At 38.9% G+C, this 144,179-nt stretch overlaps 1 protein-coding gene and 1 long non-coding RNA gene across 5 annotated transcripts; one reads left to right on the top strand and one right to left on the bottom strand.

Annotated features, from left to right (window-relative positions):
* Nucleotides 1-28,725: 28,725 nt before the first annotated feature.
* NUDT11 (nudix hydrolase 11) lies at nt 28,726-35,396 on the bottom strand. Of its 4 annotated transcripts, none has more exons than XR_011486478.1 (3): nt 34,256-35,396; nt 31,942-32,020; nt 28,726-30,438 (listed from the first exon to the last, which is right to left on the bottom strand). XR_011486478.1 is itself a non-coding variant. In XM_070464135.1 (3 exons), coding segments are annotated over exons 2-3 (495 nt in total). In that variant the 5' UTR covers nt 34,750-34,811; nt 34,931-35,391; the 3' UTR covers nt 28,726-30,437. The 4 variants fall into 4 exon arrangements, 3 of the variants coding, with proteins under 3 accessions (XP_070320236.1, XP_070320237.1, XP_070320238.1); XM_070464135.1 differs by lacking the exon at nt 31,942-32,020 and having other exon boundaries at nt 34,256-34,811; nt 34,931-35,391; XM_070464136.1 differs by lacking the exon at nt 31,942-32,020 and having other exon boundaries at nt 34,256-34,811; nt 35,054-35,391.
* A 905-nt stretch (nt 35,397-36,301) lies between these two features.
* On the top strand, nt 36,302-86,337 carry LOC139034012 (uncharacterized). Its single transcript, XR_011486479.1, has 3 exons — nt 36,302-36,385; nt 69,827-69,921; nt 86,281-86,337. It is a non-coding gene; the product is annotated as an uncharacterized lncRNA (long non-coding RNA).
* Nucleotides 86,338-144,179: the final 57,842 nt, after the last annotated feature.

Here is a 144,179-nt window from a genome sequence, read left to right as displayed (position 1 = left end):
AGGAGATGGGTCATAGAGAAACTTGCTTTGATTTATTTCATGAGTGTTCTCTGTTTCCCTCTAATAAGAGCTTTATAGTTTCTGGTCTTACATTTAGGTCTTTAATCCATTTTGAGTTTATCTTTGTGTATGGCATTAGGAAGTGTTCTAATTTCATTCTTTTACATGTAGCTGTCCAGTTTTCCCAGCACCATTTATTGAAGAGGCTGTCTTTGCCCCATTGTATATTCTTGCCTCCTTTGTCAAAAATAAGGTACCCATAGTGCATGGGTTTATTTCTGGGCTTTCTATCTTGTTCCATTGGTCTATATTTCTGTTTTTGTGCCAGTACCATACTGTCTTGATGACTGTAGCTTTGTAGTATAATCTGAAGTCAGGAAGGTTGATTCCTCCAGCTCCATTCTTCTTTCTCAAGACTGCTTTGGCTATTTGGGGTCTTTTGTGTTTCCATATGAATTGTGAAATTTTTTGTTCTAGTTCTGTGAAAAATGTCATTGGTAATTTGATAGGGACTTTATTGTATCTGTAGATTGTACACTCATTTTCACAATATTGTTTCTTACAACCCAGGAACATGGGATATCTCTCTGTTGTTTATGTCATCCTTGATTTCTTTCATCAGTGTCTTGCAATTTTCTGTATACAGCTCTTTTGTCTCCTTAGGTAGGTTTATTCCTAGATATTTTATTCTTTTTGTTGCAGTGGTGAATGGGATTGATTCCTTAATTTCTCTTTCTGATTTTTCATTGTTAGTATATAGAAATGCAAAAAATAAAAATTAAAAAAAAGAAATGCAAGTGATTTCTGTGTATTGATTTTGTATCCTGCAACTTTGCTAAATTCACTGATTAGCTCTAGTAATTTTCTGATGGTATCTTTAGGGTTTTCTGTGTACAGTATCATGTCATCTGCAAACAGTGAGAGCTTTACTTCTTCTTTTCTGATCTGGATTCCTTTTTTGTTGTTGTTGTTTTTCTTCTCTGATTTTTGTAGCTAGGACTTCCAGAGCTATGTTGAATAATAGTGGTGAAAGTGGACACCCTTGTCTTGTTTCTGATCTTAGGGGGAATGCTTTCAGTTTTTCACCATTGAGAATAATGTTTGCTGTAGGCTTATCATATATGGCCTTTACTATGTTGAGGTAGGTTCCTTCTATGCCCATTTTTTGAAGAGTTTTAATCATAAATGGGTGCTGAATTTTGTCAAAGGCTTTTTCTGCATCTATTGAGATTATCATATGGTTTTTATCTTTCAATTTGTTAATATGGTGTCCAAGTAGGTGGAAATTTTAAAGGGACTCATCCCAAAAGAATAAAAATCTTTATATGGTTATTAAGAAATGGTATATCCATTTTAAAATGGGATATATTTTTTAATGAGATAAATAAAATGGACATTCATGAGATTCAAAAGATTTTGATACACTACCTAAGGTTGGATGGACCAAAGGGACCCCATATTGGTTCTCACTATTAAAGGGCCCAAAAAAACTGCTCTATTTATTCCTGTTGAAAATATATATATATATATATATGAGTTGCTAAATCATGTCCGGCTCTTTGTAACCCCATGGACTGCAGCGCATCAGGCTCCCCTGTCCTTCACTATCTCCAGGACTTTTTTCAAACTCATGTCCATTGAGTTGGTGATACCATCCAACCATCTCATCTTCTGTCACCCACTTCTCCTCCTGCCCTCAATCTTTCCCAGCATCAAGGTCTTTTCCAATGAGTCAGCTGTTCAAATCAGGTGGCCAAAGTATTGGAGTTTCAGCATCAGTCCTTCCAGTGAATATTCAGGGTTGATTTTCTTTAGGATTGATTGGTTTGATCTCCATGCAGTCCAAGGGACTCTCAAGAGTCTTCTCCAGCACCACAATTCAAAAGCATCATTCTTCAGCATCCAGCCTTCTTTAATGCTGGATGAAGATTACACTGAGGTACCTAACCAACAATTACTTGAGGCAACTATTAGGCTAATTATTGACGTTAAAAGATTGACACAAAGGCCTGAGTCCCTTGGCTAAACCCCTCACTGGGGATCCCAGAGCCTTTTATACAAAAGTAGATAAAATGGTTGGAAGATAAAAAGAAAGGAGGGTTTCCTGAACCTCTTGTAAAACCAAGCTTTGTTGATGGAGTCCTAATGAAGACTAAGATAAAGGTATAAAAGTAGGCAGTTTTCTTACATTGAAATATAGTTGATTAACAATATTCTGTTAGTTTCAGGTATACGGCAAAGTGATTCAGTTTTATATATATATATATATATATATATATATATATATTTTTTTCAGATTCTTTTCCCTTATAGATTATTACAAAATATTGAGTATAGTTCCCTGTGCTAAGCTTGTTATCTATTTTATACATAATAGTGTGTATATGTTAATCCCAAACTCTTAATTTATCCTTCCCCCCCTTCCCTTTTGGTAACCATAAGTTTGTTTTCTATGTCTGATCTATTTATTTTGTATCATGTTTTTAGATTCCACATATAAGTGATATCATATGATATTTGTCTTTCTCTGACTTACTTCACTTAGTATGGTAATCTCTAGGTCCATCCATGTTGCTGCAAATGGCATTATTTCATTCTTTTTTATGGCTGAGTAATATTCCATTATATATATAATCCCAGTTAAATATACATGTATATAATTTTAATACATATGTATGTTGTTTTTGTTGTTTTTGTTCACTCACTAAATCGTGTCAGACTCTTTGTGACTCTGTGGACTACAGCACATGAGGCTCCCCTGTCCTTCATTATCTCTCGAACTATATACCACATCTTCTTTATCCATTTCTCTGTCAACCAATGGACATTTAAGTTGGTTTCATGTCTTGGCTATTGTAAATAGTGCTACAATGAACAGTGGGGGTGCATGTAGCTTTTTGAAGTATGGTTTTCTCCAGATATATGCCAGGAGTGGGATTGCAGAATCATGGTAGTTCTACTCTTAGTTTTTGAAGGAATGTCCATACTGTTCTTCATATTGGCTGTACCAATTTATATTCCCACCAGCATTGCAAGAGAGTTACCTTTACTCCATTACTCTCCAGCATTTGTTATTTGAAGCCTTTTTGGTGATGGCCATTCTGATTGGTGTGAGGTGATACCTTATTATTTTGATTTTCATTTGTCTAATAATTAGTGATGATGAACATCTTTTCATGTGTCTGTTGGCTGTCTATATGTCTTCCTTAAATAAATGTCTATTTAGGTCTTCTGACCATTTATTCAAATGGTTTGATTTTTTTTTTGATAATGAGCTATATGAGCTTTTGTATATTATAAAGTAAGCCCTGGTTATTTGCATCATTTGCAAATATTTTCTCCTATTCTGTAGGTTGTCTTTTCATTTTGTTGATGGTTTTCTTTGCTGTGCAAAGCTTTTAAGTTTAATTAGATCCCATTTGTTTATTTTTGCTTTTATTTCCATTACTTTAGGAGAGAAATAAAAAAAAGATGTTGCTGCAGGTTATGCTAAAGAGTGTTCTATTTATGTTTTCTTCTAGAAATTTTATAGTATCTAGTCTTGCATTTAGGTCTTTCATCCATTTTGAATTTATTTTGTTGACAAAGTTGACATAATTGAGATGAAGTTGATAAAAATTTGTTTATTTAAATGGGCTTTATAAGATGATGATATCTCTTTTGCCTAATTATATTGTGGAATAGCCATTATTTCACTGTGGAATGCTTCCCCTGCCTAATATTATAAGACAGGGCACATAAATCTTCCCCTCAGACATTATTAATTAATATGCAAAAACATCCCAATAGAGTTACCTGAGCCCACACAATATAAGCTAATATTTAGAGACCAATAATAAGCAAATTAAAGGAAATTAATTAGACAAATCAATCTTTTAATATTTAGATGGCAGACCAGTTCTTTGGGGAGTTAAAAACAACAACTGTCTTTGTCTTGCAAATCTGTACAAATCAGAAATGGAAACACAGCCCATAATGACCTGAGGCTGAGCCTAACTAGACCAGTCAGATAAAACCTTGAAACCAAAGAAAACAGGAAAAAGAGGCCTTTTTAAACTCAAACTGCTGGAAAGACTCCCTCACCCAGAATCTAATTCACAGGCTCTTTAATAATTAGTCAAGGATAAATACAAATAGTAAACGTCTTTTCCACAAATAGTAGAAAGACTTAGCCATCTGAGAAAATAAATTTAACTTATTCCTACTGTTGCTTATAAACTAATAAGTTATGTTGTAACAGCTAAATTCATGACTAAGTTTTAAAATGAAGCTATGAGATCTTTAGTTGTGTCTGTTTTTTATGTCTGTGTATATGGCAACCCACTCCAGTATTCTTGCCTGGAAGATCCCATGGACTGAGGAGCCTGGTGGGCTACAGTCCATGGGGTCGCAAAGAGTCAGACACGACTGAGTGACTTCACTCACATACAATATATGGGGCTTCCCAGGTGGCCCTAGTGGTAAAGAACCCACCTGCCAGTGCAGGAGACTTAAGAGATGCAGGTTTGATCCCTGGGTTGGGAAGATCCCCTGGAGGAGGGCATGGCAACCCACTCCAGTATTCCTGCCTGGAGAATCCCTTGGACAGAGGAACCTGGCAGGGCTACAGTCCATAGGGTCGCAAAGAGTCAGACACAACTGAAGCGACTTCGCATGCACACACGCATACAATATATACATGATACGCTTTTACCTTCGGATAGTATTATCAAAATTAAATTTATAAAAGAACTCTAATTGACTTAAAGGTGAAAGAAAGTGTTACTCGTTCAGTCCTGTTTGACTCTTTGTGACCCCATGGGTTGTAGCCCGCCAGGCTCCTCTGTCCGTGGGATTCTGCAGGCAAGAATACTGGAATGGTTGCCATTTCCTTCTCCAGGGGATCTTCCTGACCCAGGGATTGAACCCAGGTCTCCTGCTTCCAAATCAGTATTTCTAACGGTAATAAGAACTAACCCAAATGAATCTCAAGTTCAGGTGATTTGGAAAATATTCAATCTGAAGTTAATATTCAGTATTAAAATTTGTTGGTTAGTTAGTACAGACATGTCTTGATTATATTGCACCTGTGCTTTATAAAAGTAAACTAAGTTCACATTATCTCTGTTATAAAATTAACCAACAAGAAAAATAGCTTAGGATGATGGCTGACTTGGTCAAGTGTCTCATGAAATTTTCATGGGTAATCTAAATATAATTGTAATCCAGTAGATATAAAATGAGGTAAGAGTTTTTAGGTGAACTCTTTAAGAATAATTATGTTTTATGATATGTCTACTTAAGTTTCTCCAGATATTTTTGTTAACTTTAAAGTTTTGCTAAATTAAGTTAAATGATGGGAATTTACTGAATACCCAGGTCACTTCAAATAAGAAAAAAATACTAGAACATTAATTGCTAAATAGGTCTAAGTTTACCTATTTTTTCTTTTTATGAGAGGAAAACTAAAGATGTTTCAGTTAGTATACCAACAATGTACTAAGGTTCCCTTTCACCACATCCATGCTACTATTTGTTATTTGCAGACCTTTTGATGACAGCCATTCTGACAGCTGTGAGATGATATCTCATTATAGTTTTGATGTGCATTTGTCTGATGATTAGGGATGTTGAGCATTTTTTCGTATGCCTGTCGGCTAACTGTATGTTTATTTTAAAATAGTTATTTAGGCCTTCTGTCCATTTTTTAATCAGATTGTTCGCTTTTTTTTTCATCTTGAGTTGTATGACATGTTTCTGCATTTTGGATATTAATCTCCTATTGGTCATTTTGTTGATGTTCAGTCTCTAAGTCGTATCCGACTCTGTGATCCCCATGGACTGCAGCACACCAGGCTTCTCTGTCCTTCACTATCTCCTGGAGCATGCTCAAACTCATGTCCATTGAGTTGGTGATGCCATCCAACCATCTCATCCTCTGTTGTTCCCTTCTTCTCCTGCCCTTAATCTTTCCCAGCATCAGGGTCTTTTCCAATGAGTTGGCTCTTTGCATCAGGTGACCAAAGTATTAGAGCTTCAGCTTCAGCATCAGTTCTTCCAATGAATATTCAGGGTTGATTTCCTTTAGGATTGACTGCTTTGATCTTCTTGCTGTCCAAGAGTCTTGCCCAGCACCACCGTTAGAAAGCCTCAATTCTTTGGTGCTCAGCCTTCTTTATGGTCTAACTCTCACGTCTGTACATGACTACTGGAAAAACCATCACTTTGATTATATGGACCCTTTGAGGCAAAGTAATGTCTCTGCTTTTTAATATGCTGTCTAGGTTTGTTATAGCTTTACTTCCAAGGAGCAAGTGTCACTTAATTTCATTGCTGCAGTCACCATCCTCAGTGATTTTGGAGCCCAAGAAAATAAAATCTGCCACTGTTTCCATTTTTTCCCCATCTATTTGCCATGAAGTGATGGGGCTGGATGTCATGATCTTAGTTTTTTGAATGTTGAGTTTTAGACCAGTTTTTTTCATTCTCCTCCTTTTTACTTTCATCAAGAGGTTCTATAGTTTCTCTTTACTTTCTGCCATTAGAGTAGTATCTGCATATCTGAGGTTGTTGATATTTCTCCAGCAATCTTGATTCCAGCTTGAGCTTCATCCAGCCTAGCATTTTGCATGATGTACTCTGCATATAAGTTAAATAAGTAAGGTGACAATATACAGCCTTGATGTACTCCTTACCCAATTTTGACCAGTTCATTGTTCCATGTCCAGTTCTAACTGTTCTTCTCGACTTGCATACAAGTTCCTCAGTAGGTGGGTAAGGTGGTCTGGAATTTCCATCTCTTTGAGAATTTTCCACTGTTTGTTGTGATCTAAGCATAGTCAATGAAGCAGAAGTAGATGTTTTTCTGGAATTCCTTTGCTTTTTCTATGATCCAACAGATGTTACATTTGAATCTCTGGTTCCTCTGCCTTTTCTAAACCCAGCTTTTACATCTGGAAGTTCTTAGTTCACATACTGTTGAAGCCTAGCTTGAAGGATTTTGAGCATTATCTTGCTAGCATGTGAAATGAGTGCAATTGTGCATATTTTCAACATTATTTGGTATTGCCCATCTTTGGGATTGGAATGAAAACTGACTTTTTCCAGTCCTGTGGCCATTGCTGAGTTTTCCAAATTTGCTGGCATATTGAGTGCAGCACTTTAACAGCATCATCTTTTAGGATTTGAAATAGCTCAGCTGGAATTTCATCACCTCCACTAGCTTTGTTTATAGTAATGCTTCCTAAGGCCCACTTGACCCTGGTGTCTCAGATGGTAAACAGTCTGCCTGCCATGTAGGAGACCTAGTTTTGATCCTTGGGTTGGGAAGATTACCTGGAGTAAGAAATGGCAATCCACTCCACTATTGTTATCCAGAGAATCCCATGTGCAGCAGAGCCTAGCAGGCTGAAGTCCATGGGATTGCAAAGAATAGGACACAACTGAGCAAATAGCACTTCCTTTTACTTGAGTTCACACTCCAGGATGTCTGGAGTATGATGAGTGATCACACCATTGTGGTTATCTGGGTCATTAAGACCTTTTTTGTATAGTTCTTCTGTGTATTCTTGCCCTCTTCTTAATATCTTCTGCTTCTGTTAGGTCCCTACCGTTTCTGTCCTTTATTGTGCCCATCGTTGCATGTGATATTCCTTGACATCTCTAATTTTCTTGAAGAGATCTCTATTGTTTTCCTCTATTTCTTTGCATTGTTCACTTAAGAAGCCTTTCTTATCTCTCCTTGCTATTCTTTGGAACTCTGCATTCAGATGGGTATATCTTTCCTTTTCTCCTTTGCATTTTGCTTCTCTTCTTTTCTCAGCTATTTGTAAGGCCTCCTCAGACAAACATTTTGCCATCGTGCATTTATTGGTCATATCATTTGCAAATATTTTCTCCCATTCAGTAGGTTGTCTTTTTGTCTTGTCAAAGGATTTCTTGTTTCTGCAAAAGCTTTTAAATTAAACTAGGTCCCATTTGTTTATGTTTTTCTTTTGTTTCTTTTCCCTTAGGAGACATCCAAAAATATATTCCTACAATTGATGTCAAAGAGTGTTCTGCCTGTATTTTTTTCTAGGAGTTTTATGGTTTCTGGTGTTACATTTTAGTCTTTAATCCATTTTGAGGTTTTTTTTAATATGTTATGAGAAAATGTTCTAATTTTACTCTTTTACATGTAGCTAGCCAGATTTCCCAGTGTCTCAGTGATAAAGAATCCACCTGCAATGCAGGAGACACAGGAGACATAGGTTTGATCCCTGGGTTGGGAAGATCCCCTGGAGAAGGAAATTGCAACCCACTCCAGTATTCTTGCCTGGAAAATCCCATGGACAGAGGAGCCTGGTGGGCTACAGTCTATGAGGTTGCAAAGAGTCAGACATTACTAAGCACGTACACTCTGCATCCAGATTTCCCAGTGCTGCTTACTGTATAGACTGTCTTTTCTCCATTGTACAGTCTTGCCTCCTTTGTCATAGATTAATTGATGATAACTACATGGGTTTTGGCTTCCCAGGTGGCGCTAGCACTAAAAATCCGCCTACCAATGAAGGAAACATAAGAGATGCGGTTTTGATCCCTGGATGGGGAAGATCCCCTGGAGGAGAGCAGGGCAACCCACTCCAGTCTTCTTGCCGGAAGAATCACCATTGACAGAAGATCCTGGCAGGCTACAGTCCATAGAGTCGCGTAGAGTTGGCCATGACTGAAGCGACATATCATGCCTGCTCACACATGGGTTTATTTATGGATCCTCTATTCTGTTCTATTGATCTGTGTGTCTTTTTGTGTCAGTACCATGGTGTTTTCATTACTGTAGCTTTTTAGTATAGTCTGAACTCAAGGAGTGTGATACCTCCAGCTTTGTTCTTTTATCTCAAGATTATTTTGGCCATTTGGGATATTTTGGGTTCTGTATAAATTTTAGGATTATTTCTTCTAGCTTTGTGAAAAATGTCATAGGAATTATGGTAGGGATTGCTTAAATCTGTAGTTGCTTTTGGTAGTATGGACATTTTAACAATATTAATACTTCCAATCCACGAACATGGAATGTCTTTCCATTTTTTGTATCATCTTCAACTTCCTTCATCAGTGTTTCATGATTTTCATAATATACGTCTTTCATGTCCTTATTAAAGTTTATTCATAATATTTTATTCTTTGATATAATTTTAAATGAGATTGTTTCCTTTCTTTCTCTTTCTGATAGGTCATTATTAGAAAAGCAACATTATTATTGTTGTATATTAATTTTGTATCCTGTAACTTTACTGATAAAACTAATAATATTTTGGTGGAGACTTTAAGATATTCTGTCACCTGATGCAAAGTGCTGACTTATTGGAAAAGACCCTGATGCTAGGAAAGATTGAAGGCAGGAGGAGAAGGGGTGACAGAGGATGAGATGGTTGGATGGCATCACTGACTCAATGGACATGAGTTTGAGCAAACTCCAGGAGATAGTGAAGGACAGGAAAGCCTGGTGTGCTGCAGTCCATGGGGTCTCAAAGAGTCAGACACAACTTAGTGACTGAACAACAACAATTTATAGTATCATGCCATAGTGACAGATTTACTTCTTCCCTGGAAATAAGGGAGTTTTACTTCTTCACTGCAAATAATGACGGTTTTACTTCTTCCCTTCCAAGTTGGATGGATTTTGTTCTTTGCTTTTCTGATTGCTGTGGCTCGGATTTCCAATACTGTGTTAAATAGAAGTGACAAGGGTCGGCATTCTTTTCTTATTCTTGATTTTAGAGAAAAGGCTTTCATCTTTTTCTCTGTTGAATATGATATTAGCTATGGGTTTGTCATAAATTACCTTTGTTATGTTGAGATATCTCCCTTTATACCAACTTTGATGAGCATTTTTATCATGAATGGATGTTAAATTTTGTCAAATGCTTTTTCTGAGCCCATTGAGATGATTGTGTGATTTTTACCCTTCCTTTAAAAATTTTTTAAACAATTTTATGTTGTATAGTTGATTTTCAATGCTGTTTTAGTTTCAGGTATATAGCAAAGTAAATCAGTTACACATATACATATATCCACTCTTTTTTAAGATTCTTTTCCATATAGACCATTACAGAGTATTGAGTTCCCAGAGCTATACAATAGGTTCTTATTAGTTATTTATTTTATATATAGTAATATATGTCAATTACAATTTCTCATTTAACCCTCACCTTGATCCATTGTAACCATACATTTGTTTTCTATATCTGTGATTCTGCCTCTGTTTTGTAAATAAATTCATTTTGTACCTTTTCTATAGCTTCCACATATAAGCAATATCATATGATATTTGTCTTTCTCTGTCTGACTTACTTCACTCAGTATGACAATCTCTAGGTCCATCCATGTTGCTACAAATGGCATTATTTTTTGTTTTTATGGCTGAATAATATTCCATTGCATATATGTACTGGATATTTATCCATTCTTCTGTTTTGGTTAATATTGTGTATCACATTGATTGTGAAGACTGAGCCATCCTTGCATCCCTGGAATAAATCTCACTTGATCATGGTGTATGATCCTTTTTATATGTTGTTGAATTCAGTTTGCTAATATTTTGTTGAGATTTTTGCATCTATATTCATCAGAGATATTGGCCTATAATTTTTTTGTAGTGTCTTTGTCTGGTTTTGGTATTAGGGTAATGGTGGCTTTGTAGGATGGATTTTGGAATGTTCCCTCCTCTTCAGTTTTTTGGGATAATTTGAGAAGGATAAGTATTAGCTCTTTTTTTTAATATATGATTTGTAGAATTCCTCTGTGAAGTGATTTGGTCCTGGATTTTGATTACTAACTCAATTTCACCACTAGTTGTCAGTCTTTTCAGATTGTTTATTTCTTCCTGATTTACCCTTGGAAGGTTGTATGTTTCTAGAAATTTGACCATTTCTTTTAAGTTGTTCAGTTTGTTGAGATAAAGCTATTCATAGAATTATCTTATGATATTTATACCTCTGTGATATTGAGTGTTACTTCTCCTCTTATCTTTTTAATTCGGGTCCTTGCTCTTTTTTTTCTTGATCAGCCTGGCTAAAAGCATATCAATTGTGTTTATCTTTTCAAAAAATCAGCTCTTGGTTTCATTGATTTTTTTCTATTGTGTTTTTTGGTCTCTTATTTATTTCCTCTTTGATCATTATTATTTCCTTCCTTCTGCTGATTTTGGGATTTGCTTTTTCTTAGTTTTCTAATTCCTCTAGATGGTAGTCTAGGTTGTTGGAGATTTATCTTGTTTTTTTTTTTTTTTTTTTTGAGGTAGGCCTGCACAGCTTTAAACTTCCCTTAGAACTGCTTTTGCTATATCCCATAGATTTTCGAAAGCTGTGTTTCCATTTCCATTCCTGATGGACACAGCAGCCCTCCTGCTAGTATCAAGCTGCATTATGAAGCAAGCACGGTCGGAGAATGAACCTGGCTTAGGCTGGAGCATGCACCAGGGTGGTTATAGTAAACCTGCCAGAGTTCCATGCCATTTAAATCTACTTTCTCCACTTTGTTTTGGGAATACATAAGTGTATGTGCACTCTTAATGAACAAAGTCTAGGTTTCTTATAGCCCTGTGTTAATCCCACTGGTTTTCTAACCACCTACGAATCTCATCTTCCTGGTCTTTGGCCCCAGGCCTGGAGCACTCAATATGCTGCTTCACCCAGTCTTAATAACAATTATAACTTACCTAATGACCTCTCAAGTACTAATCAAATAACAATATAATATGGATCTTTATAAAGATCCTAGGACTTCCTTCCCTGAAATTCATCCATTTGACTATACACATCAGTGAAATCTGGACTTGGAGTATTATGAAAATCCTGCTCAAAAGCATATATTAAACCATTACCATTTACTGTTAAGTACACATTTAAAAGGGTCAGTTAAATACACGAAATACATGGACCTTCAGAAAAGCAGCTTCTATCACTCTTAAATGATTTCCCACTTGTCTTTTGGGTATCTGGACTTCACAGATGAGAAATAGTAATACTACTAGAATGAAAAAAAAACTAAAAATGAAAATAAAACTTTTCCTTAATTTTCTTCTTTTTAAAATTTATCTCTGCACTCTACAGTGGCCTTAGTGAGAAAAACCATAACCAAATATGTGTATTTCTGAATGGCATATTTTCAACCATTTATTACCTTTGTATGTAGAAAAATTGCCTAACATTTCTGATTTTTGGTGTCCACTTATATAAAGTGTCAGGTAAAGCAACTACTTTCCACTGATGGTGTATTAGATATCATTATCATGTGTGGAAATACTGTTGTGAACTATAAAGGGCTATATATGTGTTATAGCTATTTAGGAACATTCTGGTACCTTACACAAATAAATCACAGTAAAAGCAATTTTTATAAAGCTAAACAGTTTCTCTAACCCAATCCTGGTACACAACAGAGTATATGTAATATATTTTATTGTACCAATAAATTATGCAAACCTGACCCATTCAGAAGCCAGACTAAATTATACCGACACCACACTAGGAGCCTGAGATTCAAATGTACAAAACAGAGTCCATGGGACTCATTGTCTAGTAGGAGAACAACCTGGAAGCAAATAACTCAAGGACTATGAAAGAGTACACATAAGTATACTGAGTAAAGTGTGGTATATAGACACTCCCAAATTCTTTCACCCTCTCAAACTGTTGTTCCATTGGTTACCACATCTTCCTATGTCTTCATCGCTCACTCTCTACTGGCTCCTCCCCATCAACAAATAAGCCATGCTACCATCTCTCTCTTAGTCACAGTTTAATGAGTCAGACAAGTATTTTAAGAAACTGCTGGATTCACAGTTGGATTTCATTTTAAAGTTAAATGGAAAGGGGTGGTAATGGAGTACTGGTAGAGTGTTTGGCTTTAGAGAACATGGTGGGGTCATTTTCGAAGACAGGGAACCCAGGAAGAGGGAACTTATTAGGGAAGAGAGGATTTTCCAAAAGGTAGGTTAGATGTGGGCTTCCTGGGTAGCTCAGGTGGTAAAGAATCCACCTGCAATGCAGAAGACCCTGGTTCAATTCCTGGGTCAGGAAGATCCCCTGGAGAAGGGATAGGCTACCCACTCCAGTATTCTTGGGCTTCCCTGGTGGCTCAGACAGTAAAGAATTGCCTGCAATGTGGGAGACCTGGGTTCAATCCCTGGGTTGGGAAGATCCCCTGGAGGAGGGCATGGCAACCCACTCCAGTATTCTTGTGTGCAGAATCCCCACGGACAGAGAAGCCTGACGGGCTACAGTCCATGGAATTGCAAACAGTCAGACACAACTGAGCAACTAAGCACAGCAATAGGTTCAGATGTAGATGAATAAATCATAATAATGTTTAATGTTTTGTACTTGGCAAGAAGCGAAACAAACAACTATGGAGGAAGATAGTCTTTCTTAGGCCAGATTCAGCTTACATTTTGGTTCTGGTGCACATTAGCTTTATGACCTTAGGCAATTGACTTTTATGCGTTGAAGGTTTGATTCACAATAACCAATAACCCAAAATTATTGATAAAATTAAAAACAATAGTATAAGATGTAATATGACACAGTGGTTGAGACTCTGGATTGCATGGTTTTGAGGCTTGGTACTATCCCTTACTTGCTATAGGAAAGTGAATACATTTTAATCTTCTAAGTATTCTTATCTATAAAATGGCATATTAAATATAGGCATACCTTGTTTTATTGCACTTCACTTAGCAGATACTGTGCTTCTTTACAAATTGAAGGTTTGTGGCAATCCTGTGTCAATGAGGTCTATTGGTGCATTTGCTCACTTCCTTACTCAGTGTCATACTTTGGTTATTTTCCACCAGATATTTTAAACCCTCCACCAGGAAAAAGAGTAAGAAGACTCAGATGATGGTTAGCTTTTTTTTAGCTTCTTACTTTTGTATAAAGTACTTTTCAAAAACTTTTAAATTACTGTATGTACATTAGCTTTTTAAAACAATACTATTGCATACTTCATGAAGTGTAAACACAAATTTTATATGCCCAGGAAAACCAAAATATTATTCTGACTCACTTTGTTGCAGTATTTGCTTTATTGTGTGGGTCTGGAACTCAATCTGCATTATCTCTGAAGTATGCTTGTAATAGTGACAACTTCACAGGGTAGTTATGAAAATTCAAATGATTACTATGTTAAATAGTATGCAACAGTGCCTGGGATATAGAAACTGCTATATGCTTTCTAAATATATTTAAAATAAATAATTAGAGGGCTATTGCAAATCTCATAGGATATGAAAATAACAAATAGTAGTTGCTATTATGCCATTATGGGGCTTCCCAGGTCGTGTGAGTGGTAAAGAATCCACCTGCCAATGCAGAAGACATGAGAGACTTGGGTTCAATCCCTGGGTCAGGAAGATCCCTGGAGAAGGAATGGCAACCCACTCCAGTATTCTTGCCCGGAGACTCTCCATGGACAGAAGAGCCTGGTGGACTATAGTCCATAGGATCCCAAAGAATTGGATACAAGTGAAATGACTTGGCACACATGCATATTATGCCATTATATTCTCTTCTAAAATCCTTTTTTAAAAAAAAAAAAAGTCATGGTATATCTTCATAGTTTATAATTATCTTTAACTTTAAAATAGATTTTGACTGTGAATCCTATGGTCCCTTGAAGTCATCACTTGACTCATCCATTAAACTGTGGCTGTGACAGACATTAGCATAGCTCACTCAAAACTGCTAATCGGTGGGTATCTGATCTGCTGAAGATGTGACCTCCTTGGTGAGAGTCATAAGACCTAAGATCACCAAGTATGCTTTTCTTATTTCCTTCAGAAATTTCTCCTATATTTCCTATGACATTTCATCAGGCACACAAATGTCCTATCCTTTTGTTGTTGTTGTTGTTCAGTCACTCAGTCATGTCCAACTCTTTGTGACCCCATGGATTGCAGCATGCCAGGCTTCCCTGTCCTTCACTATCTCCTGGAGTTTGCTCAAACTCATGTCCATTGAGTTGGTGATGCCATCCAACCATCTCATCCTCTGTCACCCCCTTCTCCTCCTGCCCTCAATCTTTCCCAGCATCAGGGTCTTTTCCAATGAGTCGGCTCTTCACATCAGGTGGCCAAAGTATTGGAGCTTCAGCTTCAGCATCAGTCCTTCCAATGAATATTCAGGGTTGATTTCCTTTAGGATTGACTGGTTTGATCTCCTTGCTGTCCAAAGGGCTCTCAAGAGTCTTCTCCAGCACCACAGTTTGAAAGCATCAGTTCTTTGGTGCTCAGCCTTCTTTATGGTCCAACTCTCACATCTGTATGTGACTACTGGAAAAACCATAGCTTTGACTATACGGACCTTTGTCAGCAAGGTAGTGTCTCTGCTTTTTAATCCTGTCTAGTTTTGTCATAGCTTTCCTTCCAAGGAGCAAGTGTCTTTTAATTTCATGGCTGCAGTCACTGTCCACAGTGATTTTGGAGCTGAGAAAATAAAATCTGTCACTGTTTCCACTTTTCCCCCTTCTATTTGCCATGAAGTGATGGGACTGGATGCCATGATCTTAGTTTTTTGAATGTTGAGTTTCAAGCCAGCTTTTTCACTCTTCTCTTTCACTTTCATCAAGAAGCTCTTTAGTTCCTCTTCACTTTCTGCCATAAGGGTGGTATCATCTGCATATCTGAGGTTATTGATATTTCTCCCAACAATCTTGATTCCAGCTTGTGATTCACCCAGCCTGGCAGGCATTTTGCATGATGTACTCTGCATATAAGTTAAATGAACAGGGTGACAATATACAGCCTTGATGTACTCCTTTTTCAATTTTGAATCCATGCATTGTTCCGTGTCCAGTTCTAACTTTTGCTTCTTGACCTGCAGTTTTCTCAGGAGGCAGGTAAGGTGGTCTGGTTTCCCAATTCTTTAAGAATTTCCACAGTTTGTTGTGATCCACACAGTCAAAGGCTTTAGCATAGTCAATGAAGCAGAAGTAGATGTTTTTCTGGAATTTTCTTGCTTTTTCTATGATCCAATGGATGTTGGCAATTTGATCTCTGGTTCCTCTACCTTTTCTAAATCCAGCTTGTATATCTGGAAGTATCCTCTGGCAAAGTGCTATTAAGAGATGCCATGAGACAGACTTTCAGTATGTAGACTTTGAGTTTTCTTAAGTAGATAAAGTGCAATATCCAAAGAATGGACAAAATATATCCAAATAGAGGTACAGTTTTATTTTTAAGGTTTTATTTTATTTATTTTTATTGATGTGTAGTCTATCTCTTCTAACAGAAATAGAAGAGATTAAGAAAAGATGGCAAGAATACACAGAAGAATTATACAAAAATTCTCTATGACCTGGAATAACTATGATGGTGTGGTCAGTCACTTACAGCCAGACATCCTGGAGTGTGAAGTCAAGTGGCTGTTAGGAAGCATTGCTATGAACAAAGTTAGTGGAAGTGATGGAATTCCAGTGAGCTATTTCAGATCCTAAAAGATGATGCTGTTAAAGTACTTCATTCATAATGTCAGCAAATTGGAAAACTCAGCAATGGCCACAGGACTGGAAAAGGTCAGTTTTCATTCCAATCCCAAAGAAAGGCAATGTCAAAGAATGTTCAAACTACCATACAATTGTGCTCATTTCACATGCTAGCAAGGTAATGCTCAAAATCCTTCAAGCTAGGCTTCAGCAGTACATGAACTGAGAAATTCCAGATGTACAAGCTGGATTTAGAAAAGGCAGAGGAACCAGAGATCAAATTGCCAACATTCATTGGATCATAGAGAAAGCAAGGAAATTCCAGAAAAAACCTACTTCTGCTTCATTGACTACACTAAAGGTTTTGACTGTGTGGATCAAAACAAAGTGTAGACAATTCTTAAAGTGATGGGAATACCAGACCACCTTACCTGCCTCCTGATAAACTTGTGTGCAGGTCAAGAAGCAACAGTTGGAACTGGACATGGAACAATGCAGTGGTTCAAAATTGGGAAAGGAGTACATAAAGGCTGTATATTGTCACCCTGCTTATTTAACTCGTATGCAGAGTACATCATGTGAAATGCTGGGCTGGATGAATCACAAGCTGGAATCAAGCTTGCTGGGAGAAATATTAGTAACCTGATACTCAGATGACACCACTCTAATGGCAGAAAGCAAAGAGGAACTAAAGAGCCTCTTGATAAAGGTGAAAGAGGAGAGTGAAAAAGCTGGCTTAAAACTCAACATTCAAAAACTAAGATCATGGCATCCGGTCCCATCACTTCATGGCAAATAGAAGGGGGAAAAGTAGAAACAGTGACAGATTTTATTTTTTTGGCCTCCCAAATCACTGCAGACAGTGACTGAACTATGAATTTAAAAGATGCTTGCTTCTTGGTAGGAAAGCTATGACAAACCTAGACAGCATATAAAAAAGCAGAGACATCACTTTGCTGACAAAGGTCCATATAGTCAAAGCTATGATTTTTCCAGTAGTCATGCACAGATGTGAGAGCTGGACCATAAAGAAGGCTGAACATTGAAGAATTGATGCTTTTGAATTGTGGTGCTGGAGAAGACTCTTGAGAGTCCCTTGGACAGCAAGGAGATCAAACCAGTCAATCCTAAAGGAAATCAGTCCTGAATATTCACTGGAAGGACTGATGCTGAAGCTGAAGCTCCAATACTTTGGCCACCTGATGTGAAGAGCTGACTCATCAGAAAAGATCCTGATGCTGGGAAAAACTGAGGGCAGGAGGAGAAGGTGGTGACAGAGGATGAGATGTTTGCATAGCATCACTGACTCAGTGGACATGAATCTAAGCAAACTCCAGGAGATAGTGAAAGACAGGGAAGCCTGGTGTACTGCAATCCATAGAGGGGCAAAGAGTAAGACAATACTTAGTGACTGAACTACAACAGCAGGTATACAATATAGTAATTCAGAATTTTTAAAGGTTATACTCAATTTGTGAAAGTGAAGTCACTCAGTCGTGTCCAACTCTTTGTGACCCCATGGACTATAGCCTGCCAGGCTCCTCTGTCCATGGGATTTTCCAGGCAAAAATACTGGAGTGGGTTGCCATTCCCTTCTCCAGGGGATCTTCCCAACCCAGGGATCAAACCCAGGTCTCCTGCACTGCAGGCAGACTTTTTACCATCTGAGCCACTAGGGAAGCCCATATTCAATTTGTAGTTATTATGAAGTATTAGTTATATTCCCTGTGCTGTACAATACATCCTGTAGCTTACTTATTTTACACATAATAATTTGTACCTCTTACTCCCTGTATTGCTCCTCTTCCCTTCTGTCTCCCCACTGGTTAACTGTCCTCTATATTTGTGAATCTCTTTCTTTTTTATTATATTCACAAGTGTGTCTTATTTTCTTAGATTCCAGAAGTATTGTTTTTAGAGTGGGAGCAGTGAAAATTTGTTTAGTCTGTCATTTAATTGTAAAGAAACAGGGTCACATTAAATAGAGTTTCTATGGGTGTATAGCCACTTGTCACCACACAGGTGTTTTCCAACTTCACCTCTCACTGCTGCCTGGAAATCTTGCTGTTTTCTTAGTTCTCTTTTTTATTCTCCACAGACCTTCATCCATTCTGCTCTTCCATCTCCTAACCTTTTACACATTCTGTCCTCACGCACATTAGATGATTTGCTTCTTACCTCCCCAGGGGAAATGAATCTCTCAAGTGTAATGTACCTCAGTTTTGCAGCACAAATGTACAACCTTACTTATATGTAATCCAACCTTTCCTCCTTACCTCTAGGTACAGTAGAGGAAGTAGCCTCCCCCCCCGCCACCATCTAAGAGAAATTCATTCACTGTGTTTCACACACAAGTTCTTCTACCCTCTTGTTCAATTGGTTACCACATCTTACTATGTTTTCAGGTTTTCCCTCTCTACTGGTGTTTGAAGGAAAAGCCAATTCTGACTTCATATTGGAACCATTTCTTTGACGTGCATTTCACTGCTTTTGTTATTGTAATCATATATAATGGCCTGCCTCAGAGAATGTTGCCCCTCTGCCTGACTGCTAAACTAAAGTGCCTTTGTTCAGGACCCTGTCCACCTGTGGATGGCAGGAAGGAAGAAATTAACACATCCCCTGCCTGAGGCTTGCCATTCTAGGAGATATTTACAAGATTAATGGCCTTTTTACTTTGTTTCCTCACCTCCCCCATCTCTGTTCTATAAAAGAACCTTCGGTATCCAGACCCCAATAAGATGGTTATTTTGAGACATTAGTCTGTCATCTTCTTGACTTTATGAATAAACTCATACTCCTTGCCTCAACACCTTGTTTCTCAGAGTCTTTGGCCTGTTGTCCAGCGAGCAGAGCAAGCTTGACTTGATAACACTGGTTTCTCCTCATCAACAAGTAAAGGTCTCAAGTCTCTGTCACTTTGAAGACATTAAAGCTCTTCTTCGATGTGACATCACCTTTGAGCTACTATTCCTTCTATTCCCCTCCTCTCTTTCATAATTAAGCTGCTCGAATGAATCATTTAGACTCACTGAACCTAATTCCTTATCTCCCACTCATTCCCTAGCCCACTGTCATCTGTCTTTCCACCCTGCCACTTTATTGAAGCAGTTCAATTATTAATCATGTTAAGCCTTAAATTCACTCAATTCTGTGTCTTTACGTTCTCTCCATTTCCCTCTTATTTTGATACTACTCCGTTTTTTGATGATCCCCTTGTATGCGCTTCTCTCTTTGCCCAACCCAGAAATTTTGTTAACAGTTTTATTACAATGTAAATTACATACCATAATCTTCACCTATTTATTGTATAAGTCAAAGGTTGTTAGTGCATTTATAGAGTTGGGCAACCATCATTATAATCTAATTTTAAAATATCTTCATCGTTTCTGTTATGCCCGCTGTCCGAATCCCCCAGCAGGAAAAGAGAAGACCTCCATGACAATGCAACACGCAAAGGAAGGGAAATTTATTGCTGACTCGAGCCAGGGCCCCTGCTGCAACCAACGCAGTGGTGCAAAGTCAGAGAGCCCCGAGCCCCAGTTTCCACGCACATTTATAGGGTGCTCGATTTCAAACATAAGCAGTGGGTAGTGGGCGCAAGCGGATTGGTTACATGTTTGCAAAGCAATTTTATTGGTACAAACTTTCGCGCGCGCGGGACTTTCCAGGGGACCTTCTCGGAGGTTTACTGGGCGCGTACTGATTAGCTGGTCTCTGGTGGCCTGTTGAGGGCAGATAATTACCCTACCCTCGGGAGAAACTGAAACTTAGGCCTACTCTTAGTTCAGGGTGCCTGTCATGGTGCTAGTCTTGACAGTCTCACAGTTTCAAAGAGAAACCTTGTACTCGTTAGAGGTCAATCCCCATTCCCCTTTCCTTCAGCCATAGGTAACGATTAATCTGTGTTTTGATCCTGTATGTTTACCCATACTAGGCATTATATAAATGAAGTTGTACAAAATGTGATGTGTTATGTCTGGCCTGTTGTTCATCCATGTAATAGCATAGTACTTCATTCCTTTTTATTGCTGAATAGTTTTCAGCAATTCCTTAATGTGGGATATCTGGTTTTCTTTAATTCACAAAAATACTTTTGATGTTCAGACTACCTGCCCTTTGTTGCAAATTTCTATATAACCTGACTCCTCCCCCTGCCTCCTTGGAGCAGTTCTCTCAGGTTACTTGAGATGCTGTCTCCCAGGCTTGAAGTCCTAAAAATTCCCACCAAATAAAACATAATTCTCAACTTTTAGGTTGTGACTATTTTTTTTTCCATTTATTTTTATTAGTTGGAGGCTAATTACTTTACAACATTGCAGTGGTTTTTGTCATACATTGAAATGAATTAGCCATGGATTTACATGTATTCCCCATCCCGGTCCCCCCTCCCACCTCCCTCTCCACCCCATCCCTCTGGGTCTTCCCAGTGCACCAGGCCTGAGCACTTGTCTCATGCATCCAACCTGGGCTGGTGATCTGTTTCACCCTAGATATACATGTTTTGATGCTGTTCTCTTGAAACATCCCACCCTCGCCTTCTCCCACAGAGTCCACAAGTCTGTTCTATACATCTGAGTCTCTTTTTCTTTTTTTGCATATAGGGTTATCGTTACCATCTTTCTAAATTCCATATATATGTGTTAGTATACTGTAATGGTCTTTATCTTTCTGGCTTACTTCGCTCTGTATAATGGGCTCCAGTTTCACCCATCTCATTAGAACTGATTCAAATGAGTTCTTTTTAATGGCTGAGTAATATTCCATGGTTGTATATGTACCACAGCTTCCTCATCCATTCGTCTGCTGATGGGCATCTAGGTTGCTTCCATGTCCTGGCTATTATAAACAGTGCTGTGATGAACATTGGGGTGCACGTGTCTCTTTCGGATCTGGTTTCCTCAGTGTGTATGCCTAGAAGTGGTATTGCTGGGTCATATGGCAGATCTATTTCCAGCTTTTTAAGGAATCTCCACACTGTTTTCCATAGTGGCTGTACGAATTTGCATTCCCACCAACAGTGTAAGAGGGTTCCCTTTTCTCCACACCCTCTCCAGCATTTATTGCTTGTAGACTTTTGGATAGCAGCCATCCTGACTGGCGTGTAATGGTACCTCATTGTGGTTTTGATTTGCATTTCTCTGATAATGAGTGATGTTGAGCATCTTTTCACGTGTTTTTTTGCCATCCGTATGTCTTCCTTGGCAAAATGTCTGTTTAGTTCTTTGGCCCATTTTTTGATTGGGTCATTTATTTTTCTGTAATTGAGCTGCAGGAGTTGCTTGTATATTTTTGAGATTAATCCTTTGTCTGTTGCTTCATTTGCTATTATTTTCTCCCAATCTGAGGGCTGTCTTTTCACCTTGCTTATAATTTCCTTTGTTGGGCAAAAGCTTTTAAGTTTCATTAGGTCCCATTTGTTTATTTTTGCTTTTATTTCTAAAATTCTGGGATGTGGGTCATAGAGGATCCTGCTGTGATTTATGTCGGAGAGTGTTTTGCCTATGTTCTCCTCTAGGAGTTTTATAGTTTCTGGTCTTACATTTAGATCTTTAATCCATTTTGAGTTTATTTTTGTGTATGGTGTTAGAAAGTGTTCTAGTTTCATTCTTTTACAGGTGGTTGACCAGTTTTCCCAGCACCACTTGTTAAAGAGGTTGTCGTTTTTCCATTGTATATCCTTGCCTCCTTTGTCGAAGATAAGGTGACCATAGGTTCGTGGATTTATCTCTGGGCTTTCTATTCTGTTCCATTGATCTATATTTCTGTCTCTTGTGCCAGTACCATACTGTCTTGATGACTGTGGCTTTGTAGTATAGTCTGAAGTCAGGCAGGTTGATTCCTCCAGTTCCATTCTTCTTTTTCAAGATTGCTTTGGCTATTCGAGGTTTTTTGTATTTCCATACAAATTGTGAAATTATTTGTTCTAGTTCTGTGAAAAATACCGTTGGTAGCTTGATAGGGATTGCATTGAATCTATAGATTGCTTTGGGTAGTATAGACATTTTGACAATATTGCTTCTTCCAATCCATGAACACGGTATATTTCTCCATCTGTTTGTGTCCTCTTTGATTTCTTTCATCAGTGTTTTATAGTTTTCTATGTATAGGTCTTTTGTTTCTTTAGGTAGATATACTCCTAGGTATTTTATTCTTTTTGTTGCAATGGTGAATGGTATCATTTCCTTAATTTCTCTTTCTGTTTTCTCATTGTTAGTGTATAGGAATGCAAGAGATTTCTGTGTGTTAATTTTATATCCTGCAACTTTACTGTATTCATTGATTAGCTCTAGTAATTTTCTGGTAGAGTCTTTAGGGTTTTCTATGTAGAGGATCATGTCATCTGCAAACAGAGTTTCACTTCTTCTTTTCCTATCTGGATTCCTTTTACTTCTTTTTCTGCCCTGATTGCTGTGGCCAATACTTCCAAAACTATGTTGAATAGTAGTGGTGAGAGTGGGCACCCTTGTCTTGTTCCTGATTTCAGGGGAAATGCTTTCAATTTTTCACCATTGAGGGTGATGCTTGCTGTGGGTTTGTCATATATAGCTTTTATTATGTTGAGGTATGTTCCTTCTATTCCTGCTTTCTGGAGAGTTTTAATCATAAATGGATGTTGAATTTTGTCAAAGGCTTTTTCTGCATCTATTGATATAATCATATGGTTTTTATCTTTCAATTTTTTAATGTGGTGTATTATATTGATTGATTTGCAGATATTAAAGAATCCTTGCATTCCTGGAATAAAGCCCACTTGGTCATGGTGTATGATTATTTTTTAATATGTTGTTGGATTCTGTTTGCTAGAATTTTGTTAAGGATTTTTGCATCTATGTTCATCAGTGATATTGGCCTGTTTAAGTAGTCAATTTTCATGAACAAATCTTTTTTATGGAATATATTTTTATTTCTCTTAGGTGTATATCTAGCAGTAGAATCGTTGGGTGATGTGATAACTCTATTTAACATTTTAAAGAACTGCCAAATTATTTTCCAAAGTGGTAGTGATATTTTATACATACAAGGGCTTCAATTTCTCCTCATCCTCAATAGGACTTGTTATTTTTAGTCTTTTTCATTATAGTCATTTCAGTGGGTGAGTAGTATTTCATTGTGGTTCTGATTTGCATTTCCCTAATAGGTAATTCATGGGGTCGCAAAGAGTGGGACACTACTGAGTGACTGAACTGAACTGAATAGCTAATAACGTTGCACACACTTATTGTCCCTTTGTGTATATCTTTGGAGAAGTCTATTCAAATCCTCTGCCCACCTTTTAATTACAGTATTTATTTTATTATTGACTTATACATATTCTTTAATATTCTGGATACAATACAGATCACTGATCATTTCAAAGAGCCAACATTTAGTGTTGTTGATTTTCACTACTGTTTGCCTGATTTCACTGTTGTTTTTCTGTTGTTTACCTAATTTCACTTATCCTTTTGTATTACTTTCTTTTTGCTTGTTTTGTGTTTACTTTGCTCATCTTTTCATAGGAATTTATACTTATGAATTACCCTTTAAAGTACTGCTTTAGCTGCATTTCAAGCTTTGGTGTTTTGATTGTATCCATCTCAAAGTATTTTCTAATTTCCATCATGATTTCTTCTTTAACCCATTGGATTATTTAGGAATGTATTTTTTAATTTCCACATATTGGTGAGTTTCCCATATTTCTCTCTATTGCTGATTTCTAATTTAATTCCATTTTGGTTAGAGAACATAATTTGTATGATTTCAATTTTAAATCTTTTGAGGCATGTTTATGGCCTAGCATACAGTCTTTTTTGAAGAAGGATCCATGTACATTTTGTTGTTGTTTGGAATTAGTCTAATGTTTTATAGTGTTGTTCCTCTGTTGCTAATGGTGTCCTGGAGCTACCAGGCCCTTCTTTTTTTTTCTTTCATTTATTTTTATTAGTTGGAGGCTAATTACTTTACAATATCAAGTGCTTGGGCCTGGTGCGCTGGGAAGTACCAGGCCCTTCTTAATTGTTCACCATTAAGATCCTCATTGTTTTTCCAAAAATGCCCTTAGGCGTAAATGTTTCCAGGTTCTTTTCCAAATAAATTCAATCCCTTCAGGCACAGCTGCTGTGCTGCTTACAGCCTGCTTCTGTACCCAGGAGAAACTTCAACTATATATGTGTCTTTTTCAATTTTGGTTTCCTCAGGGTATATGCCTAGGAGTGGGATTGCTGGGTCATATAGTGGTTTTATTCCTAGTTTTTAAGGAATCTCCATACCATCTTCCACAGTGGCTGTATCAATTTACATTCCCACCAACAGTGCAGGAGGGTTCCTTTTTCTCTACACCCTCCCCAGCATTTATTGTTTGTAGCCTTTTTACTGATGGCCATTCTGACTGGTATCTCATTATAGCTTTGACCTGAACTGGTGGATATAGCAGGATATGTCTTCTATAGTAACACTCCACTGGGCATTCAAGGGAGATGGTAGCACCTGGTTATTTCACCTTTCCTATCTCCATGTAGAAACTTCACCCTAGAAATGAACTTGGGCCAAGAAGATCAGTCCTTTAGCCCAGGCTTGCCTAGAGTAGTGATTTGGCAACATAGGGCTGTGATGGAATAAAAGACATTGGTGCCCTCCTCCAGGGGTGAAAGTATAGCCCTAGACTAGGAACTGCAAGGATAATAAGGCACGGTCTTCTTGGGCACACCCATACTTAGAGGAGAGCTTGTCACGTAGAGCTGAGGGAGATTGGAACAGGTTATAGCTCAAATGCCAAATTCTGTTTTTACAGAGATTTAGTAGATCTTTTTTTTAACAAATGTTTATCCATTTGCTGTATGCCCTTATGACAATTTTTAGGGACTTTAAATATGTGTGTGTGTACATACATATTTGTCACCAATTAAATGTTATTTCAGTAGAGAGTGAGCCCACCAAGATCCTCATACAACTCTTTTGGAAGTCCTGCACCCACCCCTAAATGTTGATATTCTTCAGGGAGATTTTCATTGTCCTCTTTGTATACCCTCTCCTGTATGACCTTTACTATCTCTTCACTCATTGCCCATCTACTGATGATTCCAGGATCTACACTTCCAGCTCATTCTTCTTTCCTAAGCTGCATGTCTACGTATCTCTGGACTTTCGGATATGTCTAAGTTAATGTCTCTTGGCTACCAGAAACTAACAGCTGTAAAACTACTCTCATTGCCTCAGTTTTCCATAACTAATGCTTTCCCTCTATTAGATTCCACCAAGGGAATGCTACTATCATCTCAGTTGTTTTAGCCAGATATCTTTAAATATATCCATGATATCTACCTCTCTCTAATCCCCTACATCCAATTAATCAACTCATGCCCCATTAAATCCTATAAATTTCTAAAGTGTGTCCACATCTATCAATATGGTCAGTACCCTAGTTCAGATCACCATCATTTCTCACCTGAACTACTATCACAATCTTCTCTCCCTTTACAAATAATATTCTACTCTTTAGACAAGTTGATGTCATGTCTCCTCTCCTTAAATTCCTGAACAAGTCATATCAGACTGTCTATAATCTGGCTTTTTCTAATCCCGTGACATTCACTTGGAGATCCTTTCTTCTCCTCTATGTGCTCAAACTATGTTCTAGACATAATGAACAAGTTCTTGTTCCTAAAATCATCCAGAACCTCACACTGGCTCTTCCCTTTCTGGAAGAATACCCTCCCACTACTTCTCCTGGCTAGGCCCTGTTCACCATTCAGGTGCTAAGTTACATGGCACTTTCTCTGAGAATCTCTCATCCCTGCTAAACTAGGTTAGTTTACTACATGCTGGCAGAGCCCACTGAACCCCACTATCACAAAAAAAACCACTATATTTTGTTGATATTTTTTGTTTTATCATCTGTCTTCCCAACACTGAGAACTCCAATTGTAAGGATAGAGGTACTAGATAAATGCAAATACCTTCCTATTTACCTACCAGGTTAAGGCTAGATGAAAGAACACAGCTTAAAGACTAGAAATATTGTTGACTGAGATGATAGAAGGTCTTTATTCATATTATATTAAGGTTTAATTTAGAAATTGATTAAGAAATTTAATTAAGAAAAAAGGTAATTGTAAATAGACTTGGACAGCAGGGTGTTCTAGGGCAGCAAAGTATTCCTGGGAAGGGTTTTTCCTTGCTTTAAACAGTATGCATCTGTTTAGATAGACTGGGCTAATCCCTAAAATGTCCACTAGGGAGCATGATGCTATCACTGGTAATGCCTAGTAAGAATGATTTTGCAGTCAATTTATGTGCTTGTAATACCAAGAAATGAGGTCTAAGTTTGAGTGGTTAGACAAAAGGCAAAAAGAGAATTGATATGAACTCTGTTTCAAGTCCTCTATACCTTCAGCACTGGCCCTAGAGAGGTCTAAGGTTCGAGAGGTCCTGGACTGCTTTTTCACACTGCTGTGTAGGATTACACAGGGCTGGGGTGTTAAGTCTTCTTAGACCACGGATGGACTTCTTGATTCTTTATGTTCACTATCCTGGGAAGAGGTGGAACACCGAATTCACTGTAAGATACTGTCAGTCGTGTTTTTCTTCATCTTAACATAAATCATGAACTTTGGAGTAAAAGGAAACAATTTCTATATCCAACCCACCACATTTTAGTCCTTTGATCCATTCCATTAAGGTTCATATCTTTGATTGTAGGAATATAAATTTGAGAAACTCTTAAGTACTTTTTAGAGATTGAGTCGTGGGAGCAGCTTTACCTTATCCATGGTGGGAATCATTTTATCCATGTTTTGAAACTGCAAACTCAGGTTTTTGGTAGTGATGGGGAGTGGGGGATGGACGGACTTTCCTAGGCCAATTTGGAGTCAGCCTGCATTAGGGAACTTTTCTAGCAATGGAACCTAGCAAAGATCTGAACTGTACAGTAGTTGTAAACTGTGTTCTTCGCCTCACATAAATGGCCTTGTCTCTGGGGCACTGTAGAAAATTGATAAGGGCACATTCTGGGCTAAAAAGATAGAAGGGGGATAACAGGGTTCCATTTCCTGAGTCCAGAGTGGTGATGTCCTTGCTTACCAGTTGAAAAATCACTGCGCTCAGAAGAGCACATGAGAGTCACACAAGGCAGCTTAAAAAGGATCCATAAAAAACAGGGAACTTTCTGAAAAACAAGGTGGTAGCAGGCCAGCCTACTTTTAGCCAATATATTGCAATTGTGTGACTTAACAAATGTGAACCCCTCTGAATTGATTGTTCTCCCTCCCCTACCAGCCTCAGTGCTTGGTGAGTAGAAAGTCTGTGTGGGAATTAGGAGATGAAAAACCAAACCAACCAAAAACAAGCCTGCATTCTTCCCTTCATCAACACTTGGTAGAGAACTTGGTCTGGATTTGACACCCAAGTTTTGTGCCATGCCTGTGCACTTGTGCAGGAAAGAAGTAGCGAAAATTCCATGACAGCCCTGTGCAGCGCGCTGTACTTAGTCACTCTGTTGTGTCTGACTCTTTGCAACCCTATGGACTGCAGCCTGCCAGGTTCCTCTGTCCATGGGGATTCTCTAGGCAAGAATACTAGAGTGGGTTGCCATGCCCTCCTCCAGGGGATCTTCCCAACCCAGGGATCGAACCCAGGTCTCCTGCATTGCAGGAGGATTCTTTACCATCTGAGCCACCAGGGAAGCCCATAACAACCATGACCAGTACCTTAAAACACTCTGAGAAACAGCAAGGTGCCTGTGTTGTGTGTGTTTGACAATAAAGGGGTCATGGATTTTGGGAACTATTCTGGGGGAAGGGGTTCATCTGTGCCATCTGTGTCTGGGTTACATGTGTTTATGTTTGAAAAGAAAAAAGGCTAGAATACACACACACATTTTTTTAAATATAGTTATTCTTGGTAGGGGGATCATGTGTGATTTTTTATTCATTTATTTTGGGGGGAATTTTCCAACTTTTATGAGGTTAAGATGAATTAACTTTCTAATGAGGAAAAAAGTTTCAGCTTTTAAAACTAAATTATAGAATGGGGAGTGGAACCTAAGCTATGTCCACCAGTAGTGTTCAAAGCTTTCTGGTCATATTTGACATACTGATGCAAGTAAAAGTCTTTTTACACGTAGAGCTGGGAGACCTCCGAGGAAAGAATTCACATCAAGGGAAAACAAAGTCTGCCAACATGTTAGCTCAGGAACAAAACCTAGGTTTTTTGAGGGGAGGAGAGGTTCTGGCTGTATTGGGCTGTCGACTGATCTTCCAACCAGCCTTCTCAAGTCTTAGGCACAGAGGGAGGCCTACAAGTATACTCTGAACAATTTTTTTCAATTTTTATTCTGAAAAATCTCAAACATATACAAAAGTATAGAGAACAGTATAACGAACTCCCAAATATCCATCACACAACTTCAATAATTATCAATTTATTGCCAATTTCATCTGTATGCTCACTCACCCCATCTAAGCGAATATCAGTAGCATATCTTTTCATCTGTTAAACTTACAGTATATTTCCCTAAAAGATAAGGATTAAAAAAACATAACCACAGTACCATATCATACCTAAAAAAATCCCAATACACCAGGGAGATGTGTTTTTATTTCAAATTCTATAAAAATTGGGGGAATAATCAATACATTTCACTGGTACCATGTGGAAGGGTGTAACACTCAAATGGAGCCCAAGCTTTTTTCCGATGTTACTGCTTTACAATGCAAAAGAAAGAAAATTACCATATTAAGGCCACTCTAGGGCCTCTGTAGGGAGATGGGGAAGAGTGCTGACATCACAAACCCCATGGCAGAACTCCATAAAATTTCCTCTAAACATCTCTGTCATTTTTTTAAAGTTGCTCTCTTGGAGGTAGCTGACCCAAGTCCTCTCTAAATCTTTTAATTTTCAGCACCCTCCTAGAAGTTCCCCCCACCTTGAATTTTCCAGGTGACAACAATGTAGCTGTCTTTCAGTCCTCTGCATTCTCACATACAGAATCCAGGTGGGATGAGGATCTAGCTGAGTGTATTGGAAAAGGGGATGAAAACTGTGGCCAACTGAATCAGTAAGAGATAATAAAGAAACCTAGGCAAATTAAGTGGCATGATTAACTTTGGAAACTGTCTGTAGCAGTTTTTGTTGCCTCTGACATCAAATAATACAGTATACTGAATCTGTAAAATTAGAAAAACAATCTTTTCTTCAAAGAAATGTTAAGATTACATGAAATAAGTGGTTAGGGCAGTGCAAAAACAGTAACTTTATTATTTGTATATAATAAAATTTTTATAAAAAGCACATCATCTTATTATGTTCATTGTATTTATTTTTATAATTAGTTTTACAGCAAGTGGTATTCTTGAATAAAATTTTAAGCAAATTAACAACAGTACAAAAACACTGAAGTTGTTACACAAAGGACTGATTCTATAAAATGTTGCCCTAAGTGATGTTAAAACTGTGCTAGCCATTGTGTGGTATGACATAGCAATAGTAGTAATTCTTGTCCTTGAATATCCTACAACTGCCTTGAAAAGTTTCCAAAATGTCTTATTCAGAAAAGCCACACACGTGGTGCCTGGAGAGCATATAGCACCAGATTGGAAGGGGAATGTTTTGCCATTGTAATTATACATAGTGATTATAAAATATTAATTGAATCAAAGAACCTTCAGTGATGTCAGCCATATTTCAAGTAGTGTCTCAGGTGCAGAATATGCAAAGAATAAGGAGACGTGGTTTTTGCTTTCAGTCTAATAAAGAAGGCAGACATATCAAAAAAGAAAAAAGCACAACAAAATGCTACAGGTGCTGAATAAGAGTCCGCTCATGTACAACAGTACAATGACCAGGGCAAGATAAGTCAGCAAAACAGACAGGGAAGGAGTGTCTCAAGATGCAGGAAGAAAACCAGATAAGCTGTCTCCTTGGAAGCATGGAAGTGTTCACCTATACTTGACAATTCCATTTGTTAATGGCTCACATCAATGATTCTTTCAAACAATCCTGGACATCTTTGCTGTTCATCTGGAGAAACAAACCAACATACAATTAGAAGGCTTATATTAATTTAACAATTCTTCCAATTGATAAATTTACAAAGGCTTTATTATCTGCATCATTCACTTCACATTTGGAATGCCTTCACAGAATTATGTAATGCAGCTGCAATGTGAGTCTGGATAAGCAGCTGAGGAAGTTATAAGTCAATATATGTTACAAAACAAAAAAGTATGAAAAGCAGTGACATCAGAAGTTTTGCAAAAGGGGGAGCGGTCACCTAAGACATTAAAAAAATCCTAAATTTCATGTTCTGGACTCTAGGCTTATGGGAATTATTGGTTCTTAGCCATCAAAAAGTTTGTGAAGTTTGATGTGTAGTGGTTTGTGGTGTAGTGGCCACACAACCATGCAAATAGGTAAGCACAATAAATTGTAAAAACCATGACACACACAGGAGAGGGTATCTTGACCCAGGTGGTCAGGAAAGGCTTCTCATAGGAAAAGTTTATGAAGTAACTATTTTTATTATCTTCAATTTTTTATTAAAAACCCTGAGCATCAGATAGATAGATAACTTGGCTGAAGTTACAGAATTAGCAAAAACTGGAAGCAGTTGAAAACTGCTCATAAAAATATCAAGTTTTACTTCAGTTACCATAATGACCTTTCCGGTTCTCATAATGCTATTTGCCCATAAAATATTTAATATCTGTTAAATATAGTATAACAGTTTATCAGGAGACAACTACTAGGAAAATACTGGTGAAACGCTGGTAGTGCCTGGTGGCTTCCCCATATGGGACACCTGGAAGTAAAAGATTTGCCCCCCAAATATATTTGTGTGTGTACATATACAGACACAATTTATTTAAAAATTTTTATACATTATAGACATAGCACTAATTATTTTCAGTGATTCTATGTATCTATATTAATCTCTAATGTTGTCTCTCTATAAATTAAAAGAATAAAATATTTGAACAGCTGAAAATACATGCTGTTTATAAAACATGCAGAAAATAAATTTGATTCATTGCTGCAAACCTCAATTATCTATGGAGAGTACTCTTTTTCTCTTTTTACCAAGGGGAATGCTGAAAAACCAACCAAACAACATATAAGTGACTTTTTAACACTCTTAGAAGGAAAAAAATCAACTGTACTTCAATCTTTGGAGCATAGTAGAAATTTTCTACATGAGGTGGTAGAAATTTTCTACATGATCTCTGCTCATCTGTTTAGCTTGAAAGGCTTGGTCTTAAAGAGAAAAAGAGAAGTCTCCTTGGAGCTTTAAACTATTTCGACTAGGCTAAGTTCCAGAGAATATTTCACAAAAGCTACTTAAATGAACCTAACAGTCAACCCTAAAATATAGCATGACATATTCTAAATGTTTCTGGCAAAAGCAAACAAACCCACAATGTATTTATATGCTAAATTCTTAACAACGGGTTAAGGTGAATACTGTATATTTTTGCCTTTGTCAGACACTTAATTTAAGAACCAAATAAGATGATGCATTATTACCTCTAAGAATAACAAGTTAAGACTCCAAAGTATTTGTGACAGCATTTCAGATGGAAGGGGTTTTTATCTGCAAAAATATCTGTAAAATAAGAACCCAGTATATCTGCTGTGTTAATGTTAAGGTAGAATTTAAGAACCCTCTTGAATAACTAGGTTATTGGGGGAAAATATCTTTGGATCTATTTGAGATTGTATGAATAGTAAAGGTCAAGTTGTTTGGAATTAAACATGTGCTCAAATATATGTTTGGTATAGGTCACTTTTGCAGAGAAAAATTGAAAAATATACAATAACTATAATTAATCAAATGAAATAATTCAGATACTAAACTGTCATTTGTTTTTAAAACTCATTTTTTAGTTTACTTATATGGCATTAGTACAGAAAATGTTTTGTGAACTGAAACTTGCACTTTATCTGTACTTGAAAGTGTAATAAGATTTGTTTTCAAAATAGTAGTACCAAATTTCTTTAGAAAGTGGAACAGAACCCACTTTTTAGAAGCAATCATATAAGCATGTTACTAATTTATAGAATTAAAATGCAACCAAATAGAGAAAAAATATTTGAGTATTTTGAGGAACAAAACACATACAGCACACCAGGGAGCAGCACAAAAGAGTATATGTTCTAAAATTCAATATAAAGTTTAAAAGCAGAACTACTCTATGGTCTTAAAAGATAGAAGGGCAGAGTACTGATTAGGAAGAGGAATGCAATGGACTTTTGAGTTACAAGTAATACTATTAATAATTTCTGGATCTGAACTCTAGTTACATGTATTGCTCACTATGTAAAGATTCATTAAGCTGTAAAAATTTGTCAACTGTTCTGCATGTATGTTGCACAACAGTAAAATATGAATTAATTTAACAAAGGATAACTTCCATTAAATCTTTAGCAGTAACTGTGTTTAAAAACAGGCTACTTTCAGGACTAACAAAATGTTTGAAATGACTATTACTTTCTACCTTATTATTTACTAGATGGGTGTTTTAAAAATGCTTAAGTATTATGTATGGAATGACTTTTCCAACCTGATGCCCAATTTAGAAAGTAGATTTTCCCTTTACCTAACTGCCCACATGGCTAGAGGAATAAAGGTAGTTCCAGAAGATAGACTTATACATTTTAGATAGGATCCCTGATTTCAAACAAGTCCTGAAGCAAATGTAAGTAAGAGCTTTTACTTAGAAACCCAAAAAAGTTTGTCATGTGACACAAAGCCTTATCCAAAACCTTCACAAGAGATCGTTCAGGTATCTTAACAGTTTGAGTCAGTAGTAGCTGAGTATCAAGAAAGCTAACTCCCTCAACTGGGATAAAACTACCATATGATATTCCACTTCTTTGACTACTGATATTCAGACAAGTTTAAGTGGACTATCACAAATTCAAATACGCAAACTTTCTTTCAAAGACTAGTTTATACTGAGGGAACCATAGTTGTTCTAGGGCACTGAGAAAGAGCAATGGAAGTTGGAAGTTCAGCATGCTAAATCACACTCAGAATACAGTTTTCATAATATGTACATTATCAGGACAGTACATAACAACCTTCTCGAGAGGGTGTTTTTATAAAATGATATTTTGCTAAGCTGCATTTGGGCTAAAAGGGTAATGGCTATGTCAAGTAAGAAGTAAAAAAAAACACCAGTTGTGAAAATATTCTGAAACTCGAATTAACAACATATGAATAAAGCAATTTCTGAAAAGGGCAAATTAGATCACATATCTGAACATCCAATTATTGCTCAGTGTAGAAAGAGCAAATGATGTAAAATTTCTTAAATACTTTTTTGAAATTCAAAACTGGTCCATCAAACCAATTCCCATCACAGAAGGGCTTGCTGACAGGACTAAAGCTGTGAATGAGAAAACAACTTAAAAAATTAATGAAAATGCCACACAACCAAGGTGATCAGATTTTAAAGGCCCTCAATACAATACAAGCCACAAGACTGGTACCAAAAGTATACATGCACACAAGCGCGTGCATGCACATACACACACATCCCAAACTCTGGGTGAGCAGTTAAGGCAACTTAAAAAACAACCCATGTGGCTTTGGCTTTCTGAAATGTGTTATAGTGCTACCAAGAAGCGATTCTGAAAGCATCTGAAAAACGTGCAAAGTGCCTGAAAACAGTGCCTGGCAACTGAGACAGTTTGCAAGCGTGATTCAGAGGTCTGCCAAGGAAACAAAAGAAGCCTCCCTCCTCCCGGTGAGACCGCACACGGCAACGAGAGGTGCTCCGGGCACTACTTATTGTCAGGTAGGCGGAAAGCAGAAGTCTGCACGAGTGGTACATACTAGGGATCGCCCTCCGGCAGGCACGGGGCCACGGAGTTTCCATTGGTTGGGGAACCGCCCAGCTTTAGTTTTTGCAGATATTCGGCATGCACGGGCTTGTGGCACTGGAGAACCTTGATCGCATCTTCGACTTTGAACCACTCTCGCTTCCTCCCAATGTTAACCGAATCTTCCCAGTCCTCCAGAATCTCAGTGACAGTCAGTACATACACGTACGTTCTGTGCTTGCGATCTTGGTTCTGCTCGAAAATGCCCAGGAGCCGGCCTAACTTCCCCTTGACTCCCGCCTCTTCAAACACCTCGCGGACGGCCGCACCGCCCGGCTCCTCCTCGGGCTCCATGCCCCCGCCCGGCACGATCCAGCGGTCCGGGTACCGACTGCTACTCACTAACAGCACCTCGTCCTCGCGCTCGCTCCGGAAGCACAGGCACGCCGCCCGCTTCTTGAACCCCTCCGGGTCGTAGGTCCGCGTCTGGTTCGGCTTGCACTTCATCTTCGAGGCCGTCCGCCGCCGCTCAGGTCCCCGCCGCCGCCGGGTCGAGGGGCTCCAAGGTGCTGGGGAGAGAAAGAGCCGCGAGGAGGGGCAGAGAGTGAGAGAGAGAGGCGCCTCAGCCCACGAGCCCCGGGAGCTCAGGGAAGATAAGGCCGGGGCGGGGACGGGGGCGGGGGCGCACGAGGTACGTCAGTCGGTCCGTCCCCTGCGTGGCCGGGGGTCCCCGGCACAGACGCCTGAGTGGAGGAGGTGCCGCCCCCGCCCCCGCCTCCGCTCCGAGCCCGCCACTCTGCGAGGAGCCCACTCGCGTCTCCGGTGCGCGTCTCCGTCCTTCTCTCTTTCCCTCCTCAGCCGCCGGGACCAAGGCTGAGCGAGGTGATGCGCATTCGCGCGCGCGTCCGCGTCCCCAGGCACGTGCGCGTTCCCGTCGGAGGGCGGGGGGCGGGGGTCTCGCGGCTCCCACAGCGCCAGGCGCCTCTGGCGCAGCGCGCAGGCGCCTGGCACTTCTCGGGCTGGGACTGTCGGTCCCCCAGGGTGAAATGCACCGCTTTGTGACTTGGGCCAGCTTCTTTCCACGTGTGCCTTTGACCCAGACGTGGCTGTGGCGCGGCCGGACGTTTCTCTTCACCCTCTCCATCAGGTCGCAGGAAACACACGCGCAATCGTTTTACACACAGGAGCACAAGACCGATGGTCAGGTGCATAAGGTCGTAGTCATCTCCCACAATGAAGAGTACCGGCTTACTTATAGGAAGGCCTCGGTTTTGTCAAGATGATCCTAGGTATCCTTGGGTGAAAGAGTACCGAATCGTTGCTGAGTCATTTCGTGCAGTTTTGATTTTTCAACAGGTTCTTCACTTCGCCAGGCATCTTGGCACAGTCCGTGACTGAACAGCTTTCTTGAACCTACCCCTATTGACATCTTACCTAACCTCTGGTCCCTGGTTTCCTCATCAGTAAACTCCTCACCTACTTGGTTCAGACCTTTGCGCTTTAGATCATATTCACCTAACAGCTGGAGAGCCACCCAAAGCAGTGTTTTATTCAATCCCAGGAATGTCCTCGCTTCACACACTCCACACGTCTCTGTCTTTCTCATTAGGAAGCACTGGTTGAGGTTTTTGGAAACATGCCTCTGGCAGTCCCTTCATATTTTACGTTTTGAGTTTCAGAAGCCTCCTGGCCTGGACTCCAGCAAGGCCACTTGGTGATCTCTCACCTCTGTCTGCTGCTGCTGCTGCTGCTGCTGCTAAGTAGCTTCAGTCGTGTCCGACTCTGTGTGACTCCACAGACGGCAGCCCACCAGGCTCCCCCGTCCCTGGGATTCTCCAGGTGAGAATACTGGAGTGGGTCTAGCCATCTTATACCCTTGGCCAAGAAGTGCCCTCCCCACAACCCCAGATATAACAACCTAAAGCCTACCCCCTTCATTTTATTTCATCTTACTGTTTCCCTGCTCTCACAGTAACCTTATGAAGAAGACCTCTGATGTCCCCCACATTTTGCCTTATTGCAACTTAGGCATCTTTGTCTCTTTAACCTGCAGACACTCTGCTGGCATCAGGCAAGCTGGATCGTGACAACTCACTTTTCCAAGGAAATAACCCATTCCTCAAGGGGCAACTGAATCGGAAAGGTATGTGGAAAATGGTTATGAAACATACAGTCCGGTTTTTAAATGGCAAGTTTGTTTAGATTCCCAGAGTCTGTTCCACTCCGTGTATACCCAAATAGCCCATAAAAATGGTTCTGTTCCTGGTGGCAAGACTACCCTCAATATCTTGAGCATAATATGACAAAGGTATGTGGGCATGAAAGAACAAAACTGTAGGAAGAAAATGATAAGAGATGTACAGAGAATCACCTGAACCAATAGCCATACTACTGCTAATGACCATATTTCAATGATATATGGATGATCAAAGAACATTTTTGGAATGCAACATACCATGACCTAAAACAAACTAGGAGGACTTCCCTGGAGATCCAGTGGTTAGGACTCTGCACTTCAAAGCAGGAGGCACGAGTTGGATCCCTGCTCAGGAAAATTTCCTATGCTGCATGGTAGGACTTCCGCCCCACCCCCCCAAAAAAAAACTACACTAGGAAAATATATAAATTTCAGCAAGATGCATTCCTTAGTGTGTTCATACTCCCAATTAAAAAATCAAAAACAAAATCCATCATAATCAGAATCTAGGCAAATATATCAATTGTCACCCATATTATTACATATCATTTAAAATTTTCTTTCCCACGTAATGAAATCATAAAGAGAAAAATGCCTGCCATTTTGGTAAAGAAGACAAAATACTCTTTTTTGCAGATAGTAGGAATATATTCTTGGGAAACGCCTGAGAAACGATGTAAAAATAAACTTCTTTAAGTGAGAGAAATTACTAAATATTAAAATAAAAAATCCCAAGAACTTTCATGTATGCCAGCAATAATCCTGTAGAAAATAGAATGGGTAAATGATGACCTCACAGTAGTAGTATCAACCACTCCAAAGTAAATGAAACACCAAGGAATCCTAAAAATATGGTTAGGACATTGTAGTAGAAAATGATAAAACTCATACTCAGCCTTAAAAGATATTTGAGTAAATCAAGAGGCACTTTAGCAAAGTTGGGAGATTGGGCTTGTGTCTGCAGGGATTATTATTATTCTTTTCTTGCTCAGTACTTTCTTGTTTTCAGTCGCTTAGTCGTGTCGTGACTCTCTGGGACCCCATGGACTGCAGTACACCGGGCTTCCCTGTCCTTCACTATCTGCTTAGGACTGGAAAGTATTAGTCCCTCAGTCGTGTCCTGCCAACTCCTCTGTCCATGGGATTCTCCAGGCAAGAATACTGGAATGGGTTGCCATTTCCTTCTGTCTGCAGGGAGGTGTGGACCAAACAGGCTGCAGTTACATCACAGGTCTGCTTCACAATTGCCAAGTACTATCTCCTTGTCTTACCAGAGGTGCCGTTTTATATTCTATTCCACCATTCCCACTTCAGATTACACCCATGCAATATGTCTGTGCTGGGGGTGGGGCATAGCTATTGGAAGGTAGAAGAGAGGCAACATTATAATATGGAAGGAGGTAGAGAGTGAATTCTACTGGCAAAATCATAGCTTGTTTCTGGATAAAGAGATCCACAAGTTGCAGGTTTAGTACACTGCCAAGGATATTTACAAATTAGTTTTTTCCCCTGATTTTCATAAAATAATTGTATTTTCCACCTGTTAAAACAATAGGGCAAAGCAGTTTTGACTTTTTCTACACAAGAGTAGAAATCTTTTTGGAAAGACTAGCACTCCACTGCGTGGTTTATCTATAGTTCAGTGCTACTGCACTGATGAGCAGGGTTGTCTTTTGAGCCACTATAGTAGTAGGCTGTTACAGCGACAGCTGTGATACGTGCATGCCTCCCACATTGTCTTAGCCTTGGCAATGGAGCTTGCTTTGTCTGATGGGACAACAGCATGTGTGAAGCAAGCAGAGAGTTGAAAAGTGTTTGTGCACTGGGCTTTGCCCGCTCTTGCTGTTCTTGAAACAAGATGATAGTAATGTGATGAAGCCTGGGCTAGGTGAATGATGCGAGATCCATGGTCCATGCATCGCTTTCACCCTAGCTGCCAGAGAATCATTTACCAGAAGTGTGGGTGAGACCATCCTATACCATCCAGCCCCCAGCAGAACCAGTTAGCTAACAGAGCACTGACCACGAATGCATTAAGTGAGCCTTCTGAGAACAGCAGGACTGCTCGGCTGAGCCCAGCTGAACTCATTCAGCTGCAGAATTGTGAGCAAAAGAATCAGTTGTGTAAATTGTGGGGTGCATCAAGAGCTAGCTGACACAACCATTAACTGCCATCCATCAAATTCCAACCAAAACTAAAGAGAACATGTATATTTCCTAGGAGAATTTTACCTCTTTTGAAGAGATTGACATTGAACTGAGTCAGACCTTGACTCTGACTCCAAAGGTAATCTTCCCTTCACTATGACAGATTGCACATGTGCTGAGATTGCTGAGATGCACACACAGTACATGTCATTCCTTATGGTACAGACCTTCTCCTCTCTCATTTTTTATTCTACCTGGGTGATCCAGGCACTCAGGAGACCATAGCTTCTATGTAATGTTCTAAAACTGAGAAGATCAGCCCTGAGAGCAACAGGTCAGGGATACATATTTCTGCACTTTGTCTGAGTTAGGAAGGAGCAGGCAGATTGGAAAGTGAGAGCAAGATTAGAAACATGATCCTGCACAGTTGGGCATCTTTCTTGGTGAGATGGGCATGGAACCTAGAGTTGTCTCTTTTGTGATTGAATTCTAAGAGGGAGGAGTTCTCCAGAACAGATGTCAGCTCGGATGGAGACTATTTCAGACCTTCTCAGAGCCTTATGGTATTCACAGCCAGTTCCAACTTTCAGGAGAGTTACCACCCATACCTGCGAGGATTTCTAGATGTATTAAAGGGAAGCAGAGTCAGGGAATGTGATTTTAGTCAGTGAGTGGGGAAAATTGGTGTTTTGTTAACCAAATGCCCTAGAATTTAAATCTCGCTCTCTCACTAGCTGTACAGTCTTAAATCAGTGAATGAATATCTTGGACCTTGATCGTTCTCATCTGTAAAATGGGGATAATGAAAGTACCTTCCTCATTAATTTCTCTCTCCCCCAAAGGCTTTCCTGACCATTACTCACTCATCTCTTATACTCCGATTAAATTACCCTCCTCCTTTTTGCCAGCCCCCCTTGACTTGAATTCTATCATGGTTTTAATCAGGGAGCACTGTGATGATCTGTCTGCATGTTTGAAAAAAATGTAAAGGCTAGGGGCCAGCCAGATACATACCTGTTCCCCGAGTCAGCACAGTGACCTGAACTTGGCATCCAGCAGGGATTCGAAATATATTGATTGAGTGAAAGAGGCTAGTTGGATCGTGAAGGATGGTTCTCATTCCACCTAATAATTGTTTATTCCAAATATAAAATGAGAGATGAGTGAACACAGGCAACTCCGTACGTGGCTTTTCATGTGGGGAGGCTTCGTCGTGTTCCTTGCATTCTCTCTTTTTCTCTGAAGTGCAGAGAGGGGCTATAGTAGGTCATTCAGTAGAAACTTCTCAAACACCAAGTGATTAGAGCAAAACAGTGCCTCCCTAGTCTTTCTCTTTGATTAATCAACGAACCATGGGGATAAAAACAAGACTTCTAAGTTTGTGATTGTGTGAGTAATAGCACAAGTGTGAAAGATCAAGGGTGTGAGTGCAAAGGTCAAAGGAGATCAAGTCCAGGTGAGTGTTTCCGCTCTCTCAAAGAGGCCGCAAGCACTCCTTGATTCCTCCTGCTTCTTTGGTCACTCCCTCTGGTTCCCTGACTGCAGTGTCCCCATCTTTCACCGATACTGTCCTCTCTGCCGACTTAAATTCAGCACCCAAACCCTTGCTAGTGCTGTCTCGTTCATGCCTCAGGGTCAAATGCTAATCACTAAGAGAGGTGTTTGAGGTGCTGTTGGATCTGACCCTGTCTCCTCTCTGGCTGTACCCCCACCAGCCTCCCTTCAGTCACTCAGCTCCAGGTCAGCTGGGCTCTGCAGTTTCTGGGTCATGTCAGGTAGGCTCCCTCCTCAGGGCCTTTGTCCCAGCTCTTCCCTTTACCTGCATGCTCCTCACCCACATCTGCCTGGCTGACTTCCTCACTTCCATGGAGACCTTGCTCAGTTCTCACCTGCTTTCTCTGTGAGGGCTACCCAGGCCACTGGACAGTATATCGGCAAGTGCACCCACCTTTCCCACCATCAACCCTATCCCTCATCCCCTTTATCTTGCCCTACATTGTCCTTTAGTTACAACACTTATCACCTAACAGACTCTTATTTACTTCTTTGTTATGTTGTACTTATCTCTGTCCTCCCCCATAGTTCCCAGCTGCAAGGTCCTTGATCTTAGAGATCTTTCTCTCTTGCTCACTGGTCAATCTCCACCAGCCCAGAACATTACTGAGAACACACTGTAGTCATGCAGATGATATCAGTTTATGTACTGAATGTATCTGCCTCCCTTGGTACATTGTGATATCCTTGAGGGCAAGGGCCATGTTTGTCTTTGTCAAACCATGGGTCTTGTCAGTCCATGGTCCAGCAAACTTTCTGATACAGCTGGAGAGACACTACTGAATATTCACTGAATTAATGCATTAATTTGTGAAAGTGGCACTAATAGAGAAAAGATCCTGTTTCCAAACTGCATTTCTTCCAGTAGGCACCATCTGTGTGAGAACCATGGACGTATCAGCGCCATGCAAACTCTGCTAGTCAGTGCGGCCAGATGTCTGACTCATTTTCTGTGGAAGTCTCCTAGGCTAGCACTCAGCTTACCACCCAGCCTGACTTAGGTTGGCATTTCTGGGACTCAGGCCTTCGTCATCTAAATAGACTTTGCTTTAGCTGTGCAGACATGCAGGAATTTACATATTTTCTTCTAGTAAAATTGTATCTTTGAGAATAAAAGGTAATCATATAATGAAACATGGTGAGTGCAAAAGAAGATAAAGGACTAGTTGAACGAAAGTTGAGACGACTGTGGAGTAATAGTACACACAAAGATCGGCACCAAGCTGGGCTCTCCATGGATCTTCTGTAGTTGAATCCTAATAAAAACCCTCAAGAGGTAATACTGTCATTCCCATTTCACAAGGGAGAATATTGAGACCATGGACATTCTGTGAGTTGCCTGTGATCTGGCAGTAGATAGCCCAATGAGAGCCCAGTTCAGGGCTCATTGGTGATCACACCTCAGAGCGAGTACAGCATAGACAGTTGTTGTTTAGTCACTAAGTCATGTCTGAATCTTTTGCGACCAGATGTACTATAGCCCACTAGAATCCTTGTCCATGGGATGTCCCAGGCAAGAATACTGGAGTGGGTTGTCATTTCCTTCTCCAGATGATCTTCCAGGCCCAGGGATTGAACCCACATCTCCTGCATTAGCAGGTGGGTTCTTTAACACTGAGCCACCAGGGAAGCCCACAGCATAGGCAGACCCTGACACACTTAATCTGCTCCCAGCAGTCCTATTTGGTTCCCCTCCTTTTTTCACTGATCTGTTCTCCAAAGCTTTCATCCCAGCTCATATCACTTGCAGAAGTGCTTCATCCCAGAGATTTCGCCCCAGCTCCTTTGATCAAATGTTGGTATATTCAACACTGACCCCTGCTGTAGCAGATGGAAGGTGACTGTTTTGAGTCCTTTCGAAGGAACAAAGTAACTTATTTATACTTCTTCATGACTTTTGATGATTGTGTATGCTGGGGAGGGTCCTTTGCTGCAGAGCTAGTTTCCTTGTGTGAGAATTGTGTTCTTGGTAGGATGCCCTTTCCTTCCACAAAGACTTCAAACTGGCCCAGGAGGGAAGGTCAGGATCTTACTGATCAGTGCTGCTGTGTACCCACAGGCCCAAGCACCACACCACGAGACCAGTTCCCTCAGAAGCAACACAGAGCTCTCAGGGTTACCAAGCTGTTCTGCACATATCACAGGCTCCTTTGATTAAGACAGCAAGTGAGATCTGGGATCAAAATTGGAATCAGGAAAATGGCCACAGCCTTCCAGGACCTCAGTAAAATCTGCCTGTTCTGGGACGATGCACATTAGTGAGCAGCATGGTAGAGGGGTTCTGACCGTGGGTTCTGAGCCAGGCATCATTCTCTGGAATTTGAGATTAGTAGACAATGGCTCCCCCTTTACTTTTTTCCCCATCTTCTTCTTGGGTATTTATTTCAGGGCACATTGAAAAATCAGTGGTTTTGTTAGCAGTTTTCATAAAATAGAAGATCTCCTAGCAGAGGACACCAATTAGACTCTTGGCTTCTAAACTTCATTTTAACTTTGATCACATTGCTTTTAGTATCAGCCTACACCTCACAGGAAAGCTTTATGACTTGTTGCTTTGGATGAATCTTCTGATGTGTGTAATTCCCAGAGTTCTTGTAAAGGAATCCTATTTCTCTTGTTGCTGTTTCCTAACTACATATCAGAAGAGATGATAGAATCTCTTGGAGATACTGTGGGTCAGCTTTTTTCATAATCACTGACAGTTTTCATAAAATCCCTTAGATAAGTCCCATTATCCAGGTCAAAAATAGGGAATTAAGGCCCGGGAGGATAGATGTCTTGCTCATCACAGAGTGGGGAAAGGGGCAGGTTGGGATTTAGAACTCCTGTCCCCAAACCTTTGTCTGCAAATCTCGACAATTTAAAAAAAGTTTTAAAGAACATTTTGGTTTTTGAGAGTATCAATGAAAATTTGGGAAAATTCTATACGTTTCTCTATTTCATTTGTTTTTTTTTTAGGTCTTTTCATGACAATAGTACTTTTCTTTATAGACAGTTTTAAAGCTTATAACATTTATTGGGATGGAAAAACATGGAAAGGCTTACATGACCAGTTCGGGAAATGTTGCTTTTCGCCTTACTGCGGGCAAAAATGTGCCATATACTGTGTAAAAGGACATGGAGAAAAGAGCCAGTTTTTCCTCCAAAATTCCTGGTTTCTAAAAGAGTTTGCGTGGCCCCTGATACTCTAAACCACAGCTATGTTACCTGTGTAGAAAGTGTATACTGTACTACCCCCATTTTGTAAATGGAGTTTTTGGTTTTAAGTTTCAGTAGAAAGAGTCGCATCCCAAAAAACCCCTTCAGCAATCCCTAAGATGTTTCCTGCAGTGTATTTTCCTAATGATAAGCAAAGAGCAAAGAAAACCAGGGTGCCACCCCTTGGGATCTCACAGGAAAAAAAAACCAAAAAAAAAGTGACTTTCTGAATTAGAAGTATCCATGGAGGACAGTACATGCAAGTGGGAAAAGAGGAAGAGGGGAGACAAGATTGGGGGCTGAGAATAAAGAGAGGCAGTAGGGTCAGAAGTAGATATATTGGAGTAAACAAAAGGGCCCTGTTTGGAAAATTCCACTGTTTGCGGGGGGATGTGATTCCCTAATCCTGAATATTTGTGATTTTCAGCAGAACAATTAAATAATCACATTACCAACCTTATCAGTTCAGTTCAATTGCTACGTTTTGTCCGACTCTTTGTGACCCAGTGGACTGCAGCACACCAGGCTTTCCTGTCCATCACCAACTCCCAGAGCTTGCTCAAACTCATGTCCATCGAGTTGGTGATGCCATCCAACCATCTCATCCTCTGTCATCCCTTTCTCTTGGTATTCTTATACCAGCCTTATATTCACTAATTAATCTCTCCAGTTACATTTTTTTTAGTGATTTTTATGTTTCCGTCATTTTTTTATTTGCAAAGCCTTGGATTTCCAAGGGCTCCCATTGTGAGGACATTTCAGAAGCTGAGAGATATTAGAAAGGCCAACAGTGATGATGAATCCAGGAAGTCGCCAGTACACTAGTAGTAGAGGCTCCTGAGGACAGGGAGCTGCTGTAAAAGTCAGGGGATGCATCCATTCCATGTGCTGTGGTAAGCTCTGGGGTTAGAGCAATCAGGCAAGCTGGGCCTGGTCTCTTAGTACAGAATCATGTAGGCCTATCTTAAACCCAGTGGTCTGGAAAGATTTGTCAGGATTGTTGATGGAGGAGGCGCCTTACCTACATACATGCACACAGACACAGTCACACACAGTTAATAAATCAGAATTCTGAAAGCCAGCTAAGATCACAGTTTTGGAGCCAGTCTGTCTGCCTCCAGAGCCTCAAAGAATGTATGTGACATCAAACCCTTTTTCATAATAATTTATTTCAATTTAATTGAGAACCACTACCTGCAGTTCCCCTGACTGTGCTTGCCTGTTGTTGCCCTTAAGAGGAAGTGGGAACTGAATGTTCTGCCATATCTAAAGGGTAGGGACTGAGTGGGCAGCTCCTGCACCCAAGCCCTTCATGTTGAGTATGGCCCCATCTGACAGCCATGTGACCTCATGTTGCTGTCCCACTGCAGGCTGCCTGTTTTTGCCTCTATTTTTCAATTAGTCTTCACTACAATTCGAGTCAGAATTCTCTTCACTGTGACTTTGGTGATGCTTATTTCAATTGGCACCTTTGAGATATGTGTGATTATCACTGGACCAGAAATGATTCCTTAACCTCTCCAGTAGATTGGATAATGCAGAGAATTACCTTATGCCCAACAGATTCAGTACACCAATAACTTAAATACCTGTGATCAGTATTTTTTTTTCAGAAAAAATTTTATTTTATTTTTTTTCCATTTATTTTTATTAGTTGGAGGCTAATTACTTTACATCATTGCAGTGGTTTTTGTCATACATTGAAATGAATTAGCCATGGATTTACATGTATTCCCCATCCCGGTCCCCCCTCCCACCTCCCTCTCCACCCGATCCCTCTGGGTCTTCCCAGTGCACCAGGCCCGAGCACTGTGATCAGTATTTGATTGTTGCACAGCAAATTGCCTCGAATTTGGCAGCTTAAACCAGCCCATATATATTATTTCCCAGTCCCATAGATAATACATGCTTCATGGATCAAATAAGTTCTCTGCTTAGGGTCTTACGAGGCTGAAATCAAGGTGTCAGTGTGGCTGGAATCTTACCCTGAGGCTCTGGGGAAGAAGCAGCTTCCAGGCTCATCCAGGTGATTGGCAGAATTTCTCTCTTATGGTGGCGGGACTGAACTATGTCTTTGCAGGGTGTTGTTGAAGCTGCTCTCAGATCCTAGAGGCTGCCTGTTTTTCTCATCATATGGTTCCCTCAATCTTCAAGCAAGTGATGGTGTGTCAAAACCTTGTGCTTCAAATTTCTCTTGGTTTCCTCTGCTGCAAGCTAGGGAATGTCTCTGCTTTTAAAGGACTGCTGTTATTATGTTAGGCCCCTTTGGATAATTCAGGATAATCTCTCAATTTTGAGGTCAGTGGTTTAATAATCTCAGTTACTACTGCAAACTCCCATTAGCCATGCAAATATAACACAAATGTGCATGTGATTCCTCCTCTAATTCACAGTATCTGGGATTATGGTGAGATATCTTGGGAGACCAGTTTTAGGATTCTGCCTACCATAGCCTTTAATAACCATCAGATAATTATTTATTAAAACCCTGTTTTGTGACCCTGATGGAGTATCTGTAAATTCTGTGATCATACTGCAGGTCTTCACTGAGTTCCATCATGTCATCATGTAATTTTATTTGCACCAGTAACTAGTGCCTTCACAAGTGTATTGGTCAGGGTTCCAGAGGAACAGAACCAATAGGATATTTAGAGAGAGAGAGAGAGAGAGAGAGAGAAGAGAAAGAGATTTTTTTATTAGGAATTGGCTCACATATTTATAGAGGCTGACAAGACCCCAGGATATGCATTCAGCAAGGTGGAGACCTAGGAGAGCTGATGGTACAGTTTGTCTGAGTCCAAAGGCTGAGAACCAGGAGAGCCAGTGGTGTAAGTTCTAATCCAAAAGTGCTGAGATTGAGCCTCAAGAAGATGTGCTTGTTCAATTCAAGTCCACAGGCAGGAAAAGACCAGAGTCCCACCTCAAGCAGTCAGACTTGATTCTGTCCTCCTTGAAGGAAGCTCAGCTTTTTTGTTCTATTCAGGCTTTCAACTGTTTGGTACGGGCCATTCCCATTAGAGGGCAACCTGCTTTACTCAGTCCACTTATTCCAGGGCTGATCTTATCTAAAACTCCCTCACAGACAGACTCACAATAATGGTTGACTTACCATCTGGGCACTTTCTATGGCCCAATCACGTTAATGCAAAATATTGACATCAGTCCAGGCATCTTGACACAGTCCATATGTTATCATTTATTTTAAAATTCCTATTCTTTGTTAATTAACTGCTTAGTTTCCCAGCTTCCTTGCCTATAAGAGGGAGCTGTGTATAAGTTCCCTTTGTTAGTTTTATTTTAACTAATTACCTTTAAGAGTATATGTGTGAAAGGGAAACACTGACCAGGAAGCAGTGTACATTCTATATGGTAAAGGAGAATATTGCATCATGTAGCATGCAGATTTAATAATACCTAATATTTATGAAATAGTTACCATATATCACATCCTTTTGTATGTTTTTAAAGTGCTTTACCTCATTTGTTCAGCAAAACCCCATGAGATACATGCCATTGTTATTCCCATTTTCATATGAAGAAACTGAGGCACAGAAGTAATTTGCTGGAGATGTCAACTGTTAAGTGGCAGGCCCAGGGTTGGAATCTATGGCTTCAGAACGAATGTCCATAACTAGTTAGTGTGAGCATATAATTTATCACCCACACCAGAATGAGAGCATTATGAAAAATTATACCTCAGTGGGCATAAAACAGAAAAGACTTACACATGTGAAGACGCTGTTCACTCTATTATTGAAAATCCTTTGGGCTGCAAGGAGCAGAAAATTCTTTTCTAGGTTGGCTCAATGGAAAAGGAAGTTCATGATCTCAGAGCATTTGTAACATCTGCATCACTTTCCCTCCCTCTGGTAGATTACTCCTGTCAAAATAAAAATTGATTTATTATTATTATTTAAAAAACAGAAAAAAACCCTTCTTTTTGCCTCCCTATTTCTTACTCCCTATGGGGACATTTCTCCTCCCGTTGGTAGCCTACCTCACATAGTGAGGGTCTACACTCACTGTCTCTAGTTCCCTATCCTTCCATTCTGTCTTAATCTCACTGTGATTGAGCGAGGACATCTTCACCTGAACTAAAACTGTTCTAATCAACGTAATAATGACATCAATATTTCTAAGTCAGTGGCTATGTCACAGTTCCTTCTTGTGTATCCTGTCTATAATTTTGGGCCAAGTCAATCACTCCTTCCACCTGGAACTACTTTCTCCCCTGGTGTATCACTTAACATTCTCTGGAGACATGGAAACAATTGGATATATATACAGGAAGAGATTCCTTAAAGGACTTGGCTTATGCAGTTGTGGAGACAGAGAAGTCCCCCAATCTGGTGTGTGTAAGCTGGAGTCCCAGAGAAGCTTGGTGGCTTAATTCATTTCAACTCCAGCAGCCTGAGAACCAAGAGAACTAATGATGTAGATTCCAGTCAGGGTCTGAAGACCTGAGAAACTGCAGCACCAAGAACAGTAGAAGATCAATGTCCCAGTTCATTCAGTCAGGCAGGAAAGGCCCAGGTTTTCCTTCCTCCACCTTTTTGTTCTATTCAGCATTGTTTGCCCTCACACTGGGAAGGGCAAACTTCTTTTCTGAGTCCAGTCCAAATTAAATTCAGATGTTAATTTCACCCGGAAATAGCCTTGCAGACATACCCAGAAATGATGTTTAGCCACATATTTGGATACCCCATGATCCAGTCAGGTTGACGCCTACACACCTGGGTTCCAGGACAACACATTCCTGGTTGTTCCCTGATGTTATGTAGCTGTAGCTGCTCAGTTTCCTTGGCTTGTTCTCCTCCTTTCCTTGTGTTCTCTCCATATTGACAAACCTCAGAACTGAATCCTTATCCTCTTGTCTACCTACACTCATTCCTTTCATGACCTCATCCAGGACCATGGCTTTCTATGCCATCTATACCCTCTTCTCTCCCCAGATTTTTTTTTCTCCCCAGCTTTGATATCCAACTTAGGCTCCAGAGTCTGTTGTCACTGTCCACCTGGAAGCACACATGGATATCCAATAAACATTACATTTCAGTCATACAAAAAATGAACTTATTTCATTTCAGTCAATCAAATTCTGTTGGTTTTCATCTCAGTTCACATCAGCCTTTCAGATACTCACTTAAAAATATTGGGGTCAGAGGAATCCCTGGTGGTTCTGTGCTCCCAATATAGGGGGCCTGGCTTTAATTCCCTGATCAGGGAACTAGATCCCACGTGCCCCAACTAAAAATTCACATGCCCCAACTAAGAATCCCACATGTTGCACCAAAGATTGAAGATCTTACATGCTCCAACTAAGACCTGGCACAGCCAAATAAATAAATATTTAAAAATATTGGGATCAGTCTTACCATTATATCCATCCAGAAATCCTGTTGCTTCTGTGGTCTAAGTAGAATGGAAGTATGAAAAATTTTGCCTTCCCCACTCCTACCACTTGATTCTAAGCCACTACAACTTCTTGCCTTGATTAGTGCAACAACACAACATCAAAATATTTACATGACCTACAAGTTTCTGCAAGATTTGATGTGTTATTTCTCTGAAATCCAAATACACTACCATGAAATTCCTCCATATCTACCTTAAGTTAAGTAATCACAATTTACCTGAAGGCTCTTCAACTGACTTTAAATGTTTAAAATGTTTAAAATGTTCTTCCCCTACATATTTAATGGCTCATCCCACCCACTCCTTCAAATCTTTGCCTAAATATCACTTTCTGAGTGAGGCTTATCCTGACTACTTAACAAAATTTCCAATTTCTCAACATTCCAGATCTTTCCAATGATTCCATATCATTCCAGATTCCAGATCTTTGTTGTAGTTATAGTTCAGTGGCTAAATCGTGTCTATAAATATAGAAATATATACACTTTGTCTATAACTCATGCTTCCAGTGTTCACAATCTTCCAATTGTTGTTCAGTTGTGTCTGACTCTTTGCAGCCCCATGGATTGCAGCATGCCAGGATTCCCTGTCCTTCACCATCTCTTGGACTTTGCTCAAACTCATGTCCATTGAGTCAGTGATACCATCCAACTATCTCATTCTCTGTCATCCCTTCTCCTCCTGCCTTCAGTCTTTCCCAGCATCAGGGTCTTTTCCAGTGAATCAGCTCTTCACATCAGGTGGCCAAAGTATTGGAGCTTTAGCTTCAGCATCAGTCCTTCCAATGACTATTCAGGGTTGATTTCTTTTAGGATTGACTGGTTTGACCTCCTTGCAGTCCAAAGGACTCTCAAGAGTCTTCTCCAGCACCACAATTAGAAAGCATCAGTTCGTCAGTGCTCAGCCTTCTTTATGATTCAGCTCTCACATCCATACATGACTACTGGAAAAACCATAGCTTTGCTTTGTCTATACAGATCTTTGTTGGCAAAGTGATGTCTCTGCTTTTTAATATGCTGTCTATGTTTGTCATAGCTTTTCTTCCAAGGAGCAAGCATCTTTTAATTTCATGGCTGCAATCACCATCAACAGTGATTTTGGAGCCCCTCAAAATAAAATCTGTCATTGCTTCCACTTTTTCCCCTTCTATTTGCCATGAAGTGATGGAACTGGATGCCATGGTCTTAGTTTTTTGAATGTTGAGTTTTAAGCCAGCTTTTTCACTCTTCTCTTTCACCTTCATCAAGAGGCTCTTTAGTTCCTCTTTACTTTCTGCCATTAAGTGGTATCATCTGCATATCTGAGGTTGTTGATATTTCTTCCAGCAATCTTGATTCCAGCCTGTGATTCATCTAGTTGGCATTTCATGTGATGTACTCTGCATATAAGTTAAATAAACAAGGTGACAGTATACAGTCTTGTCTTACTCCTTTTCCAATTTTGAACCAGTCAGTTCTGCATGTAAGGTTCTAACTGTTGCTTCTTGACCCACATACGGGTTTCTCAGGAGATAGGTCAGGTGGTCTGGAATTCCCAACTCTTTAATTTACATAATTTGTTATGATCCACACAGTCAAAGGCTTTAGTGTAGTCAATGAAGCAGAAGTAGATGTTTTTCTGGAATTCCCTTGCTTTCTCTATGATCCAGTGAATGTTGTCAATTTGATCTCTGGTTCCTCTGCCTTTTCTAAACCCTTGCTTGTAAATCTGAAATTTTTCAGTCCATGTACTGCTGAAGACTAACTTGTAGACTTTGAGAATTACCTTATTAGCATGGAAAATGAGTGCAATTGTGCAGTAGTTTGAGCATTCTTTCTGCCCCCTGTCTGATGTCTGTGTCAGAAATTTTCTCTATCTTTTATACTTTAATAAAAGTTTATTACACAAAACCTCGTCACTGGCCCCGGATTGAATTCTTCTCCTCCGGAGGCCAAGAATCCTGGTGTCTTTTGTGGTTCAGCAGCAACCTTTCATCTTGGGGGCTTGTCCAGGATTCTTCAGGACAAGTAAGGATGCTTGGAGCTCTAGTTCTTTGTTCTCCTAGTGAACATGTTTTCTGCTGTACTTTACTAACTCTACAGTGTGCTTGTGTGAATGAATGACATGCCCTGCACGAAGCAAGTGAGGAGCCCTGCTCTGCAGTTCCACAGTGACCTCATACGGCTTATGGCAGAAACCCTGTCAGGGGTTTATACCAACCTGCCAATGGACTTCCCTGGTGGCTCAGATGGTAAAGCGTCTGCCTACAATGTGGGAGACCTGGGTTCAGTCCCTGGGTTGGGAAGATCTCCTAGAGAAGGAAATGGCAACCTTTTCTAGTATTTTTGCCTGGAAAATTCCATGCATGGAGGAGCCTGGTATGCTACAGTCCATGAGGTCCCAAAGAGTTGGACACGGCTGAGTGACTTTACTTTCACTTTCTTTCATTTTGAGCATTCTTTAGCACTGCCTTCCTTTGAGATTGGAATGAAAACTGACATTTTCCATCCTGCAGCCACTGCTCGGTTTTCCAAATTTCCTGGCATATTGAGTGCAGCATTTTATGAGCATCATCTTTTAGGATTTGAAATAGCTCAACTGGCATTCTATCACCTGCACTAACTTTGTTTTTAGTGATGCTTCCTTAGGCACACTTGACTTCATACTCCAGGATGTCTGGCTCTAGGTGAGTGACCACACCATCATGGTTACCCATGTCATTAAGACCTTTTTCATATAGTTCTTCTGTGTTTTCTTGCCACCTCTTCTTAATCTCTTCTGCCTCTGTTAGGTCCTTACCATTTCTGTCCTTTATTGTGCCCATCCTTGCATGAAATATTCCCTTGATATCTCCAGTTTTCTTGAAGAAATCTCTAGTCTTTCCCACTCTATTGTTTTCCTCTACTTCTTTGCATTCTTCATTTAAGAAGGCCTTCTTATCTCACTGTTCTCTAGAACTCTACGTTCAGTTGGTTACCTTTCCCTTATCCTTGCTTTTCACTTCTCTTCTTTCCTTGATAATTTATAAAGCCTGCTCAACTTGCTCTAATCTGCTTTCCATAGCAGCATAATATTCCTACTTACAGTGTAATTCAGTCATTTATTTGTTGTTTATACAGGTACCCCAAAATATGAGTTCTGTGAAGGCAGAGACAGATGTCCATTTTGTTTACTTTAGTATCTTCAGGGTCAATAGTAGTGCCTGGCAGGTAGCTCTTAGTCATTAACAAATTTGGTCTAATTCCCAAGTAGACTGGAGGTGCAAAGTAGGGTGGGATCTAGACATGGAGAAGCCCAGTTCAGGGGTGTTATTAAGGGTTCAGATTCTTTCCCTCTTTTCTTATCCACCTCAGTGTCCTCCATCATTCTGGTCCCTAGATGTCTGTAGCAATACAGAGTTCATATCTAGAAATGGTAATATTTAGGGAAAATGGAAAATATCTTCCAGTGTTCCTTTTCCAAGAGCAAGAAAACTGTGACATAATGCTTTCCACCCCCATCATCCCAAGAATATGAGACTGAATCTGGTCACATAACCAACCCCAAGTCAGTGATTGTCAGTGATAATGGATGCATCATAACTGGCTTAGATGAACATGAGATGATGAGGATTTTATCACAATGTCCCCTGAAAAACATCCATATACTGTTATGATGAGAGAGAGAGAGAGAGAGAGAGAGAGAGAGAGTGTTTGTGTGTGTGTGTGTGTGTGTGTGTGATTGATAGGGGGGCAGAATTCTGATATGTAGTGGTTTCAGATCATAAAGAAGCAGATTATGGTAATTCAGGAGGCAGGAGATGGGGGAAGAGTTGACATCTTGCATAGAAACTCCTGGTCTGCTAATGGCATGAGGCTAACATCTTCTGATATGTCTATCTTAGACTAGATATTGTGTTGACAAAGGCACCAGGAATACTCACAGTCAAGTCAGTAGAGACATTTTTGCCCAAACAGTGGTTAGGTTGGCATTAAAAGTTTTGTTTTATGAATGAGTAACCTACCCCTTCTGACTGATAACATCTTCTTCATGTAGCCATGTTAATGCATGTGTGCTCAGTCGTGTCTGACTCTTGGTGACCTGATGGACTGTCCCTACCAGGTTCCATTTTCCAGGTAAGAATATTAGAGTGGGTTGCTGTTAATACCTTTATTCAAATCTCAGCATTTGTGTCTTGGGACCTTCATATTCCCTTTTGCTGGGTTCAGTTTTGAAGTAGTATATAGCATACATAAGAAGCATGAAACATATACAGAGATTAATAATGAATAATTATAATGTGAAAACCTATGTAACCACCACCCAAAATAGTAACTCAAATTTTATTAAAACCACAGAGCCCCCACAGCTCCCCTCTCTGACCACAATGGTGTCTCCTCAATAGAGAAATCTGCCATCCTGATCCTTGCACAGTATCTCTTCCTTGCACCTTATTATAGCTTCACCTACCACCTATGTAAACTAAGTTAAACTAAACTATCTAGTTTCATTAAAAATAAACCCTTGTGTCAACAGATATCACATGTTTGATTTTTTTAGTGTATACTTAGAGAACCACCTCATGTAACTTGTTTCTAGAAGCTCTCTGAAATGTTGAAAGGAACCCCTCTTTCCAGGTTAAAGGGAGAAATCCTCTCCCCAAGTATGCGCTTGAGAGTGAATTCAGTGCAAGAGTATGCGTGAGAGCTAAACAGTATTTTTGCCCTCCAGTGAGTCTATAGGCCAGTTAGGAAGATGGTGTAGACTGTGGGCTGCTAGAGCTAACGGTAGCTTAGGTTAGCAGTAAGGCCATGGGTGAGGCATTCCTTGTGCCACCTCTTACTGGTTTGTGATTTGGGGCAAATCTCTCTACCTCTCTGAGCCTGTGAACTTCTTTTTTAAAAACTTACTTATATTTAATTGAAGAATACTTGCTTTACAATATTGTGTTGGTTTCTGCCACACATCAACATGAATCAGCCATAGGTATACATATGACCCCTCCTCTTAAAACTCCCTCCCACATCCCACCCCATTGCACCCCTCTAGGTTGTCACAGAGCCTTGTTTGAGTTCCATGAGTCACACATGAAATTCTCACTGGCTATCTATTTCACAAATGGTAGTGTATATGTTGCCATGCTATTCTCCATTCATCCCACACTATCCTTACCCCTCTGTGTCCACAAGTCTGTTCTCTATGTCTGCATCTTCCATTGCTGCCCTGCAAATAGGTTCATCAGTACCATCTTTCTAGATTCCATATGTATGCATTAATATATGATATTTGTTTTTCTCTTTCTGACTTACTTCACTCTGTAAAATAAACTGTAATTTCATCTGCCTCATTAGAACTGACTCAAATGCATTTCATTTTATGGCTGAGTAATATTCCATTGTATATATGTACCAGTACTTCTTTATTCATTCATATTTTGGTGAACATCAGGTTGCTTCCATGTCCTAGCTATTGTAAATAGTGCTTCAGTGAACATTGAGGTACATGTGCTCTTTCAAATAATTTATGGTTTCCTCAGGGTATGTGCACTCATCTCACACACTAGTAAAGTGATGCTTAAAATTCTCCAAGCCAGGCTTCAGCAATACGTGAACCATGAACTTTAAGATGTTCAAGTTGGTTTTAGAAAAGGCAGAGGAACCAGAGATCAAATTGCCAACATCTGCTGGATCATCAAAAAAGCAGGAGAGTTCCAGAAAAACATCTATTTCTGCTTTATTGACTATGCCAAAGCCTTTGACTGTGTGGATCACAATAAACTGTGGAAAATTCTGAAAGAGATGGGAATACCAGACCACCTGACCTGTCTCTTGAGAAACCTGTATGCAGGTCAGGAAGCAACAGTTAGAACTGGACATGGACCAACAGACTGGTTCTAAATAGGAAAAGGAGTACATCAAGGCTGTATATTGTCACCCTGCTTTTTTAAACATATATGTAGAGTACATCATGAGAAACACTGGACTGGAGGAAGCACAAGCTGTGAATCAAGATTGCTGGGAGAAATATCAATAACCTCAGATATGCAGATGATACCACCCTTATGGCAAAAAGTGAAGAAGAACTAAAGAGCCTCTTGATGAAAGTGAAAGAGGAGAGTGAAAAAGTTGGCTTAAAGCTCAGCATTCAGAAAACTAAGATCATGGCATCTGGTCCCATCACTTCATGGCAAATAGATGGGGAAACAATGGGAACAGTGGCTGACTTTATATTTCTGGGCTCCAAAATTCCTGCAAATGGTGATTGCAGCCATGAAATTAAAAGACGCTTACTCCTTGGAAGGAAAGTTGTGACCAACCTAGGCAGCATATTAAAAAGTAGAGACATTACTTTGTCAACAAAGTCCGTCTAGTCAAGGCTATGGTTTTTCCAGTGGTCATGTATGGATGTGAGAGTTGGACTATAAAGAAAGCTGAGCACCAAAGAATTGATGCTTTTGAACTGTGGTGTTGGAGAAGACTCTTGAGAGTCCCTTGGACTGCAAGGAGATCCAACCAGTCCATCCTGGGGGAGATCAGTCCTGGGTGTTCATTGGAAGGACTGATGTTGAAGCTGAAGCTCCAATACTTTGGCCACCTGATGCGAAGAGCTGACTCATTTGAAAAGATCCTGATGCTGGGAAAGATTGAGGGCAGGAGGAGAAGGGGATGGCAGAGGATGAGATGGTTGGATGGCATCACCAACTCAATGGACATGGGTTTGGGTGGACTCCTGGAGTTGGTGATGGACAGGGAGGCCTGGCGTGCTGTGGTTCACAGGGTTGCAAAGAGTCAGACACGACTGAGTGACTGAACTGAACTGACCAGGGTATATGCACGGTAGTGGCATTATCGTGTCACATGGTAGTTTTCTTCCTAGTTTTTTAAGTTTTCCATGATGGCTATATCAGTTTACTTTGCTGCCAACAGTGCAAGAGGGTTCCTTTTTCTCCACATCCTCTCCATCATTTATTGTTTGTAAATTTTTTGATGATGGCCATTCTGACTGGTGTGAGGTGATAACCTCATTGTAGTTTTGATTTGCATTTCTCTAATAATGAATGATGTTGAATATCTTTTCATGTGTTTAATAACCATCTGTGTATCTTCATTGGAGAAATATCTGTTTAGGTCTTCTGCCCACTTTGTGCTTTAGTTGTTTGTTTTTCTGGTATTGAGCTGAATGAGCTGCTTGTATAGTTTGGAGATTAATCCATTGTCTGTTGTTTCATTTGCTGTTATTTTTCTCCAGCAAATTGAGGGTTGTTTTGCTGTGCAAAAGCTTTTATATTTAATTAGGTCCCATTTGTTTATTTTTGTTTTTATTTCCATTACTCCAGGAGGTAGGATCATAGAGGATCTTGCTGCGATTTATGTCAAAGGGTGTTCTGCCTATGTTTTCCTCTAAGAGTTTTGTAGTTTCTGGTCTTACCTTAAGGTTTTTAATTCATTTTGAGTTTATCTTTGTATATGGTGTTAGGAAATGTTCTAATTTCATTCTATTGTACTTAGCTGTCCAGTTTTCCCAGCACCACTGAAGAGACTACCTTTTCTCCATTCATGCCTCCTTTGTCAAAGATAAGGTGCCCATAGATTGGTGGGTTTATCTCTTGAAATTCTATCTAGTTCCATTGGGTTGTATTTCTATTTTTGTACGAGTACCATCCTGCCTTGATGATTGTTGCTTTGTACTGTTATCTGAAATTAGGAAGGTTGATTCTTCCAGCTTCATTCTTCATTTTCAAGGTTGCTTTGGCTATTCAGGATCTTTTATGTTTCCATATAAATTGTGGAATTATTTATTTTAGTTCTGTCAAAAATAATCATTGGTAGTTTGATAGGGGTTGCAGTGAATCCATAGATTGCTTTGGGTAGAATAGTCATTTTCACAATATTGATTCTTCCAATCCAAGAGCATGGTATATATCTCTTGATCTGTTTGTCAACTTGATTTCTTTCATCAGTGTCTTGTAGTTTTCTGATATAGGTGTTTTGTCTCTTTAGGCTAGGTTTATTCCTAGGTATTTTATTATTTTTGTTGCAGGTGAATGGATTTTTTCCTTGATTTCTCTTTCTGAGTTTTCATTGTTAGGGTATAGCAGTGCAAGTGATTTCTGTGTATTAATTTTGTATCTTGTGACTTTACTATAGTCACTGATTAGCTCTAATATTTTCTGGTGGCTTTTTTTTTTAGCATTTTATATGTTTAGTATCATGTCATCTGCAAACAGTGAGAGTTTTACTTCTTTTCCAATCTGAATTCCTTTTATTTCTCTTTTATAATTACTGTGCCTAGGACTTCCAAATTTATATTGAATAATAGTAGTGAGAGTGGACTTGCTTGTCTTGTTCCTGATCTTAGAGGAAATGCTTTCAGGTTTTCACCATTGAGAATAATGTTTGCTGTGGGTTTGTTGTAGGTGGCTTTTATTATGTTGTAGTATGTTCCTTCTGGGCTTCCCTGGTGGCTCAGATAGTAAAGAATCTGCCTGCAGTGCAGATTCAGCCTGGGTTCAGTCCCTGGGTAGGGAAGGTCACATGGAGAAGGGTGAATACCCACTCCAGTATTCTTGCCTGGAAAATTCCGTGGACAGAGGAGCCTGAGTGGGCTACAATCCATGGGATCACAAAGAGTCAGACACAACTGAGCAACTAACACTTTCACTTTCACATGTTTGCTCTATGCCTACTTTCTGTAGAGCTTTTATCATAAATGGGTGTTGAATTTTCTAAAAAAAATTTCTCTGCATCTGTTGAGATGATCATATTGTTTTTATCTTTCAATTTGTTAATATGGTGTATCAAATTGATTGATTTGCATATATTGAAGAATTCTTGCATCCCTGGGATAAAGCACATTTGATCAGAGTGTATGATCTTTTTAATTGTTATTGGCTTCTGTTTGCTAGAATTTTATGGAGGATTTTTACATCTATGCTCATCAGGGATGTTGGCCTGTAATTTTCTTTTTTGTGGTATCCTTGTCTGATTTTGGTATCAGGGTGATACTGGCTTCATAGAATAATTTTCAGAGTTTTCCTTCCCCTGTAATTTTCTGGAAGACTTTGAGCAGGATAGGTATTAACTGTTTTCTAAACTTTTGGTAGAATTCACCTGTGAAGCCATCTGGCCCTGGGCTTTTGTTTGTTGGAAGATTTTTGATTACAGTTTTGATTTCCATGCTTGTGATTGGTCTGTTCATATTTTCTATTTCTTCCTGGTTCAGCCTTGGAAGGTTATACTTTTCTAAGAATTTGTCCATTTCTTAGAGGTTGTTCATTGTCTTGGCATATAGTTGCTTGCTGTAGTCTCTTATGATCCTTTGTATTTCTGTGTTGTCTATTGTAACCTCTCTTTTTCATTCTAATGTATTGATTTGAGTCTTCTCCCTTTTTTCTTGATGAGTCTGTCTAATGGTATGTCAATTTTGTTGACAAAAAACCAGGTTCCTAATGTTAGGTTCTTTGGTCTTCTCAAAGAACCAGCTTTTAGTTTTATTGATCTTTGCTATTGTCTCCTTCATTTCTTTTTCATTTATTTCTGCTCTGATCTTTATGATTTCTTTCCTTTTACTAACTTTGGGATGTTCTTATTTTTCTTTTTCTAGTTGCTTTAGGTGTAAGGTTAGGTTGTTTATTTGATGTTTCTCTTGTTTCTTGAGATAGGCCTGAATTTCTATAAACTCCCATCTTAGCTCTGCTCATGCTTCATCTGATAGGTTTTGAGCTGTTGTATTTTCTTTGTTATTTCCTTTTAGATATTTTTTGACTTTCCCTTTGATTTCTTTAGTGACCTCTTGGTTTTTCAGAAATGTATTGTTTAACCTCCTTGTATTTGTGTTTTTAATTTTTTTTCCTGTAGTTATTATCTAACAGCATACACTAAAGATACTTGAAATAATTTCAGTTTTTTAAAAGTTACCAAGGCTTGATTTGTGAGCTGAGATGTGATCTATCCTGGAGAATATTCCATGTGCACTTGAGAAAAAAGTGAAATCTACTATTTTAGAATGAGATGTTCAATAGATATGAATTTTGTTTAACTGGTCCAGTGTATCATTTAAAGCTTATATTTCCTTGTTAATTTTCTGTCTGGATGATCTGTCCACTGGTGTGAGTGGGGTGTTAAAGTCCCCCACTATTACTGTGTTATTGTCAATTTCTTCTTTAATTCATGTTGCTGGTGCTGCTGCTGCTGCTGCTGCTAAGTTGCTTCAGTTGTGTCCGACTCTGTGCGACCCCACAGATGGTTATGTATTGAGGTGCTCCTATGTTGGGTGCATATATATTTATAATTTTTATATCTTCTTGGATTGATTCCTTGATCATTATGCAGTGTTCTTCATTATCTCTTGTAATAGTCTTTATTTTAAAGTCTATCTGATTTAAAGTTTATCTGATATGAGTATTTCTACTCCCACTTTCTTTTTTTTTTCATTTATTTTTATTAGTTGGAGGCTAATTACTTTACAATATTGTAGTGGTTTTTGTCATACATTGACATGAATTAGCCATGGATTTACATGTATTCCCCATCCTGATCCCCCCTCCCACCTCCCTCTCCACCCGATTCCTCTGGATCTTCCCAGTGCAACATCACTCATTATCAGAGAAATGCAAATCAAAACCACAATGAGGTACCATTACACGCCAGTCAGGATGGCTGCTATCCAAAAGTCTACAAGGAATAAATGCTGGAGAGGGTGTGGAGAAAAGGGAACCCTCTTACACTGTTGGTGGGAATGCAAACTAGTACAGCCACTATGGAAAACAGTGTGGATATTTCTTAAAAAACTGGAAATAGAACTGCCATATGACCCAGCAATCCCACTTCTGGGCATACACACCGAGGAAACCAGATCTGAAAGAGACACGTGCACCCCAATGTTCATCGCAGCACTGTTTATAATAGCCAGGACATGGAAGCAACCTAGATGCCCATCAGCAGACGAATGGATAAGGAAGCTGTGGTACATATACACCATGGAATATTACTCAGCCATTAAAATAAGAATTCATTTGAATCAGTTCTAATGAGATGGATGAAACTGGAGCCCACTTTCTTTTAATTTCCATTTGCATGGAATATCTTTTTCCAACCCCTCACTTTCAGTCTGTATGTTTCCCTAGGTCTGAAGTGGATCTCCTGTAGACAGCATATATTTTTGTATCCATTCAGCCAATCTGCATCTTTTGGTTGGAGCATTTAGTCTGTTTGCATTTAAGCTAATTATTGGTGTGTGCGACCCTATTACCATTTACTTTATTGTTTTGGGTTTGTTTTTGTAAGCCTTTTCTTTCTCATGTTTCTTCTAAGAAGTTCCTTTAGCATTTGTTGTAGAGCTGGTTTGGTGGTGCTGAATTCTCTTAACCTTTGCTTGCTTGAAAAGTGTTTGACTTCTTCAAATCTGAATGACATCATTGCTGGATAGAGTAGTGTTGGTTATAGATATTTTCCATTCATCACTTTAAGTCTATCTTGCTACTCCCTCTGGCCTACAGAGTTTCTGTTGAAAGATCAGCTATTAGCCTTATGGGGATCCCCTTGTATGTTATTTGTTGCTTTTCCCTTGCTGCTTTTAATATTTATTCTTTGTGTTTAATTTTTGTTAGTTTGATTAATATGTGTCTTGGTGTGTTTCTCCTTGGGTTTATCCTGTATGGGACTCTCTGGGCTTCCTGGACTTGGGTGACTATTTCCTTTCCCATGTTAGGGAATTTTTCAACTATAATCTCAAATATTTTCTTGTACCCTTTTTATTGTCTTCTTCTAGGACCCCTATGATTTGAATGTTGGTGCACTTAATGTTCAAGAGGTCTCTGTGACTGTCCTCATTTCTTTTCATTATTTTTTCTTTATTCTGCTCTGCTTCAGTTATTTTCATCATTCTATCTTCCAGCTCACTTATCCATTCTTCTGCCTCAGTTATTGGCTATCAATTCCCTCTAGTGTATTTTTAATCTCAGTTATTGATTTGTTCATTACTGATTGTTTATTCTTTAATTCTTCTACATCTTTGTGAAACATTTCTTGTATACTTGATCTGTGCCTCCAGTCTATTTATCTGTACCTCCATTTTATTTCCAAGATTTTGGATCATCTTTACTATCATTACTCTGAATTCTTTTTCAGGTAGACTGCCTATTTCCTCTTCATTTGTTTGGTCTTGTGGGTTTTTACCATGTTCCTTCATCTGCTGCATGTTTCTCTAACTTTTCATTTTAAGTTACTGTGTTTGGGGTCTCCTTTCTGCTGGCTAGAAGGTTATAGGTCCTCTTGGTGGAGTCTGCTCCCTGTGGATGGTGTTGGCCAGTGCCTTGTGAAATTTTTGTTGTTGGGGTGACTTGTGCCTGTGTTCTGGTTGGTGGAGCTTGATCTTGTCTCTTTGAAGGGCAGTGCCATCCATGTCCAGTAGTGTGTTTTGAGGTGTCTGTGGGCTTGGTATGACTTTGGGCATCCTTTCTGCTAATGGCAGGGTTGTGTTCCTGTTTTGCTAAAGATGTGGCTTAAGGCATCCTGCACTGGAGCTTGCTGGCCTTTGGGTGGTGCTTGGTCTTAGTGTGGACCTTGAGGCCTTTGGTAGATCTCTCACCGATTAATGTTCCATGGTGTCAGGAGTTCTCTAATTGTCCAAAGTGCTAGAATCAGGTCTCCCACCTTGGAGCTTCAAGCCAGACTCCTTACTGCAGCACCAAGACTTCACAGGCCACGCATCACAGAAGACAAAACCCCAAGACTAATGGTGAGAGCAACGTTCAACATCCAAGAACACCCATAGAAACTCACACACAAAAAAGAGGAGAGGAAAAAAGGGATAAAAACAGGAGTCAAAAAAGAATAGAGCAATCAAGGCAATGAGCAAACCTCTAAGTAAAAATGAATACAAATTACTAGACTAGCAAAAATACAGAATCAAAAACATTGAAAAAATACATGTGAAAAATGTGATATAACTAATGAGTATTGTAAAAATAGGAAAATAAAATGAATTTATTTAAAAATAAGGTGTTTTAAAAAGAAAAAAGTTTATAAAAATAAAAATTAAAGAAATAATAAAGAAAGAACAGTGTTAGAACAGTATGAAAAAGAATAAAAAGAGAAAAATATAGAGAGAATGATAGTAAAGGTAATTTCCTCATAATTCCTCCATTGTCCTCTTCCCACAAAGTGCTCCAGACAATCTGCCTACTCAGGAAGACCTCCAACATTTCTAGGAAGGTCTTATGGACCTGCTGTGGGTACTGCAGGGTCAGTGCAAACTCAGATCTTGCCTTACTCCAGCTTGTACTTGCTTCCAAGGTGCACAATTGCCCCTAAAGTCCATAGTCTCAGCTAGTTGCAGTGATATAATCTGTACCTGTGGCTGCAGGAGCTAATTCTCTTCCTCTTCTTTGGTCACACAGTCCCTAGTGCTCCGCTTGGTTTTGAGTCCACCTCTGTTTGTAGGCTGCCCTCCAGTGTTTGTTCCCCACCCAAACAAGAGGAGGCAAAGGCCGAGGCTTATTAGGGCTCACTTTCTCAGTTGGGCTGGGGAGAGAGGGAGTTTGGAAGCCACAACTGTGATGTACTAAGGAGTGCCTGAAGCTGTGGAGACCTGAAGGATGTTGTTACAGTCTGAGGCAGTTCATGTCTTCTCCCATAGGAATTGGCCTCGAGTTGTATGTTCCTAGGGAAAGCCAAGCTGCTTAAACTTCTAGGAAGGTGTGTGCAATAATCTGTGCCTGCTCAGAGCTTGGTGGCAACTGCCACCTCTGGGGTTGGGACCGTAGCGGCAGCATTTTGTTGCTGCCTCAGGCCCTCTCCCTGGTTTTGGCAGTGACTTATGTTCCTCTGTCTGGTATCATAAGCTGTAGATATGTCATGTCTGCTGATGCTTCTGCCGACTTTGATGGCCACCCACTGGGCATCACAGCCACTGTCTGTGAGTACATGGAGTTAAAGTGTCCTGGTGACAAGAATCTCTTGTCTCTCTGGCAGGCCGAGGCTTAACCCTAGACACCCTCAGCTGTGTTGTACTAGCCCCGTCAGGGTGTCTTCAGGGCAATCAACCCCTGTCTTCTCCTTGGGGTCTGACCCACTGAACCTGAGCCTCAGTACTCAGCCCCCACTCTCCTTGGTGGGCGCAGGAGTACAGTTCACTTCTCATCTGGGAAGTGCTATTCAGCAATGATCTCTGTGGTGAATTCTTTCTGTTTTGCCTTCCAAGCACCTGTTGCTGCATTCGCCTCTGAGATTCCAAAGCTCCTCACTGACCCCACCTGTGATGGGGTTTCTGAGTGTGTTGAAAGTTTTCCTCCTTCAGGACTCCCTCCCCAGGGCACAGCTCCCTGTCCTGAAATCCTTTACCTCTTTTTTATCTTTATCTTTTGCCCTACGTTGTTCTAAGGAGATTGGCTTGCCTTTTGGAAGTCTGAGGTCTTCTGCCAACATTGAGAAGTTGTTCTGTAGGAGTTGTTCCATATACAGATAAATTTTTGATATATTTGTGTGGAGAGAGGTGGTCTCCCCATCTTTTTCCTCCATCTTGGAAGTTCTCCGCATCACTTTACTTTTAACCTCTGTGTCTCTATATTTAAAGTGGGTTTCTTGTAGACAGTATATAGTTGGGTATTCTTTTTTATTGCCTGTCCTTTTATTGGTATATTTAGACCATTGATATTTAAAATGATTTTTATATAGTCATATTAATATCTACCAGTGCTACTATTTTCAAAACCAGGTCTTTATTTTATTATTGCTTTTGATAATGAATACACTTTTAATAATGTCATCTCCTTACTACACAGATACTAGCTACATTTCCTTGACTTTGCTTGCCCGTAAATTTGAAAACTAAATCTGCTCAGGATAGTATAAAACTGACCAGGAGAAAACATCCAAGGAGAAACAGCTAAAAATATCTTAGCCTAACTTAATCCTCATAGGAACATTATGAGCTATTTTCTGACATAGGTGTGTGCAATGATTTTCCTAATTTCACAACAGAGGAAGCAGAAGGCATCTCAGGTCCCACTGCAAACAATGGCTGAGACTGGAATTTGAACCCAAGTGGTCTGGCTCATTGCCCCTGTTCTTTAACTTATTCACATTAAGCAGTTGGGGTCCTGATAATTTTGAAAGGGTGGCAACTGCATACACCAATATCTTCTGTGATCTGCTTCTGTGACTAGGGAAGAAGACTGTTCCTTGAGTGCTCTCTCTGGCCCCCAAGATCTCTTTCATGCTGTTCCTCTGCCTGGACAACTCATCACCCACTCTCCATTGGGCTAACTCCTATTCATCCTGTAAATCTGAACTTACCAGTCACTTGGGGAGACTTATACCCTTCAGTTCAGTTCAGTCTCTCAGTCATGCCTGACTCTTTGTGATCCCATGGACTGCAGCATACCAGGCTTCCCTGTCTATCACCAACTCCTGGAGCTTGCTCAAACTCATGTCCATCGAGTTGGTGATGCCATCCAACCATCTTATCCTCTGTCGTCCCTTTCTCCTCCTGCCTTCAATTTCAATCTTTCTCAGATCAGGATCTTCAGTGAGTCAGTTCTTCACATCAAGTGGCCCAAGTATTGGAGCTTCACCTTATACCCTTAAGCAGCATTATAGTCCACATGCTTATACCCTTAAGCACATGGACTTATACCCTTAAGCAATATTATAGTCCATGGGCTTCTAGAGCCCACTGAATTCTGCTCATTACACAGGGTACTCATCATAGTTGAAGATTATATGTTGTCTGCCTTGCCAAGCTGACTCTGAATTCCCCAAAAGCAGGGTCTATGTATGCCTTTCTTAGCTGTGCATCATTTATGTGCCTCACCTAAATGCCCCCTGGAAAGCTTTCTGTTTTTCTGTAGAAAGTACTCTCTTCCATTTTGCACACAGCTCTTCAAAATTTCTCAGCTCTCATCAGACCTTTCCTTTCACTTATCTCCAATCATAACATATAAGCCTGCCTACTAAATCAAGGAAGGAGGGAAAAAATCTAGTAACTTTTTAAAAAACAGTTCCACTGCAATTATAGTTAATATACCAAAAAATTTACCCATTGTGACTCTTTAATTAGGGAACTTACAGGAAGTGTTTACAGTAGTACAAGCATTACCACCCATAATCCAGTTCAAAAACATTTTCATTATTGATAAAAATTCCCTCATACTCATTTTAACAGCTTTATTGTAATATAATTGTCATATATGAAGCTGTAAATAAATATGCAATTTGATCTTTTGACATATGAATATACCTGTGAAGCAATCACCACAGTCAAGGTAGTGAATATATTCATGTCTCTGTCTAACCCCTCTCACTACTCTTTATCCCCATGTAACCATTGATCTAATTTCTATCATATTTATCAGTTTCTATTTCCTAGTTTTATATAAATTGAATGACATGTACTTTCTTTCTGGGTTCTTTCATTCAGATAATTTTGAGATTCATCCATCTTGAATTATTGTGAGTTATTTTCATTGTGGTTGCTTTGAAGATTATAATATGCATTTTAATTAAACCAGTCTGCTACAGATTAATGTAAGTCCAAATGCAGTAATATATAGAAAATTTGCTCCATTATAGCAAATTCCTTCCTCTCTCCTTTATGCTATTATTTCATATATATTTTTATGTTATAAACCCCAAAATACAAAATGTTTAATTTTTCATTAAATAATTTTATACTTTAAAGACACTAAGAAAAATATATAATTCACACTTTTATATTTTAGTATAAATACTATATATAGTATTTACACATATATTTATTATTTCTGGTGCTTCTCATTGCATATTATGTCTTCAAGCTAATGCCTGATATAATTTCCTTTCAGTGTATAATACTCCTTTTAGGATTTCATATAGGGCAGGTCTGCTAGCAATAAATCCTCTTAGTTTTTATTAATATTTATCTGGGAATGTCATTATTTCCTTTTATTTTTGAATGATAGTTTCACTAGATATAGAATTTTGGTTGACTTTTTTTTTCTTTCAGTACTTTGAATACATTATTCTACTATTTTCTGGCTCCCATGGCTTCTTTATTTTTATGGTGCACATTTGGCTTTTTTAAATTTCTTTTTTAATTGGAAGATAATTGCTTTACAATGTTGTGTTGGTTTCTGCTGTACAACATGAATCAGCCATAAGTGTGTGTGTGTGTATGTGTGTGTGTGTATATATATATTCCTTCCCTCTTGGACCTCCCTCCTCCCTTCGATTTACCCCTCTAGGTCATCACAGAGTGCCAAGCTGGGCTCCCTGTGCTTTACAGCAGCTTCCCACTAGCTAGCTATTTTACACATGGTAGTGTATATATGTCAGTGCTACTTTCTCAATTCATCCTACCCTCTCCTTTCCCTGCTGTGTCCACAAGTCCATTCTTTATGTCTGCATCTCCATTCCTTCCCTGCAAATAGGTTCATCAGTACTATTTTTCTAGATTCCTTAAATATGCATTACTTTACAATATTAGTTTTTCTCATTCTACTTATACTTCACTCTGTGTAACAGGCTCTAGGTTCATCTGCCTCACTACAACTGACTCAAATTTGTTCATTTTTATGACCAAGTGATATTCCATTGCATATATTTACCACATCTTCTTTATCCATTCATCTGTTGATGGACATCTAGGTTGCTTCTGTGTCCTGGCTATTGTAAATAGTGCTGCTATGAACATTGGGATACATGCTGTCTATTTTGAATTGTGGTTTTCTCAAGGTATATGCCCAGTAGTGGGATTGCTGGGTCATATGGTAGTTTTATTCCTAGTTTTTTTAAAGAATCTCCATACTGTTCTCTGTAATGGCTGTATTAATTTACATTCCCACCAACAGTGCAGGAAGGTTCCCTTTTCTCTACATCCTCTCCAGCATTTATCGTTTGTAGATTTTTTGATGATGGCCATTCTGACCTGTGTGAGGTGATACCTCATTGTAGTTTTGATTTGCATTTCTCTAATAATTAGCAATGTTGAGCATCTTTTCATGTGCTTTTGGCCATCTGTATGTCTTCTTCTGTTGGAGAAATGTCTGTTTAGGTCTTCTGCCCATTTGTTGGTTGGGTTATTTGTTTTTCTGATGTTGAGCTGTGTGAGGTACTTATATCTTCTGAAGATTAATCGTTTGTCTGTTGCTTCATTGCAGTTACTACCACCGCCACCTCCCCTGCATTCTGAAGCTTGTCTTTTAGTCTTATTCAGAGTTTCCTTTGCTGTGCAAAAGGTTTTAAGTTTAATTAGGTCCCATTTGCTTATTTTTGTTTTTATTTCCATTACTCTAGGAGGTGGGTCAAAGAAGATCTTGCTGTGATTTATGTCAAAGAGTGTTCTTTCCTCTAAGAGCTTTATAGTTTCTGACCTTACATTTAAGTCTTCAATCCATTTTGAGTTTATTTTTGTGTATGGTGTCAGGGAGTGTTCTAATTTCATTCTTTTACACATAGCTGTCCAGTTTTCCCAGCACCACTTATTGAAGAGACTGTCTTTTCTCCATTGTGTGTTCTTGCCTCCTTTGTCAAAGGTAAGGTGCCCATAGGTGTACAGATTTATCTCTGGGCTTTCTATCTTGTTCCATTGATCTGTATTTCTGTTTTTGTGCCAGTACCATACTGTCTTGATGACTGTAGCTTTGTAGTATAGTCTGAAGTCAGGAAGGTTGATTCCTCCAGCTCCATTTTTCTTTCTCAAGATTGCTTTGGCTATAGAGTCTTTTGTGTTTCCATACAAATTGTGAAATTTTTTGTTCTAGTTCTGTGAAAAATGCCATTGGTAGTTTGATAGGGATTGCATTGAATCTGTAGATTGCTTTGGTAGTATAGTAATTTTGACAATATTGATTTTTCCAATCCAAGAACATGGTATATCTTTCCATTTTGTATCCTGCAACTTTGCTAAATTCATTGATTAGTTCTACTGATTTTCTGGTGGCATATTTAGGGTTTTTAAAATTTATTTTTTAATTGGATGATAATTGATTTACAATGTTGTATTGGTTTCTGCCATACAACAATGCAAATCAGTCATAATTATATATATGTGTGTGTGTATATATATATATATAGATAGATAGATATAGACATAGATATAGATATAGACATAGATATAGATATAGATATCCTCTCCCACTTGAGCCTCCCTTCCATCCCCTCCTCTTATCCTACTCCTCTAGGTCATCACAGAGTGCTAGACTAGGCTCCCAGTGCTATATAGCAGCTTCCAACTGTATGTCAGTGTTACTTTCTCAATTTGTCCCATAGTCTCCTTACCTCGCTGTATGCTCAAGTCCTATCTCTATGGTTTCTGTGTGAGGTCAGCTATTACCATATTGTTATTCTACTGTAAGTGTTCGGTCATTTTTCTCTTGTTCCTTTCAAGATTTTCTCTTTTTGATTTAGCACTTTGATGTATCTATTTAAGGATACCTTTTCTCTTTATTGGGCTTCTTAGATCAATATATATTGTTTCTATTACAGTTCAGAAATGTTGGCTATTATTTCCTCAAATATTTTCCCACCTTTTTCTCCCCTCTCCTTCTGGCGTTCCCACTTAGTGTATATTTAGGTGTATACTATGTTGTTTCTCTGAAACTTAATTTTTCTTCATTTTTTATTCTCGTTGCTCTTATTTAAAAATTTCTTGTTAAGATATAATTGACATGCAGCATCATGTCAATTAGTTATATTAGTATCAGGTGTATAGCATAATAATTCAATATTTGTATATGTTGTGAGATGATTACAATGCGTAGTTACCATCTGTCAATATACATAGTTACAGAATTTTCTTGTGATGAGAACTTTGAAGATCTACTTTCCTAGATCTTAAATCTTAGATGGAACTTTTAACGATAGAAGGCAGTATTATTAACTACAGTTTCCATGCTCTAAATTACATCCCCAAGACTTAATTATTTTATAACTAGACTCCTTCACTCATTTTGCCATCCACCAAGCCCCACTCCTGGTAACTAGCAATCTGTTCTCTGTACCTATGAGCTTTTTTTGTTTCTAGTTTCTATATATAAGTGAGATCATATGGTATTTGTCTTTCTCTGTCTGGCTTACTTGGCACAATGCCCCAGAGATTTCATTATTTTTATACTTGAATAATATTCTATTATATATGTGTGTGTGTGTGTGTGCATGTGTATTCACACATACACACACACACACATTTTGTGTGTGCTAAGTTGCTTTAGTCATGTCCAACTCTTTGCAACCCTATGGACTGTAGCCCACCAGACTTCTGTCCATGGGATTCTCCATGCAAGAATATTGGAGTGGGTTGCCATAACCTCTTCCAGGGTATTTTCCCAAATCAGGGATTGAATCTACATTGCTTATGTTTGCTGCATTTTCATGTGGGTTCTTTACCACTAGCACTACCTGGGAAGCCCATATATACATACACACACACACACACACACATATCACATTTTATTTATCTATTTATATTTGATGGATATTTTATTTATTTCCATATCTTGGCATTGTAAACAATGCTGCAATGAACTAGGGGGGTGCATGTATCTTTTTGAGTTAGTGTTTTCATTTCCTTCAATAAGACTCAGAAGTCAAATTGCTAGATCATATTCTTTCTGCTCTTTAGATTAAGTAGTTCTCTTGATATATAGTCAAGTCCACTGATTCTTTCTTCTTCTGACATCTCAAATCTGCTGTTGCATCCCTTTAGTGAATTTTTAATTTTATGATTGGACTTTTCAACCCAATAATTTACATTTGGTCCTTTTTAATAGTTAACCTTTATCTATTGGACTCTATTTGTTTTGTCATTGTCATCATATTTTCCATTAGTTATTTTAGTATAGTTTCCTTTAATTCTTTCAACATATATACATATCTTATTTTATTATGCTTTACTTTATTGCATTTCACAAATATAGCTTTTTTTTAACAAATTTAAAGTTTGTGGCAAGCATGTAATGTCATGGTTAGAATTTTTAGCAATAAATTATCTTAAAATTAAGGTATGTATATTGTGTGTTTTTAGACATGATATCACATACTTAATAGATTACAGTATAATGTAAATATAACTTTTATATATACTAGGAAAGCAAAAATTTGTGTGACTTGATTTGTTGTAATATTTGTTTTATTGCAGTGCTCTGGCACCAAACCCTATCTCGAATGTATGCCTGTAGTTATAGCTGCTTTGAATGATCTGTCTGCTTAATATAACATCTGGGCCAGGTCACAGTAAGTTGCCTGTTTTTTTCCCCTATATATGTGTCACACTTCCATTTTGGTTGTCTCAAAAGCTTGGGGTAGGGTGAACTTTGCAGAGTTAGGTGGTCCTGAGGAGTAGGAGAAGGTGTCAGCTGGGTCTGAAAGGTGGCCCAGTGATGGCATGCTGAGTGATCGTCACAGACTCCACTGCTGAGAGGCCCTTGTTCCCGCTGCCGGGAAGGAGTGTCTGGTGCCAACAAGATGGCAGACAGGAAGCTGAACGTGGACTTCTCATCACCCAACTACTGGAAGAGATCAAGCCCTGAGCCTTTGGAGTGGAAGCACTGACTCCAAGACCCTAGACTACCAGAGAACTAACCTAGGGAGTATCAAATAGTGAGAACTCCCACAAAGGAAACCACTTGAATACAAGGCGTGGTATCATCCAAACACCAGTAGCACCCTGTGCAGGATGCCTCATCCAAACAACAAACAAGACAAAAATGCAAACCCAGTCATCAGCAGAGAGGATTACCACCTCACTCAGCCCTGTCCATCAGAGGAAAAAAAACAAAAACCAAGCACAAATCTCACCCTATATGAAGCTTACACAAACCACTGGACCAACCTTAGGAGGGCAGAAACCAAAAGGAAGAAAGAATTCAACCTTGAAGCCTGGGGAAAGGAGACCTCAAACACAATAAGTTAAAAAAAAATAATGAAAAGGCAGAGAAATACTACACAAATGAAGGAACAAACTAGAAACACAGAAGTCCAAATAAATGAAGAGAAAATAGGCAAACTACCTGAAAAAGAATTCAGAATAATGATAGTAAAGATGATCAAAAAACAGAATGGAGAAAATGCAAGAATCAATTAATAAAGACCTAGAAGAATTAAAGAATAAACATACAGAGACAAACAACACAATTACTGAAATTAAAAATACTCTAGAAGGAATCAATAGCAGAATATCTGAAACAGAAGAATGGATCAGTGAACTGGAAGATAAAATGGTAGAAATAACTGCTGAAGAGCAGAATAAAGTAAAAAGAATGAAAATAACTAAGGATAGTCTCCGAGATCTCTGGGACAACATTAAGCACACTAACATTTGAATTATCGGGGTCCCAGAAGAAGAAGAAAAAATGAAAGTGTATGAGAAAATTTTTGAAGAGATTATAGTTGAAAACTTCCCCAACATGGAAAAGGAAATAGTCAATCAAGTCCAAGAGGCACAAAGAGTCCCATACAGGATAAACCCAAGGAGAAACATGCCAAGACACATACTAATCAAACTAACAAAGATTAAACACAAAGAAAGAATATTAAAAGCAGCAAGGGAAAAGCAACAAGTAACATACAAGGGAAACCCCATATGTTTAACAGCTTAACTGATCTTTCAACAGAAACTCTGCAGGCCAGAAGGGGATGGCAGGATATATTTAAAGCACTAAAAGGGAAATATCTACAACCAAGATTACTCTACCTGGCAAGGGTCTCATTCGAAAATTGATGGAGAAATAAAAAGCTTTTCAGACAAGCAAAAGTTAAGAGAATTCAGTACCATCAAACCAGCTTTACAGCAAATGTTAAAGGGACTTACATAGTCAAGAAATACAAGAGAAGAAAAAGATCTACAAAATCAAACTGCAAACAATTAAGAAAATTGCAATAGGAACGTATATATCAATATTACTTTAAATGTAAATGGGTTAAATACTCCAACCAAAAGGTACAGACTGGCTGCATGGATGCAAAAACAAGACCCATATATATGCTGTATACAGGAAATCCAATTCAGACCTCAAGACACATATAGACTGAAAGTGAGAGGATGGAAAAATATATTCCATGCAAATGGAAAGCAAAAGAAAGCTGGAATAGCAATCCTCATGTTGGACAAAGCAGACCTTAAAATAAAGAATGTTACAAGATATAAGGAAGGACACTACATAATGATCAAGGGATCAATCCAAGAGGAAGACATATCAATTGTAAATATCTATGCACCCAACATAGGAGCACCTCAATACATAAGACAAACACTTAATGGACATAAAAGGAGAAATTGAGTAATACAATAATAGTAGGATACTTCAACCCCCCACTCACACCAATGGACAGATCATCAAAACAGAAAATTAATAAGGAAACACAAGTCTTAAATGATACATTAGATGAGATGGATCTCATTGATATCTTCAGGACATTCCATCCAAATGCAGAAGAATACACCTTCTTCTCAAGTGCACATGGAACATTCTCCAGGATAGACCACATCTTGGGTCACAAATCAAACCTCAGTAAATTTAAGAAAATTGAAATCATATCAAGCATCTTTTCTGACCACAAAACTATGAGACTAGATATCAATTACAAGAAAAAAACTAAAAAACACAAACACATGGAGATTAAACAATACATTTCTAAATAATGAACAGGTTACTGAAGAAATCAAAAGGGAAATCAAAAAATTTCTAGAAACAAATGACAATGAAAACACGACAACTCAAAACCTATGGGATGCAGCAAAAGCAGTTCTAAGAGGGAAGTTTATAGCAATACAATCCTACCTCAAGAAACAAGAAAAACATTGAATAGACAACCTAATTTTACACCTAAAACAACTGGAAAAAGAAGAACAAAACTCCCCCCCAAAATTAGCAGAAGGAAAGAAAGAAAGATCAGAGCAGAAATAAATGAAAAAGAAGTGAAAGAAACAATAGTAAAGATTAATAAAATTAAAGCTGGTTCTTTGAGAAGATAAACAAAATTGTCCAACCTTTAGCCAGACTTATCTAGGAAAAAAGAGAGGAATAAAATCAATAAAATTTTAAAAAAATCAATAAAATTAGAAATCAAAATATGCATAGAAATGAATGAAAATGAAAACACAACAACCCAAAACCTATGGGACACTGTAAAAGCAGTGCTAAGGGCAAGGTTCATAGCATTACAGGCTTACATCAAGAAACAAGAAAAAAGCCAAATAAATAACCTAACTCTACATCTAAAGCAATTAGAGAAGGAAGAAATGAAGAACCCCAGGGTTAGTAGAAGGAAAGAAATCTTAAAAATTAGGGCAGAAATAAATGCAAAAGAAACTAAAGAGACCATAGCAAAAATCAACAAAGCTGAAAGCTGGTTTTTTGAAAAAATAAACAAAATTGACAAACCATTAGCAAGACTCATTAAGAAACAAAGGGAGAAGAACCAAATTAACAAAATTAGAAATGAAAATGGAGAGATCACAACAGACAACACTGAAATACAAAGGATCATAAGAGACTACTACCAGCAGCTCTATGCCAATAAAATGGACAACTTGGATGAAATGGACAAATTCTTAGAAAAGTATAACTTTCCAAAACTGAACCAGGAAGAAATAGAAGATCTTAACAGACCCATCACAAGCATGGAAATCGAAACTGTAATCAGAAATCTTCCAGCAAACAAAAGCCCAGGACCAGATGGCTTCACAGCTGAATTCTACCAAAAATTTAGAGAAGAGCTAACACCTATCTTACTCAAACTCTTCCAGAAAATTTCAGAAGAAGGTAAACTTCCAAACTCATTCTATGAGGCCACCATCACCCTAATTCCAAAACCAGACAAAGATGCCACAAAAAAGAAAACTACAGGCCAATATCACTGATGAACATAGATGCAAAAATCCTTAACAAAATTCCAGCAAACAGAATCCAACAACATATTAAAAAAATCATACACCATGACCAAGTGGGCTTTATCCCAGGAATGCAAGGATTCTTTAATATCCGCAAATCAATCAATGTAATACACCACATTAACAAATTGAAAGATAATAAACCATATGATTATCTCAATAGATGCAGAAAAAGCCTTTGACAAAATTTAACACTCATTTATGATTAAAACTCTCCAGAAAGCAGGAATAGAAGGAACATACCTCAACATAATAAAAGCTATATATGACAAACCCACAGCAAGTATCATCCTCAATGGTGAAAAATTGAAAGCACTTCCCCTAAATCAGGAACAAGACAAGGGTGCCCACTCTCACCACTACTATTCAACATAGTGTTGGAAGTTTTGGCCACAGCAATCAGAGCAGAAAAAGAAGTAAAAGGAATCCAGATAGGAAAAGAAGAAGTGAAACTCTCGCTGTTTGCAGATGACATGATCCTCTACATAGAAAACCCTAAAGACTCTACCAGAAAATTACTAGAGCTAATCAATGAATATAGTAAAGTTGCAGGATATAAAATTAACACACAGAAATCCCTTGCATTCCTATACACTAACAATGAGAAAACAGAAAGAGAAATTAAGGAAACAATACCATTCACCATTGCAACAAAAAGAATAAAATACTTAGGAGTATATCTACCTAAAGAAACGAAAGACCTATACATAGAAAACTATAAAACACTGATGAAATCAAAGAGGGCACAAACAGATGGAGAAACATAACGTGTTCATGGATTGGAAGAATCAATATTGTCAAAATGGCTATTCTACCCAAAGCAATCTATAGATTCAATGCAATCCCCATCAAGCTACCAACAGTATTTTTCACAGAACTAGAACAAATAATTTCACAATTTTTGTATGGAAATACAAAAAACCTCGAATAGCTAAAGTAATCTTGAGAAAGAAGAATGGAACTGGAGGAATCAACCTGCCTGACTTCAGACTATACTACAAAGCCACAGTCATCAAGACAGTATGGTACTGGCACAAAGACAGAAATATAGATCAATGGAACAGAATAGAAAGCCCAGAGATAAATCCATGCACCTATGGACACCTTATCTTCGACAAAGGAGGCAAGGATATACAATAGAAAAAAGATAACCTCTTTAACAAGTGGTGCTGGGAAAACTGGTCAACCACTTGTAAAAGAATGAAACTAGAACACTTTCTAACACCATACACAAAAATAAACTCAAAATGGATTAACGATCTAAATGTAAGACCAGAAACTATAAAACTCCTAGAGGAGAACATAGGCAAAACACTCTCCGACATAAATCACAGCAGGATCCTCTATGACCCACCTCCCAGAATATTGGAAATAAAAGCAAAAATAAACAAATGGGACCTAATGAAACTTAAAAGCTTTTACACAACAAAGGAAACTATAAGTAAGGTGAAAAGACAGCCCTCAGATTGGGAGAAAATAATAGCAAATGAAGCAACAGACAAAGGACTAATCTCAAAAATATACAAGCAACTCCTCTAGCTCAACTCCAGAAAAATAAATGACCCAATCAAAAAATGGGCCAAAGAACTAAACAGAAACTAACATTTCGCCAAGGAAGACATACAGATGGCTAACAAACATATGAAAAGATGCTCAACATCACTCATTATCAGAGAAATGCAAATCAAAACCTCAATGAGGTACCATTACAAGCCAGTCAGGATGGCTGCTATCCAAAAGTCTACAAGCAATAAATGCTGGAGAGGGTGTGGAGAAAAGGGAACCCTCTTACACTGTTGGTGGGAATGCAAACTAGTACAGCCACTATGGAAAACAGTGTGGAGATTTCTTAAAAAAAACTGGAAATAGTACTGCTATATGACCCAGCAATCCCACTTCTGGGCATACACACTGAGGAAACAAGATCTGAAAGAGACACGTGCACCCCAATGTTCATCGCAGCACTGTTTATAATAGCCAGGACATGGAAGCAACCTAGATGCCCATCAGCAGATGAATGGATAAGGAAGCTGTGGTACATATACACCATGGAATATTACTCAGCTGTTAAAAAGAATTCATTTGAATCAGTTCTAATGAGATGGATGAAACTGGAGCCCATTATACAGAGCGAAGTAAGCCAGAAAGATCAAGACCAATACAGCATACTAACACTATGGAATTTAGAAAGATGGTAATGATAACCCTATATGCAAAACAGAAAAAGAGACACAGATGTACAGAACAGACTTTTGGACTCTGTGGGAGAAGGCGAGGGTGGGATGTTTCGAAAGAACAGCATGTATATTATCTATAGTGAAACAGATCACCAGCCCAGGTGGGATGCATGAGACAAGTGCTCAGGCCTGGTGCACTGGGAAGACCCAGAGGAATCGGGTGGAGAGGGAGGTGGGAGGGGGGATCGGGATGGGGAATACATGTAACTCCATGGCTGATTCATGTCAGTGTATGACAAAACCCACTGAAATGTTGTGAAGTAATTAGCCTCCAACTACTGAAAATAAATGACAAGAAAAAAATAAATAAATAAAAATTTTAAAAAAAGAAATGAAAAAGGAGAGATTACAAAAGACAAAGCAGAAGTACAAGGGATCATAAGAGACTATTATGAACAACTATAACACAATAAAATAGATAACCTGTAATAAATGGACAGTTTCTTAGAACAGTTCAATCTGCCAAGACTGAACAAATAGAAATTATGAACAACCCAAGGACTTAAATAAAAGCTGTGACCAAAAATCTCCCCAAAAACAAAAGCCCAGGAATAAATGGCTTCACAGGCAAATTCTATCAAACACTTAGAGAAGAGTTAATGCCTATCCTTCTGAAACTCTTCCCAAAAATTGCAGAGGAAGGAAAACTTCCAAACTCATTCTATGAGGCCACAATCATCCTGATACCAAAACCAGACAAGGACAACACACAAAAAATAAAACTACAGGCCAATGTCACTGATGAACATAGATGCAAAAATAATCCTCAACAAAATTTTAGCAAACAGAATTCAACAACACATTAAAAAGCTCATACACTGTGATCAAGTTGGGTTTATTCCAGGGATGCAAGGATTCTTCAATATATGCAAATCAATGTGATACACCATATTAACAAATTAAAAGATGAAAACCTATGCTGATAATCTCAATAGATTCAGAAAAAGCCTTTGACAAAATTCAGCACCCATTTATGATTTAAACTCTTCAAAAAATGGAAGGAACCTGTCTCAACAGAGTAAAGGGCCATATATGATAAGCCCACAACAAACATTATTCTCAATGGTGAAAACCTGAAAATATTCCCCCTATGATCAGGAACAAGACATGGGTGACCACTTTCACCACTATAATTCAACATAGTTTCAGAAGTCATAGCTACAGCAATCAGAGAAGAAAAAGAAATAAAACTAATCCATATCAGAAAAGAAAAAATAAAGCTCTCAGTGTTTTCAGATGACATGATACTATCCATAGAAAACCCTAAAGAGGGGCAGTCCTAAGATGGCAGAGGAATAGGACAGGGAGACCACTTTCTCCCCCACAAATTCATCGAAAGAACATTTGAACGCTGAGAAAATTCCACAAAACAACTTCTGAATGCTGGCAGAGGACATCAGGCACCCAGAAAGGCAGCCCATTCTCACCGAAAGAAGGTAGGACAAAATGTAAAAGATAACAAGAGAGACAAAATAGGTAGGGATGGAGATCCGTCCTGGGAAGGGAGTCTTAAAAGAAGAGAAGTTTTCAAACACCAGGAAACCCTCTCACTGGCGGGTCTGTGGGGAGTTTTGGAATCTCAGAGGGCAACATAACCGGGAGGAAAAATAAATAAATAAAACCCACAGATTACGTGCCTAATGGCAACTCCCAGCGCTTGCAGCCGCCACCAGCAAGTGGTGTCTGAACAGGGAGGCAGGGCCTGCATTGATTAGGGTAAGGACCGGACCCAAATGCCCTGAGGGCAATCTGAGGGAACTAATGTGAGATAGCAATCCAAACTGTGGGATAGCCAGCGAGAGAGAGAAAAAAAAAAAAGAGAGAAACAGAGAGACCTATCCCGCGAAAAGCCCTAACCTAAGACACTGCCAGGCCTGTTAAGAGAACAAAGGACTGAACGAATACAAGAGGAGAGCTGGCAGGCTGTGGACCGGCTCATCCCCTGCCAGAGACAGGCAGGCGGGGGGCAGCCAGAGCCAGAAAGGGGCAATCTTGGCCCCAGAGAAGGCATCCTCTACCAAACTGCAAACAGGCTCCCAGTTGCTAACCAAGACTTCTTGGGATTCAGGACAGTTGACATCTCCCAGGAGGGTCACAGTCAGAGATCAGTTCCCCAGAAGAGACACATGGCACACCTGAGAAGGTGCACCCACTGCAAACCCAGCAAACTGAGCGGCTGGGATGGGGGAGACAATAAGATGCACCGCTCACCTGGGGGAGACTGAGCTCGCCAAGCACCTGGTGGCCTGAGCTGCTTGGACCTGGGAAGGGCACAAAATGCCTGCCCAACTGAGTCTGCGCATTTGGGGAGTACCCGACAACCTGAACCTGAGGGACATAGACCTGGGAAATTCACGCAACCCAAGGCCCACCTTTGACAGTTCCCTGCAGAGCAACCTAGAACCTGAGAAGTGTAGACCATGAAAGCGCACACACCGTGAGTGGGGGAAAACCCAGTGCAGCTGAGACAATGTGAGCACTCCTCACACACACCAGTGATATTTATTTGCCGCATTCCTCCCTACCCACAGCACAACTGAACAAGTGAGCCTAAATAAGTGAACACCTTTTGCCCCTTGTGTCAGGGCGGAAATTAGACACTGAAGAGACTTGCAAACAGAAGAAGCTAAAATAAACAGAGGGAACCACTTTGGAAGTGACAGGTGCAACAGATTAAAACCCTGTAGTTAGCACCGACTACATTGGAAGGGGCCTATAGATCTTGAGAAGTATAAGCTGGATCAAGGAACTATCTGAAACTGAACTGACCCCACACTGCCCACAACAGCTCCAGAGAAATTCCTAGATATATTTTTACTATTATCATTTTTAAATTTTTTTTTTATTTTAAGTTCTCTATTACTCCTTTAATTTTCATTTTTATAGCCTACTATTACCTTGCAAAAAAGATGCTATTTTTAAAGCAAACATATATATACATATATATACATATATATATATTTTATAATTTTTGTGACTTTGTTTTATTTAATATTGTATTTTTGAGAGTCTAACCTCTATTCTAGATTTTTAATCTTTGCTTTTTGATATTTGTTATCAATTTTGTACCTTTAAGAACCCAATCTTCAATACCCATTTTTACTTGGGACTGTGATTACTGGCTTGATTGCTCTCTCCCCTTTTGACTCTCCCTTTTCTCTACCAGGTTGTGTCTATCTACTCCCTCCCCCTTCTCTACCCAACTCTGTGAATCTCTTTGTGTGTACCATACTGTGAAGAACACTTAGGGAACTGATTACTGGCTGGATCTGTCTCTCTCCTTTTGATTCCCCCTTTTCTCCTCCTGGTCACCTCTGTCTCCTTCCTCCTCTTCTCTGTGTAACTCCGTGAACATCTCTGAGGGGTCCAGACTGTGGAGAGCACATAGGGAATTGCAACTACTGGCTAGCTTGCTCTCTCCCCTTTTGATTCCCCCTCTTCTCCTCCTGGTCACCACTATCTCCCTTCTCCCTCTTCTCTTCTCCATGTAACTCTGTGAACCTCTCTGGGTGTCCCTCACTGTAGAGAAGCTTTTCATCATTAACCTAGATGTTTTGTCATCAGTGCTGTATAGATGGAGAAGTCTTGAGGCTACTGTAAGAATAAGACTGAAAACCAGAGGCAGGAGGCTTAAGTCCAAAACCTGAGAACACCAGAGAACTCCTGACTCCAGGGAACATTAATTGATAAGAGCTCATCCAAAAGCCTCCATACCTACACTGAAACCAAGCACCACCCAAGAGCCAACAAGTTCCAGAGCAAGACATACCATGCAAATTCTCCAGCAACGCAGGAACATAGCCCTGAGCTTCAATATACAGGCTGCCCAAAGTCACACCAAACCCATAGACATCTCAAAACTCACTACTGGACACTTCATTGCACTCCAGAGAGAAGGAAATCCAGCTCCACCCACCAGAACACCGACACAAGCTTCCCTAACCAGGAAACCTTGACAAGCCACCCATACAACCCCACCCACAGCAAGGAACCTCCAAAAAAGAGGAACCACAAACTGCCAGAATATAGAAAGGCAACCCCAAACACAGCAATTTAAACAAGATGAAAAGGCAGAGAAATAGGAACAGGATAAATGCCCACCAAACCAAACAAAAGAGGAAGAGATAGGGAGTCTACCTGAAAAAGAATTCAGAATAATGATAGTGAAAATGATCCAAAATCTTGAAAACAAAATGGAGTTACAGATAAATAGCCTGGAGACAAGGATTGAGAAGATGCAAGAAATGTTTAACAAGGACCTAGAAGAAATAAAAAAGAGTCAATATATAATGAATAATGCAATAAATGAGATTAAAAACACTCTGGAGGGAACCAACAGTAGAATAACGGAGACCGAAGGTAGGATAAGTGAGGTAGAAGATAGAATGGTAGAAATAACTGAAGCAGTGAGAAAAAAGAAAAAAGAATGAAAAGAAATGAAGACAACTTCAGAGACCTTGGGACAGTGTTAAATTCCCCAACATTTGAATCAAAGGAGTCCCAGAAGAAGAAGACAAAAAGAAAGGCCATGAGAAAATACCTGAGGAGATAATAGTTGAAAATATCTCTAAAATGGGGAAGGAAATAGTCACCCAAATCCAAGAAACCCAGAGAATACCAGACAGGATAAACCCAAGGTGAAACACCCCAAGACACATACTAATCAAATTAACAAAGATCAAACACAAAGATCAAATATTAAAAGTAGCAACAGAAAAACAACAAATAACACACAAGGGGATTCCCATAAGGATAACAGCTGATCTTTCAATAGAAACTCTTCAGGCCAGAAGGGAATGGCAGGACATACTTAAAGTGATGAAAGAGAAAAACCTACAACCCAGATTACTGTACCCAGCAAGGATCTCATTCAGATATGAAGGAGAAATCAAAAGCCTTTACAGACAAGCAAAAGCTGAGAGAATTCAGCACCACCAAACCAGCTCTCCAACAAATGCTAAAGGATCTTTTCTAGACAGAAAACACAGAAAGGGTGTATAAACTTGAATGCGAAACAACAAACGAAATGGCAATAGGATCATACTTATCAGTGACTACCTTAAATGTAAATGGGTTGAATGCCCCAACCAAAAGACAAAGACTGGCTGAATAGATACAAAATGGATATAGATCCCTATATATGTTGTCTACAAGAGATCCACCTTAAAACAAGGGACACCGACAACTGAAAGTGAAGGGCTCAAAAAAGTTATTCCATGCAAATGGAGACCAAAAGAAAGCAGGAGTAGCAATACTCATATCAGATAAAATAGACTCTAAAATAAAGGCTGTGAAAAGAGAAAAGAAGAACACTACATAATGATCAAAGGATCAGTCCAAGAAGAAGATATAACAATTATAAATATATATGCACCCAACAGAGGAGCACTGCAATATGTAAGGCAAATGCTAACAAATATGAAAGGGGAAATTAACAGTAACACAATAATAGTGGGAGACTTTAATACCCCACTCACACCTATGGATAGATAAACTTAACAAAAAATTAACAAGGAAACACAAACTTTAAATGACACAGTGGGTCAGTTAGACCTAATTGATATCTATAGGACATTCACCCCAAAACAATGAATTTCATCTTTTCTCAAATGCACATGGAAACTTCTCCAGGATAGATCACATCCTGGGCCATAAATCTAGCCTTGGTAAATTCAAAAAAATTGAAATCATTCCAAGCATCTTTTCTGATCACAATGCAGTAAGATGAGATGAAAAATACAAACATATGGAGGCTAAACAACACACTTGTGAATAACCAGAAAATCACAGAAGAAATAAATAAAGGAATCAAAATATGCATAGAAATGAATGAAAATGAAAACACAACAACCCCAAACCTATGGGATTCAGTAAAAGCAGTGCTAAGGGGAAGGTTCATAGCAATACAAGCCTACCTCAAGAAACAGGAGAAAAATCAAATAAATAACCTAACTCTACACCTAAAGCAACTAGAAAAGAAGAAATGAAGAACCCCAGGGTTAGTAGAAGGAAAGAAATCACAAAAATTAGGGCAGAAATAAATGCAAAAGAAACAAAAGAGACCATAGCAAAAATCAACAAAGCTAAAAGCTGGTTCTTTGAGAAGATAAATAAAATAGACAAACCATTAGCCAGACTCATCAAGAAACAAAGGGAGAAGAATCAAATCAACAAAATTAGAAATGAAAATGGAGAAATCACAACAGACAACACAGAAATACAAAGGATCATAAGAGACTACTATCAGCAGCTGTATGCTAATAAAACAGACAATTTGGAAGAAATGGACAAATTCTTAGAAAACTATATCTTTCCAAAACTGAATCAGGAAGAAATAGAAATTCTTAGCAGACCCATCACAAGCACAGAAATCGAAACTGTAATCAGAAATCTTCCAGCAAACAAAAGCCCAGGACCTGATCGCTTCTCAGCTGAATTCTACCAAAAATTTAAAGTAGAGCTAACACCTATCCTACTCAAACTCTTCCAGAAAGTTGCAGAGGATGGTAAACTTCCAAACTCATTCTGTGAGACCACCATCACCCTAATACCAAAACCAGACAAAGATGTCACAAAAAAAGAAAACTATAGGCCAATATCACTGATGAACATAGATGCAAAAATCCTTAACAAAATTCTAGCAAACAGAATCCAACAACATATTAAAAAGATCATACATCATGACCAAGTGGGCTTTATCCCAGGGATCCAAGGATTCTTCAATATCCACAAATCAATCAATGTAATACACCACATTAACAAATTGAAAAATAAAAACCATATGATTATCTCAATAGATGAAGAGAAAGCCTTTGACAAAATTCAACATCCATTTATGATAAAACCCTCCAGAAAGCAAGAATAGAAGGAACATAACTCAACATAATAAAAGTTATATATGGCAAACCCACAGCAAACATTATCCTCAATGGTGAACAATTGCAAGCATTTCCCCTAAAGTCAGGAACAAGACAAGGGTGCCCATTCTCACCACTACTATTCAACATAGTTTTGGAAGTTTTAGCCACAGCAATCAGAGAAGAAAAAGAAATAAAAGGAATCCAGATTGGAAAAGAAGAAGTAAAACTCTCACTGTTTGCAGACGACATGATCCTCTACATAGAAAACCCTAAAGACACCACCAGAAAATTACTAGAGCTAATCAATGAATATAGTAAGGTTGCAGGATGTAAAATTAGCACACAGAAATCCCTTGCATTCCTATACACTAACAATGAGAAAACAGAGAAAATAAGGACAATTACATTCACTGTTGTAACGAAAAGAATAAAATACTTAGGAATATATCTACCTAAAGAAACAGAAAACCTATATATAGAAAACTGTAAAACTGATGAAAGAAATCAAAGAGGACACAAATAGATGGAGAAATATACCATGTTCATGGATTGGAAAAATCAATACAGTGAAAATGAGTATACTACCCAAAGCAATCTATAGATTCAATGCAATCCCTATCAAGCTATCAATGGTATTTTTCACAGAACTAGAACAAATAATTTCACAATTTTTATGGAAGTACAAAAAACCCCGAAAACTCAAAGCAATCTTGAGAAAGAAGAATAGAACTGGAGGAATCAACCTGCCTTACTTCAGGCTATACTAAAAAGCTACAGTCATTAAGAGTATGGTACTGGCACAAAGACAGAAATATAGATCAATGGAACAAGAGAGGAAGCCCAGAGATAAATCCACACACCTATGGACACCTTATCTTTGACGAAGGAGGCAAGAATATACAGTGAAAAAAAGACAAACTCTTTAATAAGTGGTTCTTGGAAAACTGTCCAACCACTTGTAAAAGAATGAAACTAGAACACTTTCTAACACCATACACAAAAATAAACTCAAAATGGATTAAAGATCTCAACATAAGACCAGAAAATATAAAACTCCTAGAGGAAAACATAGGCAAAACACTCTCCAACATAAATCACAGCAGGATCCTCTATGACCCACATCCCAGAGTAATGGAAATCAAAACAAAAATGAAGAAATGGGACCTAATTAAACTTAAAAGCTTTTACACAACGATGGAAACTGTAAGCAAGGTGAAAAGACAGCTTTCAGAATGGGAGAAAATAATAGCAAATGAAGAAACTGACAAAGAATTGACCTCAAAAATAATCAAGCAGGTCCTGCAGCTCAATTCCAGAGAAATAACCCAATCAAAAAATGGGCCAAAGAATTAAACAGGCATTTCTCCAAAGAGAACATACAGATGGCTAACAAACACATGAAAAGATGCTCAACATCACTTATTATCAGAGAAATGCAAATCAAAACCACAATGAGTTACCATCTCATGCCAGTCAGAATGGCTGCTATCAAAAAGTCTACAAAAAATAAATGCTGGAGAGGTTGCAGAGAAAATGGAACCCTCTTACACTGTTGGTGGGAATTCAAGCTAGTACAGCCACTATAGAGAACAGTGTGAAGATTCCTTAAAAAACTGGAAATAGAACTGCTGTATGACCCAGCAATCCCACTGCTGGGCATACACACCAAGGAAACAAGATTGAAAGAGTCTCGTTTGCCTGAATGTTCATCGCGGAACTGTTTATAATACCCAGGACATGGAAGCAACCTAGATGCCCATCAGCAAACGAATGGATAAGAAAGCTGTGGTACATATACACAATGGAATATTACTCAGCCATTATAAAGAATACATCTGAATCAGTTCTAATGAGGTGGATAAAACTGGACCCTATTATACAGAGTGAAGTAAGCCAGAAAGAAAAACACCAATACAGTATACTAACACATATATATGGAATTTAGAAAGATGGTAATGATAACCCTATATGTGAGACAGCAAAAGAGACACAGATGTATAGAACAGTCTTTTGGACTCTGTGGGAGAAGGCGAGGGTGGGATGTTTCAAGAGAACAGCATCGAAACATGTATATTATCTAGGGTAAAACAGATCACCAGCCCAGGTTGGATGCATGAGACGAGTGCTCAGACCTGGTGTACTGGGAAGACCCAGAGGGATCAGGGGGAGAGGGAGGTGGGAGGGGGGAATCGGGATGGGGAATACATGTAAATCCATGGCTAATTCATGTCAATGTATGACAAAAACCACTACAATATTGTAATTAGCCTCCAACTAATAAAAATAAATGAAAAAAAACCAAAAAACTTAACATTAAAAAAATGAAGATCATGGCATCTAGTCCCATCACTTCATGGCAAAGATGGGGAAACAATGGAAACAGTGACAGACTTTATTTTCTTGGGCTCCAAAAATCACTGCAGATGGTGACTGCAGTCATGAAATTAAAAACACTTACTCCTTGGAAGAAAAGCTATGACCAGCCTAGACAGCATATGAAAAAGCAGAGACAGCAGTTTGCTGAGAAAGTCCATATAGTCAAAGCTATGGACTTTCTAGTAGTCATGTATGGATGTGAGAGTTGGACTATAAAGAAAGCTGAGCACCATAGAATTGAACTGTGGTGTTGGAGAAGACTCTTGAGAGTCCCTTGGACTGCAAGGAGATCAAACCAGTCAATCCTAAAGGAAATCAGTCCTGAATATTCATTGGAAGGACTGATGCTGAAGCTGAAGCTCCAATACTTTGGCCACCTGATGTGAAGAGCTGACTCATTAGAAAAGACCCTGATGCTGGGAAAGATTGAAGGCAGGAGGAGAAGGGGACAACAGAGGATGAGATGGTTGGATGGCATCACCAGCTCAATGGACATGAGTTTGAGCAGGCTCTGGGAGATGGTGAAGGACAGGAGGCCTGGAGTGCTATAGTCTATGGGGTTGCAAAGAGTCAGACGCGACTGAGTGACTGAACAACAATACTCAGAATTAGCACAATACCACTTATTCAGCACTTTATTAGTCAAACCAAGCCACAAGACCAGCCCCAATTCAAGTATGGAGAAAAAGATTACATTTCTTGATGTGAGGAGCTTCAAAGTCATGTTGGAAAGGGATGTAACCCTTTCTTCCATTTTGAAATTGATCATAACATCCATCCTTCTACTTGAAAGGAATTCAAGTACAGTGGAAGAGATTTCCTTTCTCCCACCTAAGACAGTTCCCTCCACTTGTGCTCTGTATGCTTACTTCTTCCACCTTTTAACTCTCTAGAGGGAAGGTATCATCCTTAGTTGTCTTTCCTTCCATTCCCAGTGTGAAATGGATCAGTGAGGCAAAAAAAAAAAAATGATGATGATTTTATGTATGGTATTTCTGTGAGAGATTATGACTATGGATGTGTTTGTCCTTTATGTGTGAATTTCCAGTTACTCTCTTGTTCATTTGTAAGTATGAAAATGATGTCCTTGCCAAATATGGATATTTTGTGTTACTCGATGTTTTCCTTCTATTCAAGAATAGTCAAGGGTAGTATTGATAAACAAGTATGCTACCTAGGTCCTGATTACATTGTTTCTCTAATAATTATTATTGGCGCCATTTTACAGATGAAGAAGAAGAAAATGAGACTCAGCAAGGCACTGCTCCAAGGTTAAGAAATGGGTAAGTACATATTTGAATCCATATATGCTCTTCCAGATTTGTGTTTTCTTCATCACACATTTCAAGTGATATACTGAGGGTTCTGAGAAAAACTATCACAGCTGAAGTCCATTTTGAGGGATGGACGTAAACAAATAGAAATGAAGACTTTGTCACATTCCTGTTCATGTTCTAGATTTCATTTGCTGCTCATCACATACAGCTAGTAAAAGCTTGAAATTTCACTGACTGGAGCTTGATGGAGGTTCATTTTATAAGTATCTAGAATGGACCAAGGTCTAATTCCTGTTCCAATAAAGATCACTGGAAATAAAGTCTGTTAGAATGATTGATATATATTGTCCAACTCATTACATGCTAGCTTTTTTCTGTTTCAGTGTGCCAGACTAATGAGTGGCTAAAGATAATTTTTATTTGTTTGACTCACTTTAGTAATATTATTTTAATAGTATTTTTTAGTTGTGAGAATAGAAAGTCATTAATATATTTAGAAACGGGAAAAAAGCAAAGCAACCATTCATAACATTTTCGTATATTCCCGTTCAATCATTTTTTCTGTTTATTTATAATGGGTGAATATTTCTATATTTTACATTTTTAGCAAGTATGCAATATATGGTTTTTGTCTTAGATATTTTAGTTCATTTTTTGATTAAAACATTAATTTTTAAAGTAAAACATAAACAATGCAGATTTGGGGGATAAAAAGCATAAACAGTCCATATAGGTTTCCCCACAAAATTAAAATGTGTACTAACAAGCATAACACTGGTTAAGTAATTCATTATTTATAAGCAATTTGATGGTATACCGAGAAAAATGAGTTAATGGAGAAATAAATCTCTTAGTCAAAGTGCTTGGCAAATCATCTGTACACATGACTCCCAGATTGCTATTTCCCAATATATCATAAATAATGACTTAGTGACACTAGCAATAAAAACAAAATATCTAAGAATAATGTAAAAGAGATGTGGGTCCTATATGAAAACAAATATTAAATGGAGTAAGAATAAAAGATGATTTGAACAAACTGAAATATATATTGTCCAAGTAGATTTGAAGACTGTATTACACAGATTTAAATTATTTTAAGTATGCAATAGATTTTCCAAAGGCACTCAAAAATAATTCAGCACCTATTCGCATTTTTTAAAAAAACACTGTGTACTTTAAAAGTAGATTTGTAGAGGGCCACATTGAGGTGAGTTTTTTTTTTTTCTGTAAAAAGACACAAAATGATTTTTTAACCACCACTGGAGAAAATTCTATTAAAATTAGGACCAAGACAAATATGCTCATTATCCCCACTACCTAATATTGCTTTAGAAATTCTCTCCACCATGAAAAGATATTAAAAAGAAATGAAACCTATAACTTTCAGGATGGAGAAAAAATAATCATTGCTCAAGGATGATGAGAGTGTATTATTGGAAAACACATTAGAAACAACACAAAATGCCTTGGTACATATGTATTCTATAAAAGGCTAGAATAAAAAGCAACTATTTAAACTATCAATAACTTGTATGTGTATCAGCAAGAACCACATACAAAACATAATAGAAAAATGATGGCATTCACAGTAGTTAAAGAGAAGTGATAAAATTGAGAGTTTTGAAACAAGGTTTGAATGATAAATGGAGAGACAGTTTATCAGTTTTGCAGAGCTAAGGATGATGGAGGTGGTGACTGGGGTGATAAGGAAAGAATCACAGATTATAATCTCAGATTATAAAGTCTCCAGGTTCTAGCCAAGGATCCCTCATAGTCATCAGGCAGGGTTCCCATGTCTCATCTATGTGTCCTTTTGTATAATTCGTTATAATTGAAAAATTCAACACTTTCACAACCCATTATGCCCCTCCAATCTTTACAAATGTCTGTGCCAAAGACAAGGGGAAGAAACTAACACAACATTGTAAAGCAACTATACTCCAATAAAAGTTAATTTTAAAAAGGGAAGGGAAAGGAAGAGAAAGACGTGCTAACATAGGAGGGGAGTTACGGGATAGGCAGGTGATCTAATAATAATGGTAGATAAAACCTTATTTCCAGAGCACAAGGGTTATAAACTTCACAATAATCCTAAATAAAATGTCAATGGTATTTTATTTGTAAAACTCAACATAGCCATATTAATATTCACCTATTTGAAGAGCATTGGAAGAATGCATAGTTTAAGAAGAGTCAAATTGTTTTTAAAACCTTGGCATTCCAATGTCTGGATTTGCAATAATTATTCAATAATTTGATAATGTTGCTTAAGTATTATTTGCCAACTGCTTTGAACTTTAACCCCCATCTTTTAACTTCACCACAAAGAAGAGAGACAAAAATGACCACAAAACTTGCCTTTGTTGTAGAAATTAAATCTGTGGTCAAGGGGTTCAATGCTTTACATTGGCTAGGTAGAAGAAAATGGGAGGATTTAAGTCATCCAGCATTGGCTGAGGATAATCTATGTGCCAGGTCCTGTGCTAAGCACTTCATCATTAATTCTCATAACATTTTGCTATTACTGCTAATTATATAAAAGGAGACCAAAGATTAGAGGGTAGTTGGAATTTGATTTCAAGTTTTTCTGGGTCCCCAGCCTATGCTCCTTGCACCACCACCATGACTTATCTAAAGAATTATTTAATTGAGTTGTCTTTTTGTTATGATATTTTTGGTGGTGTATAGAGGTTTGCAACTTAAATAAGGCCCTCACTTCCTTAAAAACACCACAACCCTGGATGGTGTTGACTATGTTGGTTTTTTCTTCTTCACAGGATATAATGAATGATCTTGAGTTTTATCATAATACTGATCTGCATTCCAGTTACATTCCTAGCAGTTAATAGCTGTGTAAATAGCTGGACAAACTGTTTAAACAGTTGGAGCCTCAGTTCTGTCAGCATGCATAAAACTTCACATAATTACTCAGAAAAGAGGATAGTCTGTTTTGCCATCACCCCATGCAGCCATTTTGATAAAATCTTCACCTTCACAAGGGATTCTGTGACATTTTGGGGTATGATGATATTGTCATCATAGTTGCCTTTATATACCTTAACTACTGGGTGTGTTTATCACCCAGTCTAGTGTAGAATGGAAAGAGACAAATCTGGCCCACGTCTAGCAGCATCCAAATCAAAGCCTCAAGTAAAAATAACCAAGTTAAAAGTTTTCTGTTTGGTGGGTTAGTTAGTTTTCATAGAAGCGCTGGATACAAGCTTTGAAAAGAACTTCCTAATGGAATCATATTATCTTGCAGAGGAAGAGATCCTCTTTGTATTTGATCACCTAGAATACACTGACAGCAAGTACATATTAGGTGCTGTGCTAGGTGTGAAGGTGCAGATATGGATTATATAGAAATCCTTCCATCAAGATGTTAAGAGTAGTTGGGGGAGAAATATAAACAGATTAACAAATCATAACATTTTTGATGATCTACTCTGTGCCATGCAAATTTACATATCATTTATTATATATAATTATACATAAATATATATATAGCATATACATATTTTTTTCTCAGTGGGGCTTTCTCAGTGTTGCTGAGAGGGTAAATAACTAAATAGTGAATGGTGGAACTGAGACTTACACTAAATATGTGGACACTAAAGGTGATCCTTTTTCCACTCATTATGGCAACAATTATTTCATACATAGTGGCCGGTATAATTTCCCAATGAGACAGTCATCCTGTTTCCAAAACAACTCATGTCTGTAAAAATCCAGGCATACAGCAAGGCTTAGCTTAGGTTGGATGCATGAGACAAGTGCTCGGACCTGGTGCACTGGGAAGACCCAGAGGGATCAGGTGGAGAGGGAGGTGGGAGGGGGGGATCAGGATGGGGAATACATGTAAATCCATGGCTAATTCATGTCAATGTATGACAAAAACCACTACAATATTGTAATTAGCCTCCAACTAATAAAAATAAATGAAAAAAAAAAAGAACCAGGTCACTCTTAGTCAAAACACAGATAAGTAGTGTGTTTTATATTAGTGTCAATTTAAAGAAAAATGCATAATGTAAAAGTTGTGAGTTAAGTTTTATTCAGGGACCTTACTGAGGACTACAGCCCCAGAGACAGCTTCTCAGATAGCTCTGAGGAGCTGCTCTGAAGAAATAGGGGAGGAGCCAGGATATATATGATTTTTTTTGGCTGGGAAATGCCTGTAGTCAAGCATACATCCTGGTAGGAAATGACTTCTAATTACAAAGAACATACTTCAAGTTAACGCATCTAATGCTTTTCTATGTATGAAAAGATGCAAGAATCTGGCATCACTGAAATTCTTCCTTAGTTATGCATCTTAACTATGTGGGGCCCATATATCCAAAGCACAGAATATTACATCCTTTTTTTCCCACCCTGTATTCTCCTAAGTGTACATTGTCAGTGGGCTACTGCAGTGGGTTGCAACTTAACCCTCTGCATAACGAGATGATGAGCAACACTCTTTGTTCTTTTTGTTTACAGTAGGAATGAGTGGAGAGCTTGGAAAGTGAGAGCTACAATAGTGGGCCCTTCTGTGGAAGGGATTTTACCAAGTATAAAGGGCTGTAAAACTCCAGTTGCCCCTTTGTTTCTGCCATCTCAGTGGGGTCCAATGCTTCTGCCATCTCAGTGGGGTCCAATGCTAAGAGAACAGTTTCTCAGAAACAGTTGTTATTTTGTAAAGGGGCAATGAAATGCCTGGCTCGGTGCCTTCAGCCACTTACAGTTGGCCCAGTCTTTCATCTCCAAGGTTCCCCTGTGAGAGGTGCCAGGAAGTTTCTTTAGAGACATCAACAGATTTTAAGTAGAACCAAAAGAGCCATGGGACATCTTTTGGAGGCTAGAAATGAAAACATATTGCAGGTTGGAGTCAAGAGACCCAGAATTGAAAATTGACTTTAGCACTACCACTAGGTAACTAGCTGTGTGATATTGATTATAGAACAGTTCCTGACATTGTATTCACTCGATAAATACTCACTGATTACAGGTGTTTGTTTCCCCTACTTGATTATGAGATCCTTGAGGGCAAGGGCAAAATTTAGTTGGTCTTTGTAAATCTAGCATCCAGTTCACTAAGTCCGGTTAAGCTCCACTAAATTTTGAACTAGTTATTTTCTTTTTGAGTAACGTTGATAAGAAAATCATTCACCCAGTAAGGACACAGTTCAGAAGTTCTTATGGATGTAGGCACCACATAGTTTACTCTTAAGTACAGGTATCAAGCAAATTATTCTTTTTAATCAGCTGTGAGTTTTTGAGAGCAAAGAAATGCTCATTATCTTTGGCATTCCACACTGAAGCTAGTATTTATAGTACATGTAATGATTTACTTCAGCTTTTCTTTTATCTCAATCATTCAAGTGTCGCTCTTAATGGTTTTTGCTTTATCTGTGCACAATCTGTACTTTCATTAAATGTTTTCATTTTTGAAATTAAAAAAAATCTTTTAAAGTGAAACATAAGTCTGTTCTATACATCTGAGTCTCTTTTTCTGTTTTGCATATAGGGTTATCATTACCATCTTTCTAAATTCCATATATATGTGTTAGTATACTGTAATGGTCTTTATCTTTCTGGCTTACTTCGCTCTGTATAATGGGCTCCAGTTTCATCCATCTCATATAGAACAGACTTGTGGACTCTGGGAGAAGGCGAGGGTGGGATGTTTCAAGAGAACAGCATCGAAACATGTATATTATCTAGGGTGAAACAGATCACCAGCCCAGGTTGGGTGCATGAGACAAGTGCTCGGGCCTGGTGCACTGGGAAGACCCAGAGGGATCAGGTGGAGAGGGAGGTGGGAGGGGGGATGGGATGGGGAATACATGTAAATCCATGGCTAATTCATGTCAATGTATGACAAAAACCACTGCAATGATGTAAAGTAATTAGCCTCCAACTAATAAAAATAAATGGAAAAATAAAAAAAATAAAGTGAAACATAACTCTAAGATTAAAAATTAAGAACACAAAATAATATTATGAAATATTTTAAAGTGAAATTAAGATTCAGTACAGGTAATAGTATGCTAGTATGTGCATGCATGTGCATGTGTGCTCAGTCATGTTCAACTCTTTGCAACACTTTGGAGTGTAGCCTGCCAGGTTTCTCTGTCCGTGGGATTCTCCAGGCAAGAATACTGGAGTGGGTTGCCATTTCCTTCTCCGGGGGATCTTCCTGACCCAGGGATCAAATCTGCATCTCCTGCATTGGCAGGTAGATTCTTTACCACTGAGTCACCTGGGAAGCCCAAGCTAGTATGTACATTATACTAACTATATACCTTCTCTCTTTCAATAGTTATGATAGCTCTTCTAGAAAAATGTTCTTCCCATGACAACAGTTGAGATTAAGAGCCAGGGTAATTAGGCAATAGCCCAGTGTCACACAGCTAGCATAAGGGAGAATCTGAAGTCTAACTCAAAATTTTTAGATGCTAAGGCCCACATGGAGTGCACTGTCCCTAACTTTATTACAGTAAGTCCCCTACAGATGAATGAGTTCTGTTCCGAGAGCATGCTCATAAGTCCAATTTGTTTGCAAATCCAACAAAGTTAGCCTAAATACTCAACTAAACACAATCAGCTATACAGTACTGTACAGTATAGTACTGTACTGTAATGGGTTTATAATACTTTTCACACAAATAATATGTACATAAAAAACACAAAAAATAAACATTTTTAATCTTACAGTACAGTACCTTGAAAAGTACAATAGTACAGTACAACAGCTGGCATACAGGGGCTGGCATCAAGTGAAAATTTACTGACTAGAGGAGGGAATTCTTTCCCTTTTTTATCACTGATCCAGGCTTCCTTGGTTTTCAGGTCATCTCCTCTTTACACTTTCAGCAGCTCCTCAACCCACAGGGACTCCCCACATCCTGTTGCCCACTGTCAATACATTCAGCACTGAGGCCTGATGGAACAGAGGGAAAAAATGGATAGTTTGAAGTCTTTCTGAGAACACAAAATAATTGTTGTCTACACCTTTGTGAGAAGTATTAAGAAGTGAGCATCTGAGGAGGGCTCTTTGTGATCTAGTTTCTTGGAGTGAGAATGCAGATCAGAGTTCTGAGAGATGAAAATTATCTTCCTTGTGTAAAGGACTAGGGGAGGAGATAGAGTCTAGAAGATCTAGAGGCTTCTATGGAGGGAGGGAGTAGGGACAGTGAGCTGCTGACCTGCAGGAAATGTAGGAGATAAGGATGGGCACAAGACTCAGCTCATGGTGGGCACACAGAAAATGTTCATAGATTTTAACTGAAAAGAGATGTGGTAAATTGTGGGGAACCATATAATTAGAAAATTGCCTTCTAAACTGAAGCTGTGACCAGAAACTTTGCCTTTGGGTTAGCAAAAATCTTTCTACTGTGTTTAGAAACTGAGTAGCCAGATCAAGGAAACTTGAAGCAGCAGTGATTTGAGATGAGATAAGCTTCAAGGAATAATGAATCTGAGCTCGTAGCTGAAGCCAAGGGATAGAATATGCAGTAAGAGAAAGAGAAGAGGAAATTATGTTGTTTATTGGCACCCTTCCTCCACCATGTCAAATAATTTATGTATATTACTCCATTAAGTCTTCAGAACCAATCTGCAAAGCAGGTGTTTCACCCACACAACAGATGAAGAAATAGGCTCAGAGTGATTGAATGTCTTGTTAAAGGTCACAGAGATTGAAAATGTCAGAGCCTTGGGGTGTTACCTCTAGTTGTTTGTGACCCAAAGAAAAAGTTGATGAGAGCTCCTGGATCTAGAGTAGGAACGTGGGTTTGATAAAGGTTTCTCTATTTCCTTGGCAGAGAGCAGTCTGATTCTCTGGATCAGGCTCTAGAATAACCACAGGACTGACCCAGGATGTGTCTGGATTCCTTAGACTCACATAATTCTTAGGCTGTAGTTTTTGTTTTCAATTTTTATAGTTATAATGAATGCTGCAATAAATTCCTTCATTACAAAGGTTTTATTAAAACCCCTTTGCCAGCAAAACATCTAATATAATTCAGTTTATGTGTCAGTTTATATGTGTGTGTGTGTGTGTGTGTGTGTCTGCTTATGTGTATACATGCTAGTTATTCTATTTGAACGTATCTGGATATATCAGAAATGCTTAATGAATACTTACACATTTATTTATTTAAAAAATAAAATTTATTTCCAAATCCTTAGGTGAATAAATGACCTATAGAAAATAAGAACAATTTCAAAAATGAGGAAAAATTCTTAATTCTTTGCTACTTTAGGCAGCCTTCAGTATACAACATTGTAATTAAAATGTAGGCCACAAAGTTATATTTCTGGAATTATGGCAGAGACCAAGTCCTATTGAAAAGAACTCAAAATGCTATGGTAAATAACACTGTAACTTATCATTTTGGAGTATTTTGTCTGAGATTATTAATTGTCCCTATAAGAAAATAAGAATTGGTTTTAATTTTGTTCTAATTCAACGGTCATTCAGACGGCCTCAAGTCATTCTAATATTTTGTGAAAAGGGGCACTTCGTTGGCTTTTCTTAGAGCAACTCAGGAAGGAGGAGATTAGCAAGGTCCCTGGTGGCTCAGATGGTAAAGAATCTGCCTGCAGTACGGGAGACCTGGGTTCAATCCCTGGGTCAGGAAGATCGCCTGGAGAAGGGAATGGCAACCTACTCCAGTATCCTTGCCTGGAGAATTCCATGAACCAAGACTACATACAGTCTATGGGGTTGCAAAGATCGGACACAACTGAGCAACTATTACTTTCACATACTGTTAATATGCATATTAAAGAAAGTGGTTCTGACAGATATTTGGCAAGTGAGTGCTTCAAGTGCTCCTCCTCTATAGTATAGTCTCTTCCTGATGGTTTTAGCATGTTACATTCACTGAATGCACAAAGTCTTTTATCAAACTTTTTCATGGTAGATTTTTCTGGAGAAAGTTGAAAAAATCGCTATTTATAGGATATTAACTATATTCGGGAACTGGCTTAATTTACTGCCAAATCCAAGGGAATACAAACGGTTAAATCCACATAATGACATAGACAATACAATGAATTACTGATTTGAAATATTAGGAAAGTGAAGCTCAGAGAGGATAAGCAATTTACCTGAGATCATATAGTTAATAGCTGAAAAAACTAAAGTTGGAATTTAACTTGGTCAGTGATATGCTGGTAAATGTTTAAAAACCAGCAAGGGAAGAAGGAGAGGCCTGGGAGTACATGTTTTATAGTTTTCTGGTTTCCATGGTGGAAATAGTCCACCAAAATAGCCAATTTCAAGGGAGAGATGCATACAGTCAGCTCTCAAGAGCCAGTGTGAGCCAGCTCTGGCATACCACTACAATGTGACAGGCCATTAAACAGTCAGCATCATAATTTTCTCACTGTAAACTGAGAATGATAATCATTGCTCTGAAGGAATATTCTGAAGGCCAACTGGGATAACAATGGGAGAGTACCTAACACTGGGCTTGGCAGGTGCTCAAAGAAAATTTTTTAGAATAATAATAATGACAAAAATAACTGTTTTCTGTGTAACAATAAAATAAGACCATTACCATTTTCCTTAACTCCTGAACTGAATCTGCTCTTTATGAGCAATAACAAACATACTTATGAGAATATTCCTGTATGGGCCTTTCCCTAGAGACAAATTTAAAAATTAACATTTGAACAATAATTTATAACATGTAGCACAGAAAACCATACACTGACCAGGTTCTGAATGGCATGCCTTAACTTGTAGTTACCTGACCTTTCTGAGTCATAGCTCCTTATTTAAACAGGCATCATATGAGTTACACTTCAAGTCTGGTAGGATAGTGACAGAATTTGGTGGCACATCTGGCACAGAGTCTGGTACATAGTGCAAAGACTGTATATGGTACCTGCAGTCTGACATAATAATTCACACTCTGAAGCTTTTCCTGATATAGTCCTTTTTACTCTGAAAGTAGGGAGGATGTTTTTCTTTCCCCCAGGGACACCAAACAAGACTAGGAGAAAAGAGTGTTTATATTTCCCAGGGTCATCAGGCAGCTTCAGAAATCTCACAGAGTCCTGAAATTGAAAAAAGAAAGAAAGAAAGAAAAGCTCACACAAGTATGCTTATCCTTTTGGCCCCAGAATGTAAGGTCAGTAAGTAAAGTGGCTTGCATTCCCTGTTCATTTGTAAAAGCTTTTAAGTGTCTCTCTGTACAATCAACCTATTCTGGAGTGATGCCTCATTAGCAGGCACTAATGGTAGAGAGGTTATAACCACAGGCTTTGATTTAGGCATTATTTTTTTTGGAATCTGTCTGGAAGGAAAGCAGCTCAGCCCTTTTTATTTCAGGCTGTGTATTTCAGGACCATTTTTTCCCAATATGTAGCTGTGTTTTAGTCATCCCAAATTACAGCAATGTTCTGTAGGAGATGGTATTAAAACCATTCACCTCACATTGGGACTTGAACCCATATTCTAGGACTCAGCAAAAACCCTGCTTGGGACTCAGAACACAATATTTTAATTAGAATCACTAACCTAGTGTCTGGACTTACTGAGGTTCATATTCTTTGTGTCTCAGTGAAGAAGGAATTCAGTGAGAGGCAAGAAATAGATTTATTAATATAGGACACTTGTAAGAGATGCAAGTGGGCAGGTGAGGGAACTCTGCCCAGAGGATTAAGTGGGCTATAGTTTTATAAGGAAAGGGGAGGGGGAAAAATCACCTTTTTCAAGGAGACATGAAGCTTACATCACTAATTCCTCATTTTCTGTATCAGGCAGGAGAGTGTCTGATCCTGTGAGGTCAGACTAGGATTATTGTATCAGTAGAAGGGTGATGACATTTTTCTTTCATTAATGGCCTTGGGAATATCTCGTGCTTTTATTTATGGCTTTATAGTTAGGCAAGCCTGCTTCCTTCCACAACATTGCCATAGCTTTCTTGAGCCATCATTAACTTACAGTTCAGTTCAGTTCAGTCACTCAGTCGTGTCTGACTCTTGCGACCCCATGAACCACAGCATGTCAGGCCTCCCTGTCCATCACCAACTCCCGGAGTTTACCCAAACTCATGTCCATTGAGTCAGTAATGCCATCCAACCATCTCATCCTCTGTTGTCCCCTTCTCCTCCCACCCTCAATCTTTCCCAGCATCAGGGTCTTTTCAAATGAGTCAACTCTTTGCATCAGGTGGCCAAAGTATTGGAGTTTCAACTTCAACATCAGTCCTTCCAGTGAACACCCAGGACTGATCTCTTTTAGGATGGACTGGCTGGATCTCCTTGCAGTCCAAGGGACTCTCAAGAGTCTTCTCCAACACCACAGTTCAAAAGCATCAATTCTTTGGTGCTCAGCTTTCTTTATAGTCCAACTCTCACATCCACACATGACTACTGGAAAAACCACAGTCTTGACTAGATGGACCTTTGTTGATAAAGTAATGTCTCTGCTTTTTAATATGCTGTCTAGGTTGGTCATAACTTTCCTTCCAAGGAGTAAGCATCTTTTAATTTCATGGCTGCAATCACCATCTGCAGTGATTTTGGAGCCCCCAAAAATAAAGTCAGTCACTGTTTCCACTGTTTCCCCATCTATTTGCCATGAAGTGATGGGACTGGATGCCATGATCTTAGTTTTCTGAATGTTGAGCTTTAAGCCAACTTTTTCACTCTCCTCTTTCACTTTCATCAAGAGACTCTTTAGTTCTTTGCTTTCTGCCATAAGGGTGGTGTCATCTGCATATCTGAGGTTATTGATATTTCTCCTGACAGTCTTGAGTTCAGCTTGTGTTTCCTCTAGCCCAGCGTTTCTCATGATGTACTCTGCATATAAGTTAAATAGGCAGGGTGACAATATACAGACTTGATGTACTCCTTTTCCTATTTGGAACCAGTCTGTTCTTCCATGTCCAGTTCTAACTGTTGCTTCCTGACCTGCATACAGGTTTCTCAAGAGGCAGGTCAGGTGGTCTGGTATTCCCATCTCTTTCAGAATTTTCCACAGTTTATTGTGATCCACACAGTCGAAAGCTTTGGCATAGTCAATAAAGCAGAAATAGATGTTTTTCTGGAACTCTCTTGCTTTTTTGATGATTCAGCGGATGTTGGCAATTTGATCTCTGGTTCTTCTGCATTTTCTAAAACCAGCTTGAACATCTGGAATTTTATGGTTCACATGTTGTTGAAGTCTGGCTTGGAGAATTTTGAGCATTACTTTACTAGTGTGTGAGATGAGTGCAATTGTGTGGTAGTTTGAGCATTCTTTGGCATTGCCTTTCTTTGGGATTGGAATGAAAACTGACCTTTTCCAGTCCTGTGGCCACTGCTGAGTTTTCCAAATTTGCTGGCATATTGAATGCAGCACTTTCACAGCATCATCTTTTAGGATTTGAAACAGCTCAACTGGAATTCCATCACCTCCACTAACTTTGTTCATAGTGATGCTTCCTAAGGCCCACTTGACTTCACATTCCAGGATGTCTGGCTCTAGGTGAGTGATCACACCATCGTGATTATCTGGTCATGAAAATCTTTTTTGTACAGTTCTTCTATGTATTCTTGCCACCTCTTTTTAATATCTTCTGCTTCTGTTAGGTCCCTACCATTTCTGTCCTTTATCGAGCCCATTTTTGCATGAAATGTTCCTTTGGTATCTCTAATTGTCTTGGTCTCCCAAAGTTTCCTAGGTTTCCCTCTCTATCTATATTACCCTACTGGTACTTCTACAAGTACCTGTATAACTATCCTATTCTATCCCTATCAGTGTCAATTAGATGTTTAGTTTATGAGCTTCTCTTTTGCTTTAATCTAATAGTTTTCAATATCAACCTACATCTCAGAAGGAATCACCCTCAACTTAAAACTTTTTTTTTCTGTTTTTGTAGTTATCAAGATGCCTATTGAAAAATTCCAGCCATATGACAGAACTGTGGATCTGTGATGCAATATCTAAAATTTAGCTTCAATATTATGTATTGCCTTGACATATGGTGAAATTAGGAGGGCCTTGAATGACTGAACCATCAGTTCCCTTCTCCAGTTATCCCATGGATATGATCCCTTAGCCAAACAGCCTTCCTTATCAGAATGATACAGTTCCTGCTTATCCCTGAATATCATGTTTCACTTCTGTGAATGCCTGCAGAATTATTCAAACAAGCCAATCAAATCTTCTCATGGAAATAGGCACTCTACCCTCTTATTACTACAAAACCTGCTTCACACAGTACTAGTTGTCTACTCTGTTCCCGAGTACATGCCCTGTGTGAGCCTGCATGGCATGATGTGTCCTCCTCCCGCAGGTTATGAATATAGGCAACTGATAAACTACTGTTGATCTCATCTGGTCAGTGTTGGGTGTCATGCATTTGGTCATCTCCATAACCAAAGCACAAGATCTCTCTCTCTCAGCAAGGTAATGAATGGGAGGCAGTCTTACTGCTAAATATCACAAAAACCCTGTGACATGGCTGTTTTTTATTACAATTTTACTGATGTCAAGAAATTAAGATTTGGAAAAGAAAGATCACTTTCCCCAAGTCACACAGCTAGGAAGGTGCTGCACTAAGGTTTAACTCAGTCCTTTCATACTTCAAAACCTGTGCTCATGTTAGCTAATATATCTCAAATGTCCAAAAAATTGAGAAAAAAAGTCTGCTTATTTTAAATATCTAATGTAATAAACTTATTTTAAAGAGTCCATATTAAAACAAGGAAACATAACCTAGATACTAGGTGCACTCACTGTAGGGCAAGTTCTTGACAAAATGAAACGATATTTGCATGTAACTATAGTTCCCAAAACACTATAAAAGAGATATTGTGTTTTCCTTGCAATGAACATTCATTCCCAGTCATTTCTTTTTTTCCCTCGCATGAATCTCAGTGGCTGGAGACCTAGAAAATATATTTTTTTCCCCTCAACTTCGACCTCCTTGTCAGAAGGAATGTCAATGTTTTTATGTATTCAGCTAAAAAGGTGACAAAATCATGTGAGGTTTGGAAGGTGCAAGGGAAGCAAAAGCCATTTTTTCCCAGCTATCATGGTTTATACATTGGTTTTGGTAAATATGGGTTTTGCAGAGGTTTCTATTTTCTCTTACCAGTCATCTGCCTCAGAGATGCTAAGGATTCATGGAGTTTGCTATAGTTTTTCTGATCTCTGGAAGATAACAGAAACTTCTGTTTTTTTCAATTCTGGCCAAGAACCTAAAAACTAGAGATGACCTCTCTATCAACCTCACTCACCTAATTCCACATATTAAATATCATCCACTGATAGCTTAATTCTTTTCCCTATGTACACTGCATCTTCAGAATTTATATCTGTCTAAGCCCCATATTGCATGATTACTCCCCAAACTAGGTCTTCAACAAAGGATCCTTCCCTATAAGGGATCCCTTATAGGAGGCACCTGGAAACATAGTTCTTATTCACTTTCACAAAAGTTGAAAACAAATTTCCCTGACCCAACATAAATAAAACACTGATATAGGTTAGGTTGAAAACTAGTTTAATTTAACCAGACAGTTGCTGGAGATTCTGAGAAGTCTCTAGAATAAAGAGCTGATAGAAATTCTTAAGAAGAAATTAGATTGCAAACTTTGGGGAATTTCTTAGTGAGGGAAGAGAAGGGAATCAAGGCTAATGTTGGGACAATAATCAAGTTGGGGACTGGCTATGCAACTCTTGAGCACATAAGCAAAAAATGGTATTGAGTACTTTATCTGGGCCTAGAATTGATTATAATATTTACTTATTATCCTATAAACTCTGTAGAGTCTGTAGCAATAGCCCCTCATTTATTCCTGATATTGGTATTTGATGTCTTCTCTCTTTCTAGTCAGTCTGGCCAGAGATTTATCAATTTTATTGATCTTGTCAACATACCAGCTTTTACTTTTATTGATTTTTTTGTGTTATTTTTATGTTATCAATGATAATCATTTCTACATTTTTCCTTCCATTTGCCTTCTTAATATTTCTTTTCAAATGTGGGTTTCCAGTTGTCCTAGCACCATTTTTTCAAGCTCTATTGAAGTAATGTTGACATATAATGCTGTGTAAGTTTAAAGTGTACAATGTGATGATTTGACACATTTATATATTAAAAATAATTACCACAGTGAAATTAGTGAACATGTTCATCATCTTGCATAATTACAATTTCTTATTTATGGTGAGAACATTTAAGATCTACTCTTTTCAGTTCAGTCAGTTCAGTCACTCAGTCCTGTCTGACGCTTTGTGACCCCATGGAGTGCAGCATGCTAGTCTTCCCTGTCCATCACCAATGCCTGGAGCCTACTCAAACTCATGTGCATCAGGTCGGTGATGTCATCCAGCAATCTCATCCTCTGTCATCCCATTTTCCTCCCACCTTCAATCTTTCCCAGCATCAGAGTCTTTTCCAATGAGTCAGTTCTTCACTGTTGGGGTCCTTTAATGGACCGGAACCTTGTGGTACGGAGTCGACGATAAGAAAGTGAAAGAGAGAAAGAGGCTGATATCCCTTGGTTTACGCAGAGGACCAATAAAGTCCTTGACACAGGACTTGCATCGCTCACCAAGGTACCAGGCACCCTCTCGAGGGGGTCTTAGAAGCCCGGGCAGAAAAGTGAGCACAACGGGTCTCCACGCTCCAGAGAGTCAGCCAGAAAAAGATAGAGAGAGAGAGAAAAAATGAGAGAGAGAGAGAAAAAAAAAAGACCTGGGGACCTAAGCTCTGATGGAGCAAAGGTGCTTTAATGATTTTTCTATGAGTATATACAGGCTGCAATACAAGAAACTTCTTTCGGGAATGATAGAGATCAGAAAACCAAACGTACAGCAACCGTTACCAAGGGAACAAGGGGTAATGTTAGTCACAAGGTCAGGACACAATCCATATCTCAAGAAAGGGGAACGAGACTAAGCAGTTTTGTCCTAAAGAGAATGTTTACTAAAGGAGACCCAAGCCTGCCTCACACAATGACCTCAGTCCCTGGGAGCAGCGTGCTGTTCCGCTTGAAGAGGGACAAAGGACTCATGAGAGACAGCACGTAGGAATCCTCCCGTCAAACATTCCCTGACAATTCCCCCTTATTTATTTATAATATTTGTAAGAAGAGTTCTGACCATCAGAGTCTATTTAGTTTTAACAATCTTTGCATGAAGGCAACAGCAGACAACAAATACAACTGTTAAGATAATCACCAAAATTATAGTTCTAGACCCAATGTTATGAGTAAGGCTTTGAAACCATCCATGTGGGTCTAGCCCAGATAATTGATCAGCTAATTGTTTAGCTAAAGTTCCCATACTAGTGGAAGAGGGCAGATTATTAGAAAAGGTTTCACATATTTCTTTTTTGTAATAACTGTACATTCAGAAAGGCATTATCATATATGTTTTAAAAATGAAACTTGATTTGTTTCCAGTTGTAGCCACTATTATAGAAATGAACAGGAGTAACATGAAATTGAGTAGAATTTCAATCACATTTTAGCATCATCTGTTTTTGTACATCTGTTCATTGATCTCCAACCCATTTGATGGCTGTTCTCAGTTCTTGTATTTCTTTTTGAATATCCTCATCTATTTGAGCCTGAGTGGCCCACATAATATGAGCATCTTTAGTCCAATTTTGGATAAAATTATGTGTTTGAATTGAGGTTTGTAAAGTAACGCTAGTGATGGCAGCAATGGTGCAAATAGTTATTAACCCTATAATGCCAAAAATCAGCCATCCAATGAATCATTTACATCACTAGAGCAATTTAGTAAATAACTGGGAAGCAAGTCTAGCCTTGGGACCTTCTTCCCAGGGCCATTGGAGATTTATTGGTAACCATAGATTATGTCGAGATTGAAGAATCAAAAGGGAGTCATTTTTAAGGAAATAGAGGAGTTAAGACAAGTATATAATTTACAATTTATGTAAGTTACAGAACGTAAAGTCTTATTGAATTGTAAATTTCCTATAGCTACAACAAAAGGAAGTGGAACATAGGCTTGTATAAAATATGATTGATTATAGTGAAAGAAATAATTGCTATAGCTATGATTGGTCCCTGTGAAATGTCTGGTCCAAGTCCCAAGTTCTTTGGTGTTTGCAGCAAGTTTTCAGATGTCTCATTGTTTAGGCCCAATCTGTTTATCAAGGATGATTTGAGGACGAGGTGGGGGCCATTCCATCATCAAGCTAGCCAAGAAGTCTTCTGTCATGGTAATGTTCCATTGTAGTATTAGTAACCTTCCATGTTACTTGAGTAATATAATCATACATAGTATTGTTAATATCATCTGAGCAGTTCAATAACCACATACTATGGGGTCCCCAATTGACAATTGTATGATTAGCTATAAACATTAATTTTCCTGGTTTGGCCTGACATTTGTCCCAATGAACAGGAATATATTTAAAGTTCTTATTAGTAAACCCTTTGCATAATGTTCTTTGTTTTTTCTTTAATTCTTTTCCTAAAGTTTTAGTAGTATAAACATGATTCATGGACAAAGAAAGGGCAGTAAGTAATCTAAGAAGCATCAGAAAGTCCTCTTTTGGAGGCAGGGGAAGGCCTAAGTTTGTCGGCTAACGTTTATGCATAATTTTGTTGTGCCCATACACAAAGGAAGGATTTCATAACCTAGAAAGATATTAATTAGTTTTTCTTTTTCTTCAGGATGAGAGGGCCCCTCCAAGTTTTAAGGAGGAGGCATATGTGTTGACTCATTAGTGGATATGATTGGTCTTATATCTGTCCATTTTATAACCTACAATAAAAAAGGGGGGTTAGGTATATAAGCCCAGTAAGTGTGATCAATCAAGTCAGCCTGAGCGGGGGAAGCAAAAGCAAGCAAAGCAAGCATAGCGAAGAAAAATATTTTCAGGATTCCGAGGCATTCCCTGTTGAGAAATCAGGTTTTCAGTTTGATTAGTAAGGGTTTTTATCTGTCCCCAAGTAGGGAGATCATAAGGTCGATGACGTCGAGTGCGGCGTTTTTTGGAAATTTTTAATGTCGCCATGGCTTATATTGGAATTCTTTCTTCCTGGGTTTTTTGCTGTTTCATCTCTAGTCTGAATGCTGGGGGCCCCCTTAGGTTGAATCTTCTGAAGAGGAAGTCATGTGAGCTCGTTGGATCCATCTGGAGAAATAGAAGCATATCCTTTCCCTGTAAGATTAGTTTTTTAGATTTCCATTGATTAGTTAACCCGTCTTGATATCAAATGGGCAAAGGAAAGGAGGTGTCCTATAATGTTTCAAAACTTTTTTTTTGTTTGTTTGTTTTTTTGTTTTTTGCTTTTGTCAAAACATCTCTTTGTGGTAAGTTTAAAAACTTTAAAACAAATAAGGCTATATTAACAATAGTTATAAAAAGAAAGGAAAGCGATAATGATGAAAACATTCTTAGGAAATATTTCAGTCCAAAAGAAAAAAATCATTCAGAAATCTGTTTGGGACTGGTATTTGGCTGTGGTTTGTGTTATTTGGGGCAAAGGATTAGGAGTAACCATTCAAATATTTTTTCCTAAGTGAAATTATTGAAAAGGTGATGCAGAACAACTTGACAAATGAAATGTTGCTCACATCCAAATATATTTGACCTTGTCCTTGAAAAAGAAATGCAGCTTAGCAACTGTTGAATCTCACTGTTCAGTGTGTTAAAGAGGATGACTACACTTCTAAGACAGACCTGAAAAGAAGGCAAACATTCCACATTTCTGATATTCTTAGGAACAAATAATCCATTCGGGAAATGGTGTCTTTTTTTTATGCCGTTTTCGCCCTGCTTTAAGAATCCTACAGATTGGGAACAGAAATAAAGTCACACCAACAATAGTTATAGGCTTAAAGACTACATTACACCAGAATCTAGTAAAGTTTGCTCTGGACAAGGAAGACAAAAGTGTTCCTGTGTATTTCCTCTTATTTAATTTTTTATTTGCAGTTACAGTGTGTAATGTGTTTGTCCAATCATGTCTTGTGTTTGTGGACTATAAGGAATGTCTGCAATCTGTTTAATAGAGAATGAATGTAAAAATTGTTTGAACTGCTTAGAAATATAGGCAGAGTCATTGTCTGTTTTTATAGAATTAGGTGTTCTCATTATCGTGAAGTAAGTTGATAGGCAGGTTATAACATGTTGTGTAGTCTTACCTTAGAGAGGTGTTGTCCCTAGAAAAGAAGAATTTGTATTGATCGAGACATGTAAGAAGGAAGAGGAAGAAAGTTCAGGACAATGAGTTACATCAATTTGCCATAAAATTTTTCTTCATTTGTCATAAGCCTTTTTGTTGACAAACTTAGTTTACCTTAAACCAAGGCATAACAAAAGTATTATATAATGTTGATGACTCAAGACATGTCCCAACTAGATTAACAAATATTTATATTGAAATCACATTCATATTTAAATAAACATTATACCCAACATTGAACACCCTTCAGTTCATGTAAAGCTGAATCCAAATAGAGCCCATTAACTCCACACTATCTAAAAACAAAAACATACATTGAGACATAGATAATTTTAGATACATAGACATAGTTCTCCTTTTGAAATTTAAAATATCTTTTTGTTTTATTTATTTATTTTGAGCTCCACCAATTTGCTCATTGCTGGAGTCCTAGATAGAGTGGGCTGTGTATCCCAAGGACATGATAAGAGTTAACTTAAGGTTTTTTCTTAGGCCTATTTTTGTTTCCCAGGCAGAACTGGAGTTCCAAAAAAAAAAAAAAAAATATTTTAACAAGTTAACCTTTCCTTTACTACACGTGCAATAAGAACCGGTTTTGCAATTTCAATAAAGATTTTATTTTCATCAGTTTTCACAGGAGTCTAAAGAATATCATAGCCATTCAGTGTCAAAAATATCCTTTCTCCTTTTTGTAGCTATAGTATATTATTAATGATATATGCATGACGGAATTTTTGTCACATAGGAAGTAAAGCCTTGGCTACAAAATTTTGACAAATACTAGGACTGTTATGGAGACGGCAATGGCACCCTATTTCAGTACTCTTGTCTGGAGAATCCCAGGGATGGGGGAGCCTGGCGGGCTGACATCCATGGGGTCGCATGGAGTAGGACACGACCGAAGTGACTTAGCAGCAGCAGTAGCAGGACTTTTAAGCATACCTTGAGGTAACATAGTCTATTGAAATCTTTTATGAGGCCCGATATGATTAGGATAAGGGAGAGAGAAAGTGAATCTCTCCCGGTCTAAAGGGTGTAAAGGTATATTAAAAAAGCAATCTTGTGAATCAGTAATAATAATGTGCCAATTTTGAGGAATAGTAATAGGTGATGGGATCTCTGGTTGCAATGCACCCATAGGTTTCATAAAAGAATTAACTTTTCTAAACTCTGTTAAGAGACACCATTTGTTATGTTTCTTTTTTATAACAAAAATAGGAGAGTTCCATAAGAGAGCAAGATTCTTCAATATGTTTCAATTTTAATTGTGTGTTTATAAGTTCTTTAGTAGCTTGTAATTTTTCTTTTGTAAGGGGCCATTGCTTTGTCTAAATAGGCTCGTAAATTTTCTCAGTTATTTTAATAACTGTTTTCTTTGTAAAATGAGCAGTGGCACCTAGGAAAAATGTGGAATGTATATCTGAGTTTGCCATTGCATAAGTAAGTCCCTTCCTATTAGATTAACGGGTGCATCTATCACATAAGGTTTTAATGTTGCAGGTTGGCCTTCTGGTCCCTCACATGGGTATATTTGAACACTTTGATAAACTTCTTGTACTTTAGTTTGAGAAATTCCTGCAATTTGGCAAGAGACCTTTTGTATAGGCCAGGATTTGGGCCAAAATGTTTGGAAATAATAGTAATATCAGATCCAGTGTCAAGGGTCCAGAAAATCTTTTACCATTAATTTTGATATTTATATTTGGTCGGGCATACTCAGATACTAAATGATGTCCATAAAGATTGTTTTTGATCTGTACTGCCAAACCCACCTGTCCATACATTATTAGAGGAGTTAATAGAAATGTAAGGTAAAAGAAGTAATTGAGCAATTTTGTCCCCCTTTTTGAATTGCCATAGAATCTGAGATGACATCATAATTTGAATCTCTCCTTTATAATCTGAATCAATTATTCCAGGGTGAACAGTAATTCCTTTAGAAGTCAGACTAGATCGGCCAAGCAAAAGACCAAAAGTTTGTGGGGGCAGGGGTCCAAAAAGTCCGGTAGGCACTCTAGTAGGGACTGCTTGAGGGTAAAGGAAAAAATCATTTAGGGCTGGTATATCGACGGCAGCACTGCCAGATGTTGAGGGTTTGAGGGAAAAGATAGAATTTGCCCCTGGTTTTTGTTGTAGGGGACCTGGGGAGTCCCCTGTTTGGAGTTTCCTGGAATAGGTTTTCCTTCAATATCAAATTTAAATTTACTGTTTTGGCCCAGTGCTTTCCTCTGTGGCAGCAAGGGCAAATTTTTGGAAGCTTTTTATTAGCCTTCTTAGGGCAGTCCCTTTTTAAATGATTTTTATCTCCACAATTAAAGCATCCTTCATTTCCCTTTCTAAAGGTAGCAGCCATTGCCTCAACCAGCATTTGCATCTTTTGAGTTTCTGATCCTAGATTGCGACAAGCTTTCAAATAATCAATAATAATCCTAGTCTCACAAATTGCAGCTATAGCTCTTTGACATTTCTGATTTGCATTCTCATAAGCAAGTAATTTCTCTAGCTGTTTTTTGGTTTCTTCTCTGATTACAGTACGGGAAATAGCAGCTTCTAATCTAGCTTAAAAATTAGCATAACTTTTCATTAGGTTCCAACAAAGAGACTTTTGGAGTTGCGACTGTTGGCAGAGAGAAGCATTTGGAGCAGCCAGGGCAGGGCTAGCAAGAAAATTTTGAGATATTTTGTATTGTTTTAATTGAGAGTTTTGTAAAGTTTAATCATTTAATTTATATTTATATAATAAGTGTTTTGTCTGTTGCTGAATATTGGAAGGGCTAGAATGTACCTTGAAATGGCAGAATTACAGCTTTAATAAGAGCCCATAGGGGCTAGAGATCCAATTGGAATAGTTTTTCCTTCTTTGGCTGCTCATTTAACATTTTCTTTGACCCGGAGCCAAATTTATAAGTCAAAACTGCATTTATCAGGAAACTAAGGATTATGTTCTACTACTGTTTGAAGGCAAGCCTCTATTCATTGGCGTGAAACCAGAAGTCCCTGAAATTTAAACAAATGGTGAAGTAAAGTAGAAAAATAATGGGGCTGGCCAGCTGTTTAACCCATGCCTTAGTACTTACCGACCTCAATAGGTCCATGAGTCACTCCACCCTATATGCCACATTAACCAGTGTCCCTGTTCCTTGGCCACATTGTTGGGGTCCTTTAATGGACCAGAACCTTGTGGTACGGAGTTGACGATAAGAAAGTGAAAGAGAGAAAGAGGCTGATATCCCTTGGTTTACGCAGAGGACCAATAAAGTCCTTGACACAGGACTTGCATCGCTCACAAAGGCACCAGGCGCCCTCTCGAGGGGGTCTTAGAAGCCCGGGCAGAAAAGTGAGCACGACGGGTCTCCACGCTCCAGAGAGTCAGCCAGAAAAAGAGAGAGAGAGAGAGAGAGAGAGAGAGAGAGAAAAAAAAACCCGGGGACCTAAGCTCTGATGAAGCAAAGGTGCTTTAATGATTTTTCTATGAGTATATACAGGCTGCAATACAAGAAACTTCTTTCGGGAATGATAGAGATCAGAAAACCAAACGTACAGCAACCGTTACCAAGGGAACAAGGGGTAATGTTAGTCACAAGGTCAGGACACAATCCATATCTCAAGAAAGGGGAACGAGACTAAGCAGTTTTGTCCTAAAGAGAATGTTTACTAAAGGAGACCCAAGCCTGCCTCACACAATGACCTCAGTCCCTGGGAGCAGCGTGCTGTTCCGCTTGAAGAGGGACAGAAGGACTCATGAGAGACAGCACGTAGGAATCCTCCCGTCAAACATTCTCTGACACTTCACATCAGGTGGCCAAAGTATTGGAGTTTCAGCTTCAGCATCAGTCCTTCCAATGAATATTCAGGACTTATTTCCTTTAGGATGGACTGGTTGGATCTCCTTGCAGTCCAAGGGACTCTCAAGAGTCTTCTCCAATACCACAGTTCAAAAGCATCAATTCTTTGGTGCTCAGCTTTCTTTATAGTCCAACTCTCACATCCATACATGGCTACTGGAAAAATCATAGCTTTGACTAGGTGGACCTTTGTTGGCAAAGTGATGTCTCTGCTTTTTAATATGCTGTCTAGGTTGATCATAGCTTTTCTTCTGAGGAGCAAGCATCTTTTAATTTCATGGCTGCAATCACCATCTGCAGTGATTTTTGGAGCCCCCAAAAATAAAGTCTCTCTCTGTTTCTCCATCTATTTGCCATGAAGTGATGGGACTGGATGGCACGATCTTAGATTTTCTGAACGTTGAGTTTTAAGCCAACTTTTTCACTCTCCTCTTTCACTTTCATCAAGAGGCTCTTCAGTTCTTCTTTGCTTTCTGCCATAAGGGTGGTGTCATCTGCATATCTGAGGTTATTGATGTTTCTCCTGGCAATCTTGATTCCAGCTTGTGCTTCATCCAGCCCAGCATTTCACATGATGTACTCTGCATATAAGTTAAATAAGCAGGGTGACAACATACAGCCTTGATGTATTCCTTTCCTGATTTGGAACCAGTCTGTTGTTCCATGTCTGGTTCTAACTGTTGCTTCTTGACCTGCATACAGATTTCTCAGGAGGCAGGTCAGGTGGTCTGGTATTCCCATCTCTCTTTTTTTTTTCATTTATTTTTATCAGTTGGAGGCTAATTACTTTACAGTATTGTAGTGGTTTTTGTCATACATTGACATGAATCAGCCATGGATTTACATGTATTCCCCATCCCGATCCCCCCTCCCAGCTCCCTCTCTACCTGATCCCTCTTGAAAAATTTTCCACAGCTTGTTGTGATCCACACAGTCAAAGGCTTTGGTGTAGTCAATAAAGCAGAAGTAGATGTTGTTCTGGAACTCTCTTTTTCAATGATCCAGCGGATGTTGGCAATTTGATCTCTGGTTCCTCTGCCTTTTCTAAATCCAGCTTGAACATCTGGAAGTTCACGGTTCATGTATTGCTGAAACCTGGCTTGGAGAATTTTGAGCATTACTTTGCTAGTGTGTGAGATGAGTGCAGTTGTGCAGTAGTTTGAACATTCTTTGGCATTGCCTTTCTTTGAGATTGGAATGAAAAGTGGCCTTTTCCAGTCCTATGGCCAATGCTGAGTTTTCCAGATTTGCTGGCATATTGAATGCAGCACTTTCACAGCTTCATCTTTCAGGATTTGAAATAGCTCAACTGGAATTCCATCACCTCCCCTAGGTTTGTTGGTAGTGATGCTTCCTAAGGCCAACTTGACGTCACATTCCAGGTTGTCTGGCTCTAGGTGAGTGATCACACCATCGTGATTATCTGGGTCATGAAGATCTTTTTTGTGTAGTTCTTCTGTGTATTCTTGTCACCTCTTCTTTTTTTTTTTTCCATTTATTTTTATTAGTTGGAGGCTAATTACTTTACATCATTACAGTAGTTTTTGTCATACATTGAAATGAATTAGCCATGGATTTACATGTATTCCCCATCCCAGTCCCCCCTCCCACCTCCCTCTCCACCCGATCCCTCTGGGTCTTCCCAGTGCACCAGGCCCGAGCACTTGTCTCGTGTACCCAACCTGGGCTGGTGATCTGTTTCACCCTAGGTAATATACATGTTTCAATGCTGTTCTCTTGAAACATCCCACCCTCGCCTTCTCCCAGAGTCCACAAGTCTGTTCTATACATCTGAGTCAACCCAGCCCATCAGCAGACGAATGGATGAGGAAGCTGTGGTACATATACACCATGGAATATTACTCAGCCATTAAAAAGAATTCATTTGAATCAGTTCTAATGAGATGGATGAAACTGGAGCCCATTATACAGAGTGAAGTAAGCCAGAAAGATAAAGACCATCACCTCTTCTTAATATCTTCTGCTTCTCTTAGGTCCATACCATTTCTGTCCTTTATTGTGCCCATCTTTGCATGAAATGTTCCCTTTGTATCTCTAATTTTCTTGAAGAGATCACTAGTCTTTCCTATTCTATTGTTTTCCTCTATTTCTTTGCATTGATCACTGATCAAATATATAAGATAGTATCATTAACTATATTCACCATGCTACAGTTAGTTCTCCAGAATTTATTCATCTTGTAACTGGAACTTTGTATCCTTTGACCAACATTTCCCCACTTCCCCCTCTTCCCAACCTCTGGCAAGCACCATTCTACTCTTTGTTTTTATTAGTTCAACTTGTTTAGATTCCACATATAAGTGATAGCATGCAGTATTTGTCTTTCTGTCTCTGACTATTTCATTTAGCATAATGCCTTCAAGGTTCATCCATGTTGTCACAAATGGCAGGATTTCCTTCTTTCCCATGGTCTAAGGTGTATGTATTCCATAATCTATATATACGTGTGTGTGTGTGTGTACACACCATATCTTCTTTATCCATTCATCTATACACCAACACTTAGGTTGTTGCTATATCTTGGTTGTTCTGAATAATGCTACAATGAACATAGGCATGCAGGTGTTTCTTCAAGATCCTAATTTAATTTTCTTTGGATATATTCCCAGAAATGGAATTGATGGATCATATGGTAGTTCTATTTTTAATTTTTTTAGGAATGTCCTTGCTATTTTCCATGATGCTATATCAATTTATGGGCTTCCCAAGGTGGTGTTAGTGATAAAGAACCCGCCTGTCGATGCAGTATATGTAAGAGATGTGTGGTTTCGATGCCTGGGTCAGGAAGATCCCCTGGAGGAGGGCGTGGAAACCCACTCCAGTATTCTTGACTAGAGAATCCCATGGACAGAGGAGCTTGGAGGGCTACAGTCCATAGGATCACAGAGTCAAACATGACTGAAGCAACTTAGCACATATACCAATTTATATTCCCACCAGCAGTACATAAAGATTCTCTTTTCTCCAAATCTTTGCCAACACTTGTAATCTCTTGTCTTATTAATTATAGCCATTGTGAGGTGTGAGGTTATATCTCATGGTGGTTTTGATTTGCATTTCCCTGATAATTAGTGATGTTGAAAATCTTTTCATGTACCTGTTGGCCATGTATGTCTTCTTTGGAAAAATGTCTACTCAGTTCTTCTGTTCATTTTAAAAATCACATTATTCCCTCAGTTTTTGTTTGTCTGGGAAAATTTTTTAACTCTCCCTTATTTCTGAAGGACACCTTTGCCAGATAGCATATTCATGGTTGGCAGCTTTTTTTTTCTTTTGAGTACTTTTAATATATCATTCCACAGTCTCCTAGACTGTAAAGTTCTACTGAGAAATCCTTTGATAGGCTTATGAAAGTTTTCTTGTAAATTACAAGCTTCTTTTGTCTTGCTGTTTTTTTTTTTTAAATCAAGGTGCATCTTTTTTATTTACTTATTTATTTGGCCATATTGTGCAGCATATGGAACTTCCCTGACCAAGGATAAAACCCTTGTCCCCTGCAGTGGGAGCATGGAGTCAACCACTGGACCACTATGGAAGTCCTCTCTTGCTGCTTTCATAAATCACAGCAGGATCCTCTATGACCCACATCCCAGAATTTTAGAAACAAAAGCAAAAATAAACAAATGGGACCTAATGAAACTTAAAAGCTTTTGCACAACAAAGGAAACTAACTATAAGCAAGGTGAAAAGACAGCCCTCAGACTGGGAGAAAATAATAGCAAACAAAGCAACAGACAAAGGATTAATCTCAAAAATATACAAGCAACTCCTCCAGCTCAACTCCAGAAAAATAAATGACCCAATCAAAAAATGGGCCAAAGATCTAAACAGACATTTCTCCAAGGAAGACATACAGATGGCAAAAAAAAACACATGAAAAGATGCTCAACATCACTCATTATCAGAGAAATGCAAATCAAAACCACAATGAGGTACCATTACACGCCAGTCAGGATGGCTGCTATCCAAAAGTCTACAAGCAATAAATGCTGGAGAGGGTGTGGAGAAAAGGGAAGCCTCTTACACTGTTGGTGGGAATGCAAATTAGTACAGCCACTATGGAAAACAGTGTGCATATTTCTTAAAAAGCTGGAAATAGAACTGCCATATGACCCGTCAATCCCACTTCTGGGCATACACACCGAGGAAACCAGATCTGAAAGAGACAACGTGCACCCCAATGTTCATCGCAGCACTGTTTATAATAGCCAGGACATGGAAGCAACCTAGATGCCCATCAGCAGACGAATGGATGAGGAAGCTGTGGTACATATACACCATGGAATATTACTCAGCCATTAAAAAGAATTCATTTGAATCAGTTCTAATGAGATGGATGAAACTGGAGCCCATTATACAGAGCAAAGTAAGCCAGAAAGATAAAGACCATTACAGTATACTAACACATATATATGGAATTTAGAAAGATGGTAATGATAACCCTATATGCAAAACAGAAAAGAGACTCAGATGTACAGAACAGACTTGTGGACTCTGTGGGAGAAGGCGAGGGTGGGATGTTTCAAGAGAACAGCATCGAAACATGTATATTATCTATAGTGAAACAGATCACCAGCCCAGGTTGGATGCATGAGACAAGTGCTCAGGCCTGGTGCACTGGGAAGACCCAGAGGGATCGGGTGGAGAGGGAGGTGGGAGGGGGACCGGGATGGGGAATACATGTAAATCCATGGCTGATTCATTTCAATGTATGACAAAAACCACTGCAGTGTTGTAAAGTAATTAGCCTCCAACTAATAAAAATAAATGGAAAAAAAAAGAGTCTCTCTTTGTTTGATTGTTGGCAGTTTTATTGTAATGTGTCTTAGAGAAGATCTCTTTCAGTTGAGTTTGTTTGGGGACAGTTGAGCTTCCTCAAGTTGGATGTTCAAATCTCCCCCCAGATTTGGGAAGTTTTCAGCTGTTTTTTCTTCAAATAAGCTTTATGCTACCTTCTCCTTCTTTTCTTCCATGACTCCAATAATATACGGATTTTTAAAAATGATTTTCTATCAATCACATAGTGTTTCTTCACTCTTTCCATTGCTTTTCATTATTCTCTGACTGGAGTTTCAAAGGTCCTGTCTTCTAATTTAAAGATTCTTTCTGTAAGTTTGATCTATTCTGATGTTGATTCTCTTTATTGCATTTTTTATTTTATTCAGTGTACTATTCAGTTCCAGAATTTCTGTTTGATTCTTTTTTCCCCTTACTTCTAGCTCTGTTAAACTTCTCATTTTGTTCATGTACTCTTTTCCCTATTTCATTATATTCTCTCTGTGTGTTTTCTTGTAGCTCAGAAACAGCTATTTTAAATTCTTTATCAAATAAATCACAAATGTCCAGGTCTTTTATGTCATTACTGTAAGATAATTGTGATCCTTTGATGGTGTCATGTTACCTTTATTTACCCTGCTCCTTGAAGTCTTGCATCTTCACATACAAAGTAGTTGTCACCTCCGCCAGTGTTTATGACTTTGTGAGGGAAATACCTTCTATCTGCTCTGCTAGTGATGGAGAGTTTTTCTCAGACCTTCTATGGATATGCCTGCTCCATCCTTCTTCCTCCCTTCATTGCAGAATATTGAGCATATGTGCTTTCTTTTAATTTTCTTTTTTAAAATCTTTTTTAATTTTAATTAAAAAAATTTTTTTCTTTTAATTTTGCGACATATCAGGCTGAGTGCTGACATCTCTCCTTTGCTTTCTCAATGGTGGTGGTAATTCTGAAGTTTGTGGTCTCTCCGTAACTCACACATTTGGGCCATCTTTCTGCATGTGCTCACTAGCCATCTTACCGGCTTTCACTTGCCACATTCAGGCATGCACACAGGGAACTGACCACAGAATGAAGTGGCCACAGGGTGGGGGATTCTGTACACATGGCTTGTGGAGTGCTCGAAGTGCCTGTATTTCATGAGGGGTGATCAGCAAGTTAGGTTTCATCAGTGTTTCATAGTAAGACTTCTTAATGGAGTCTTCAATGTAGTTAGTAGAATCTGTTCCCTTTTAATGTTCTCTGAGAGTTCTATCTGCTGCTCTGCAAGCTTCTTCCTTCCTTTTTCCTGCAGTCATCAAATTAATGACTCTGCTCTGGTTGCAGTAAAAGAGAAATAAGCCTCTTTTGCAGCATCCCACACAGCTGGAGAAGCTGAACATATACTCACGTGGCCTCACATTCCCCCATGGGAGAAATCACAAGCTGAGAAAGTCTGTCTTGGCACTAAACCATGGTGACTTAGGAGAGAAATGACACAGGTAAAGTCAAACTGTTCCTTTCAACTTCTCCAGTGCATCCAAACTCATTTTTTTCCTCCAGCAGTGTGCAGGAACTTCTCTTCATAACTGCTGCACTCATGGACTTCCATGAAAGCTCCCTTTTCATGTGTGGTTGTCTAAGTGTTTTCCAAGGGCCTATAAAACTATGACTGGTGCCAGTTCATGGGCCACTGTGGGGTCTACAACCAGGGCTAAGGTCTATATGCCTATTACCCAGTGCACAGATGGGCAAATATCCTCTCAGTTCCCTTGGCATGTGGTGTTGCATCCCAGAGCTCCCACAGAAGCACTTGTCTGTGGGTGGATGCCAAATTGTTACTGAGGGAGGATAGGAGCAAGGCACGTTTTATTCAGCCATTTTGCTGATGTCACTCTTTCCAGCACCATTTTCTGAAAACAACAACAACAACAAAAAAAAAAAACTATCTTTTCCCCATTGAATTGCTTTAGCATCTTTGTTAGAAATTAATCATAAATGTAAGAGATTATTTCTGAACTTTCCAACTTTATTCGATTGAACTATGTTTGCTTTTATGCCAGTAATAATGTTTGATTACTGTAGGTTTATAAAAACCTTTTAATGGTGATATAAATTCCTCCAACTTTTTCTTCTTTTTCAATGTTGTTTTGCCAATTTTAGATCTTTTATGTTCTATATTTTTAATCAGATTGCCATTTTCTGTAAAAAAAAAAAAAAAAGGATTACTTAAATTTTGGTATCAGGGTAATGGTGGCCTAGTAGAATTAATTTTGGAGTGTTCCCTCCTGTTCAATTTTTGGAATAATTTGAGAGGATAGATTTTAGTTCCTCTTTATAAGATTGGTAGAATTCCCCTGTGAAGCCACCTAGTCCTGAAATTTTGTTTGCTGGGCATTGTAAAATTACAAGTTCAATTTCACTTCTAGTAATCAGTCTGCTCAAATTGTCTGTTTATTCTTGATTCAGTGTTATCAGATATTGTGTTTCTAGAAATTAGTTCATTTCTTCCCAGTTGTGAAATTCATTTGCATATAACTATTCATGGTGTAATGATTTTTTGTGTGTCTCTGTGATATTGGTTGTTATTTCTCCTTTTTTGTCTCTTATTTTATTTGGGTCCTTTCTCTTTTTTTCTTGATAAGCCTAACTAAAGGTTTGTCAGTTTCGTTTATCTTTTTTAAAAACATATTTGGTTTTATTGATCTTTTCTATTGTTTTCTAGCTTTATTTTGTTTCCTTTTTGATTTTTATTATTATTTGCTTTCTTCTGCTAACTTTGGGCTTTGCTTTTTCTTCTTTTTAGGTGATAGATAGGGCAGGTTGTTTATTGGAGACTTTTCTTATTTCTTGAGGAATGCCTGTGTCACTATAAACTTCCCCCTTAGAAGTACTTTTGCTGCATCCCATATATTTGGGAAGTTGTATTTCAAGCTTTCTCAAGGTATTTTTAATTTCCTCTTTGATTTCATCATTGACCCACTGGTTTTTTTTTTTAGTAACATGTTGGTTAATTTCAATGTATTTTTTCATTTCCTATTTTTCTTTCCTTAGTTGATTTCTAGTTTCATATCTAGTCTCTCCATTTTTTTGCTTTTTTAAAAATTAATTTATTTATTTTTGGTCATCAAAAAAGCAAGAGAGTTCCAGAAAAACATCTATTTCTGTTTTATTGACTATGCCAAAGCCTTTGACTGTGTGGATCACAATAAACTGTGGAAAATTCTGAAAGAGATGGGAATACCAGACCACCTGACCTGCCTCTTGAGAAACCTGTATGCAGGTCAGGAAGCAACAGTTAGAAGGCATTTTTAGTTTTTTTTTTAATAGTAGAAGATGTTTACCAGTTTTCACAATCAATAGCCAGACCCCAAAAAAAAAAGTTAATTATAGTTGAATGCCATAATGGGAACATGATTAACTTAACAATATGAAATAACCATACACAATTTGGGAGGTCAAGCAGAGTGGCATGGTAAGTGGAAATGCATACACGCACATGTTTTCATTCGTCCAGCCAGTCTGTCTTTTGGTTGGTGCATTTACTCCATTCACATTTTTTTTTTTTTTTTAATTTTTATTAGTTGGAGGCTAATTACTTAGATGTATGGAACAGACTTGTGGACTCTGGGAGAAGGCGAGGGTGGGATGTTTCAGGAGAACAGCATTGAAACATGTGTATTATCTAGGGTGAAACGGATAACTCCATTCACATTTAAGGTAATTATTGGTATGATAGTATTACCATTTGCTTATTTGTTCAGGGTTTATTTTCTGTAGGTCTTTTCCTTCTCTTGTGTTTCCTGCCTAGAGAAGTTCCTTTAGCATTTGTTGTAAAGCTGGTTTGGTGGTGCTGAATTCTCTTAACTTTTGCTTGTCTGGAAAGCTTTTGATTTCTCCATCAAATCTGAAGGAGAGTCTTGCTGGGTAGAGTATTCTTGGTTGTAGGTTCTTCCCTTTCATCACTTTAAATATATCATGCCATTCCCTTCTGGCTTGTAGAGTTTCTGTTGAGAAATCAGCTGATAACCTGATGGGAGTTCCCTTGTATGTTGTCATTTTTCCCTTGTTACTTTTAATATTTTATCTCTGTCTTTAATTTTTGTCAGTTTGATTACTGTGTGTCTTGTGTGTTCCTCCTTGGATTTATCCTGCCTGGGACGTTTTCAACTATTATTTCCTCAAGTATTTTCTCATGGCCTTTCTTTTTGTCTTCTTCTTCTAGGACTCCTGTGATTTAAATGTTGGGGTGCTTAACATTATCCCAGAGATCTCTGAGGTTGTCCTAATTTCCTTTAATTCTTTTTTTTTCCTCTCTGCTTCATTTATTTCCATCATTCTATCTTCCACCTCACTTATCCTATCTTCTGCCTCAGTTATTCTACTGTTGGTTCCCTCCAGAGTGCTTTTGATCTCAGTTATTGCATTATTCATTATTGATTGACTCTTTTTTATTTCTTCTAGGTCCTTGTTAAACTTTTCTTGCATCTTCTCAATCCTTGTCTCCAGACTATTTATCTGTAACTCCATTTTGTTTTCAAGATTTGGATCATTTTTACTATCATTATTCTGAATTCTTTTTCAGGTAGACTCCCTATCTCCTCCTCTTTGGTTTGGTTTGGTGGGCTTTTATCATGTTCCTTTACCTGCTGAATGTTTCTCTGCCTTTTCATCTTGTTTAGATTGCTGTGTTTGGGGTGGCCTTTCTGTATGCTGGAAGTTTGTGGTTCCTCTTTATTGTGGAGGTTCCTCCCTGTGGGTGGGGTTGGACGAGTGGCTTGTCAAGGTTTCCTGGTTAGGGAAGCTTGTGTCGGTGTTCTGGTGGGTGGAGCTGGATCTCTTCTCTCTGGAGTGCAATGAAGTGTCCAGTAGTGAGTTTTGAGGTGTCTATGGGTTTGGTGTGACTTTTGGCCACCTGTATTTTTGTGCTCAGGGTTATGTTCCTGCTTTGTTGGAGAATTCACCTGGTATGTCTTGATGTGAAATTTGTTGGCTCTTGGGTGGAGCTTGGTTTCAGTGTAGGTATGGAGGCTTTTGGATGAGCTTTTGTCAATTAATGGTCCCTAGAGTCAGGAGATTTCTCATGATCTCAAGTTTTGGATTTAGGCCTCCTGCTTTTGGCTTTCAGTCTTATTTTGCTAGTAGCCTCAATGTTAATGTCTCAATCTATACAGCACCAATGACAAAACACCTAGGTTAATGGTGAAAATATTCTTCATAGTGAGGGACACTCAGAGAGGTCCACAGAGTTACATGAAGAAGAGAAGAGGGAGGAGGGAGATAGAGGTGACCAGGAGGAAAAGGGGGGGAATCAAAAGGGGAGAGAGCAGTCTAGCCAGTAATCAGTTTTCTATGTGCTCTCCACAGTCTGAAACACTCAGAGAGGTTCACAGAGTTCCATGGAGAAGAGAAAAGGGAGGAAGGAGATAGAGGTGACCAGGAGGAGAGGAGGGGGAGTCAAAAGGAGAGAGACCAATCTAGCCTGTGATCAGTTCCCTAAGTTTTCTCCACAGCCCGGAACACCCAAAGAGATTCACAGAGTTAAGTAGAGAAGAGAGGTAGGAGGGAGGAGATAGAGGTGACCTGGGGGAGAAAAAGGAGAGTCAAAAGGGGAGAAACCAGTCAAGCCAGTAATTATACTCCTAAGTAAAAATGGGTACTGAAGATTGGATTCTTAAAGGTACAGAATGAATAACAAATACCAAATAGCAAAGATTAAAAATCTAGAGTAGAGGTTAGACTCTCAAATATACAATACTGAAAAAATTGCAAAAGTTCTTACAATATATATATGAAATTTGCTCTAGAAATACCTTTTTTAAATACCTTTTTTTGCAAGGTAATAGTAGGTTTTAAAAATGAAAGTTAAAGGAGTAATAAAGAACTTAAAAATAAAAAATTAGAAAATGATAATAGTAAAATATATCTAGGAATTTCTCTGGAGCTGTTGAGGGCAGTGTGGGGTCAGTTCAGTTTCAGATAGTTCCTTGTTCCAGCTTATACTTCTTCTCAAGGTCTATAGGTCCCTTCCAATGTAGCCAATGCTAACTACAGGGTTTTAATCTGTTGCACCTGTCACTTCCAAAGCGGTTCCCTCTTCTTTGTTTATTTTGGCTTCCTCTGTTTGCAAGTCTCTTCAGTGTCTAATTTCTGCCCTGACACAAGGGGGCGAAGGTGGTCATTTATTTAGGCTCACCTATTCAATTGTGCTGCGGGGAGGGAGGCACATTGCAAACAAATATCACTGGCATGTTTGGGGAGTGTTCACAGTATCCGGGCCACACTGGGTTTGCCACCACTCACGGCGTGTGTGCTTTCCCAGTCTACACTGCTCAGGCTCCAGGTTGCTCTGTAGGGGAACTGTCTAAGGTGGGCCCTGGGTTGTGTGCACTTCCCAGGTCTAAGCCACTCAGGTTCAGGTTCTCGGGTACTCCACAAAGTCACAGACTTGGATGGCCCTGCTTTGTGCCCTTCCCATGTCCAAGCAGCTCAAGTGACCAGGTGCTTGTTGAGTGCACTCCTCCCCCGTCCGAGCTGCTAGGTTTCCTGGGTGCACAGCGGGAGTGCCATCTCAGGTGTGCCGTGTGTCTCCTCTGGGGAGCTGATCTCTGGCTGTGACCCTCCTGGTGGATGTCAACCATCCAGGATCCCAGGAAGACTTGGTTAGCAACTGGGAGCCTGCTCACAGTTTGGTAGAGGATGCCATCTCTGGGGCCAAGTTTGCCCCTTGCCTTCTGGCTCTGGCTGTCACCTGCCTGCCTCCCTGCCTCCAGTGGGTGATAGGCCGGTCCACTGCCAGTTAGCTCTCCTCAGTCCTTTGTTCTGTGAGCGGACCCGGTAGTACTTCAAGTTAGAGCTTTTCGCGGGAAAGTTCTCTCTCTCTCTCTTTCCTCTTTTTTTTTCCTCTCTGGCTATCCCACAGTTCAGGTTGCTGTCTCACGTTAGTTCCCTCAGATTGTCCTGAGGGCATTCAGGCCCATTCCTTACCCTAAGCAATGCAGCCCGTGCCTCCCTGTTCAGCCCCCGCTTGCTGGTGGCGGCATCTGGGCTACTTCTCCACTGGGAGTTGCAGTTAGGTGTGTAATCTGTGGGTTTTATTTATTTATTTTTTCCCTCCTGGTTATGTTGCCCTCTGAGATTCCAAAACTCCCCACAGACCTGCTGGTGAGAGGGTTTCCTGGTGTTTGGAAACTTCTCTTTACGACTCTTTTCCCATGATGGATCTCCATCCCTAACTCTTTTGTCTCTCTTTTTATCTTTTATATTTTGTCCTACCTCCTTTCGAAGACAATGGGCTGCCTTTCTGGGTGCCTGGTGTCCTCCACCAGTGTTCAGAAGTTGTTTTGTGGTATTTGCTCAGCGTTCAAATGATCTTTTGATGAATTTGTGGGGGAAAAGTGGTCTCCCCCTCCTATTCCTCCGCCGTCTTAGGATCACCCTCAGTCTTGTTTTCTTGATTGTATTTTCTAATTTGTGTTGTGGTTTTTCTGGTTCTTGGTGTGACATTTGATTTTCTATTGTATATGGGACATATTAGGTATTATATTATGAGGCACTCGATAACATTTATTTAATATTCCTCTTTAAAACAAGCGTAGCTTCTGTTGAGGTGTTGCACAGCTGAGTGTATATATGTTCAGCTTCTGCTGGGCCCTATCTATACTATCCTGGCAAAAGTAAGTACTCACTTACATTACCTCATTGCAGACTGCTCGGATAGAAATTTAGCTTCCCCTTTGACCCCACTAACTTCTTCCTAGTGGTAATAGACCACCAAGTCTCACTGTATGTGTTTCCTCTGAGTGCTGGTGTAAGCCAAGATCTCAGTTTGGCCATTTTGACATAAGGCCATGAGAATCAGGAACTAGTATCAGTGCCAACTAGCTTCACCTCACAATATCATTCTGTCTCACTGATGGTGGAGACCTCAGCTTCTCATTTGGCTGTGCTGACACTGGCAGAGATGGCAGGTGAAGCATAGTGGTAACTAGCTCTATCTTGAACTCCCTTGTTAAGTCTCTTTGCTTCCATGTGTGGTTGGATATCCAGCTCACTACCAGACCCACTGACTATATAGTGGCAGAAGAATCTGCATTGCCTGCTTCCACCAAGTAAAGGATGGGAGATCAGCTCCCCTTCACACCGCCCAGAGACACAATCTATGCGTGGGAATAATTAGAGCATTACTGCCTGCTCCCTTCACATAGAAATGAAAGATCATTTTCCTTCTTGGCACACTGAAACTTCAGTGGGGCAATACGAGCACTACCAGCTTCTATCAGGTGGAAAATGTAACATTCGCTCTCTGCTCAGCTTCACTAATGAAGTGAAAGTGAAGTTGCTCAGTCATGTCAGACTCTTTGCGACCCCATGGACTGTAGCCTACCAGGATCCTCCATCCATGGGATTTTCCAGGCAAGAGTACTGGAGTGGGTTGCCATTTCCTTCTCCAGGGGATCCTCCTGACCCAGGAATCAAACCTGGGTTTCCTGCATTGTAGGCAGACACTTTAACGTCTGAGCTACCAGGGCATTCTCACCATAGAAGAGACGGAGCCAAAGCAAAAACAACGCCCAGTTGTGGATGTGACTGGTGATGGAAGTAAAGTCTGATGCTGTAAAGAACAATATTGCATAGGAACCTGGAATGTTAGGTCCATGAATCAAGGTAAATTGGACGTGGTCAAACAGGAGATGGCAAGAGTGAACATCAACATTTTAGGAATCAGTGAACCTGAAAATGGACTGGAATGGGTGAATTTAACTCAGATGACCATTACATCTACTACTGAGGTCAAGAATCCTTAGAAGAAATGGAGTAGCCCTCAGAGTCAACAAAAGAGTCCAAAATGCAGATCTTAGGTGCAATCGCAAAAATGACAGAAGGATCTCTGTTCGTTTCCAAGGCACACCATTCAATATCACAGTAACCCAAGTCTATGCTGCAAGTAATGCTGAAGAAGCTGAAGTAGAATAGTTCAACGAAGACATAAAAGACCTTCTAGAACTAACACCCCAAAAAGATGTCCTCTTCATTATAGGGGACTGGAATGCAAAAGTAGAAGTCAAGAGATACCTGGAGTAACAAGCAAATTTGGCCTTGGAGTACAAAATGAAGTGGGGCAAAGGCTAACAGAGTTTTGCCAAGAGAACACACTGGTCATAGCAAACACCCTCTTCCAACAACACAAGAGACAACTCTACACATGGACATCACCAGATGGTCAATACCAAAATCAGATTGATTATATTCTTTGCAGCCAAAGATGGAGAAGCTCTATACAGTCAGCAAAAACAAGACCAGGAGCTGACTGTGGCTCAGATCATGAACTCATTGCAAAATTCAGACTTAAATTGAAGAAAGTAGGGAAAATCACTAGGCCATTCAGGTATGACCTAAATCAAATCCCTTATGATTATATAGTGGAAGTGACAAATAGATTCAAGGGGTTAGATCTGATAGAGTGCCTGAAGAACTATGGATGGAGGTTTGTGACATTATACAGGAGGCAGTGATCAAGACCATCCCCAAGAAAAAGAAATGCAAAAAGGCAAAATGGTTGTCTGAGGAGGCCTTACAAATAGCTGAGGAAAGAAGAGAAGCTAAAGGCAAAGGAGAAAAGGAAAGATATACCCATTTAAATGCAGAGTTCCAAAGAATAGTGAGGAGAGATAAGAAAGCCTTCCTCAGTGATCAGTGCAAAGAAATAGAGGAAAACAATAGGATGGGAAAGACTAGAATCTCTTCAAGAAAATTAGAGATACCAAAGGAATATTTCATGCAAAGATGGGCACAATAAAGGACAGAAATGGTATGGACATAACAGAAGCAGAAGGTATTATGAAGAGGTGGCAAGAATTCACAGAAGAACTACACAAAAAAGATCTTCACGACCTAGATAACCACGATGATGTGATCACTCACCTAGAGCCAGACATCCTGGAATGTGAAATCAAGTAGGCCTTAGGAAGCATCACTACGAACAAAGCTAGTGGAGGTGATGGAATTCCAGTTGAGCTATTTCAAATCCTGAAAGATGATGCTGTGAAAGTGCTGCACTCAATATGCCAGCAAATCTGGAAAACTCAGCAGTGGCCACTGCTGCTGCTGCTGCTGCTGCTGCTGCTAAGTCACTTCAGTCGTGTCCGACTCTGTGTGACCCCATAGATGGCAGTCCACCAGGCTCCTCTGTCCCTGGGATTCTCCAGGCAAGAATACTAGAGTGGGTTGTCATTTCCTTCTCCAGTGCATGAAAGTGAAAAGTGAAAGTGAAGTCGCTCAGTCGTGTCCGACTCTTCATGACTGTACGCTATGGACTGTAGCCTACCAGGCTCCTCCATCCATGGGATTTCCCAGGCAAGAGTACTGGAGTGAGGTGCCATTGCCTTCTTCAGCAGTGGCCACAGGACTGGAAAAGGTCAGTTTTCATTCCAATCCCAAAGAAAGGCAATGCCAAAGAATGTTCAAACTATTGCACAATTGCACTCATCTCACACACTAGCAAAGTAATGCTCAAAATTCTCCAAGCCAGGCTTCAACAGTATGTGAACCATGAACTTCCAGATGTTCAAGCTGGATTTAGAAAAGGCAGAGGAACCAGAGATCAAATTGGAAACAGCTGTTGGAGCATCAAAAAATCAAGAGAGTTCTAGAAAAGTATCTACTTCGGCTTTATTGACTACACCAAATCATTTGACTGTGTGGATCACAACAAACTGGAAAGTTCTTCAAGAGATGGGAATACCAGACCACCTGACCTGTGTCCTGAGAAATCTGTATGCAGGTCAAGAAGCAACATTAGAACTGAACATGGAACAACAGACTGATTCCAAATTGGGAAAGGAGTACACCAAGGCTGTATGTTTTCACCCTGCTTATTTAACTTATATGTAGAGTATGTCATGCATAGTGCTTTGTAGAAGGCTGGAAGAAGCACGAGCTGGAATCAAGACTGGAGGGAGAAATATCAATAACCTCAGATACTCAGATAATACCACCCTTATGGCAGAAAGCAAAGAGGAGCTAAAGAACCTCTTGATGAAAGAGGAGAGTGAAAAAGTTGGCTTAAAACTCAACATTCATAAAACTAAGATCATGGCATCTGGTCCCATCACTTCATGGCAAATAGATGGGGAAACAGTGGAAACAGTGAGAGACTTTATTTTTTGGACTCCAAAATCACTGCAGATGGTGACTGCAGCCATGAAATTAAAAGATGCTTGCTCCTTGGAAGAAAAGGTATGACCAACTAGGCAACATATCAAAAAGAAAAGGCATTACTTTACCAAGAAAGGTCCATCTAGTCAAAGCTATGGTTTATCCACTAGTTATGTATGGATGTGAGTGTTGGACTTAAAGAAAGCTGAGTGCTGAGGAATCAATACTTTTGAACTGTGGTGTTGGAGAAGACTCTTGAGAGTCCCTTGGACTGCAAGGAGATCCAACCAGTCAATCTAAAGGAAATCAGTCCTGAATATTCATTGGAAGGACTGATGCTGAAGCTGAAGTTCCAATACTTTGGCCACCTGATGCAAAGAGCCAACTCATTGGAAAAGACCCTGATGCTGGGAAAGATTGAAGGTGGGAGGAGAAGGGGACAACAAAGGATGATGATGGTTGGATGGCATCACCGACTCAATGGACATGAGTTTGACTTGGTTCTGGGAGTTGGTGATGGACAGGGAAGCCTGGCGTACTGAGTTCTGTGGTGTTGCAAAGAGTCAGACAGGACTGAGCGACTGAACTGAACTGAACAGCTTCACCAATACCACTGGGTTAGAAAATTATAGGACTCTCACTATAGGGGGAGCAGGTGCAGTTTTTTCTTTGGTGTTTTGCTGGAGTAGTGCCGATCTTGCAAAAAAAAAAAAAAAATGGTTTTCTATTATTAGGCCACACTTGTCTGTTCCTTTGCCCATGAGGAACAGCTTTTTTTCTTGGAATTTTTTGTCTATGCCTGTTCATTCTGGGTTGAAGGCTCTGCAGAGCTCTGTCTGTCTGGAATATAATGGAAGCAATAAGGAACTCACGAAATCACTACACATTTTGTTCCATGAGTCTCAAGGTCCATAAGCAGCCTGATATCTTTCCACCTTTCAGATTTTTTAATATTTACAGTTTTATATCTAGATATTTTTAGTTGTAAGAAGGAGAACCTTAAAGCAGTGAATTTACTCCATGTTGTATAGCTCACACATTTTGAAAATGTTATATTTTCATTTTTATCAGTTCCAAATAATTGTTTTGCTCTCCAAATAACAATGCCTTTAGTTTTTATTCTTCAATATTTTATTGTATATATTTTTAGTTTTTATTTTTTACTTTCTTTTAATTGGAGGATAATTACAATATTGTGATGTTTTGCCATATATATAAACATGAATCAACAGAAGATGAGATGGTTGGATGGCATCACCGACTCAATGGACATGCGTTTGAGCAAGCTCCAAGAGTTGGTGATGGACAGGGAAGCCTGGTGTGCTGCAGTCCATGGGGTCTCAAAGAGTTGGACACAACTGAGCAACTGAACTGACTGAACATGAATCGGCCACAGGTATACATATGTCCCCCACATACTGAAACCCCATCCCACCTCCCTTCCCACCCTATCTCTGAGTTGTCCCAGAGCACCAGCTTTGGGTGCCCTGCTTCATGCATCGAACTTTTGCACTGGTCATCTGTTTTATGTATGGTAATATACATGTTTCAGTGCTATTCTCTCATATCATCCCATGCTTGCCTTCTCCTACTGAGTCCAAAAAGTCTGTTTTTTAGATCTGTGTCTTTGCTGCCTTGCATGTAGGACTGTTGGTACCATCTTTCTAAATTCCATACAAATGCATTAGTATACAGTATTTGTGTTTTTCTTTCTGACTTACTTCACTCTGTATAATAGGCTTCAGTTTCATCCACCTCATTAGAACTGACTCAAATGTGTTCCCTTTTATAGCTGAGTAATATTCCATTGTGTATATGTACCACAACTTCTTTATCCATTCACCTGTTGATGGACATCTAGGTTGCTTCCATATCCTGGCTATTGTAAATAGTGCTGCAGTGAATATTGGGGTACATGTGTCTCTTTCCAGTCTGGTTTCCTTGATGTGTATGCTCAGCAGTGGGATTGCTGGGTCATATGGCAGTTCTATTCCCAGTTTTTTAAGGAAACTCCACACTGTTCTCCATAGTGACTGTACCAGTTTGCATTCCCACCAACAGTGTAAGAGGGTTCCCTTTTCTCCACACCCTCTCTAGCATTTATTGTTTGTAGACTTTTGATGATGGCCATTCTGACCAGTGTGAGATGATACCTCATTGTGGTTTTGATTTGCATTTCTCTAATAATGAGCAGTGTTGAGCATCTTTTCATGTGTTTATTAGCCATCTGTATGTCTTCTTTGGAGAAATGTTTCTGCCAACTTTTTAAAAATTATTTTTTTATTGAAGGATAATTGCTTTACAGAATTTTGCTGTTTTCTGTCAAACCTCAAAATGGGAATTTTCTGTATGGCTCAGGAAACTCAAACAGGGGCTCTGTATCAACCTAGAGGGGTGGGGTGGGGAGGGAGATGGGAGGGAGTTTCAAAAGGGAGAGGATATATATGTATCTGTCCATTTTTTGACTGGATTGTTTTTCTGGTATTGAGCTGCATGAGCTGCTTGTTTATTTTGGAGATTAGTTATTTGTTCATTGTTTTGTTTGCTATTATTTTCTTCCATTCCAAGGGCTATTTTTCCACCTTATGCATAGTTTCCTTCATTGTGCAAAAGTTTTCTTTTTTCATTTATTTTTATTTGTTGGAGGCTAATTACTTTACAATATTGTAGTGGGTTTTGTCATACATTGGCATGAATCAGCCATGGATTTACATGTATTCCCCATCCCGATCCCCCCTCCCACCTCCCTCTCTACCCGATCCCTCTGGGTCTTCCCAGTGCACCAGGCCCGAGCACTTGTCTCATGCATCCAACCTGGGCTGGTGATCTGTTTTTAAGTTTAATTAGGTCCCATTTTTTTCCGTTACTCTAGGAAATGGCTTCTAGAGGATCTTGCTGTGATTTATGTCAGAGAGTATTCTGCCTATGCTTTTCTCTAAGAGTTTTATAGTTTCTGGTCTTGAGTTTAAGTCTTTAATCCATTTTGAGTTTACTTTTGTGTATGGTGTTAGAAAGTGTTGTAGTTTCTTCCTTTTACAGGTGGTTGACCAGTTTTCCCAACACCATTTGTTGAAGAGACTGTCTTTTCTCCATTGTATATTTTTGCCTCCTTTGTCAAAGATAAGGTGTCCATAGGTGCATGGATTTATCTCTGGACTTTCTGTTTTGTTCCATTGATCTATATTTCTGTCTTTGTGCCAGTACCATACTGTCTTGATGACTGTAGCTTTGTAGTATAGTCTGAAGTCAGGAGGTTGATTTCTTCAGTTCTAGTTGTATGTCTTACATCTACATACTATGATAACGCCACCAGTCAATGTTATGTTTTTCCTTTTTATAGCCATTCATATTTTTAAAAACTTGAGAAAAATAATCTACTATATTTATCCAGAAATTTACCATTTTTATTTTTATTCGTTCTGAATTTCAAAGTTTTCTACTCTTATCATTTTCTTTTAGTCTAAAAACTTTATTTAGTGTTTACTTTAGACCTGTTTTTGCAGCAACAGATTATATTAGTATTCTCTTTATCTGAGAAGGTCATTATTTAAATTTGTTATTTTTGTTCAGTCACTAAGTCATGTCTGACTCTTTGTGACCTCATGGACTGCAGCATGCCAGGCTCCCCTGTCCTCCACTGTCTCCTGGAGTTTGCTCAGATTCATGTCCATTGAGTCAGTGATGCTATTTAACCATTATTTAAATATAATTCCTTTGAAGGTATTTTTGCTGAATATAGAATTCAACATTGACAATTATTTTCTTTCAGCATCTTAAAGTTATTGCTACCCTGTGTTCTGGCCACTATCATTTCCTGCTGCTGCTGCTGCTAAATCACTTCAGTCATGTCCGACTCTGTGTGACTCCATAGATGGCAGCCCACCAGGCTCCCCTATCCCTGGGATTCTCCAGGCAAGAACACTGGAGTGGGATGCCATTTCCTTCTCCATCATTTCCTAGTGCACTGTTATTTGGATCATTATCCCTTTATATGCATTACATTTTTTATTGGCAATTTTTAAGGTTTTCTTTTAATCTTTGGTTTTTGGAACTTGATCATGGTTTTTCTGGGCATGCTTTGTAATCTTTAAAGTTCAGTGAACTTCCTGAAAATGTATATTTATGTCTTTTACTTATTTTGGTATTTTTCTATACCAGTATCTTATTCCTCTCCTTTTGGAGTCCAATGAATACTACAATTTGTAAGTCTCTGTACATTTTTTTCATCTTTTTTCTCTTTGCTTATGTTATTGGATAGTTTCTATTTAATTTCATGTTAGTCTTGTCTTTATCATTTCTATTTTTCTATTAAGCCCATCTAATGAACTTCTAAATTTCTGATAATATATTTTTGATTTATTAGATTTTCATTTAACTTTAAAAATAATTTATATTTCTCTGCTTAGTACATCTATCTTTCCTGCATTTCAACAGCATATACCTTCATTCCACCTTCACCCATGGAAGATGGTTGTAATACCTTCTTTAAAATCTTTGTCTGACAACTCCAGTATCTGGGTCACCTTGAGGTTGGCACATGTTGAATTTTCCCTTATGCTTTTTCCCCCCCAAACTTTCCTTGCTCTTGATATTGTTGTATACTTTTGGATTGTATTCTTGTAGTATACAGTTGTATTATATTCTGACCATTATGTTGTTAGACTTTGGGTCCTATTAATAACTTCTAGAGAATACTTTTTTGTTTGGTTGGTTGGTTTAGCTAGAAATCAACCTGGTTGTTCAGTCAGTCAGTCATGTTTGACTGTTTGCAACCCATGGACTGCAGCACTCCAGGCTTCCCTGTCCTTCACAATCTCCCACAGTGTGCTCAAGCTCATGTCTGTTGACTTGGTGATACCATCCAATCATCTCATCCTGTCATCCCCTTCAATCTTTCCCAGCATCAGAGTCTTTTCCAGTGAGTTGGCTCTTCACATCAGGTAGCCAAAGTATTGGAAGCTTTAGTTTCAGCATCAGTCCTTCCAATGAACCTGGTTATGTTTAAATCCTGTTTCATCTTTGGATGATTATTCCATTTTTAGTTCAATTTGCAAAGAAATGGGTATGGTGTTTTGACTGTTTCATAGATGTACCTCTCAGGGTTAAGTCTTAGACTTGAGTGGTGGTTGATGGCATAGTTAAGTTTAAAGTATCTTACTGTGCTGCTTTAGGTGTATCCTGTGTATATGCAACTTAACAATAAACCTGAAATAAATGGAAATTTCATTCCCAGAATTATGATATTCCCTTCTTGTACACTCTCCTCTCCAAGATTCCTCTCTCCATAGTCTCTGACTTCCAAGGGCTCCTGTAACTAATCTTCTGTCCAGAAACATAGAGTCTCTATTGGGTTTGTAATTACGTGTGCCACCACAGGGGAATTCAGTGGATGACAATTTTCTCTGGGAATGACATAGGGCTTTCAGGTAAGACATCACCTCTTCTTTCCCATATAACAACTGTTATTGAGAAGCTGCTCATTTTGAAAAATGGGCTCTGTTTGAAGGGCAAAACAGAAAAAGCAGCTCCATTCCCCAAGTCCTTTAAACTTCCTCATCCATCCTGTACTGTCTTTTACTTTTATTGCTTATGTCACATGCTCCATCTTCACCAATGGATATTTGGAAAGATAGAACCCAATCTTGTTGGTTTCAAAGAAGAACCTTTTAGTTTTGACCAAGAATACTTTATAGGGGGACTTCCCTGGTGGTCCAATGATTAAGACTCTGCACTCCCGATATAGTGGGCATGGGTTTGATCCCTAGTTGAGGAACTAAGATCCTGCATGGCACACAGAATGGCCAATTTTTTTAAATAGACAAAATGTTTAAAATCCCAGGAAGTAAACAGTTGTTTTTTTCTAAAGAATACTTATATGGATGCTATGCCCTGTAAAGGGAAAGTGTGAAAGTGAAAGTTGCTCAATTGTGTCTGACTCTTTGTGACCCCATGGACTGTAGCCTGCCAGGCTCTTCTGTCCATGGAATTCTCCAGGCAAGAATACTGGAGTGGGTAGCTATTCCCTTCTCCAGGGGATCTTCCCAACCCAGGGATCGAACCCAGGTCTCCCACATTGCAGGCGGATTCTTTACCATCTGAGCCACCAGGGAAGCCCAAGAATACTGAAGTGGGTAGCCCATCCCTTCTCAGGGGATCTTCATGACCCAGGGATCAATATGGGGTCTCCTGCATTGCACGTGGATTCTTTACCAACTGAGCTACCAGGAAAGCCCTGTGAGGTGCCTATATTTCACATGCTGTGAAATGGAAAATGATCCATTGCACTCAGATTCTTAACTTCATGACAAAAAATTGTATCTAGCAGTATAATAAAATCTTTTCCATTTTGAAATAGTTAAATGTTCTAAAATTTCCTCAATATTAAAAGCTAATCTGAAAAAATATCCCTTTACGTAAGCCTGCAGCAGCTGGCTTCTCCCCATGTGGAAGTCTTTGAGCTAGAATTTAAACATTGTAACCTTTCCCCCACCTCCAGTATCTACAATAGCCTTTCTGAGAATAATTCTGATGACCACTAATTTTTTATCTATTGCAATTTAAAGTCTTTATCTTTCTTCTGGAACACACTAACAACAGTTAATGTCACAAAACTTGCTTTTTAAACAAAATAAGGGCAAGATGCAAATGGAAATCTGTGGCTAAACATAAAATATAATTTTAAAGAACAATACAGTTGTTTCTCAGGATCTAGTTCACTTCACCAAACTTGGAATCCAAGGTTCTACTATTTTTCCTAAATATGATACTAGAGCATAGAAATTTTGTTGACAAAATGTGTAGCTCCAGGACAGACTCAGGCAGGAGGCACAGAAATAATTTAAGAAACGTTTATAGTGTCTATTCATTCCTAACAGCCTGGATGGACACACATACATGCATGTGTGCACATTACAGCAAAAGAATCTCAAATAAATTCAATGCTGGTAATGGTTGTTTCTATTTTGGAAGATTCTGTGTTAAGCAAACAGGGATGTCTGAAACCCCTGGACACTGATTTTAAACCAATTATCTCTGAACTGATTTTCACAGAAATATTGATACCAACACTTACAGACTATATAGGATATACCAGCACTGCTTTAAGTACTTCATGTGCATGGATTAACTTAATCCTCACTGCAGTGTAGGCACTATTACTTTTTAAATGTCACATAGGAATACATGGGGGACCTTAGTCAATTTACACAGCCAGCAAATGCTGATGCTTAGATATCAACCCAAGCATTTGTCTGGTCGCTGTATCTATGATCTTAGCCTACAACAGTATGCTCTTTCCTTCTTATTTGTGAAAAGAAGAAACAGGAAATATTTTTATACAGAAGTACAGACATGATAAGAACCTCACAATTTGCCTTATTAAAACATTCTCTTTCCATCTCCTTCCCTACCACAGTCCGTCAAAACCATGTTATGTGATGTTGCGTGCATGTGTGCTCAGTCATGTCTTACTCTTTGAGACCCCATGGACTGTAGCCCGCTAGGCTCCTCTGTCCATAGATTTCTATAGGCAAGAATACTGGAGTGGGTTGCCATTTCCTCCTCCAGGGGATCTTCCCAACCCAGGAATCAAACCCACGTCTCCTGTGTCTCCTGCATTGGCAGGCAGATTCTTTACCTCTGAGCCATCATTCTTTGCCCACAACCTCACAAAATGTCTTGGTTGTCAGGTTATCTGGAAGGAGTGTTTTAGGAAAATGGATCCTAAGTTCATTCTTAAGGTGGGGATGGAGAAAGGAGTAGTGATGGAAGATAGATGGTTGTTCAGTTCAGTTCAGTTCAGTTCTTTCGCTCAGTCGCATGTGACTCTTTGTGACCCCATGAACTGCAGCATGCCAGGCCTCCCTGTCCATCACAAACTCCTGGAGTTTACCCAAACTCATGTCCATTGAGTCAGTGATGCCATCCAGCCATCTCATCCTCTGTCGTCCCCTTCTCCTCCCACCCTCAATCTTTCCCAGCATCAGGGTCTTTTCAAATGAGTCAGTTCTTCACATCAGGTGGCCAAAATAGTGGAGTTTCAGCTTCAACATCAGTCCTTCCAATGAACACCCAGGACTGATCTCCTTTAGGATAGACTGGTTTGATCTCCTTGTAGTCCAAGGGACTCTCAAGAGTCTTCTCCAATACCACAGTTCAAAAGCATCAATTCTTTGGCACTCAGCTTTCTTTATAATCCAACTCTCACATCCATACATGACTACTGGAAAAACCATAGCCTTGACTAGATGGACCTTTGTTGACAAAGTAATGTCTCTGTTTTTTAATATGCTGTCTAGGTCTATGTCTATGTCTATGCTGTCATAACTTTTCTTCCATGGAGTAAGCATCTTTTAATTTCATGGCTGCAATTACCATCTGCAGTGATTTTGGAGCCCAGAAAAATAAAGTCTGTTACTGTTTCCACTGTTTCCCCATCTATTTGCCATGAAGTGATGGGACCGGATGATCTTAGTTTTCTGAATGTCGATCTTTAACCCAACCTTTTAACTCTCTTCTTTCACTATCAAGAGGCTCTTTAGTTATTCTTCACTTTCTTCCATAAGGGTAGTTTCATCTGCATATCTGAGGTTATTGATATTTCTCCCGGCAGTCTTGATTCAAGCTTGTGCTTCTTACAGCCCAGCGTTTCTCATGATGTACTCTGCATATAAGTTAAATAAGCAGGATGACAATATACAAAGGAGCCTTGACGTACTCCTTTTCTGATTTGAAACCAGTCTGTTGTTCCATGTCCAGTTCTAACTCTTGCTTCCTGACCTGCATACAGGTTTCTCAAGAGGCAGGTCAGGTGGTCTGGTATTCCCATCTCTTTCAGAATTTTCCACAGTTTATTGTGATCCACACAGTCAAAGGCTTTGGCATAGTCAATAAAGCAGAAATAGATGTTTTTCTGGAACTCTCTTGCTTTTTTGATGATCCAGCAGATGTTGGCAATTTTGATCTCTGGTTCCTCTGCCTTTTCTAAAACCAGCTTGAACATCATCTTTCATGTATTGCTGAAGCCTGGCTTGGAGAATTTTGAGCATTACTTTACTAGTGTGTGAGATGAATGCAATTGTGTGGTAGTTTGAGCATTCTTTGGCATTGCCTTTCTTTGGGATTGGAATGAAAACTGACCTTTTCCAGTCCTGTGGCCACTGCTGAGTTTTCCAAATTTGCTGGCATATTGAGTGCAGCACTTTCACAGCTTCATCTTTCAGGATTTGAAATAGCTCAACTGGAATTCCATCACCTCCACTAGCTTTGTTTGCAGTGATGCTTCCTAAGGCCCACTTGACTTTCACATTCCAGGATGTCTGGCTCTAGGTGAGTGATCACACCATCGTGATTATCTGGGTCGTGAAGATCATTTTTGTACAGTTCTTCTGTGTATTCTTGCCACCTCTTCTTAATATCTTCTGCTTCTGTTAGGTCCATACCATTTCTGTCCTTTATTTGAGCCCATCTTTGCATGAAATGTTCCCTTGGTATCTCTGATTTTCTTGAAGAGATCTCTAGTCTTTCCCATTCTGTTGTTTTCCTCTATTTCTTTGCATTGATCACTGAGGAAGGCTTTCTTATCTCTCCTTGCTATTCTTTGGAACTCTGCATTCAAATGGGTATATCTTTTCTTTTTTCCTTTGCTTTTCGCTTCTCTTCTTTTCACAGCTATTTGTAAGGCCTCCTCAGACAGCCATTTTGCTTTTTTGCATTTCTTTTTCTTGGGGATGGTCTTGATCCCTGTCTCCTGTACAATGTCACGAACTTCCGTCCATAGTTCATCAGGCACTCTGTCTATCAGATCTAGTCCCTTAAATCTATTTCTCACTTCCACTGTATAATCATAAGGGATTTGATTTAGGTCATACCTGAATGGTCTAGTGGTTTCCCCTACTTTCTTCAATTTAAGTCTGAATTTGGCAATAAGGAGTTCATGATCTGAGCCACAGTCAGCGTCCCAGTCTTGTTTTTGCTGACTGTATAGAGCTTCTTCATCTTTGGCTGCAAAGAATATAATCAATCTGATTTCAGTGTTGGTCATCTGGTGATGTCCATGTGTTTGCTATGACCAGTGCATTCTCTTGGCAAAACTCTATTAGCCTTTGCCCTGCTTCATTCTGTACTCCAAGGCCAAATTTGTCTGTTACTCCAGGTGTTTCTTGACTTCCTACTTTTGTATTCCAGTCCCCTATAATGAAAAGGACATCTTTTTTGGGTGTTAGTTCTAAAAGGTCTTGTAGGTCTTCATAGAACTGTTCAACTTCAGCTTCTTCAGCATTACTGGTTGGGGCATAGACTTGAATTACTGTGATATTGAATGGTTTGCCTTGGAAACGAACAGAGATCATTCTGTCATTTTTGAGACTGCATCCAAGTATTGCATTTTAGACTCTTTTGTTGACTATGATGGCTATTCCATTTCTTCTAAGGGATTCTTGCCCACAGTAGTAGATACAATGGTCATCTGCATTATATTCACCCATTCCAGTCCATTTTATTTTGCTGATTCCTAGAATGTCCACATTTACACTTGCCATCTCCTGTTTGATCACTTCCAATTTGCTTTGATTCATGGACCTAACATTCCAGGTTCCTATGCAGTATTGCTCTTCGCAGCCTTGGCTCTTGGTTCTATCATAAGTTACATCCACAACTGTGTGTTGGTTTTGCTTTGGATTTGTCTCTTCATTCTTTCTGGAGTTATTTCTCCACTGATCTCCAGTAGCATATTGGGCACCTACTGACCTGGGGAGTTCATCTTTCAGTGTCCTATCTTTTTGCCTTTTCATACTGTTCATGGGGTTCTCAAGGCAAGAATACTGAAGTGGTTTGCCATTTCCTTCTCCAGTGGACCACATTCTGTCAGACCTCTCCACCATGACCCATCTGTCTTGGGTGGCCCCACATGGCATGGCTTAGTTTCATTGAGTTAGACAAGGCTGTGGTCCATGTGATCAGATTGGCTAGTTTTCTGTGATTGTGGTTTCAGTCTGTCTGCTCTCTGATGCCCTCTCTCAGTGCCTACCGTCTTAGTTGGGTTTCTTTTACCTTGGATGTGGGATATCTCTTCACGGCTGCTCCAGCAAAGTGCAGTTGCTGCTCCTTACCTTGGCGGGGCAGGCTAAAGGGACAGTGGGAATCTCTATGTGATGAGTGTAATGGCTTAATGGTTTCCATCCCACACTAAGTATATACTACATCTTGAGATTCCCAAAATACTAGTTCCCTTGGCAACTGGACAGTGTCTGCACAGTGGAGGGCTGGCACTCCCACAGTGATGATTAATGATGACAGGTGATTCATGAGGAAAAAGTACAGGAGGAAAAAGCACTGGGCATGAAGTTACAGCAAAGGGACAGGTTGGAGAACCCAATTTTTTTTTTTTATTCTTTCCATGGCAGGCAGGGACTGGAGGCAGAAAGGGGTGGAAGGGTTGATGGTGGTGGGCTTCTCTGTGTAACTGGCAATATATGATATTTCTATTATAGTATGCTCATGTGGAAATAAATGATTCTTAATTTGAAGTTTTATGGATTAAAAAGATTTTATAGCATTCACTTGGTAAAGAATTTTGTAATTTTCCAAGGGAATTAAGTATGTTGATCAATGTATTCTTAATTCATTTTTACCTAAGTGATAGCACACTGTACACACTGTTGTGTACCTTGCTGTTTGGAATTAGCACTGTAACCATAGACAATGAGAATAAAACCTAAATGTTCATCATTGTGGGCAGTGATTACATGAATTATAACCATGAAATTGGATATCATGGAAACATTAAAAATGATGATGCAGGCATATATTATTTGACATAAAAAATATTCATCTTCTAAAGCCTAATAAAAAAGCAGCTTTTGAAATAGAGAAATGTGTGTGTGAGTGTGCATGCACATGGATAGTCAAAAGTTTGGAAAGATATATAAATACAGTCATGGCTGACTGTGGATGTCTCTAAGTGATGGCATTATAGATGGTATATTTTGCCATTTTTTTGTGCATTTTATTGTTTATGTTTGCTACCATGTGAACAAATTGCACATTTGATTGTTTTATTGCTGATTATAGGTTTTTCACAGAATTAAAACTTCAGCAAATAACAAAAGGTATGTGTTAAATTTCCCATCCCACTCCAGGTCCCTAGTGCCCCCCCCAACACCCAGTTCTCATTCCTGGATTAGGGTACTTGAGATTTAAAAAATCAAAATATAAGTGGATTCTCATGATATGGTATGCATGAGAGGAGGAATGGCTTCTCTGTAAGCCAACAAGCTCAGTGTACTAAAATCAGAACTAGGAGAGAAATCTGATCCGTGTTCTAGCCAAGCTCTCTCTGACTTTCAGGGCCTCAGATATGCTGTCTGGAAAACTTGCCCCCTCCCAAACCTGCTGGTCTGTCTTTCACTGTCTCCTTAGGTCTCAGCTTGTAAATCACTTTAAGAGGCAACTCTACTCTTGGAGGAATTTCCATCCCATGCGGTGTCACAATATCCTGAATGTCTTGTATGTGAGCGAGCACTTATACTCTGTGACATAGTTTCTTCTTTGTTTTCTGTCTCTTTTAGCAGAAATCATGAACCCTGTTTACCTTGCTCAGTTATGCATCCTAGAATCTAACATTGTGCCTGGCAAGCGGGTTTAGGAATCTCAAAAACTGAGAGTAAAACTGTTCCCATCATTTCCTCATCATTCAACACAGATTGGAGCTGTTTGAAAGGACACAAAAGCAAGAGTTGAATTTTTAGTGATGGAAGATGATAGAAGCTCATTAGTAATATCCCAAATGGACCAAGATCTTATTCAGGCCCATAAGAATGAAATTGGAAATAGAGTTTGGGATTTCTGCAAAGGGTTTTCTGGCTTCTCAGAAAAGACACACAGGAAAGAGTACCTTCTTTTTCTGATGAATGTGCCTAGACTTGATGCCTGGACCTCTTATTACAGAGGAAAGCATCCTGACTGAAGTATGTTTTGATATAAGAAGACTCAGTTCTTGGACGCTCTGGAGACAGACATTAGCTTTCTGCCAGCTCCAGGGAATCTTTCCAGACTTGCTGAAAAGGAGCGAGCCCAAACTCTGGCTTCCCAAGGAACTGATCCAGGATTGTACAGTTCCCTCCAGTGTCCACTGGAGGTTGCTACACCACTGCTGCTTATCATTTACCATTTTGCAGTGATAGTAAATGTGAACCATTTACAGCCTTTTTTATTTCTTTTTTCTTTTTAATTGAAGGATAATTGCTTTACAGTATTATGTTGGTTTCTACCAAACATCAACATGAATCAGCCATAGGTATACATATGTCTCCTCCCTCTTGAACCTCCCTCCTACCTCCCTCCCCATCCTACCCCTCTAGGTTGTTACAGAGCCCCTGTTTGAGTTCCCTGAATCATACAGCAAATTCCCATTGGCTATCTATTTTACATATGGTAATGTATGTTTCCATGTTACTTTTTCATATATCCCACCCTCTCCTTCCTCCCTGCCCCTCCCCCTCCATGTCTGAAGTCTCTTCTCTATGTCTGTCTCCATTGCTACCCTGCGATTAACTTCATCAGTACCATCTTTCTAGATTCCATGTAGATGTGTTAGTATAAAATTTTTGTTTCTCTTTCTTACTTAACTTCACTCTGTATAATAGGCTCTAGGTTCATCCACCTCATTAGAACTGACTCAAATGCATTCCTTTTTATGACTGAGTAATATTCCATTGTATATATGTACCACAGCTTCTTTATCCATTCATCTGTCAATGGACATCTAGGTTGCTTCCATATCCTAGCTATTGTAAATAGTGTTGTAATGAACATTGGGTACATGTGTCTTTTTCAGTTTTGGTTTCCTCAGGGTATATGCCTAGGAGTGGTTTTATTCCTAATTTTTAAGAAATCTCCATACTGTCTTCCATAGTGGCTATATCAATTTACATTCCCACCAACAGTGCAAGAGGGTTCTCTTTTCTCCACATCCTCTTTGGCATTTATTGTTTGTAGACTTTTTGATGATGGCCATTCTGACTGGTGTTGAGGTGATATCTCATTGTAGTTTTGATTTTAATTTCTCTAATACTGAGTGATGTTGAACATCTTTTCATATGTTTGTTAGCCCCCTGTGTATCTTCTTTGGAGAAATGTCTCTTTAGGTCTTTTTCCCACAGTTTGGGTTGTTTGTTTTTCTGATATTGAGTTGTATGAGCTGCTTGTATATTTTGGAAATTAATTCTTTGTCAGTTGTTTCCTTTGCTATTATTTTCTCCCATTCTGAGGGTTGTCTTTTCACCTTGTTTATAATTTCCTTTGCTGTGCAAAAGCTTTTAAGTTTAATTAGGTCCCTTTGTTTATTTTTTTGTTTTTATTTCCATTACTCTAGGAGATGGATCAAAGAGGATCTTGCTGTGATTTATATCAGAGAGTGTTCTGCCTATGTTTTCCTCTAAGAATTTTATAGTTTCTGGTCTTACATTTAGGTCTTTAGTCCATTTTGAGTTTATCATTTGTGTATGGTGTTAGGAAGTGTTTTAATTTTATTCTTTTACATGTGGCTGTCCAGTTTTCCCAGAAGCACTTATTGAAGAGGCTATCTTTGCCCCACTGTATATTCTTGCCTCCTTTGTCAAAAATAAGGTACCTATAGATGCATGGGTTTATCTCTGGACTTTCTATCTTGTTTCATTGGTCTTATTTCTGTTTTTGTGCCATTACCATACTATCTTGATGACAGCCGCTTTGTAGTATAGTCTGAAATCAGAAAGGTTGATTCCTCCAGCTCCATTCTTCTTTGTCAAGATTGCTTTTACAAGTGGTTGACCACTTTTCCCAGCACCACTTATTAAAGAGGTTCTCTTTCTTCCGTTGTATATTCTTGCCTCCTTTGTTGAAGATAAGGTGTCCATAAGTAAGTGGATTTATCTCTGGGTTTTCTATTTTGTTCCATTGATCTATATTTCTGTCTTTGTGCTAGTACCATACTGTCTTGATGACTGTGGCTTTGTAGTAGAGCCTGAAGTCAGGCAGGTTGATTCCTCCAGTTCCATTCTTCTTTCTCATGATTGCTTTGGCTATTCAAGGTTTTTTGCATTTCCATACAAATTGTGAAATTATTTGTTCTAGTTCTGTGAAGAATACCGTTGGTAGCTTGATAGGGATTGCATTGAATCTATAGACTGCTTTGGGTAGTATAGTCATTTTCACAATATTGATTCTTCCAATCCATGAACACGGTGTATTTCTCCATCTATTTGTGTCCTCTTTGATTTCTTTCATCAGTGTTTTATAGTTTTCTATGTATAGGTCTTTTGTTTCTTTAGGTAGATATACGCCTAAGTATTTTATTCTTTTTGTTGCAATGGTGAATGGTATTGTTTCCTTAATTTCTCTTTCTGTTTTCTCATTGTTAGTGTACAGGAATGCAAGGGATTTCTGTGTGTTAATTTTATATCCTGCAACTTTACTATATTCATTGATTAGCTCTAGTAATTTTCTGGTAGAGTCTTTAGGGTTTTCTATGTAGAGGATCATGTCATCTGCAAACAGTGAGAGTTTTACTTCTTCTTTTCCTATCTGGATTCCTTTTATTTCTTTTTCTGCTCTGATTGCTGTGGCCAAAACTTCCAAATCCATATTGAATAGTAGTGGTGAGAGTGGGCACCCTTGTCTTGTTCCTGATTTAGGGGAAGTGCTTTCAATTTTTCACAACTGAGGATAATGTTTGCTGTGGGTTTGTCATATATAGCTTTTATTATGTTGAAGTATGTTCCTTCTATGCCTGCTTTTTGGAGAGTTTTTATCATAAATGGGTGTTGAATTTTGTCAAGGGCTTTCTCTGCTTCTATTGAGATAATCATATGGTTTTTATCTTTCAATTTGTTAATGTGTATTACATTGATTGATTTGCAGATATTAAAGAATCCTTGCATTCCTGGGATAAAGCCCACTTGGTCATGATGTATGATCTTTTCTTTAATATGTTGTTGGATTCTGTTTGCTAGAATTTTGTTAAGGATTTTTGCATCTATGTTCATCAGTGATATTGGCCTGTAGTTTTCTTTTTTTTTTTTTTTTTTTTTGTGGCATCTTTGTCTGGTTTTGGATTAGGGTGATGGTGGCCTCATACAATGAGTTTGGAAGTTTACCTTCTTCTGAAATTTTCTGGAAGAGTTTGCATAAGATAGGTGTTAGCTATTCTCTAAATTTTTGGTAGAATTCAGCTATGAAGCAATCTGGTCCTGCGCTTTTGTTTGCTGGAAGATTTCTGATTACAGTTTTGATTTCCATGCTTGTGATGGGTCTGTTAAGATCTTCTGTTTCTTCCTGGTTCAGTTTTGGAAAGTTATACTTTTCTAAGAATTTGTCCATTTCTTTCAAGTTGTCCATTTTATTGGCATAGAGCTGCTGGTAGTAGTCTCTTAGGATCAATGTATTTCAGTATTGTCTATTGTGATCTCTCCATTTTCATTTCTGATTTTGTTGATTTGGTTCTTCTCCCTTTGTTTCAATGGAACAAAATAGAAAGCCCAGAGATAAATCCACATACTTATAGACACCTTATCTTCGACAAAGGAGCCAAGAATATACAATAGAAAAAAGACAACCTCTTTAACAAGTGGTGCTGGGAAACCTGGTCGACCACTTGTAAAAGAATGAAACTAGAACACTTTCTAACATCATATACAAAAATAAATTCAAAATGTATTAAAGATCTAAATGTAAGACCAGAAACTATAAAACTCCTAGAGGAGAACATAGGCAAAACACTCTCTGACATAAATCATAGCAAGATCCTCTATGACCCACCTCCCAGAATATTGGAAATAAAAGCAAAAATAAACAAATGGGACCTAATTAAACTTACTTTTGCACAACAATGGAAATTATAAGCAAGGTGAAAAGCCAGCCTTCATAATGGGAGAAAATAATAGCAAATGAAGAAACAGACAAAGGGTAATCTCAAAAATATACAAGCAATTCCTGCAGCTCAATTCCAGAAAAATAAATGACCCAATAAAAAAATGGGCCAAAGAACTAAACAGACATTTCTCCAAAGAAGACATACAGATGGCTAACAAACACATGAAAAGATGCTCAACATCACTCATTATCAGAGAAATGCAAATCAAAACCATAATGAGGTACCATTACACGCCAGTCAGAATGGCTGCTATCCAAAAGTCTACAAGCAATAAATGCTGGAGAGGGTGTGGAGAAAAGGGAACCCTCTTACAGTGTTGGTGGGAATGCAAACTAGTACAGCCACTATGGAGAACAGTGTGGAGATTCCTTTAAAAACTGGAAATAGAACTGCCATATGACCCAGCAATCCCACTTCTGGGCATACACACCGAGGAAACCAGAACTGAAAGAAACACATGTACCCCAATATTCATCACAGCACTGTTTACAATAGCCAGGACATGGAAGCAACCTAGATGCCCATCAGCAGATGAATGGATAAGAAAGCTGTGGTACATATATACAATGGAATATTACTCAGCCATTAAAAAGAATACATTTGAATCAGTTCTAATGAGATGGATGAAACTGGAGCCCATTATACAGAGTGAAGTAAGCCAGAAAGATAAAGACCAATACAGTATACTAATGCATATATATGAAATTTAGAAAGATGGTAACTATAACCCTATATGCAAGACAGAAAGAGACACAGATGTAGAGAACAGACTTTTGGACTCTGTGGGAGAAGGCGAGGGTGGGATGATCTGAGAGAACAGCATCGAAATATATATATTATCAAGTGTGAAACAGATCACCAGTCCAGGTTGGATGCATGAGACAAGTGCTCAGGGCTGGTGCACTGGGATGACCCAGAAGGATAGGATGGGGATGGCCGTGGGAGGGGGGTTCAGAATGGGGAACACATGTAAATCCATGGCTTATTCATGTCAATGTATGGCAAAAACCACTACAATATTCTAACATAATTAGCCTCCAACTAATAAAAATAATTGGAAAAAAATTAAAAAAAAATTAAGGTATAATTTGTATACAATAAAGGCAACCACTTTAAAGCAAAAAAAAAAGATTGCTTTGGCTATTTGGGGTCTTTTGTGTTTCCATATGAATTGTGAAATTTTTTGTTCTAGTTCTATGAAAAATGCCATTGGTAATTTGATAGGGATTGCACTGAATCTGTAGATTGCCTTTGGGTAGTATAGTCATTTTCACAATATTGATTCTTCCAATCCAAGAACATGGAATATCTCTCCATCTGTTTATGTCATCTTTGATTTCTTTCTTATAGTTTTCTCTATACAACTCTTTTGTCTCCTTATGTAGTTTATTCCTAGATATTTTATTCTTTTTATTGCAATGGTGAATGGGATTGCAAAAGTAGGAAGTCAAGAGACACCTGGAGTAATAGGCAAATTTGGCCTTGGAGTACAAATGAAGCAAGGCAAAGGCTAATAGAGTTCTGCCAAGAGAACACACTGGTCATAGCAAACAAGCCCTCTTCCAACAACACAAGAGAAGACTCTACACATGGACATCACCAGATGATCAACACCGAAATCAGATTGATTATATTCTTTGCAGCCAAAGATGAAGAAGCTCTATACAGTCAGCAAAAACAAGACTGGGAGCTGACTGTGGTTCAGATCATGAACTTATTGCCAAATTCAGACTTAAATTGAAGAAAGTAGGGAAAACCACTAGACCATTCAGGTATGACCTAAATCAAATCCCTTATGATTATACAGTGGAAGTGAGAAATAGATTCAAGGGACTAGATCTGATAGACAGAGTGCCTGATGAACTATGGACGGAGGTTCGTGACATTGTACAGGAGACAGGGATCAAGACCATCCCCAAGAAAAAGAAATGCAAAAAGGCAAAATGGTTGTCTGAGGAGGCCTTACAAATAGCTGTGAAAAGAAGAGAAGCAAAAAGC

Source organism: Odocoileus virginianus, unplaced genomic scaffold, assembly GCF_023699985.2.
Source record: "Odocoileus virginianus isolate 20LAN1187 ecotype Illinois unplaced genomic scaffold, Ovbor_1.2 Unplaced_Contig_18, whole genome shotgun sequence".
Lineage (NCBI taxonomy): Eukaryota > Metazoa > Chordata > Mammalia > Artiodactyla > Cervidae > Odocoileus > Odocoileus virginianus.
The sequence above is the reverse complement of the archived record's forward strand: the minus strand, read 5'-3'. Positions and strand labels throughout refer to the sequence as shown.

Excerpts from the sequence above, each read along its gene's own strand:
- NUDT11 (XM_070464137.1), bottom strand. The coding sequence starts at position 34,749 with ATGAAGTGCAAGCCGAACCAGACGCGGACCTACGACCCGGAGGGGTTC.